Consider the following 144179-nt stretch of genomic DNA (forward strand, 5'->3'; position numbering starts at 1 on the left):
GTTTCCCCAGGATTAACCGTCACAGGAATGGTTTGTCCCACCATCCGTCAGAGTTCTACCCTGCAAGCAGTAGAAACTAGCTGTGGCTGACTTACACAGAAAAGAATCTTAGGAATATTTTTTTGTGTTGTCTTCATATTCGTTTGCCTTGTAGGCTAGTACAAGACATGGAATATAGTTCTCTGTGAATGATAGACATCCCTGTGAACAAGAAGAAACGTGCTGCTTATCAGGTTTTGTGAGGATTTTCTTGTATTTCCAAAGTGAAAGATATTCTGCCACAGTACAGTAGATATCTGTGCGGATAGTTCCATATTTAGCTGTAATTTTTGGGGTGTTCGTGGGAGAGGGTGAGCTATGCGCCCTTCTACTCCACCACCTTGGAACATCGAGGAACTCACAGAACCGTGAGGAAGACCAGCAAAGTCCTGGGAAAATCATAAATTATGTGGAATTTCACTAACTTCCTCTATAAAAAGTGACCCCAAAAAGAGACTCTATGAGTTACATTGCATGTATTATATAAGTATGTGGATGAGGGTGGTGGTGGGGCTTTTTACAAGGAGGCAACATTATTTAATAGTTTTTGATATGAGGAGCTAGAAAAGGTGTCTTTGCTCTGTGTTGGTAGGTGCATTACAGGGTCTAAAGTTTTTCCTGCTTGTCTTTCACAGTTCGAAGCCCTCCTTCCACCCCCGTCAAAAGCCTTGGTCTGTTTCCCAACACTAACAAATTTTTTTCCTTTTTATCCGTCACATTTGAACATCAGGAATCTGTAAAGCTTCGCCCTGAGAGCTGAGAATGAGGTTTCAGAAAGAGCCAGCAGGGAAGCCAGAGGCTGGGAAAAAGGATGGGGACCAACAGATGAAACCGCTCATCTTGCGGGTAGAGAAAACTCCAGAGGAAGTGAGTCACGTTGCACGATGCGCCTGTGAGCACAAATCACAGTGGTGACTTCTCATGGTTTTGCGCTGAAGACACTGATCACATAAATGGAGAGTAAATGCAGGAACAGCCCTACCGGCCAACTGGCTGGCACTTCTCCATCCCAGTCCGACGATTTCACCTTCTGGTCTGCGGCCCAGAGGCTGCTCCTTGGCTGGGACTCTTAGTGACTGTCACTTACTCCTGGGCTCGGAAGTACTCCGATCACGTTTGGTCTGGCACGCTGGGTCTGTCTGTCCTTCTGCTCCAGGCTCCGTGTGCTGGACCACGCCCATCACCCCCCACCCCGACCCTGCTGAGCCTGGGAGAGCCAGGGATGTGCTGGAAGGAATCCAGGGAAGTTTGGTGTTTCTCTGCCTCCCTAAACGCGTCCGCCGGCTGTGGTCTGGGAATCTGGGGGACTGCGGGCTGCAACGCTGACTCAGCAATCCGCGGGTTAGAGAGGTGTTCCCGGCTGGCGGACTCTGCCGTCCAGCGGATGAACACTCAGACAGTGACCCAGCCCTTGGAGAGGGACTGTATATAGTAGGCATCTGGAATTGAGAATTCTGATTTTAAAAAAGACAAAATCTGTTGAAGCATTTGTTTACCCTGCAGACTCCTGGGTTGCGACCCTGCCATTGTACCTGACAAGCCTGTGGCTGTTTCCAGGGACCGGCAGCTTTAACAAGCTCCCCTTTCTCCCGCGGTTCTGAAGCAGGCGGCCCACTCTTAGAGGCCCCCGTGGTCAGGATGACCACGGACAGTGCCCTCTGGACCGTGTCCATTGTCTGCTGAGCCTCCTGGACCAGGGCTCCCGGTTACACCTCACACATGGTACCCCTGCCTCCTCTACCTTGATGCCAAGTTTGCAGGATGAGTGGCAGGAACTCCCTGTGAAGACAAGACTCCTAATCAGGCTGCACCAGCTCCAAGGAAGCTCTGTGCACACTGCAGCCCCTGGCAGGAAGGAGCTCCCGGGCTCAGTGCAAAATCATCCTGGAGGGAAGCTGCCCCCGGGTGCAACTGGCCAGGTGGGAGGAACCGCCCTGCAGGACCTGCCTGCCAGCCCCTGGTGGAGCCATGAGCCCATCCAGGGCCCTTTTCAGCCTGCACAGCCAGCCAGAGAGGGGACATCCCCACCCACAGCAAGCAGCTGTCAGTAACACACACTTCCATGCCTTTGCCAGGTGATGGCAGCCTCTCTGTTGGATGTGTCCTTGTGGGGGGGGAGTGGCGATCTCCCCGTCCCTCCCTCTACCCAGAACCTCCAGGTTTATAACAGGGAAGATGCATTTGCTCTTAATTCAGGAGTGTTTCATTCCCCCTGGAGAGAAGGGCTCTGGGCCCTGGTCCAGTAGGCTCGGTGGACCATGGACACAGTCAGAGAGCGCCGTCCATGGTCGTCCTGACCTGGAGACAGTAGGGGTGTCAGACATCAGAGGATGCGACAGGAGCCATGTTGGGATGCCCCCTTCGCTGCAGTCACCCCCAGGCCTCACCACCCACCCATGCCGAGCCCTCAAACCCTTGAATATCTCCTATTTCCTCCCTCCTCCTCCTGCTTCTACAGGACAGGTCTCTGTGTTTTCAGAGGAAAGGAAAATCCGGGCTGGGCTGGCACACAAGTGCAGTCCCAGATTGCACACGGTGCCCCTGGAAAGTGCTGTGGCCTCCCACGTGGAAGTCCCTGCAGGCAGGGCGCACAGGCTGATGGTGCCCCCTCCACTGCCTCCCATCCAGCTAGTAGACGTGAGGGGTCCCACCTGTATGCATAAACCAGTCTAGTCTTTGCTCATGAAGGTGTCAGGCCCCCGAGAGACCGAGTGGCTGCTGCTCCGGGGGGAGGGGAGGGGAAGGGAAGCCTGCAGTTTGTGCAGGAGATGCTGGTGCTGGACCTCTACCCGCTGTGTCTGAAAAAGTCAGTAAGTGTCAGCGGGGCGCAGAGGACCCTGTTCCTTGTAACCTGGCAAGAAATGACAGGGCCTTCAGTATTTAAGGCCAAAAAAAAAAAAAAAAAAGATTAAAACACAAAGCATGTACAACAATTTGCGGAGATGCAGAGGACATTTTCTTTTGTGACGAAGGTCTGGCTTGGGGAGGGGGCTTTGAATGATGACCATCACTGATTCTCTTCACTCCGCCCTCCCTCCGGGGGTCAGGGAGCCACCCCCACCACCCACCGAGGTGGGGGACTTCCGCTCCTCCTCCCCCACGAATCTGCGTCTTATTTCAGCAGCTATGACCTCAGCTTCTTTCCAATTCTCCGCTTATTTCACCTAAATCCCTCATCTGGAACAGTCAGGTGCATTTTAAATAAAACTTAGAGAAACGAATTACAGTAACTATAATAATAATTATTAATTATGTTCATCGATTCTATTCCCCACCTGTATGGAGACTCAGTAAGAGGAGACGCTCCACCAGTAGGTCTTCATCCTTACGAGCTGGAGCCGCGTCCTCCAGCAGGGAGGTGACAGGTCCACAGCTCAAGCAGGACTTCTGGGGAAGGCTGACTCCCTTCCCCATGGGCTCCCACCAGCAAAACGATCCGACCAGAGACTTGCAGCTCAAAGGCATCCTGAGGGCTGGGGGCCCCAGGGGAGCTAGCACTGGTCTGACTGCGAGAACCCCCTGAGGCATTCGTAGCTCAAGGCAGCAAGAGCACAGAGCTGGTCAGTTCCAAATACATGTCCAGATGTAGATGTAACGACACTACTTATGTAGTTAGCTTACAAAGCCCCTAACACAAGATACACTTCCTTCTTTCTTCCACTGTGGTTTTTACTTACATCCCACTAATTTAATTCACATGCCACATCCCTCCAAGGAACCAGGTGGGATGGTGACTTGTCAACAACAGAGTCATAAAATTTTTCTCTCTTTCCCTCCCCCTTCCCAAACACCCCCCGCCCCACAATATTCAGACAGGTGCTTGTGACCTGTGATTCCACGTGGGGGCAGGGAGACCTTGACCTCACCCATGTCTGCTTTAAGCAGCTGAGGTCAGAGTAGGACGGGTCAAGGAGTGAGGAGGGGATGGTGGCTTCAGGCCACTAAGCAAGGAGTGTCACTGTCACTTTTGAGGGTGTGGAGGTGGCTCCATCAAATGGGCTTCCAGTGTCTTCGATCTGCCCAGCACGCTCGAGCTGGTGGCAAGGTCCTCATCACTGTCCCCGTCTGTCAGACTTGGGGACACTGGACTCTGCAGAATCACAAGGCAGATTCCAACAGGGGCGTGGGTTTTGCTCAGGTCAGTTGACAAGGGGTTGACTTAGAAGTCTACAGAGCGGCAACTTCTTTTTAAGGAGCTTGCTTTAATCTGGGGCATTTGTTGCCCTCCTACCCAGAAAATATCCTTAAATTCTTGCCCAATTTACATGCAAGTTCTAGATAGTTTTCCAGGGCTGTGGGTCTGACTTCAGCACTTTGTCTATGTGAGTCTTACATTCTCCAGTGAGTCATTTTAATCAGCACTGTAAATCCAATTCAGGGCATTAAAGGTCCAAATATAGGTCAATGCCTACATTAGTTTACTTGAGTTGCCAAAACAAAGTATCCTGGTGATTAAACAGCAAGACATTTATTGTCTCCTGGTACAGGAGACTAAGAGTCCAAAACCAAGGTGTTGGCAGGTCTGGTTCCTTCTGAGGAATGTGAGGAAAAAAATCTGCCCATGCCTCCCACGGGAATTCTGGCTGATTCTGGCATTAATTCTTGTTCTTTGACTTGTAGAAGCATCACGGCTCTGCCTTCATCTTTACATAGTGTCCTCCCTGTGTGTGTCTTGTGTCCAAACGTCCCCTTTCTGTAGGTGTACCAGCCACACTGGATGAGGGGTGGAGTCTGTCTACTCCATAAGGCCTCATCTCATCTCAGCTTCATGAATTACATCTTCTAGGATCTTATTCCCAAATAAGGTCACATTCGGAGGTACCCGGACCAGCGCTTCAACAGATGAACCTAGGGGTAACACAGTTCAGCCCATGACAGTGCCCTCTCTACAGGTCCCATGGGAGTTGGTCTGCCTCATGGAAATCTCCCCCAAAGAACCCAGCTCCCTCGTGGCAGCCAGGGCCACTGAACAAACTCCCACACCTCTGACCGTCATCTCTGGACAGATTGAAGGCTGAATGAGGTCTTCAGAAGAGCTAAGCCTTTGATGCCCCCGCTGCTGCCATTCTTCCCGAACAAGTGCTCTGCCCTCAGCGGGCTCAGGGCACCCGTGAACCAGCTGGGGCCTTAGCAATTCACCTGTTCTGCTCAGAGGGTGTGCAGGTTGTCTTCCTCTGCAGTGAGGATGAACGCAGGCTTCTGGAACTGTCGCATGAAGAGGGCTGGGACTTTCCTCTGGTCCAGGGCTGTGCTTTGTACTAGTTATGACAATGAGATGGAATTGAGGCTGGCAGCCTGATTGGGAAGAAAGTCTTCTCACCCAGAGGGGTGTTAGCAACAGTTACCAAGCCACTATTCAGATGGCTGAACTTGAACCTCCTACCTGGTGCTTGACATACCCTTCACTCCCCAGTTCTTCCTCACCAGCATGTAACAGAGGAGAACAGATCTGACTCTATGTTGGATCTGTTCCTTTAGCTTTAACCACTGTGCCCTGTTCTCTAGGCTCAGTCTTGCCAGCTCTGCACCTTTTGGGAAACAATGTTGCCTTTAGTCTGAAATCTATAGGAGAGCCTATTGTCCTGGCCTGACCTTTAAGGATGGTAGCTCTTCTGCACTCATGTAGATGAAGGCAAGTTGCAAAATAGAGAATAACCTTTGCTTTGTTGGAAGTTTACGGGGACACCATGGCCTGACCCACATGGACAGCTGCAAGAACAAAGGATTCCTGCCACAAGAAGTTTGCAACAACCAACCACACCCCCTCTCCTGTTTTGTTTTGTTTTGTTTTGTTTGTATAAAAGGAGCCTGCATTCTGACTGGAGCAGGGTGGTTCTCCAAGACATTAGTCTGCCATCTTCTTGGTCTGCCGGCTTTCCAAATAAAGTCGCTATTCCTTGCCCTAGCACCTCGTCTCCAGTTTTATTGGCCTGTTGTGCAGTGAGCAGAACGAGTTTGGACTCGGTAACAAGCAGATAATAAAGTGGAAGTTCGTTATCACACTGCTGGCCATACAATTTGGTCACCATGTTTGCAACCACATCCCATGGACTTTTCCTCTAGATCATGATTAGCCCACAAGACCCTGGTCCATCCTCTTCCAGGAAGCCAAGTCTCCATCCGTCAGCATCCCACCCTCACTGTCAAACTGTCAACAACTATGAAGACATCTTTTGCTCCACCTGCAAGTTAACAAGTTAAACCGTCACAGTTTTGTGAAGTGCTGGCAGAAGACACAAGACCCTCGGGTCAGAGACAAGAGACTTCATGACTCACAGCTGAGCGAGCAGACACACAGAGTCAGCCTTATCTTGCACCAGCTTCCACAGGACAGTGTGATCTCCACACACACAGTGGGCTGCATTCTAGGTCAAGCCCTGAGCTTAGGGACACAGATCTTTTACAATGGGTGGTAAACATGCTGCCCTTCGCTCTGCTGGAAGGCATTACCTCTGTTTCTAAGGCTGCTGGCTATGCATACATTCTTGGAAAATTGTGTAAAACAAAGGCCACTGGTACTCCTGTTTCTCTACAAAATGCAAGAGAGTGGTGGAGACAATGTCTTCTGGTAGCATGCAGCCAACAGATTGACCCCAGAGCTACTCACCGTTACTCCTGGATAAGCTGAGGACAGTTTTACTCTTAAATTTAGGGTTTTAAATTTTTTTTGATGTTATTTGTGATTTGAAAAACTTGAATGTGAGTTGTATTGGAAAAAGGAGTTTTACAGACCTAAAGAAATGTATTTTGGTGATCTGAGTACTGTATTTAAGGGATTTTGGATATCTGTACACAGCAAAAGCCTGAATTAACTGGTGTTGGTCTTTTTTCTCCCACAGCTGTGCTAAGTTTCCTCCATGGAAAACAGCAAGACCTACAACAGAACAAATGTATTTGTACAACTTGGAAAAATACTGTTTTTACCTAACTCAATGGTTCACCTGTCTTTTTCAACAGAACAAATTTTAAATGTAAAGATTTTTAAAAATATATTTTATTGAAGTACAAGGAAGACTTTTATTTAACACTTTTATTGCAATATTTATGTGGCAGCAATATCTAACAAGATTCTGAGACACAGGATGTATTTCTGATAGACTTTGCAACTCTGCCAGAAGCTGAACTCAAAATCAACGTGTTACTTAAAGCAACTGGGAAAGTCATCATAAAAGAAGCATTGTTAATATCCAGAAGGTTTTCAATGCAAGGTCCAATAGCTATCCTATTTTACAAAGAGGAAAAATGAAAAGAAATACTTAAATTAGAAGAAAGAATTGAGATATCTGGAGCAATGCACATTTACCCAAAGCTTGAGAAAATACATTAAGACATATGTTCAATATTTGCTGAAAAGAACACGTCAGTTGTCTGTATATGGAGCTCCGTGAATTATTCCACAGAACAAGGCGAAAAGAACGAGCTGCCTTTGTTCCCAGAAATCAGCAGTGATCACAGCTGAACCAAAATGCACGGACCTCTTCTAGTTATTTGTTCTTTTCTCATTTTGAATGTGATTTGCTGGTTCTTCCAGTTAGTTCCGAGTCTGACGGTCCCTGCTACCTCCCTAGGGTGGCCCAGGAGTCGATTCCAGGAAACCCCCAGTCTCTGCAGGTCCACGTCAGCCTTGGGGTATTGCCCGTGTTTAGAAGGGTGCTGGTCTGTGTCTCTCCTGCCTTCATCCATTCTCAAAGTGATATGTGACTAATGAAATGAAGACCCACTGGCCTTGTTGTAATAGTTTTCAGAGTAAAGTATAAACATGACTCGCTGGGGAAGTAAAGAAAATACTACAATTTCTGTTCATTTTCATGCTCACTTAAAGATAAGCCTTATTCCTATATTGCAGTATATCAGATTGAAAGCAGCTTATTACATTAATAAATAATGTTTATGTGATAAAATTTATTTTATATATTTATAATATATTGTTGGTGTACTAAATATCTTACTAATGGTTTGCAGAATCCAAAAGGCTGGAGAACACTGCCCCAGATGAGTGATTATCAAGTTGTGTCATAAGACTTTGCAGGACGTCTTTAATTTATGTGTGGGAGGAAGTGAAGAAACAGTACATCCTCAAACACTAAGGTATTTGTATCCACTTCCATTTTCCAAGATACAAATTATCTGGGAAGAAGGCAGCTGACTGTGACTGGACAGGGTGCAGAAGCTGCGTCACTGAACATCGCTGTTTTCACAGCCGCAGAATTCTCTGACCATTGTCACCGTAACTTCCCAAAAGGCTCCGCTTTTCCCTTCCTATTCCAGGCGTGCAATACACAAGATTTTCCAACTTCGGTAACAACATTTTTGTTTCTCTTTGTTTTGTTTTATTTTTCTCTGAGACTACTTCACGGTTCTTTCTTCAATTCAGATGGGTTTGGCAAGACCAAACATCTTCGCTGATAGTTTAAGATTTGGGCATGCTGCAAAGTCATTTTCTGCCGAGTTCTCTTCTTCCTAATCTGCAAGGTTTACTTGCAATTTAATATTTTGACATTAAATACTTGAAAAAAAGTTGAAAGGCAGCACAACCTTATCTAAAAATCTTCTACCAAAATATCTGAGATTAAGTCCCAGGTCTGTGATTTAAATTTTGTCCTGATTTCTATCCCAATACTCAAATCTTAAATATTACCATTTTCCTGAAACCAAGTTTATTATGATGGAAAAGAATTTGCTGATAATAAAAGAAGCATGGCTTTAAGAATATCACCTTTTTTCCCCTTTTGCTTAGTTTTTTAAAACTTGTAATTTATGCATTTATGAAACCTCTTTTTTTGTTTTTGGTTTTCTGGTTTTTGGTTTTGGGGTTTTTTGGCAGATACTGAATACAGGAAAAATGAGCATAGTCATGAAGGAATCTTTTTCGAGGTAAAAGAGTGAGGATTGTGTGAGCTGGTCACAATAGTTGCAGGTGTGAAGACAGGTCAAAAACAAAGCTGCCTCAGGAGAAATCCAGGCAGCAATAAAGTGTAAAATGTTTGAAGTGGCTTGAAGTGGCTTGAATTGGGAGCACGGGTGGGTGCCCATCCCCAGCACCCTAAAAGGTGCCTTTGCGAGGAGCCACCCAGTCATCTGGGAGCAGACACGCCCAGAGCAGAAGGGAATGACGAAGGACGGGTCACTCCCAGGCGCTCCTGGCTCTCACAGCAGGAGTGACTCCCCCACCTCAGGAGAGAATCCGGAGATTTCCCAGGACTGGAGAAGAATTCCCGCGGAAGGTGCGCATCAGCGCTGTTAACGTCAGTGCCCGCCTCTAGCCAGTGCTCAGACAAGGAGACTGGGCTTTTCCACCGCCTCCGCAGCAAAGAGGTTGGTTTTCTGGAGACGGTGAGTCCTTCCTTCCAGGAACTGCACCACCGCTGGGCTCCCCCTCTCCTGATTGCCCCCCACCTCTCCCGTGCCCTGTCCCCCACCCTTCCATCTTTCAGTCTGCTTCACTGAACTGCCCAAGCACAGCCATTCACAGGCTGAAAGAGGGCCAAAGTCCAGCCAGGCCAGACCAGCTTTGTCGTTCAGGGAAGGGCGGTGGTCTCCCCGCGCCACCCACCCCAGCAGACACACTTCAGAGTCCTTTCCGCTGATGGGTAGCGAGTTGTCCAGGTAAGGCCCACGTACTTACAACGATCACAGTACTCCAATAGCCATCTCTCTGGGATGCTAACGGTTGCGTTAGCAGGGACTGGGGTGTGGCTTGCAAGCTCGACGCAGCCCAGACTGCACCGGGGCTTTGCAGGCAGAGCCCAGTGCGGGCAGGCACTTCCCCAGCTGGGTGACCCCTGGGGGGCCCGAGTCTGTCCCCTGCCCCCCAGCCGCTCTCCCCTTCCCTCCTGTCTCACTTGCTCACCCACCGGAGACCCTCCTGTTCTGTCTCTACAGCGGCTCCTAACCTCCCTGAACAAGGGTCTGGCTTGGAGTGACCGTCAGGGAGGAGTAACTTGGAGGAAAAGTTAGTAAAACGCTGAAGCAATCCTTCCTCCCTTCCCACCAAAGGCTCTGAGACCAACGGCTTGGAGAGCAACGCGAAATTCCCAGGCCAGGCGTCTCAGCTTTATAGTCCTCCTCGTGGGAAGGTCCCCAGGAGAGAGCAGGAACCATTATGCTTTGAGACACAGCCGTCTGTGCAAGTAAACGTCCCCCTCACCCAGGCTGCGCTGGACGGGACAGGGCTTCTCAGAGTCACACATGTGACTCCACCAGTCCCTCCTCGGCACTTGCCGGCTTCCTTCCCCGGCAGTTTGAAAACTTTGGGGAGGGAGGCTGAAGCCAGTGGTCTGCTTTTTCCCCTTTGCTTCCTGTTTTTCCTTCTGTAGACTTATTTTGAGCGAGGGCTCCGTGGAGATTAATCATAACGGTGCTTAATGGCGAGTCACACCCTGACAAGTGGCCTTTCTGTCCTGACTCTCCTCACCCGACTCGTCCCAGGCACCTGGTTGTCTGGAAATCTCTGTCCATCTCCAAGACGCCGTCTCTGCCGGTGCCTGGTTCGCCTGCCTGGACCGCGTCCCCCCTCCTGCCCGATGGGCTCGTCACAGCCTAGATACTTCTCCAGACCCTGAGCCTCCGCAGTGTCTTCCCACAGCATCTTGTCACTCTTTCTCTTATGTTCACCATTCAGTTTTCTTTCTGATGGAATGGGCCAGACTCTATCTTCAGAGTTCCCAAAACAGCATTATTCCTGGCACACCAGAGACATTCAATAAGTGATGAATAAATACATGAAAAGTAAATGAATCTGTTTGATATTGGTTCAAACTTTGTGTTTTTTCTCCAAAGTCTAGATGGAAATAGATAAGGCAAAACGGGAAGAGACACTTGAAATCGATACATTTCTCTTTCGAAGACTCTGCTGTAACTCAGTGCTTGCTTACTGGACACAAAACAATGGGACGAAAAGTCATGGAAACAGTAGAACTGTTAGGTAGTTAGGTAAGCGGGGCACCGGGCAGCTAAGGGGGAGGGGAGGAGGGGCTGGAAGATGGTGGTGTGCCCGCCTCCAGCATAAAAAGGCTTCACTTTTTCTAAATGAGCACCAGTAAGAAACCAGTTAGAACCTGACAGCCACTACTACACAGTAGTGACAAGGACCTAACAGGACACGACCCAGTGCTCACTGTAATATAATTAACATTGTGGTTTAGCCTCCCACCCACGGGTCTCTCTGTGTGCACCACGTTATGTAAGGACATGTGCAAAGGGGCCAAACATGACTGAGCACTCCAGGGACGAGCTGTCAATCAAGAGACCACCACCAAGCGAGGGTGTAAGAGAAGAGGAGACAGAAACAGCCAGTTTCCCTCCCTTGGATCAGCCCGCCTCCCGTTCCTGGGGTTGTACTTTCCCTTTTCTAAGAAAATCTTCTAAAATCTTCAGCTACACAACGCACCATCTCCTGACTATAATCTTGCCTTCCAGGTGTGACAAGAACTGGGATCTTTACCTTTTGGGGTAACAGAACCAGTACAGAGCAGCTCTTGGATTCTTAGGAGGAACGGGCGTCTTGGGACCCCACGTGGTGATTTAGGACAATGAACCAGCACTAGGATTCAGAACCCTCGGCCCACAGCCGGCCATAGACCCTCTCGTCCATTCTTTTCTCCATCCTTGATTGCAGGGCCAACCTCGGGCCCTGTCTTGGTCCCTTCCTCTCCCTGTGAACCTGCCTTCTGGGAGTCCTGTCCCTGGCTGGGTACCATCAGCACTCTCGATCTGAGATGTCTCCAAAGTGGATGAGACACAGATGGAGAAGGGAGTCCTTGGTGCTTTTAGCACCCAAGCTGCAGATCTCGAATGCAGTCCGTCATGGCGACGTGGCTATGCCTGCCTGGCTTAAGGTCTGTGGTCTATTCCGTGATTCTTGAGCCTCTGTAGGCTGGCCCATGAGAGCCTCTGTAGGCTGGCCTCTGGGAGAATACATTTTTTTGGTTAACTTTTCATTCAGATAAAATATCAAATTTATAGAAAAGGTGCAAGAATAGTGCAAAAAATTCCGTGTAGCTTTTACTCAAAAAAATTTTTTAATGGAGATATTGGGGATTGAACCCAGGACCTCATGCATGCTAAGCATGTGCTCTACCACTGATCTCTACCCTCCCTACCCCAAGATTGTTTACATTTTCCTCCATTGGTTTTGTGTGTGTGTTTACATAGACATCCACTAGAAAATACTTTTTGAATTCTAATTAATTTACAACTTTTAGAGCATAAGTTATTACCAAATTTGGGTCTGCTTAAATATTTGATAAATATTTTATACTTTTAAATTTCATTTAATTCCTAATATTTTCCCTGCAATAAAGGTGCAGTTCCAGAAAGAAACATGTACTTAAGTCTTTATTTCCCTTTTAAATACTTTTATTAACATCATATAATTGTGAGATTATAACTATATTTTCCCAAGGCCTATAGCACTCTCCAGTAATAAGACTGGTATTTAAGGAGACACATTCAGCACTTTAAGACATGGGAGCATCATTCTGTAAAGAGTAATCATGGTAGAATTCATAGAAGCACTCTAGGGGATCCTGGAGGCCAACCAGTGAGGACTTTTTACTCCTGAGGTCACCAGGGACCAGCCTGGACACCGATGGAGATAATTAAAGAAATTTTAAACTGAGTTACTTCTCAGAACTCCAAACAAGAGTTCTACGAATACTGATTTAAAACTGTAATGTTCACCTTTTTCTCGCTCTGAAGTTGAGTCTGTTTTTTTTTCAAATCTCCTTGTCTCAAACCAGGCTCCTGGCTGTCACTGAGTTCACCAGGGGTCTTAGACTAACATTGTGAAGAATGAAAGTTCAGGCTCCAGAAGCATGTTTAGAAATCTCCATAATTGAAATCACAGCATCGTCCGCTTCATCAATACTACCATTCTCTTTGAAAAGTATCATTGAGTTATCTCAACCAGAATAAAAACTTCACAGATGCATACTTAAGACTAAAAACTCGATGATTCTCAGGGCACGTACACACACCAAAATGTTCAGCACAACTACTTGGAAAAAAGCTATCAGCAGAAAGAACAAGTCTTCTTTCCCTCTTCTGTACTTAAGATGTTCTTACTGGAACTGTACTGGGCTCAGCACGGCAATGGACGATGTCTGCTGAAACAGGTCCAAATTGCTCTTTTGTGTGTGTGTGTGTGTGTGTGTGTGTGTACGTGTGTGTGTGTGTACGTGTACGTGTGTGTCAGCGTTTCACTTCTGCGTTTACGGTGTGTTCCCTGAAAACTTCCTTTGCTCCCATGTTGCTTCTGGTTCAGCTAAATTAGAACGATATTATTGCATTTTAATATGGGCTATAATCCTCTTTTATCCTGAACATTATGACGCAAATATGAATTAACAAAAATGAAATTGCTGTAGCCTTTACCATGTGTAGAATTTTTAAAATATCAAAAAAGGAAACATTTATTATGACACATGATATTACGGCGAATATTCTTATAAAATAATCTTCGATATTTACAGAAGAACTACTTTATAGTCTTATTGCAGCTAACCCATAATTGCTTACTTTCTTTAAAAAAAGAGAAAATGGAACAGAAAAGTGCAGCAGAAAAAACCCTCAATCTATTTTGTTATATATGCCAACAGTGAAATGAGGAAAAGTAACAAAATGCAGAGTTGACAGGTTCAAAGAGCTTAAGGTATCGAAGACTATCATTTCTATTCAAAATGCTGTTTTGAGACAATACTATCACAAGCACACCTTAACAACCATGGTGTCCCACCCGGGGCGCGACTGCGGGTCACTCAGCAGGCTGCCCGGTCCCTGCAATCACCTGACATACAGGTGCTGAACTTTGAGTACAGGTAATAACTGTTATGTAACAGAAACACCTCCCCTCCCAAAGTCACTGTTTGAGGTTTCTTTCTTTCTTTTTTTCACTGAAGACTTGAAGTACTGAAGTGAATGTATTTCTGTCCCATTAAGAGGAAGGAAAAGTAGATGGTCTCTTAGTCCCTCCGCCCCCCCCGCAAGCGCAAAGTGCTTTCAGAGGTTCCACGCACGCTCCAAGGAGTCAAACCCCAAAGCCTGACCGTTGCGGATGCATTTTGCTAATCTATCCCCGAGGCTTTGCCTAAAAAGTTGGCACTGCCTTCTTCAACATCCCTCTTTTGAAACCACAGTTTTGAATTGGTTCCTTGTTGATAAGCTTCCAGAAAATGACAGATTCCGGGAATTTCACTGGGGAAGTTTGGTGGAAGTTCCTCCCTGGATCGAGGTGTAAACACAAAACCAGGACAGTCTTTGAGTAGTCTGAAAAGATGAAAATAAAAATGTTAATCCTGAAATTGGATACTGACACAACTGCCTGTTCAAGAAAAGACGATCTAACTCAATGAAAGTTCCTGAGAACGTTAATAAGCCAGCCATTTTCAGTCTGATTGACCCCAAGCCCCTAATAATGTTTACAAACACCTTCACCCAAGGACAATTCACAACAGCAGAAAATTCTACCAAATAATGTATTTCACTCATCTTAGGAAAAATAACTATAAAATTTTTTTTGTAAAGATATAGTCTACAGCCTACATAAGAGCACAAGTCACAACAGTGGGGAAAGAAACTCAAAACAATCCGAAAGTTCAATAACAGCAAAAAAAAAAAAAGTATATGAAAATAATGTTACAGAATTGAAGAAGTTGAAGGAGATAAAGACATTGTCTATCAGTGCATTCATTTTGTAACTAGTACTAGGAAGTAAGCATGGACAAGAAGTTGTGACAGGAAAGGTCTATATATAAGACATTTGTATATAAAATAATATGAGAACGAGTTCTGGGTCTGTCACTAGAACTTTTCTGAATTCTAGGTTACAGGACTAAGGTGAGATTTAGCTGGATATGCAACACTCTACTATCTGACATTTGCAATAATTTTCTTCTCAAATTCTTCTTAAGAATTAAATGTCTTCAGTTCAGACCTTTGACCAGCTTTAATTACCGGCTGCATTTGTCCACTTTGATAAACTCATTTTAAAGTCTAACCACACTGATTACATTTCTGGTTCCTCTCCCTGCTCTCTCGCTCTCTGTCAGATGCAAACTTAATAAGCATCTCTCTGACCTATTACTCAGGCCATGGAAGAAATGGGCTTGAGACCTCCCTCGGCAGAAAATCGCCCATCATATCTTCCCAGTCAGGGCGTGAGCATCCCCTCCCCAGTCTGCAGGGTCACGTCTCAGTGACAAGAGTGATGCTGCTACGTTTGAGGTCGGAACCATGACACCCTCCCTGGTCCAGACAAAACTGCTGGGTGGGAACGCAGGTCTCAGGAATTACAGACCTCGAGTAGCGTACAACACGTGAGTATTCGATGGACTAATTTTTATCTGTGCGCCAGCAAAATGTGTACCCTGCAAAATAATAAAACTAACAAAAGGACGTTTTAGTCCTGGATTCATAGGCATCTTAGAGTACCTATTATTTACAAGGCACAGTACTTGGTAACATATAATGAAAAATTACAGAATTCCACAATATTGGAAGTATAAGCTTCAACATCTGGTGGATCTAAGTTTGAATAGAGATGTCAGCTTTCTAGCCTTTAAAATGGGGATGACAATAATACGTACCGTCTCTTAGGGAAGTAATGAAGATTAAATACATTGATTAAACAAGCCTTATTAAGCATCAATTGGATACCACATAACACCCATCACAGGGGAACAATTAGTAAGTCTGACAACAGCAGGCACTGGGAAACAGAACTCAGACGCTGGAGTGCAGGCTGGTAAAACCTGTTCGGACAGCTAACTGATGGCTGGTAAAGCTGAAACTGGGGAACAGCCCAGGACCTGGGACACCATTTATAGGTGTATTATCTAGAGACGTATGTATATTTACCCAATCACGTTTTGTAACAACTAATAGCCGGATATCCTCCAGTAAGCATGGACTGAAGACAGTCTTATTTATACCCTGGAATACACCTTACCTGGCATGCACATGTGACTTGCTGGATTTGTCTCATATGGCCCGTGACAACTGTCAAACACTGGTAATCTGTCAAGCCACAAAAACCATCGGGAGCCTGTAACCTGCCATGGTGAGTGTATCTACACTTTAAAAATCGGTAAATGCGAGAAATTGGAGATTATCCACTTCACTCCCCAAAGCTGCCTTCCCAGCATACCACTGCACTCAGAATAGTTTAAATAAATAAATAAGATTTACATTTCATTAAGAAAAAAAAATCTCAAAACCATAATATCGGGTGGATTCAAGGCAAGTTGCAAAAGGATACAGAAAGGCTGAGTGGGCATCTATTTTTCTCTGGTTTTATTTTTCTACCTGGAGATCTTACCAGTGGCTTTAAAACTACCCTCTGAATTTATTAAATGCCTTGCTTGGAACTGCACATGTGGTAAGCCCTGTATTTCACATTGCAGGACACACTTCTGACTATAAATCCCATGCTTTTATTTTTTAATTTTTAAAAATATTTATTTATTTGCCATAGCATTATTTAACTCTTGTATTTTGGTGAGAGTAGGTGGGGATAATTAGGTTCATTTATTTTTAGTGGAGGCACTGGGGGTTGAACACAGCACCTCACGCATGCTAAGCAGGCACTCTACCACTCAGCTACACCCTTCACCACAAAGCCTGTGCTTTTAAACATAACTGGAGTGTCACGGAGTTAGAAATGTTCAATAAATCAGCTTCTAAAGAAGATGCGGATTTGGAAGAGAAACAGGTCAGAAAAATGAAACCATTTCGACGAAAGCCTGACGGCAGTCCCGGTGCAAATGCTCACGTGTGGTGGGGCGGTTTCTCCTTACCCGCTCATGACCGGGCACCATTTTCCCCAAACGCCTGCACCTGCTCTCCTATGGGCCCTTCATTCTCCTTGTTCCCCTAAGGAATCCACGCCATGCCTCTGGGGGCTATGTCCTCAGAGAGAGGAGTTCTAGGTCAGCGCCCCCCCCCCGCCCACCAGGCAGCCTCCATTTACACCTCCACCTGCCAATGTTGTCTCTCCTGATCGCTCACCACCCAAACCTCTCGTTAACCCACTGACTCGAAACTCACGCAACATAGAACCTAGTCTCTTGTGAGTTTTCCGTCCCTCAGTAACAAAAATGCAGAAAACTGTCCCCTAAACTAAAACCCCTCATGACACTGAAAAGAAAGGAATGTGTAGCTGTCATTACACCTGCTACGTTCTAAATTACCGATGAGAATTTGGACGTGGACTTTGAAGGTCTGGGTATTTTTTGGTGTGGGTACCCGTCCTAAATTTACACGTGTCTCACTGTAACAGAGCAGAACAGATCTGACTCTATTGGACCTGTTCCTTTGATTTTAACCACTGAGCCCTTTTTTCTGGGTTTAGTCTTGCTAGCTCTGCACCTTTTGTAAAAGAATGTTGCCTTTAGCCTGTCTGGTAAACAGGAGAGCATGTTCTCAAGGCTCTGACCTTTCAGGGTATTAACACTTTCTACACTTATATAAGGATAACAAGTTGCAGAATAGAGGGTGGCCTTTGTTTTGCTGGAGGTTTTGCAGGAGCACCATGGCCTGACCCCCCCCAGGATGGCTGCAGGAACAAAGAATTCCCACACCAAGAGGTTTCCAACAACCAACCACACCCCTTCCCGTTTTTTTGTTTTTGTTTTTGTTTTTTTAATAAAAGGAGCCCATATTCTGGCTGTAGCAGGATGGTTCTGCAAGACACTAGTCTGCCATCCTCTCGGTCTGCCGGCTTTCTGAATGAAGTCGCTATTCCTTGCCCCAACACCTTGTCTCCTAATTTACTGGCCTGCCGTGCAGTGAGCAGAACGAGTTTGGACTCGGCAACATCAAAAAAGTATGAGGGGAGTGACGCTTCCTAATGTCATGTTACTGAGAAATGCCATCCCAGGATTCAGCGTATTACCCATAAAGCTGTCCAGAGAAAGAATTCCCTTTAGTATTTGTACAACGTCTCACGGGATTCTGAACTTGCTCTGACTTGACGAACCATTTCGACTCAGGTACGAGTGGAGAGGGTGACAAAGGGAAACAGGTAAAGAGACAGCAAGTATCTCTGATTCAGGAACCGGTTTACCAAGTCTGATGGGAAAACTAAGGCCAGGGTTGCAGGACATCAGAGGGTCGCGGGATCCTGATCAAAGCAGACTCTTCGGTCTGTGGTTACAGGTTTAATTTCATTCTGGTGGCAATGGGACGCCATTGGAGGGCTATTACTGCGGGGTTGACGAGATCTGACATCCTTTAGGAAGCTCCCCTGGCTCTTGGGTGGAGGGTGAACGGCGGGGACGAGGCTTCTGAGGAAGCAAGCGGGGCTCAGACTGAGGTGAGGCTGAGAGGCTTAGGCTGGAGAGCGAAGGGTGGCTTGGGTGTGGCACCGAGGGAGGTGGGAAAAGCTGCATGCAGGGTATCAGTTGTAAGTGGAGGGGGTTGGACGTGACATGGAGGAAGGGATGATGGCGCCGAGGTTTACCGTCTGAGACTGATGCTGGAGACGGATGAAGTTTGGCTGGTGGGAAGTAGATTCTGTCAGGGTGAGTGTGGGAATCACTTGTTCTAACATGGTCACATTGATTGTAACTCATCAATTAGTCACCAGAGCACAAGGACAGAACAGAAAATATGAGTCTGAAACTCAGTGGAGAATTACAGAATGGGCTAGAGATAAAAACTGAACCATCGAAAAGTTAGGACCCAGGTAGAACAGGGACTGAGCTCTCGACAGCACAACCTTCAAAGGTCTAGTGTGGACAGAGAACCAACAGGAGACACCGAGAAGGTGCAGCCACGGGGTAACTAGGAAACCAGGTGAAGTGGTCACGAAAGCCCAGAGAAGAAAATGTTTGCAGGAGGGAACTTCACATCAAGTCAACAGATTCCGAGATGCTGAGGAAGATGGGAACAGAGAACTGCCCAGATTTCAGCAAGGAACATGGATGATCCTGGTAGGAACCATGTCAGTGAAGTGTAGGGACCTCCGAGTGGGGTGCACAGAAGAGGGAATGAGGGTGAGCAAGGAGAAGCACTGAGCGTAGACAAACCTTAGAAGGAGTTTTGCTGGGAAAGGAGTGGGCACATAGGGAGATGCCTGAGACAGAGTTGGAGACAAGGAAGACACCGTCTTTAAGGAGGTGTAATAGTCAGATGCGTCCGTAGTTTGATGGGAATAATCATTTCATTGGAGAAACTGGTCATGGAGAAGGCTGATACTTTCAAGAGAACAGGTTTTCAAGGAGGTGAGAGGAAATGGTACTTGGAGCAAAACCAGGGGGCCGCAGCCCCCGTAACAGGTACCAGGACCTAAGACAGTGCAGGCAGCTCTGTCTATGGGATCTGAGGGTGAAGGTGGCGTGGTTCTTAGCAGATGGTAATCTCTTTTTGCTGAGGAATAGAAAGTGAGATCTTCAACTTACAGTCGGGGCCGGACAGGAAAGGACAGGAAAGGTGGTTGGGGCTTTAATGAGAAAGAAGATGCTCTAGGACTGTCACCTCTGAGAACAGAAAGGTGAACTTGCCTGAGGTAAGTCAGTGACCATATCGATCTGGAACAGTTTTTTTGCCCTTCAAGGATTTCCATGACAGTTGGATTTTTAAAACCAAAGTTTCCACAGCAGGCACCTGAATTAAGGGCATTCTTGTGGGGGACCACGCCCTCTAACGGGTGGGTGCTAACTCTGGGAAGTGAGTGCCAGAGTTGTACTGCAGGACACCTGTCCGGGCAGTGTGAGAAGTAACACTCCTTGAAACGGGGAAGGCAGGATGCGCATCAGGGGTCACAGCCTGGCGACAGACACCTCAGGAGAGGCGTTCTCCCGAGGCAAATGAATAGTTGACAGAAGGTTAAAGCCAGGATGATAAGAGTTACTGCTTCTCTTTTCCTTTAAGGTTACCTAAGCGAGAGGAAGGTACGAAGAGTGAAACAAACCGATGGGACAGGGACAAGCGGAGGTAAATGAGATGAGCAGACCTCGGGCGCTGGGGGCTGCAGTACCTGTACGTGGTGGGGCTCACGTTGATTTTCCGCGGCACACTGCACGACTCGAATTTGTTCGCCAAGGTGACATTGTTCCCGAAGAGACAGTAACGGGGCATTTTAACCCCAACAACTCCAGCAAAAACTGACCCGGAATGCAGTCCAATTCGCATCTGAAAGCAAAAAAGGAGCACAGTGTTCCTGGTCACTGGTAACACAACGCCCCCTCGTCGCAGCTGTGTGAGTGCCCTGTCTGACTGACTGACTCCTCGCTCGCACCTCCGCTCCTCCTCACTTCCGATCAGCAGCGACTAGTGAGGGTCAGTCACACCTGTAACCCTTCTCCATGTATGTCCTTAGGGCTGTTACCCAGGGCAGCTTTCTCTCCACTGTCTTCAGCATCTGAACCAAAATCCCACACACCCATCACAGTCACCATAGCAACCAGACACCGCGTCCATGGACCGTTTCTGTAAACTCTTCTGTTCCTCAGGTGAGGGAGACAAGACTTCTGGAGCCCAGAAGTTATTCCTGAAACACTGTCAGAGGCGGGTAACGAGCTAGCTCTGGGGATACAGAGAATGGGGCTCTTAGGTATCTTGCTTTCAAAGAACTTTATGCCAAACTTCCTCCCTATTTAAATGACCAACAAGCGGAGAAAGCGTATTGTAATATTTCAGGAAGCAGCAGAAAGCTGGGGTTGCCGAGGCCTGGCCTTCAGTGACTGTGTACATGTGAGCTAAGAAAGTCCAGACCCACGGAAAGCACAGTCGGGCCGGGTCTGGGTGCGAGAGGCAGCCAGGATACACTGCGGTGTAGGGATCCTGGAAGTTATCAACGATCTGCAGAGCAATCAAGGCGGACTGTTTTCAACCGGGATCTCCTAGAAGATCTGAGCGCTTGAGGATCCCAGAGGATGCACTAGCTGCTAAATTCCTGCTACAACAAAGCAAGTGAAAGCGGGACGTTTTAAACAACAATCGGACACCATGTGCATTATTTCCGAGTTCCATGTTCAGTTGACCATTTTTTTAAAGTCTTATTAGAGATGCGTATTTTGAACAAAGGCTAAGTACTCAGGAGCTTAGATATAATTTAGAAATCCGAAAACTGCAGTCTCCTTAGTTTTTCAGTTGATTTCAGAGCTCTTCTAGAAACTTTTGAGAATCATTTGCTTGTAACATGTCAAATCATGAATTCTGCGAAACTTTCCAACAGAAGCACTAGGCAGTGAATCAGGAGAGTTGTATTAGGAATAACCAGCAGTCTGCCTTTTTTTAAGTGGAAGTACACTTGACTTACAATGTTATATGAGTTTCAGGTGTACAGCATAGCTATTCAATAGTTTATATTCTGTACTCCACCTACAGTCCTTATAGAACATTAGCTATTTCCTGTGCTGTGCATCACATCCCTGTAACTTACTTATATTTCATACCTAGTGGTTTGGGCCTCTTACCCGCCTACCCCAACTTCTCCCCCGTCACCCCTTCCCTCTGGCGGGCACTGACTTGTTCTCTGCATCTGTGAGTCTGACTGTCTGTACGTTCCTTCATTTCCCTAGCGCTCTTTCCTCGTCTATAAAGCGCAGGATTGGATAATTTCCATCTCCCTCCTTCACCAAAGCTTTACGCCAAGCACAAAAACACAGCTGTTTTATGACATCTGGCTTCTTCCTTAGGAGAATATGGTTTTACATGTAAACAATACAACAAACAATAGAAACAAATGAACAAGAATGATGACCCGAGGCTGTCTTCTGCTTATAAACATCTGGCACAATTTTAGATTTTACTCTCTTTGGCACCAGCTTCTCTCTTCACACTTAGCTATTCCACCTTTGAATTTGACAAATTTGTCATAAAATTTTAATGTTTCTACTGCATGATTAATATAGAAATACATCCTCCTTGTAAACATATGAACAACAATGCAGATAAAGCCAGTGCCCCTCTGGTTCCTCTCATCCCCACCCCGCCATCCTTTCCCAGTCTTGAGGTTCACTCTCAACTCAAAGTGTTCTTGTCAGGGAACCATTCAGATTTACAAGCATGAAAATGGTACAACGTTTAAGATACACATCATGCCTCGAATGGACACTTGCTGGGAGTACCTCCCACTTGGGGGCCACTTTCGACGTAACCCCCTCCTCATGGCAGGCTTTAGGGAACGGGAGGAGGGCCCCGAGTGCCTTTCCAAGCTCCCTGACTCGCTCTGCTGTCCTCGCCCCCTGGTCTCCAGCACGAGTCCCCCCGGGGGTTTCTAAGCCTCAGGGGGGATGTGAGTGAGGGATCAGCCGGAGTAAGTGGGCAGATGGTCTGTACAGATGACAGGCTGGGAAACCAGAGTTTGAAAAGAAAAAACGGAAATATTTCCTAGTCTTTCACCTTGACTCCATTCCATGGGGCAGGAGGGTAAAAAGTAGTGAAAGGCTGGGCTTTGAACCTGGAAACACACGGCCCCAAGTCTGGATTCAGGAGGGACGTGGCTACTCTCGTCTGAACTGTGGGTTCCTCTTTTAATGTTGTTATAAAGATTTTAAAGAAGACAACATTTAAGTCACAATCTGCTCCCCACAATACACATTAGTGTTTCTCTCTCTCCTAAAAGTACTCTGCACTTCTGTCTCTGTGACATGTCAGGGACAGCCCCCTAAGGATCTCAGAGATGCCCTAGGACTGCAGGGCAGAACAAATAAAAAGGTGTATTTAGTGGGGAAAGGGTATAGCTCAAGTGGTAGAGCGCATGCTTAGCATGCACAAGGTCCTGGGTTCAATCCCCAGTACTCCCTCTAAAAATACACTTAATTTTACCTGCCCCCCCCCGACAAAATAAAATAATTAAATAATATGACAATAAATAAAAATTTTAAAAAGGTATGTTTAACGTCTCCCTTTACAGGTCAGTAAAGCTGAACTATTATCACCCAGGTAATTATCTCGGAAACTCGCTATGAATAATTCTTGCAATTGCCAAACTCTAAAAGTACATTTCTGCAAACATCAAAAATCATGTCACTAATCCCCCTGCCCCAAACGTACACATCTTAGTAACGAAACCCATTTATGTGGAAATCCCTGGCTTGATTCTTAATCTGGATACTTTAAGCATTTACTTTGATGTTATGAGTCTCCTCACCAAAAAACAAACAAACGAACACAATTCTCCTCTAAAAAAATTACAGAAATTAAGCATCTGGACAAGTCAGATGCTGTGATGCTTTTAAAACAGTTGAGAATTATTTCACACTCTTCCTGTTGGGCAAGTGTGTGACTGCTCTGACCAACAGAATATAATGGACGTGTCACTGGGTATCTCCTAGGCGAGGTCATAAAAGATCGTGTGGCTGACACCAACCTGGTTCCCTGGGACGTGAGTCACCAGGTAAGGAGTGTGACTGCTCTGAGGTTGCAGGGCCTGAGCACACGTGTAAGGACCTAGGCCGACAGTCCAGCTGAGCCCGTCCTCAGCCACCCCTAGCTCTGGCCCCAGGCAGGTGAGTGAAGCAGGCACCTTGGAAGGGGTCCCTGGTCCAAGGGGTACCATCCAGCCATGCCACATGGCCTCACCCATCTGACTGCTGTCAGCCCGGGTACCAGGTCTCGTGAGGAATGAAAAGGCATCCCCGCTGGGCTTCATCCAAATTCCAAAGCACAGAATCAGTGCACAGTGATAGGCCTGCGGTCGCAGACCTCGAAATGCAGGGGAGTGTGTCACACATCAGCACACAGTGGGACGACAGCTGACTTAGAAACCAGTCCTGAAGGCTCAAACACGTGGCTTCTACTAACACTGGAGAGCACCAGGACTAAACGTCTCATTTTCCCTTCTTCTCTATGTTTTACAGCACCCCAGATAGGATTCCACATCACTCCCAAGGCCCATTTCTGAAGGTTTATCAATAGAGGCTACGCTATAAAAATTAAGTGGCAGATTCACTACATGTGGGACGGATCGAAATACTCTGCACATGTAATACCTAGCAGACCAACGGCCGGCATGTGAGTTTGACTTTCTCGTCTGCAGGAGACACCATTATTCTGGGATCCGGCTCATCTAGAAATTGCGGAATTTTATGTGCCCTAGAAAACACTGGGTTAGCAGTCACCTCTGTCCTACTGTGATTCCTCCCCTGCTGGGATTGGAAAACTAAAAACTACATTTTCCCAACTCCCTCGAGGCTGCTGCATGTACTCAGGGTTGGAGACTCAGATACCCTGTGTGATATCTGGGAGCTAGATTTCTGCCGTGCCTGCCCTTCCGCTGGTTACACATGTGAGCCCAGCTGCGGAAGCCTCTGGGTTTTCTCTCGCAAGCTTAGAGGCAGCCCATACTCCAGTCACTCATCTTGTGAGAGTCATGATGCAGGATCTCTGTGTTGCTGGTTGAAATCATAGGAGAGGCCCTTCTGTCCTGGAAACCAGCAGCACAGACAGCAACCTTCTGAGCACAAGGGTTTCCCTACTGTGGCTGTGGAGCTGTGGAGCCAGCTACCAGATCACAGAGAAAGCAGTGGTTCTGAAGTGTCACTCTGGGACCCATTTTTTGAGCGAGCGAGGTGTAGACAGACTCTTGGTCCTCTCCGCGATTCTGTAAGCCACTAAATACCACGTGGTAAACACCTTCCTGCTTGACCTAGCCGGAGACGCTGCTCTCTGCCACCAAGCCCGCGCTGGGCACCGCCCATCTGATCACTGACCAACCACGTGGACTCTCACGACAGGACGAGGCTGCCTCACCTTGATGGGCTCCCCGTGGGGCGACATGACTTCGTCAGAGAGCTCCATCATCTTCAGGGCCATCAGCGCGATCTGGACGGCGTGAGTGTCGCTTTCTTTGTGTAACCCCCCAGCCACACAGTACGCGTCGCCAATGGTCTCCACCTGCACATGAGAGATTTTCCACGTTAAAACAGGCACTTGGGAAGCACCACCGTGCACATCAGAGAGCGGGCACTCAGAAGCACACAGCAGAAATCTCAGGGTTCGGGCCAATGGAACATCAGAGTAAATCATATCCTCCAAGAACAGGCTTTCCTCTTCAGGAAAGTCACAGGTCTCTGAGCCTTGCATCATGGGCTGCGCTGAGAGGGACCACAGCCCCATGAACTCAGGATCAGGAGGGGTTCCAGCTCCCAGACCTGCCACTCACTCACCATGCCATTTCACCTTTCTTTCCCCGCCATGTAAAATGGCTTTGTAGAAACAAATGATGTACTTTGGATTAATAATAAATTGCTTAAAGTTATTGGATGATTTTACAGCATCTCAGCATAAAATACAGTGTTTTGAACAAAGCCACTACTCAGTCAATGTCAGATAAATTTAGTAAAGATGTGCAAGGTTAACAAGGTTAGAGGTTTTCAAAAGGATTTTGGGGGGTCCTCACAGCCATGATAAATTGTTTACATGAGTATTAATCACAAAGTATGGAAACCAAAATGTCAAACCAGGAGGCAGAAACCATGGTGTTTGGAAAGCTACTGGAAGTCAAGCTGTTACACAAATTCATGTACATTAGTATTATGTCATGTTACCAGCGATTTTTATCTGGGACTCTAAGTACAAAGCTAATGGTTAATTTAAACCCACAAATAGGCCACCGAATAGTGACAGGTGAGATTTTCTTCCCCTCTAAATATTTACTGTAACTTATCAGATCATATCGCCACTCTTATCCTAAGCCCCCAGTATGGAAAGATGGAGGTGAGAAAGGGAGGCTAAGTTGGCGATTCCCTATTTCACTTGGAATAAATGCTGCAGCCGTTAAAATGCCCTGAAGTTCTTGCCCGCCTTTCTGCTGCTCCCTGACTCGGCCTCCTGATCCTCCCTCTTGTTCCCTCTGTCCCAGCATCTCTGATTGTCCCTCAAACGTACCACACGTGCCCCCACCTGCTCTCCCCTCCCTCTGCCGGGAGCACCCCTCCTGGTCCCTCACTTCCCCAGGCCAACGGCGTCTGTGAACAGTGCTCGCCCCTGACCTTCCGCTGTCTCCCCCGACACCTGCCCCATTTCCCCGCCAGAGCAGCCCAGCGACGGGAACACTGTAACCTTACACACTTGTTCTCTGTCCTTCTTTGCCCCGTGAAGCGCAAGCTCTCTGCTTATCACCTCCTGTCTCCCCCGTGCCCAGAACAGCCACCCATGGAGGAACCAGGCAGCAGTGCCTCCAGAAGCTTTTCCTCCAGTGCAGACGGAAGGAGCGCTCAGCACAACAGCTGACACATCACAGGTGCTCAGTGGGTGGAACTAGTCAGGAGAGGGGCGCCCTCACCCCTCCGTGGTGCTGGGAGTCTGTTCCCTGTGCTGCTGTACCCCCCCACACACACCGGAGAGGAATCGCATGTCCACCATGTCACAGGAAACTGTCCTGTGCCCCTATCCAGGTGCCGCCCCTCCCCTGACATGTGGACATGTGAACCCCCCTCACAGGGACTGTACCCACCATGTGGGCAAATGCTGGACGACCGGTAGGTATTTGCTAAAACAACAGATATGTAAATACGGAAATAAGCAGAAAAAATGACCAAAAGATTGAAAGACAGAAAAAAAAATGAAACGGAACAAAGTCCCGGTACCACCAGGTACTGGAAGAAACAAGAAACTGACTGCTCCTGGAAGCCATCACCCCCACAGGTCAGCCTATGGTGAACATTCCTTGTATCTTGAGTTTGCTTATTCCAAGGTCAAGACCCATCCTTGTTTACCTACAACCGCTCCAGGTGTTCTGCAAAGTCAGAGAGCAGAGGAGGTGAGATGCGGACAGACAGACGCACCCGCTCCGGATGCCGAGCCAACCAGCGGATTCTGGGGCTTCCAGCCTTGCAGCAAGGACAGATTCCAAACACTTGAGAGGAATGACCGCGTTTTTTAAAGTGTCAGCAAGGTGAAACTTCTAGAAGTGGCTGCTTGTGCTGGCAATCATAGCAGTCTGCCAAAGACAGTAAGACTTCCTAACCACAGTTCCCAGAGAGGAGACATCCTCAAGGCGTAAACTGTCTACAGATAAATACAGCAAATTCCACAAGAGGCCACCAAGCTGAACCTAACTGAAGCCAATTATTTTATCTGTAATTATACAAGGCCCTCTTTTTTTTCCCCCCAAGGGAATCATAGCTCTGCCTGGAATTTCCTGTTAGAAATTTTTAAAAAGGAAAGTTTTACTTTGAGCATCTAGATTGGGGCTTATATATTCCCATAAATAATTTTTGTTTGTTCTTCAATAATCTATTTATTTCATGTTGGCTTAAGCTCTGAAATGCCAGATTTTTATGTGGCCAATTAAAAGATGATTCAAACCACATATATGAGAAGCATGCTTTATTCTCAACACCAATATTGAGAATAATGCAAAATACTTTTAAATCAGTAAAAAAAAAAAAAAAAAGTTTCACTTCTAAAGAAACAGGAAGAACATGAGATCTCTTCATTAGCTCTCTGTACATCCCAAGTGCCTAGAATGATGGCTGGTACCTCGAAGGCACTCAACAAACCCTGCTGACTGATGGACCACAGATACAAATTCTGTGGGTGTATATTATTTTCTCTGCTCTAGAAATGAGAAAGGTTACTTAACGTTCTCCACTGACAAGGCAAGTAAGGTAGAAGAAATGATTTGAAGACAGACCTCCCTGTCCCGATGTCTCTGCCCTTGGCCTCTGTACAAGAACACCTTAAGCAGGTGGCCTGGTGTCTGTTACTGGCCATGAAAAGTATCACACTGACTCTGTACTGAATTCACTTGGCACAAGGCAATTTGTATACTCCTCACACTCCTTTGCTTTTACAGATGAGGGAGGGTAGAGCTCAGTGGCAGAGCACCTGCCTATCAGGCACAAGGTCCTGGGTTCAATCCCCGGTACCTCCATTAAATAAATAAACAAACCTAATTACCTCCCCCCTCCAATAAACAAAACCAAACATTCAGATGGAAGGATACATCCTCCCCAGACGAGTTACACTTTGGTCCGTCTCATGCTGAATCTACTCAGTGTTCATGGTCAAGTGTCAGTTCACTGACTTCGAAACGCCCCTTTTCCCCGGGGCCCCACCCCCACCCACTTACTCTCTGGGGAGGGCGCGGTGGCGGTCCTTGCACGGAATCATCGGTTTCTGCACAGATTCCGAGCGATTCCAGGCTGGACAGCGGGCAGCCACGCGCTGAGGTCGCGACGGCCCGCCCCCCACCCAGACCTGACAGGGCGCGCGGGCGGGGAAAGCGGCTCCCCCGCCCAGGGAAGACTCCCTCCCCCGCTACCTTGTAGACGTCCAGCTCCCCGCACTGCCGGTCGAAGCGCGTGTAGAGCGCGTTGAGCATGGTGATGACCTGCAGCGGCGAGCACTGGGAGCAGATGGCCGTGAAGCCCACGATGTCCGAGAAGAGCATGGTGACGTCGCTGAACTTCTTGGCCTGCACCACCTGGCCCTGCCACAGCTGCTGCGCCACCTCGCCGGGGAAGATGGAGCAGAGCAGGTCCACCGTCTTCCTCTTCTCCTCCTCCAGCGCCTGGTGTGCCTGCTCCAGCGTGGCCTTCAGCTTGCCCAGCCGCTTCTTCAGGCCGTCCTGCGCGCGCGCCTGCTCCCCGATCAGGACCACGTCCCTCAACGCGTTGTGGATCGGGATGTCCGACAGGTAGAGCCCGCGCCCCGTGAAGTCCTCCAGCCGGTCCACGCAGGGCGACCCCAGGAACAGGACGGCGCTGGACTCCACCACGTAGATCATCTGGCCCTTGAGGTCCATGACCTGTGGAGCCAAGGAGAACCGCGTGGCGGTTTATTCAGGTCTCCAGCACCTTCTGGAGACAAAGTGAGGACGTGGATACAGAGATAATCCCTTAGTTTTTCAGCTTAATGTTTTTCTACTTGCTGCCAGCAAATGATACACTTTCTCACAATGTAATTTACTATGCGTTCTAAGATGCACGCAGACACTTGGAGAATATTTAGGGATAAACTCTACATGGAAATCATAATTTTCCATCAGCAATGCAAAAAATACTTGCTTCGGGCCTTCTCACTACGAGGCAGGCTGATGCTTCCGTTTCTACAGCTGCAGAAGGGGCTGCCCCAAGGGAGCCCCAAGCCAGGGGAGGGTTCATGCGATCACCCAGCATCACAAGGTCTACTCGTGTGAGTGGGACAGACCTGCGCGTGTGTGTTTACCACAGCAAAGGGTTGACAGCCGCCCAGACGTCCTTCCACAGTGGGCAGTTAAATAAAGTGAAGGACAGGGAACTATACTCAGTTTCTTGTAATAACATGTAATGGAAAAGAATCTGAAAAGAAAATATACGTATGTATGTATATGTGTAACTGAATCACTTTGCTGTACACCTGAAACTAACACTGTAAATCAACTACACTTCAATAAAAAATAAAATAAAATAAAATGGAAGACAACGGTACAATGAGATATTACCCAGCCCTGGAAAAAAGTGAAACAGATGGGGATATAATGGCATGGAAAGATGCTCAAAATATACTGTTTAGTGATTTAAAAAAATAAGTTGCAAATAGTACTTTTTGTTTCAAACAGAAATGTATATAATTAATGCTTTTTGATTTTGCAATAAACACCTTTAAATATTACCTATTTTTTAAACACTTGGCTATATTATTTTTATGATAAAAAAAGCAGCAAAGCTGTCTTCCTGTGGGAACAGACAGTGTGTCTGCCAGGTTACGCGTGTCTAAAAGCCAGATGTGTCCTGAGCCTCTCTGTGAGCTCTGCCTGTACCGTCAGCTACCACTTCACAAACGTCCTTTCTAAATAATCACCGTGGTTCTCTATCATGAGATGTAAGCAAAGCAGTTTTTCCCACATTTTCTAACAATTAATGCAATACATTATTATTGATTTTTTTCCATGTCTATTAAATACTGATTTAAAATCCATTTGGCTGCCTTCTGTAAGAAAGAAGCCGTTTTTGTTGGCTGTCGAAAAATACCTCTTATTATTCTAAATTAAGTCAGCTACTTGTGATGATTGAAAATGTATTTTATATAAACACGTTTCTACTTCAGTTATAAAATACTCCATAAGGATTTTAAAAGCTAGACTGCATGCGACGTGCATCTGTGAAGTGAGGGGTTAGGTAAGCAAGAAATGAATGCAGCAAGATCTTATTTTCAACTGATTCCATCCAGCCTGAAAAGTATTTGAGAATCATTCTAAACAGAAATGTTTAATTGACATCTGAAGCGAAGCATCTCTTTTTTACCTTTTTCGCTTCCTATACTTTAAAGGTGAAATCGCTGATTTCGTATTAGCAGCAGTATTAGGTTCTCCTTACCCTGGAAGCCTTCTTCACGGAGCTGTCCCACCGCCTCACTCGCACCACGAACTGCATGTTCAGCATGGTCAGGATTCCGCTGAACGTCTGGCTGATTTTGGGAGTCAGGATCTCGAAGTACTCCTCGAAGCGGGGCTTCGCCTGGAAGTCCCTCCTGCTCATCAGCCTCCGGATGCCGTTGCCGAACTGCAGAATCGCCATGTCTCTGTCAAACATGAAGTGGAACGGGAAGGTCTTGCAGAAGAGCGACACGGGGATCACCAGCGAGGACGGCGGCTTGCCCGGGGCCGGCGACGGGGCGGGCCTGGCTCTGGTGATGCGGACGGAGTAGAGCAGGCAGGGCTGCTGCAGGACGTCGCCGCCCTCCGCGTGGAAGCAGGGGGGCATGGAGGACACCTCCACCTCGGTCTCGTACAGCGTGTGGGCCGCCGCCTTAATGATGCCGGGCAGAATCAGGGACGTGGTTCTCTTGGGGAAGAAGTAGTAGACACTGAGGAAGTCCTCGTCCTTATCCAGGCAGAGGATGGACCCGTCCTCAATCCCGCCCCGCTTTTCTGCTTCTTGGCAGTGGCTGCTCTGTTTCAGGAGCGTGCTGAAGCTATTCAGGAAATCTTTGAGGGTTCCTCCGACCACACCTAGGATGTATTCATCCTCCTCGTAACATATTTTAAAAAGCTCTTCACCCAGGGACTCTCTGATGATCTCCACCGGAACTCCTGAAAGCACATAGCACACTGTCTGCCGCAGCAAACGCGTCATCTTGGCAGATGGCGCTGGTTCTACTGTTTCTAATATTGTTTTATCTGATGATTGAGTTTGCCTTGTATCTGCTAGTCATAAGAGTTCCCACCAAAGTTAACCACCTATATTCAAAGTGTCTACATAGATTAGCCTCCAAAATTCTGAGAACTCTCAATACAAATCCCAAATCAACTGATTACAACAGAATGATCAACTGAGTATAATGTATGACTTTTTATCTTCCTGAAACTTAACTATAAAAGAACACTTATGGTTACCAGAGGGGAAAGGGGGTGGGAAGGGATAAATCAGGAGTTTGAAATTTGCAGACGTTAACTACTATATATACAAGTTTCTTCTGTAGAGCACAGGGAACTATATTCAATATCTTGCAGTAACCCATAATGAAAAAATATGAAAACGCATCTATGTATGTGTTTGTATGGCTGAAATATTATGCTGTCCACCAGATACTGACACGACATTGCAAACTGGCTAGACTTCAAAAATAAATAAATAAATACAAGCTTAAAAAAAAAACAATTGGAAATATAGGATCAAGTCCATTTTAGAAGAAGCTCTCCCACCTTGTTAACAACAAAAACTGTAGTACATGTTGGTGAAGGGGTACTGTACCCCCTCAGAGGACCTCCCAGAAAATAAGCATCAGATACAGGAATTATTTTGAAATCACCTGTGGTGAAACACAATTTTGTCATTCTTTCTTAGAGATAATATAAAGTAATTTTTTTTTCTGAGTAAAATAGTATTCTTGTTGTTCAAATGCTACTGAATGAATGTGTGTTGGGAACATACTATTTAATTTCTATAGCTTCTCCTTCTCTAGTCTCCTTTAGTCTTTAAATTCTGAGTACCACATTTTTCTCATGTGAAACTCAGGGAAAACAAGAGTGCCCTGTTGCCAGACTGCTGTGGTGCTGGGGACTATACTAAAATAGTCCCAGACTCGGAGGCAGGACTCAGTGTGAGCCAGCCTTCATCATCATCATCATCATCATCATTAAATTCTTAATATCTTGTACTTTTAGAAAAATTTAACCTGTTAGTCCATGGACTCATGGTCCTTGAAAGGGACAGTGTGACAGTTACCCATCTCCTTGTTTCCCTCAAACCAAGTATTACTGAGATCACTGCTCTCCTTTTTCCCCATGATTGCTTCCAATGTTTAAAAAAATTATTCATTTTACATTGCTGAGTAGAATTTTTTATGTGTAAATGAGGAACACTTAGTTGAGTTGAAGATGGAAGCATGTGAATGTCTATAAGTCAGCCTCACAGGCAGCTTTAGCTGCTTCTCAGCAAGTAACCTTGAAAGAAGACGAAATGTTACAGGTCAAACAAAGATATTTATGTAGTTTGAAAAAGACATTCTTTATGTTAACACAAAACATGATGTTGAACATTTCACACTGGAAGTTACCAACAAATAAACAGGAATATTTTAGACAAAAATACTAGTTCTACAGGTAAATATTTTCTAGGAATGGACAATCTTAGTCTACAGGCAAAATATTAGTTCCACAAGTATAATTATTTCCTAATTGCTCATATTTTATTACCTGCTGCAATTGCTTGGTCCCCAATTATTTTTTCAAAGTCTTCTCTTTCCAAAGATTTCCTGAAATGATTTCAATATTTTAAATTATAAACTGACGAATGAATGATAAAATTTCAGGCTATAACATACAGAAATGATGACAGAAAGTAATTTAAATTACCTTTTCTTTGAGGCAAAACTTCATTGTTAAGTTTGCAGGAAAGGAGCAGAGACATGTACAGACCTCAAATAATGTTGGGAAAAAAAATCCCAAAATGTACCTGATCTAGAGTGTTTCACCATATTTTATGAAGTATATTTACCTTTTAATCTAACTTTACATAGGCTAAGAGTGTGGGTGTTTGCACTGGTGGAAAACCAGTGGTATGAAATTTCCAGAAAGGATGGTAATGAATCAGACTGGGGTTTTCTGAACACACAATCAAGAAGAAACATCCACGTACTGATGGATTCCACTTTAAAGTATCCTTATTTATTTGCTAAAGCAAGTAACATGGTATACCCTGCTTTCAAGTTTTAGGCTCTATGTATTTAACTCTCAGATTTCACTACATTAAACTTTCATCCTTGGTCTTACATAAGAATTCGTGACTACAGAAGTCTATTCCTTATTCAATTACTGCACATAGCACAGAAGCCAATAACGTAATAGCATATATTTTGATGGCTAGAAGGTGTTAGTAATTTCAGCTGGACAACTTGCTAAAATACAAACATGCTATTGTGTTTGCTTATTTGTTTTTTTAATGATTTCCAAGAGTGATGACTAATTATGACCAAATGTGCCACACTGCTAAAGTGTTTTAAAAGACACCCAAGTTCTATTTGTGGTTCAGCTTGCCAAGATGGCAAACACACAAATTTCAACTACTAGACAGACTTCAGTAAAGCACCCTACATGGAGAGAAGTTTCAAAGGGAAACATTTTTGAGCCGGAAAACTGCTCAGCTGGCTACTTTATCACATACAGGTGCACTGCTTACACTTATTTTAAAACGCTAGGTAGAAAATTATTCTTATCTAAATAGATTAAGGGCCACTATATGATATCTAATTTGAATCAAGAGATCCCCACCTCCTTGTCACATATGTTATATTAATCCGTCTTTAGATCCACATCTTTTTTCTCATTTAAGCAATGTCTATTTTTTTTCTGAAGAATGAGAGCAAATCTGCCTGGAGAACTCGACTCCTGCCAATTCCCAGCAAAGCTCAGCCAATCCAAACAACACACGGTGCAATTCAAAATACGTTCCCTATCTTCACCTTCAAAAAAAAAAAATTCAGAAAGAAGAAAGTGTAAGCCTGCATTACACCAGCAAGCGTGTGTGTTGTACACACATGGCCACACACCCCAGCCATGAGTTCATACGTGAGATGCCGTGATGTGAACAAAGGTCCTGGAAAAAGAAATGAAGCAGAAGCTCTCTGTGCAAACAGCTGAGAGGAGCATCGTAAGGACTGGGCTGGGACTCACTCACTTAGAAAGGGGGTCCAGCGCTTTGTTTAGAAGCAGTGTACTGTTTTATATATAGAGAGAGAGATTTTGCTTTTCAAGTCACATAAGGTAATAAGCAGTGCACAAAACAGAGTTATTAAGGTATGTTCAGCAGTTGGCAAACTGACAGCAGTAGAAACGGAGGCTGACCCACCAAACACACGGGGGATGAACCCAGTACCCCAAGGGCCTAAAAAGCACAAAGAAGCCACTTAGGATAATCAGCAGGCCGTCTTCTAAGAAAAAAAGTTCCCTGATCTTATTTCAACAACAGAATAATCATTGGGACAATTTAAAACTATGATCCACTCTTTCAGACATCAGGGAAGTGGTAAAAGATGTTTCAAGCTTTCCAAATAAAATAATTTTTGTAAGTTTTGAGATTTTTAAAAAAGATACTTCTCTGGGAACTCATCCTGCCAGCATAGCTGCAGGCAGCTTAGGAATACTTGCGTGCACAAGCCCTGAGCACGCACTCGGAGTAGGGGAGCTGCCTGCCAAGGGCTCAGGCAGACAGACAGACAGACGGACGGACGGTAGCAGCTCCAGGACTTGTCAGATATCTTATCAGCTTGACTGAGGAGGAAGGGCCGAGGTCTCTGGCATGCTCTCCATATCACTCTGTAAACACAGCTCCGTCAGACTCAGAGCTTCACACTCTCTCCCTCTGGACTCGCCTGTGACCCCTTCTTGGCGCGCCTGCCGCCTGCAGTGGGGGACCAGTTCGCCAGCAAGGGAGACCAGCACAGATAATCCCCAGAGCAGATTACCCACTCTCCAGCAGTGGACAGATGGATGGATTTATGGACCATTCCCGATAACGGCGCTGGTTTGCAAAACATCAAAGTCTGATTCTGAAAATTGGAACTCAAGTGTTTGTGTTATGATTCACCAGTGAAATAGCCCTTTGATTGCAGGGAAACAAACATGAGGCCAAATCAAGCTCCCCATCAGCAGTCAGGTGCCAAGATATCTTTAAAAATTAACTGTAGAAGTCAGGTTGTTTTTTTTTAAATCACCTTACATATTAATTAAACCTCTACAGAAAACTCTCTTCAAGAAAATTTCAAACACAGAGTAGAAGGAAAAGTGTGAATAGAACTGCTACTCAGCCAGTGCACACCAGTATAACCAAACTAGCCGTGGAAATACCAAAACACCTCCCTACAGAGTGGCAACTGCTGCTGCCCCACCCCCCGAGCTGCCCTCCTCTCGCTCCCCCAGCCCTCCTCCTCCTCCTGATGCAGCAGCTAAGTGTTTTTCTCTTAATAATTTTTATTTATTCTTTGGGGGGGAGGGGAGGTCATTAGGTTTATTTCATTATGTATTCATTTAATGGCGGTACCAGGGACTGAACCCAGGACCTCCCGCATGCTAAGCACATGCTCCACCACTGAGCCACCCCCACTAAAAAGTTTAACCTGTGGTTGAAGTTGGGAGAAGGTTGACAATAGGAGGAGGCAGGCGGCCCTGGGACCCTGCCCTAATCTTCGAGCAAGGAGTCTGCTCCGATCCACGCTGCACCTTTGTTAAATATTTCAGGAATTGCCCCTTCGTAGGAAAGAACAGGCCTTCTGGGAGCTTATCAAAAGCAGCAGCACAGGCAAGGTGGTTCACATCAGGGGCTCTGAAGAACCCCAGCTTGAAACCCAGTTCTGCCTTTTCCTCAACAGCTGCAGAATCCTAAACATTTTATATACACCCGAGCTTGCCTGGCGATAGAGACAGCGTGGAACATGAGTGTGCCGCGTGCAGACTCGCGACAGCTGAGACCCGCAGCCCGGTGCCAGGTGTGCCAAAGTGATGCCCACACGCTGACGCATCACTGAGCGCCAGTTCCCGGCAATGGTGACTGGACCAGGACACTCACACAACGGAACTGGGTCAACTTACCTGCTTTCCTGTATTTGGAGTTTTGCCAGTGTTCTCTGGAGGGCAAGGTTCAGCCGCTCAAACTGAAGATGGAAAAGAAAAGTTTCAAACATCCCCTTAAGTAATCATTTTCTTGAAGATACATATGTAAAAATTCTCTTAGGAAAAAGCGGAAACGTTCCTTTAATGGTTTAAGTGTGGGGAACTCACAGTTTCCTGTGCACTTTGTAAACTTGGGAAGCAGCAAGGAGCTCAGGCTAATTGGAGTCTGGCCTGGGCTGTGGCCCTCAGGCCCTGCCCTGGGTGGGTGTCCCCTGCAGCCACAGAACAAGCGCCAGTCCCCACCAGAGACTCCAGTTTGGTAAAGTTGGGTCTTCCTGGAGAAATCTCAGGAATCTGCAAACTCACATTCCCGGCACAGACACTACCCCAGCCCCAGCAGGGACCTCCCCGCTTCGCTCCGAATACACATTCATGTCTCATGCATCACTTACTTCTGCTCCAGAAAACTCCAGACCTCCTGTCTTTCCTCTCTGAGCCCTTAAACCCACCCTTGTCATCAAGGTCAGTTGATCATTGATTTGGAACAAATCTTGGATTTCCTGTAACTTGTACTCATTTCCTCTCTTTGAACTAATAATCTTCACCAAATACTTACAGGTTTCTTCCTTTATTGATTTCTGAGTGTGTCACAGTTTTTCCTCTATGGCAAAGTATTTGTACATAAGCCTCCGGAGTTTTAGATACTGGTCGACTATGTCTTCATCTCTTGTAACAGCTCCTTCTCCCTAACTAGTTGCTAAGTGCAAAGTAAAACCCTGGTAACCAGTGCTGCCAATTTTTCTGCATCCCTCCCTCCTCCCCCTCAAAAAATCATATGTGTGTATATAGCCGTGGACTCTCTCTGTGGTTTACCCAGAGGACAGTGAACGATTCTCTGGCTATGTCCCAAGTTGTGAAATTCCTTTTTCCTTAGGAACTATTTATATCTCTCCCGGAGTTTCCACTGGTCAAGTGGGACAGCAGAGTTAAGCAAAACACACCAAGCTTCTGTTTCAAGGAAATGAGTTATGAAAAGAACTTTTGGTTTTTAAAGTGCATAGAGCTGAGAAAAGAAATGTGAAGTTCATTGAAAGAAAATGCAAGAGATGAGAAGAAATAAAAGAAAACTTCAGTTCACCCTGTAGAGCAGTTTTTCTGACTGTTCAGGTGAGAAGAGGGGGCACACCTGCCTTGGGAGGAGAGCAGGGGCTGGAAGGAGATGGAGCCCTGGGCAGATTCGGAGCAAGGGCCCGGCGATCTCTGTGATGCCTGGCAGGCGACGACCGTGTTTGGGAAGGGAAACGTGGGCCTGTTTCTTGGCCGTCTTTGATATTAGGGAAAGAGGAAGGGAACATTAAATTGGAGACTGTAAATAGGCAGATCAGCCCGGGGTCCTTAAGAAGCTTCCATTTCTCAAGTTACTCTGGTATTCCTAACGCCAGCATGTTAGTGTGGATTAAAACCCATAAAACCACGCTCCATCTTTCTGGGTGTTCTTGGGGAAGAGAGTCATGAGTGAAACGAGGGCACTGCCTCTGCGCATGCTCTCAATCGTCTTTCAGGCATTTGCTACCCGACTTTTTTTCTTACTACCTGTCCTCTCCTCTAGAACAGAGGCTCCGACAGGGCAGGGACGACCTGCTTCGCTCACCAAGCCACGTCCGGCACCGAGACAGTGCCTGGCCAGAGGGATGCTCGCTACGTAATGATGGAGTGAACAAACGAATGAACGAACACCATGTGCCCCCATCAGTTAATTCAAGTCTTGAGGGCTTCGTCTGTAATTATCGCATCTGTGAAGCAACACAGCCCAGGACAGAGCTGCTGCCCTTTCAGCTTGTTCATGAGTCCCTTCAGATTGTTTCCAATTTAAAACGATTTGAATTATATTTGTTTATATACGAATCACTGCTGTGACTAGGAACTTCTGACGGGCGATGAGGAAAGACAACCCATCCAACCCTGCCTCTGAAGCCGTTTTTCCTTCCTCGCCCCGGTCAGGTGGGGATATCACCATTCTCTCTCCTCTCAACCTTCTGGTTAAACCGTCACATGCACGTTCATACCCTTTTCAATCAGTATCCTCCTTGGTCCTTCACTTCCTTCCCGCTGCCACCAGGAGCTTCTCTTTCTAGTCTTTCCCCCCTAACACATGCGCTGCCACGGTAACGGAGGAGAAACGTTCCCTCCCGGTGCTGGGGCCCGCGGAGCAGAGGTCTTCCTGACTTTCCACATTGCATCGAAACTTTTTTTTTTCTAAAGAACTTTTTTTCCTGGCCACGTTTTAACAGCATACTTTAGTGATAATACAGGTTAACAGGCTTTTGCACCTGCTTTCATTATATACCACTGCTCCCCTGGAAAATTGTTACAAATTCAAAACAAGACAAGGCAAAAGCCACAAGCTTCCCAAGCAAAACATTTACTGCTAAAGGCTGCTGGGGTGCAGGATTTCCTACCACGGCGCCCACAGTCCTCCTGAGCCTGGATCGCGAGATGACACCGTTCACAGGGAAGCCATTAAGCAGGACTGAGCTTGAAGTGAGACCTGAGATTCAGAGCCAACTGCTGTGGAAGGTCAGGTACTCCACATCCTGACAGCTATATACAGTGACTTTCAGTTTACTACGGTATTTGAGGACCAAGTCCAGTATTTCCTTCTAAATTAAGTCCCTGCAATTCAATGCACATCAATACTGCACCACAGTCTTCTGAAGATTCTCAGTTCCTGGCCCTCAATCTCCCTTTTACCCAGGAAGCATCTGTTTTGAGTTTGGAGGAACAGGCTCACTCATACCCCCAAGCCTTGGACCCTGAAGTGCTGTGGATCATGGGATTTCTGATGGACAGAGAGGATTGCCCATCCCCAAAAGTAAATAGAGTGCTGCTCTCAAGTTGTTTCTCTTTACTTAACAGCTCTCTTTTGACTTGATAAAGATAGATATGTATTCTGTTGTTAAAACGAGCATTTTCTCACAAACACAGCACACAGCAGTACTTAGGTACAACTGCTGTTCAATGCACTTTTGCTGTCAACACTCTGGATGGAATTTCATTGGTAGGGTTTCTGGATAAGCTGTGCTATTTCAGTTGATTTTCAACTTTTCTACAGTTTTTAATGTTTTTCTAGACCAAGGATATTTCAATTCATAAGGATAAATTGTGACACTGCTTCTTTTCTTCCTTCTTGCAACGCAGTATTTTGGAGCACATTTAGAGACTTCAGGAGTTCCCTCGGACCCTCCTTAGTCTCATGAGGTCTTTGGTTTGGGAGAGTATTGTTTACACAAGCAGATCTGACTCAGCTGATTCAATTCAATAAGTGGGTTCTGATTTGCTACAAGGGTGGTTGATACTGTATTGCAAGTTTCTTAAAGACACTATGTCTGAGGGGCTTCCAAGATTACTGGGGTGCACAGCCATGAAAAATGACCTAACGATGTTACATCAGAAAGAGCAATGTGTTATGAGTGAGAGGCAGAGACCTTTTCACCTCCCCCCGTTATCTCTTACTTAAAGCAAGCGTCCTGACTTTATGTGCTTCAATCTTTCCAGACAAATGAAAAGTTTGCATTAGATAAGCCATAAGCCTTTTCTAAGTCCTACTATTCCATGGCTCTGGAATGCCAGCTCCCACTCTAAATTTGCTCAGCATAATGAACTATAATTCTTGCCCCCCCCCAATAAAACATAATTGGGGAATTAAATCTGATTCTCTAAAACAAGAACTATGATGTTGTCAAATGCTGTCTGGAGTCTCCTCCTTTGAGTTACTGATAGAACCAAAAGTGAACAGTAGGAGAAGTGCTACCTCTGACCACTCAAAAAGAAGCAGTTTAAAAGAAAAAAAACCTTCTTTAATCAAAGACATTCAGATGTTTGGACAGTTGATGATGTAACCTAGGCTGGTTACTATACAGTCCAGTTATACCAACACTGGATAGTCACTGTTCTAAGGCCAATGGCCTCAGTTGTGGGAAAGGAGACCTAGTCATTGACTCCCACTGTACCCTCCCTCACCCCTGCCTCCCAGACCCAACAGTCTTGCCTTCTCTGCTGCATAACCCTGTAGTCAAATCCTGATCCTTATTCCTGGGAGTTTGCAAGCAAATGACAGGTTATTCTAAATACAGAAAAAGAAAAAAGGCAAACGTCATTTTTAGTTGGAATTCAGAATGTTTTTTAAAGAGATTCCAACATGTACATGACTTCTATCAGAGGGACTCAAAATTTATCAGACAAAATAATGACGCCAATGGGACAGTGACAGGCTGGACTCGAGGAAGCAGGGATGCTCTCCAGCTTCCCCTCCCCCACCCTCTGTTCCTCTGTGTGTCTCCCTCTGTCTTTGAACCTGAGAGCGCCACCTGCTTCCCAGGCTGTGACGCCAACCAGCTGCCTGAGAAGGGCCACACTAGGGGAGAGTAAGTCAGTATTTCCATCTCAAAGGCCACTACCCAAAGGGCTACTGTTCTAGCATTACATCTGAAATAAGTTCCCTCGACTTCCAGCTAATTCTAACCCATCCATCCTCCGAGCTTCAGGTCTCTTCTTTCTCACTGGAGACCATATTGTCGAGAGCAGTAACTGCTCTCCCCCTCGAAAGCTGTGTGACTTTGGTCAAGTCACTTAACCTCTCTAGTCCTTCTTGGGAGTGAATCAAGATGGCCTCTGAAGCTCCCTCAGTCCTAGAAGTCAGCAGTCTGGTTCCGCAGTGCTTCGCACAACGCACAGGGTCGGTGCTGAGTCACTGACAAGCCATCAGTGGATCATGACGGCTGAAGTCTGATGACATCAGTGCCCGATCTCCCAGCTTAGTGAATTTATATAAGCCTGCGAACTCTGACAGACAGAGGAAGACACACCGTGAAGACACTCAGCCTCTCTTTTCTTCCACCCCACGACAGAGAGGAGCTCCTCGCATGTCTTCTATTCCAAAGATACTTGACTTAATTAGGTACATACCTTGTCCCCAGAGCTCTCCCTTCCCTGCAGTTTTGTTGAGAAATAATTGACATCCATCACTGCAGCATGATGGCTTGATTTACACAGAATGTGAAATGATGACCACAATAGCTTGGGTTCGGCTAACACCCATCTTCTTATGTAGGTACAATAAAAAGTAAAGAGAAGACATTTCTCGCTGCGATGAGAACTCATAGGCTTTCCTCACGGAGGCTTTCCCATACATCATCCAGCGGTGCTGGCTACAGCCATCTCGCTGTCCTTGCGTCCCTGGTACCCAAGCATCTCCGAACTGAAGGTGGGTCTCTTCTGACCACCTTGGCCACCTTCCTCTAATTCCCCTCCCCCACCCTCTGCCTCTGGGAACCACCAGTCTGATCTCTTTCTCTTTGGGACTTGGTGGTGTTGTTTAAGATGCCATATGTAAATGAGATGACACAGTAGCTGTCTTTCCAGAGGTCTCTTAAGGGAGGGGCTCCAGATCTCAGCGCGGCTCTAGGCTGCTCACTATAACAAGGCATGTCCCAGCTGCCGGCAGGTAGGTACTGGCAGGTGCGGGTCCCTGACCCCAACTTAGGGATGAGGTCGAGCCTGGCGTGAGCGGAGACTTCAAACTCAGAGCCAGCAGGACACCTCAGCAAATTGGCAGGGAATGTGTGATACTCTTTGGACACAGACCAGGACAGCCCAGCAGAAAATAAGTTATTCTTTGAGGAATTTAGCTCTAAAAACCAGCTAACAATGGATGGGTCCTTATGGATGGCTGGAGCTATGGATTGTTTTACTTCATGCACATTGAGGCTCTATGGAGTGGGTGGTGTCACCATTCCCATTTTACAGGTAAGGATGCTGAGGCCAACAGACTAAGCAAGTCATCAAGCTCACCAGAGTGCAGGACAGAGTGCAAGATCTTAAACATTTTAAGATGAAACACAATTCAAGAACACGATGCCTGTAGAGGAATGTTTTTATATGTTTCTGGAAAATACTCTACATCCACCACAGCCCTGAAAGTGAGAAAGCAAGTGTTCGCATTTTCCTTAGAAAAACATTCTTTTAGCATCTTCAAAATATCAGTGCCATCTCGAAAGGGCAAGCGCTCACCTCCGGGAAAATCAGTTTGCAAATGCTCTCGGCCAAAGTCTGAAGATAGACGCGACTGCGGCTGGTCTTCCTGGGGGGAAGCCCCCCGTGCGCGCGCCCCTCGGGGACGCCCCTGCTCGCGCGCGGGGCTGCGGTCCCGGCCTCCGAGCATCCGGCCGCCGCCGCCGCCTCCGCCGGCTCCTTGGCCGCGGGTCCCGGCGCCAGCAGAGAGAAGGGGCAGTCCCCCGTGATCTGCAGGTCCTTCAGCTTCGTGCAGAACATGGTGTTGGCGGCCCCACCTGGGTGGCCCCCCAGGGAGCTGCTCTCAGGTGGGACAGACACACAGAAGCCACGACAGACCAGGGACCCTCGTGACCCGCGCGTCTACAGGCAGGAGCAGCTCAGAACAGAGGAGGCACCTCCTGTTCCTGCGAATACAGAAAAAGCCAGGCATGAGAAAGCAAAGACCCTACTGTCGTCGGTCATTTCCAAGCAAAACAAAAATTCTGGTGGAGATGTCAATCCTAAAATGGATGGAACACTGGTGAGCATTCTGGTAAAATACCTGCGTACCCAGGAACCACAAAGGACCCCTGGCTGGGACCCTGCACGTTCACTGTTAAACTGCACAGGATGAGGCTGTACATGAATTAATTACAAAAGAGTCATATTTACCAACATCTGCACACACATTTGAGAAACTCCCAAAATTATCTATGTCTCACAAGTTGCTAGACCAACTATTAGTATTTTAGTATTTTCCAGTGGAATATAATTTTCTCCAAAATGCCTTTAGAACAAACTACTGATTTCCCCTTTTTTCCCCAGTCCATTTGGCCTAGTTTGATTCCCCAAGAGTGGAAGACGATGGTTTTAGGACAGAAGTCAAGTCTCAGTCTAGGTCATACTAGTGTGGGAACTACTACACCCTCACTATGATCTCTTCTGAAAAGTCAGAACAGCATAACTAACGTCTCCTCAACACACCTGAAGAAAAAAAATACATTATGATGCCCAAGTGTATGTTGTTAGATCTGAAACACTGACTTTCACGTGAAAAAATTAATTGAAATGATTACTGCAAAAGATTTTTTTTCTATCAATAGTGCAGTAATTTTAAAATAGCATCAAAATGAAAAGCAAATAGTATTTTTTTCAAAGAACTCCTGATTCCTTGAGAACATGCCATTGGATTTGCAGGGGTGTGTGGATCTGACTCTGGAAGACACTGGAGTAAACCCAGAAGGCCTCTCTCCCTGGGGGTCCACGAACATCACGCGCTGGGCTGTCCTGGCCTGCGCTCCCTCCTGCTTTTGTTTGTGTTGATGCTGTGACCATGCTTCTCCACACAATCCACCACCCGTTTCTCACCAGCTACTTTTCAGCCGAACTGTCTGCTTGTAAATTCTGCTGATCAGCAGTACCAACGATCTTGACTACCTGGGTCCACCAACTTTCCAAGCTTGTAAAGTCAAAAGGCACGAAAGTGTGAAAAAGAGGCCGTGTCGTGCCTGGAACAGTGCCGGGAACTCTGTGTTTACAGTTGGGCCTTGCGGCGAGCTTCTTTGAAACAGGCATTATTATCCCCAGTGGGCCAGAGGCTCCAAGTTGAGGACATTTTCTTCCATCTGAAATGCTAGAAAGTGACAGAGCTCGGGCTGAAACGCAGGTCCAGCTGACCCCACAGCGAGTGCATTTTCTGTGAACCCAAACTCATTACCTAATGAGTTTCTAAATAATCAGGTTTATACAGTTGGATTAGTTTATCTTAAAGATACGGTTTATAAGTTTACCTTAGAAAGCGAACAAGAACATAAAAACCTCCTTAGCTGATGGAACTTCAATCGTCCAGGCTAAAGTCTAACATTTCACATATCACTTATATGTGGAATCTAAAAAAAGAAAGAAAGAAAAAAGAGGACACTATGAACTCATCTACAAATAAGGAACAGACACACTGACATAGTAAACAATCTTACGGTTTCTGGCGGCAGGGGGTGGGAAGGGATGAATTTGAGAGTTTGAGATTTGCAAATGTTAGCCACTGTATATAAAAATGGATAAGTAACAGATTTCTTCTGTATAGCACAGGGAACCATATTCAATATCCTATAGTTACCTTTAATGAAAAAGAATATGAAAATGTATATGCATGTATATGCATGTACATGCATGCCTGGGACATTGGGCTGTACACCAGAAATTGACACATTGTAACTGACTATGCTTCAGTTAAAGAAAAAAAGGCAAGAAAAAGAAAATAATTAACTTACAAAAAAAATTAGTGTATTTAATAATAAAAAATCATTTATTATTTTCTTTTCTATGCACCTCAGTGCTCTCCATGTATTCCTAATATGTATAAGCAACAGCTTGTAATTTGTCACAACTTATCTAGTACGTCGAGAACAATGGCCTACTCATTTCCCAAACTGGGACAAACAAGGCAGGTGAAGTCGCATTTGCCAGCCCTCTGGGTGTTCAGGGTGCCCAGGGTTGGGGAAGGGATGAGGACGGGCCAGAAGCAGCAGACGGGCCAGAAGCAGCAGCCCGGCCCTGGGCCCTGAGCTACTCAAAGCCACACCCACACCTGTGGTCAGGTGGAATTTAGGAATCTTCGGGAAGGTACAGGGAGATCGCAGACCCAGCAGGGAGATGATCAGTGGTGAGAAACCTGTGTCTACAGGGCCGGAGTGGGTCACTCCCACTCTGCAGTCGGAGACTCAGCTCCGCCACTCCCCAGCCCACACACGCAGAGGGATGAGAGATGGGTCTGGAGAAAACTTGCAAAACCAGACTGGATTTGGCCTGTGGGTCAGGGGTTAGAGTTCCTTCCTCATCTCTTCCACCTCAAAGTGAGCCTGTGTGGGTTCAGTTCTGCAGAATTTCAAAGTAATAAAGGGGGAGTGTATCAGATAACCTTACATAAATATTTATTTATAAAAATTAAATCACCATTATTTTATATGAATTTTTAGGAAGAAGAACTGTCTTAATTGAATGTCATGATTTCAGTTATATCAAAATATAAGCCAATAACTAGAAAAGAGTTCACTCAAAAAAAAGGAAGGCTATACAATAGATTACATATAAAATTGATATAGGACAGGGAACTATATTCAATATCTTGTAATATCCTATAATGAAAAAATATGAGAAGAAATATACATATGTATAACTGAATCACTATGCTGTACATGAGAAATTAACACAACATTGGAAACTGACTATACTTCAATAAAAAAAAAGATTTTATGGTGGAGCCCATTCAGGTCTAGAACTTCCTAAAATAAGTTATTCTGGGACATACTCTAATCTTAGCATTGGACCAAAGAGTCTGCCATGACATACTTCATGAAAAATTCCTTCACTACACCTAATCTTGTCAGTTAAGCCAGATTTTAGCCCTTGTCCCCAAACCCAACACTGTATTCTCATCTTCCTCTTCAGTCCCACAACTGAACAGCCAACCCTTCCTGGAAATCTCCTCTGTCACAGTGCTGTAATTCCCAGAAAATGTGCCCAACATTGTTTTTAATTAAAGCAAAAACAGCAGCAGGAAACAAGGCTGACTTCACGATCAGTTAAGTGTTTAGTCTCATTAAATCACACATGTGTAAACAAACTCATTAGCAGTCGCCGTCTGTTCCGCGGAAGAATTTGCACCGAGAACAGATGCGTGCAGATTGGGCACCTTGGAAGTCCGTGTTTGCCTGGCGTGGTCCTGCCGGGAAGACAGAACGCGCCCTTGGGCTGCACGAGGGATGATCTGTAGGTGCAGCCTTAGCAGTGACTTCAGGAATGGTTTGATCGCTCCCGAATTCAGTCCAGAGTGGGGTGTAGAGATGGCAGTAAAAAACATGGCAAGGAAAAAACAAATTAATTAAAGTGATGCATTTCGTGACCAGGCCTTGGCAGGCAGTGGGATATATATTCTCAGAAACTCGGAGAGGTGCTTGTCATCCACAGTTGATGATTAAACAGCCTCCAAATGTTCTGACTGCTCTCTCCTTTCACTGGTAAGTGATTAACTCTGCTGCGCTGAGAATAAGGGCCCATCTACCGGCCTCAAATTAACAACCAGGATACCCTACTGCTCAGGAAATGTGGCTCCATCATTAAACTCCAGGAGGGAATTAAGCACAAAAGCCTTGTTTTTCATATGTTTAAAAAAAACCAAACCTGAGAGAAGCACCCACTAGGTCCTCTGTCTGTTTCACAACAGAGGTCCTTACACCAGACCCAGCACCCAGCCAGGCCGAAATCTGTGACTAAAGAAGTATGAGTGTTTTAAGATTCAATTCCAAAGTGCAGATTTTTTAAGAGGGAACTTCAAAACAGACAGCCTCAGGAAAGGCAGAGTGTCCACACTCCAGCACACACCTACCGACCATTTTCAGAAACAGATGTCAAGAGGACAGCTTGACGTCCCTGGTAGACTGCAAGCTGAACGCTTTCATTCCTCAAAGGCTGCACAAATGTTCAGTACAAGTCCCTAAGTCACGCTTGTAAACTGTGTTCTTTTCACTTGGCAGTAAAGGGCACTTACAGAACTTGCCCCTTCGATATATCAGGAAAGCGGGATGAAGCAGTGGAGGAGCTTGTGCGAAGGTCCAAGTCTCTCCAGCACTAAGTGGAGGGAAAGGACGCGGTTCCAGCGCCTCCAGGCATCACTCCTCCCTGCTTTCCCTTCTGTGCTGTGTTCAAGTCCTCGGACAAGATTTATTCCTGCGTCTCCAAGGCTCTGGTTTTTGCTTCCCCGGTGTCACCCCCAACCTCCTTGGTAAATTCCAGGATGAGCTCCTGGAAGTTAAAGCTCAAGAATCCTTCGGCACTGAACACACTCGATGTCATTCATTCCTTTGCTTGTTCACGTTTCACTCTGTTCAGTAGGTATCTAGGATGGTCTGCAACGTGTGGGCCATCCTTCCAGACGCCAAGGGCAGAGCAGCACGCAACGGGCATCACATCCCTCGTGGAGAGGACAGTCCAACAGGAAAGCTATTTCCGACGCACAGTTCACGGTGTGACATGTGCGATAGCAGTGGCGCGTAGCTCTGGGAGGGCAAGTAGGGGCTGAAATCAGTCCCAGGAGGAAGAGACATCCAGCTGCATGGTGGCTGGGAGCCTCAGAAGACAGTCCCAGAGAGGCCGACGTGCTCGGAGGTGGGGACAGACCAGTCGTGGTCCAGGGGGTGGAATTCCCCGGGCCTGGCTGGGGCGTGTGGACAGTGGTGAGGGGCGGCACGGGCAGAGGCCAGGGCGTCCCTGGCAGGAGGGCCCTGCAGACCAGGCTCAACAAGCCTAAGCTCTAGGCCACGGGCCACCAACTGAGTGATGAAGAAGTGGGTCTGAGTAGAGCAGACTGGGACGCAGAATGAGAGGTGGTTGGCGCTGGACAGGGGGCTGGCCTTGGATGGGTGAGAACAGTGACCCAGGGGATGACAGAGTGGGTCATTTCTGGCTCTCTTCCCAGGGAGAAGCCACAGGCTTTGGCTCCTGAGGGGACCCGAGGGGACTTGAGGACTCTCCGTCTCAACACCAAAGCCAAGGCACAAGTCTGGGGCCATGGAGGGCAATTGAAATGGTCCAGGGTGCACCCCCCAGGCCTGGGGCTATTCGTGGTCACTCAGCCCAGATGCAGGCTCTCAGTGTGACCTGACACCTTGCAGGAGGGGACGCTTCACCTCTCCTACTGAAATCTCCTTCGGGAAGGCGTTTCTCATCCTCCCAAAGCCCAGACACGGGAACACTGATTGCAATTTACATCAATATATAAAAAACAAATTTCTTCTGTACAGCACAGGAAACTATATTCAGTATCTTGTAATGGCCTTTAATGAAAAAGAATAGGAAAACAAATATATGTATGCATATGCGTGACTGGGACACTGCTGTACACCAGAAAGTGACACACTGTAACTGACTGTACTGCAATTTAAAAAAAAAATGTACATCACCAATTCGCAACAGACTGCGCTTGTACATGAGTGTCAGTGTCTCCAGCTCTCTTCAAGAACAGTGGGGGGGGTGCTTACTTTTTGTTACTAAGAGCCTAGACTGATAATCCTCCCAAAACAAGGAGGTCACCTCTAAAGCAGTGGAAACCTCAGATCTACGGACCAGAATGCCAGGAACCCCCATTCCCCTGAAAACAACTGCCTCACTGAAGCCACGGGATCAGACACGAATTACGTCTAACACATGACACTAAGTCATTGAAAATGAGGTGGTGTGATCCACGCCTTTCTTGTGGGATTTAGGGGGCAATTCAGGGACAACTTTGTCATAGTAGCAAAGTTTAGTACACTCCATGGTAGGGAGATTTTAACTCTTATGGATTATCATTTGTTTGATTGTCAAATTGTACAGCAAAATGTTTGCAGAATGTCTTGTAACTCATTAAGGAGCAAAACCTTTGAGACTATAAATCCTAACCATCTATGTTTTTAAAACTCTCCAATAGGATTATCAGTGAAATTTGAATACATGCAGTTACTATCTCTTCAAATTACGTATCATGACCACTTAGAGCAGGTCATGGAGATCATGAGGAAACCGGACCAATGTCTCAATATTTTGCTCCTGAAATGTATGAAATAACTTCCTGGGCTTTTCCTACCATCCCCATCACAGTATACAGCTGAAATAGTTCCTTCCAGAGACCAAGCCATTTACAAATATATGTACTGAAAATGTAATAATTACTATGAAAAGGGTGAAGGGAGAAATTACCTCTGTTACCCTATAAAAAGCCATTCCGTTTTTCCTGTTTTCCGGTGAATACTGGGTATTTCTGTAATGGGATGTGGCTCGTACTCAATTACAAATAGGGGGATATTTCGGGATAAAGTAGCAGTCACGCTAGGTCCCCGCCCCACACTCTCCCTCAGTCTGCACGTACACCGTGTCCTGGGAGGATTTATCACACACTTTTATCTATTGCGTCTCCACAACTCAGCAGGTCCAGCACTGTCCTCAAGTCTCTTCCAATCAAGCCACCTTTTCCCCCTACATCAGTCCCATAATTACTGTAGTGCCGTATTCCCTACAATACAGCCTATCTTTTTATAACTAAGCGTGTATATTTTTTAGGATTGTTACAACTTTTGTTACTGCTCGTGTTGACTGGTTTCACCCCAACACACTTTCTTCCCATAAGTCCTTTTATTTCTAGTAGAGTTGAGCAGCAGAGCACACGTGGCTTTTAAGGGACACGTATATCGTGCTGTATCAGAAATGCCTGTATCACAATGATGTTTGATTTAAATTTACAAGTAAGGTTAAAAACCTACTTAACTATCTGGAAAAACACCCAAGAAGGTCACATTATCTTAGACTTCACAGCTTTTATTACGACTTAGTTAGTATACTCCGATGAGACTTGCAAAATGCAAGCAAATCCATGATGGGGAAACAACTGGGCTGGTAGATTTCAGGTAAGTGGCATAATGACACCGTAACCTTTTCGTTTTCTCTTCTTTTTCATTTTAGCCAGCCACAAAGTCCCGGAAGCACATCCCTGACTTGATGTGCCCACAGCCACGCGTCCCCACTTCCTTCCCTCTTCTGCAAGGATGCATCTGGCAGACACGTGACGGTTGGCGCAGTACGATGGAGCCCTCGTGGTCTGCGGGGACCAGCTCACGCAAACGCAGCTGCGCTCTGAGGTCGTGGAGTCGGACCAGCAGGGAAGAGCTCCGTCAGGCCCCAGGACCGCAGGTCCGTGTCTGCCTCTCGCCCCTACCGTGTCCCAGCTCTGTGACGTCTCAGCCTGACTTCACCTGAACTTTCCGCACCTGGGAACAGGGATGCCAACAGCAACTATTTCATGTACGTGTTGTGATGGGAAACGTCGATAAACGTAAAACACTTAGGAAAGCAGCTGTTGCCCGTCTGCAGTGAGTAAATGTCAGCCATTACAGTCCCTCCTCAGCAGTTCAGGGATGTCGACCAGGCTCCTACACTTCATTAAGCTTCTGTTTCCTCACCCACGAAAGGGGAAAATGGTGGTGAAATGGGGATACATGAAGGATCAGAGAAAATAATATGCAAAGGCCATCACGCTCACAGAAGTCACTAAATAAATGACTGACAAGATTATTCTGCCTTCCCAGGAAGATCTGGGAACATCTGAAACCTGTGACACTCTCTTTCCATCACTTTTCAAAGCCAAGGGAGCTCATACATGGCAGGTGCTTGGTGCCCTGCAAATACAGAAAATGTTCTCCACCTGAAGAGCATGACAACACATCCAGAAAGGAATGCTTGTCAATAGTTAGGGTTCCTTTTATTGAATTATGAAATAATAGTGTTTACAGCCCAGCCCAGAGCACTGACGTTCTATTTTGGTTTCATCTTGTGTAATTCGATTAGCTAATAAGCTGCATGCCAAATTTCTTTAATAAAATATTAGAATAAAAAATTGAAGAACTATTCTAGATTCTAAATCTCTTTTTCCACTCATTAAACCAAACGTGTTATATCAAGCAAGTCTTTTGTCACCTGAATGCATACTGTTTTCTATAAATCCACATTATCCCCAATGTGGAAAATTTTTTGAACCAAATAAACTCTTAACAACCAAGCTGAAAGAGAAATTCTTTGCTATCTGATTTTCTTTTCCTAAAATGAGAGATTGACAAATAATTAGTATGTGTTATACAAAGACTCTTACCTCTAGTCACTGCTTTTGTAATTACCTGTTCTCCTCAAGGTCAAGTCAGTGTTAACCCTTCCATGGACTCACTTTCTCAAAGTTTATTGATCTTTGTAGAAGGGTTTAAGTGATGAGGAGGGAGAGGTGAGACACTTACTGGAATGTTAATTTCAGGATATTTGTGCAATCCAGGTGAAGCACCCAGAGTCTGAGTAGAATCGGGTTTCTAACAAGAGTAATTAAGGTAGGTTCTGGGACTGACTGTCACATCCGTGCAGTACCTGAAGTCACATGCTGAACACTGAGGAGACTGGTGGAGGAAAGCCAAATGATCTGGGCTCTAATCTGTCATATTTGGAAAGAAGATTCTAGAAGAAGATGCAAGAGTGACCCTGGAGTCTCCTAATCCAGCCCTTGGAGCTTTTCCCAAGATCCTTGAGGGAAAAAAAATGACCCCCAACTAAGAATCATGAAGGTTTGTCACCACTGCTGGAGACGGAACCTCATCCAACCTGCTCAAGAACAAATGAATCAAGACACGTTGGCCTGGCCACACAGAAAGACAGAGGAAGCCCAGGAGAGCGGTGAGAAATGTGCCAATGGTGGAGGCCCGGGCGGGGAGGAGCTGGGCACCGGGCCAACGGGGAGGCTCAGACGAAGCCACACCACCCCTAGAAGGACACTGGACACGCATGGGTGGGCAAACCATGGCCTGTGGGCCAAAGCCCGCCTCATGCCTGCTTCCTTCCAGCCCTTGTGCTAAGAATGGTCTTTCCAGGATGAAAGGCTGGAGAAAAATGTGAAGAATGTTTCCCAATGCAGGAGCACCGCATGAAACTCGAGTTTCAGTGCCCACAAATAAGGCCTCACTGGGACACAGCCAAGTTGCACCACAATAAGAAATGTGTGTATATATATATATATATATATATATATATATATATATATATATATATATATATATATATATATATATATATATATATATTTGGTCTCTGCCCGCCCGCTCCCTTTCCTAGTTGCCTAGCACCCTGGGAGTCTCCAGTGACGTGTCTTTTTGTGTGCCATTGAGGGGGCTGGGGGCTGGGGTCTCCCTGATGGCCCGAGCTGGGGTTAGAGGGTCGGAATCCTGTGTCCCAGCAAGTCTCCGGGGAGGGAAGGGGCTGGAGTTGCCCTGAACACTAATGGTCAAAATTTAATCAGTAGTGCTGACCTAATGAGGCCTCTATAGAAAACCCTGACCGGAGGGATTTCAGGGACCTCCTAGGGTGCTGAACACACGAAGGTGCCAGGAGGGTGGTGCACCCAGAGCGGGCTTGGGGGCTGGCGTGGGGGCTGCATCCTTCCCCCTAGTCCTTGCCCCCTGCGTCTCTTCCATCTGGCTGTTCTCGAATTGCATCCTTTTGTAATAAACAGGTAGGATGGTAAGTAAACTGTTTTCCTGAGTTCTGTGAGCTCCTCTGGCACATCCCTGAGCCCAGGGAGGGGCCATGGGCACCTTCAGCTCACAGCTTGTTGTGGGAAGGACCAGGCATGGACCTGGGATTAGGATCCGAGGTGGGGGGCTGTCCTGTGGGACTGACCCATTCATCTGTGACTCTAGGAATATGGTCTCAGAACTGAACTCAGTGGTAGATGCCCGGCTAGAGGCGGGGAGCTGCTTGGTGAGGGAAACCACACGTCTGGTGTCAGGTGTTAAATGCTGACATAGAGGGAAACCGGGTTTTTACGTTTCCAGGCTCGTTCACTTACAGAAGGCTGCTGAGTTGGAAGGCCAACGAGACAGACCAGGCCAGCAAAGCCGAAATCACTTACTGTCTTGTCCTTCACAGACTCAGCTTGCTGACCTTCTAAGACGGCACATACATTACCTCACTTAATCTTTGCAGCAATCCTACAGGGAGTCTGCGTGTGTGTGTTTTACACAAGAAGAATCTAAAACACAGATTCAGAAACTTGTCTGCAGTCACTGCTTACGAGTGGCAGAAACAGGCAATGAACCCAGGCTTATCTGGCTATAAAGCCAGTGTTCTGGGGCGACTCTGAGAAATGGGGGGCCTTGTACATACCATCGTGATTACTCCTGAAATTCCTCTACCAATAAATACAACCTGGGAAAACAAAGATTAAATTTATCAGCTAAAATAGAAGGTCAGACTGTCGGGCCTGGGGGCTGAGGGAAAGTCCAGACGTTCCCGAAACACAGGTGTGGGAGACCCTCTCGGGAACCCCTTCTGCAAAATTTTACTTTGAGCCAAGGCCAGCCAAAAAAAAAAGCAAATTCCAAGACAATGCGTTCTGATTTTTCACATTACAAGTAGTTCAGGAGACGCCACGACCAGAAACGAGATTTGGCCTCTAAACGTGGACTTCACGGGTGTGTATTTGGATCTGCACAAAGCATGGGCTGAGAAGGCTGAGTTCGTCCCCGTTAGACCTGAGACCACAACCATATCCTTCCAGTGCCGCCTCATCTCTGACTGGCTGAAAACAGACAAGGTTAAAGAAATGTGCCTGCTCACAGTAAACGCAAACACGTTTTCTTCTTCGCTTCTGCATCTCTCATGTAAACGTCAACGCTAAGGCTCAGGCGTTTACAAGCAGGAGAGATGTCAGAGCTTATTTACAGCTGGTGGAACAAAAATCCAGATTTTTGTGACTTGGCCCAAGCCCCAGAGCTCCTGTGGCGTGGCGGTCAACGTGGGCAACTTGACCTTGGCCCAGAGCTCACCCCTACACTCTCATCACCCCCTCACCCGAAACGCAGGGAAACCTCTCTCCTTCTGTGGGCCCACCCCCCAAACTGCTGACTCTGCTTTGACCAGCAGGTCACAACTAGTTCCCCGAATTCCAGGTCCGCACGTGATCAGTTGGGAGTTATCACACACACTGGGTTTCAGTCCGATCAGAGGCTTACGTTCCATGGACGTATCACACCAACACTAACACACACGGCAAAACTGCTTTAGCCATCTTCAGTTTCCAGACTATTTCCCCAGGCTCTTTTGCATGATTTGCTCATCGCCTTTTGTACTTTCTCAAGGAGTTATCTTTAGTCCTTTCTTAATTCTCTAAACATCTTTTCTGAATAGCCTTATTCATCAGCCTGTCTTTGCCACTTAATCGAAAAGTTATGGACGTTTCCAGCCTTAACCTAACCAACCACACAGATTACAAGCTATCCGACTTTAGACTTCCGGTGTGCAGTTTTACACTGAAATGGAAAGACAGGACTACCGGCTTGCAGCCATCTGGTGCAAACGCAGGCGATGTAGAGGTATTAAGTCCTCACCACACAGTTCACTCTTACGCCTTTATCTCCTCTGAAGCTTCTGCACGTGCAGCCCAGACACAGATGCAAACAGCACAGAGCTGGAGAACGAAGTCATTTCCAAAACGTTTTCCCATATAGTTTCCTCTTTTCTGTTTTATTATTTCGTATTGGCTGTCCCACTTTTATTATTTTTGTCAATTATTTTTTTCCCTTCCTGTTTTATCATTCTTCGGCCTTTTTTGGAAGGGAAAACTCTCACTTGACCCAGAAATGGACGAGGTTCCCCAAGGTCATCTGAAAATGGCTAAGACTGGACGTGAAGTCTTCGGCACAAGGTCCTGCCCGAGGGGAAGAGCCGTGCGAGCGGATGGAGGGATGGAAAGTTGTGGGGCAGGCAGGAAAGGGTGGTGCCTGAGATATTCCAGAATTACAGCCGGCATCACGGACAACTGACCGGGCATCGGGAGCAAGAGAGATTTTGCTGAGCTCTGCCTGGAAGGATAACATGGCCTCGCTGGGAAGATGTGAGTCTGGGGAAGGACGCTGACTTCTGTGCTGTGTACACATCTCTGGGACTGCTGGCCGGACAGCCAGGCAGGGACACATCTGACCACTGGAGTCCGCAATGCAGGAGCATAAAGCAGACAAGAGACGTGAACTCCTGGGCCCCCACACCGCGAGCCATTAAATCCAGGAGCTTAATTCAAGCTGCCTGGTGTTGAAGGGCTGGAGCCGAGAGGGAAGATGGCCCGACCAAGCGCCCCGGGAGGACGTCCTTCACTGAGACTGAAGAAGGGCCGCATGACTCAGATGGAGAGGCAGACATCAGGAAAACACAAGGGGAATGCAAACAGAAGTGGGCGTGTGCTCAAAAGCAGGTTTTTTTTCTGGGGGCCTGAAGAGGGTACGGGGGTGTGCCTGTCGGCTGGGGCTGCCGCCACGCTGCACCAGAAACCGGGGGCCTAATGGCAGGGGCTCGTTTTCTCCCGGCCCTGGAGCTGCAGGTGGGCAGCACGAGCGAGTTTTGGTGAAAGCTCGCTCTCTCTCTCTTTTTATTTGTAACACCTTCATTGTGGCATGGCTCCTGTACAGTAAACTACACGTATTTCAGATGTACCATTTGATGGATTCTGATAGATGTCTGCACCCATGAAATCACCACCACAATGAAGATAGCCAACATTTCCATCACTTCCCAAGAGGTGCAAATTTAGAATTCCCAATTTATCCCTTTCCACCCCCTTTACCCCCTGGTAACCATAACTTTGTTTTCTATGTCTGTAAGTCTGTTTCTGTTTTGTAAAAAAGTTCACTTGTGTCATTTTTTAGATTCACATTTAAATAGTATCATAGGTTTGCAGATGGCTACCTTCTCCTGGTGCCCTCACATTGCAGAGAGAGAGAGAGAGACAGCCTTTAGCTTTCTGCTGTCTCCTTCCATAAGGGCCCTAATCCCATCCTGAGGGCCCCACCCTTGTGACCTCACCTAAACAGAATATTTCCTAAAAAAGTCCCTTTGTGTTCTATAGCATTAGTCATGAGACATTAGAATGCCTAAAATTTAAGTCCAACAATGCTGAGACTTGATGAGGATGGGGAACAACCAGAATTTTCCATAAACTGTTGGTGAGAAAGTAAAAAGGAACAACCCCTTCTGGAAAGCAGTCTGGTGGTTTCTTAAAATGTGAACGCATCCTGCTATGCTGCCCAGCGTTCCACTTCTAGGTAAATACCCAAGAGAAAGGTCAGACAAAGACCTGAATGCAAACACGCATAGCAGCTTTACTTGTAATTACTGAAACCTGGAAACTATTCAGATGTCTTTGATCATGTGAATGAATGAAAAAGAAGTTGTTTTAGCCTTACATGGAAGGACCGTTATCCAGCAGGTGTGGGCAACCAAGAGGATAACCCCTCAAAGTCATCATCGGAGTGAACGGGACCACATACAAGCATCCACACCGTGACATTACTTTTATCTAAAGCCTAGACACAAGTCTGCGAGTCCAGATGGCAGAATGGCAACCGCCCGGGGACAGAAGAGGGACACTGACTGGAAATGGACATAGGAAAACTTCTAGGGGAGATAGGGATGGTCTTTCTCTCGACCATGGTGGTGGTTTCACAGGTGAACACACCTGTCACATCTTCTCCAACTGCATATTTTATGTATTTGAGGTTTATTGTACACAACATTATACCTTAGCCAAGTCATTAAAAAAAACCCTCAGTGGAAGGCTAAAGAACCCTAAATTCCAAAAGAGACAAATAACGAGCCCTAGGAGGGAAGAGATGTGGGCATTTGCATCCCAGATGAAGCGGAGGCAGGAGACAGTCGCCCACAGTCAGGTCACGAGAGGCCGGATGAGCGTGCGTCGAACTTCTAGCTGCTGCGTGACAGAGGAGAACCCCCCGGGGAGCCCCTCGGCTGAGACTGACTCACCTTCCAGGCTTGCAGCCCAATGTAGGGGTGTGCTCCACAACACACACCTGACAGGTGACACGTGAAAGGGAACAAGAAAGGGACCCAGGGGCAAGAGAGAACCGTCAACAGAAACAGACCAAGGAATGGCCCAGATGTTGCTATCAGACAGGAATGTGAAAACAGCTGTGGTTAAACACAGTAAAGAAACCAGTGCATAGTTGAATAGCAGGCCTAAGTAGTAAGCTTCCATGATGAAATAGCATGTAAAAAAAAAAAAAAAAAAGGAACCACTGGAGACACAGAAAATGCAATATCAGAAATAAGAAAGGAACTCCATTTAACATCAGAGGAAAGGATCAGTGAACATTAAGTCAGGTTAACCGAAATAACCCCAGCAAAAACACAAAGAGAATAAAAAGTGATAAATAGAAAAGCATCTGAAAACTGCAGAACATCAAAAGGTCTCACATACACGTATTTAGAGTTCAGAAAAAAAGGAGGAAATGGAAGCAGAAAAACATTTGAACTGATAATGGCTCTGAAGATTCCATATTTGATGAGAGCATTGCACACATATCCAAGAAGTTCCTTAAACCCCACCCATGATAAATGCAAAGAAAACATTCCTAAACATTACAATCATGACAACTTTAGACTGGCGGAAAATTTAAAGATACTTTGTTTATTTTAATTTAACTGAGTATCTATCATCTGTATTAAAAGTATTAATTTTTTCTTGCTTTATGTATTTTATTTGGAAGCTTATAGACCACTGAAACCTAACTCTAAAAACTCATTATGCTCTAGAGTCTAATTTGACTGTTGTAAAAACAAACGCTATGAGTCACATGCAAAGTCTTTTACAAACCATCAGAAAAATGTGTATATAAGCCAAAAAAGCAGTAAAGCACAGTTTTTAAGAAGATGGACCCTGCGGGCTCAGAACACTGGTTCCTCCAATAACTCAGTGGATGACAATAAGGCAGATTACTTTTCCACCCTTGACTTTGTTTCTCATCTTCAGATTAAATGACAAGGGCGTGACACTTCTCAAGTTGTTCAGTAGAGGCAGCTCAGTTTTAACAAGGCTTGGAACACAGTATGTCCTGAATGGATGCTATCATTACCTGAAACTGGGTGTAAATTATTCCAGCATCTTAATGTTGTTTTGCTCAAAGCTTGGTCAGCAAAACAGTAGGTGTCTAAGTGCGCAAAGGCCCACACACTCCTGGGGATGTGCCCTGAGACCCTTCCACAGGACGAGCAGGTAAGAACCATTTTCCTAACGGTACTCAGATGTGATGTGTGCTGTGTGCACTCATGCTCTGGGAACCACGCAGTGCGGCTGTCCACCTGCAGCAACGCAGACGGACCTGGAGGTGATCACGCTAAGCGAGGGGGGTCAGGCACAGAAAGCCAAGTATCATATGACATCACTCATGTGTAGAATCTAAAATATGACACAAATGAACTTATTTACAAAACAGAAATAGACTCACAGACACAGAAAACAACCTTATGGTTACCAAGGGGAAGGGGAGGGGGAGGGATAAATTAGAAGTTTGGAATTAGCAGATACAAACTACTGTATATAAAATAAATAAACTAGGTCCTACTGTAGAGCAGAGGGAACTAAATTCAATCTCTTATAATAGCCTGTAATGAAAAAGAATTTATCTGTATAACTGGATCATTATGCTGTACACCAGAAGCTAATACAACATTGTCAGTCAACTAGACTTCAATTTTTAAAAGTAATTATCGATAAAAATAAGTAAGTAACTAAACAGATTTTGCTCGGGTTTGACAGCCTAAGATAATGAAGGCCACAACACGCTGGTGAGGGAAAATGGTCTGACCACCCGAGTTTCTCCTTTAGCGATGAAGAAAACTAACCAGGCACAGAAAGTGCGAACAAACAGCTCTGTCTGGGACCTTCTCTCTCTTCTTTTGACCCTCGTCTTCCTCTCTGAGCATGACGTTGCTGCCCAGGGCACCCTGCTTGTAGCACTGAAAACAGAGGCAACCTAATAAAAGTGACTTTCGCCATTGGACACACAGGCCGTGCTGTGATTCTGGGTGAAACAGTTATTCCGTGGCCTCCCAGAGATACCGTCCAGAGGGCTGCCCCCAAAATGGGGGCAGGACCCCCTGGGGGGCAGGACCAGGGGAGAGGAACTTTAATGGATGGCGTCCTTGCGATGGCCGTGATGTATGACCTCCCTGCTCCTGGGCAAGCCAGCAGGTGAGCTGCAGGTGACACCCCGGCCTAAGCCAGGGGAAGGTCTGACAGCCTCAAAGGGCAAGGGGAAAAGGTGGGGGGAGACAGCACTTCCGGTCGGGTGACATGCTACCCAACAGACTATCAAGAAACAGCACGGCTCTCACATACCGCCACTGAAAACCTCTTAGCATGAGACGACACATCAGGGGCTTAAGAATATTACTCTGAGCAGTCACCACCGAAAAGAACCAGAAATAGATCCTGCAGCACATTAAATTGTTCCTTGGAGTAGAGATGAACAAAGAGGAAAGTTAATTAATCATCATTAGGGGCTGCAAATATTTTAAGACATAGGAAAAAATGAAATTTTACCCAGAGTGTTCACTGGGAAGACAGCTTTTGCTAACCACATTTGGAAATGTGCACTGAGAATCCAGGGCAAGAGGATCCTGCTTCAACTGTGGACACATCAAGTCTTGACAGTGTTAGTGTTTATCCAAGTATTTCCCACGTGACATTTGTAATTCTCTGAATGCTGTACTGATTAAGTTTTAAATTCACAAATACACAACCTAAAAGTTCATATTATACTAATGAAACATTGGAATGTTTTGTCCTATGTTTAATTGACTTAATACAAACTTTAAAAAATAATTTAACTACTTAGAGCACACATTAAGCTGCAAAATGACTAAACATTGAGCATAAGCAGCTAACAATTTCAGTGTAGACATATAAAATTAGACCAGCAACATAACAAAACTCCTCTAATGAAAATGCACGGTATTAACGTTCCAGGGTTTGTCAACAGCATGGATGGAAACACCAGCCCTAAAGTAAGGAGTCAAACGATGTCCTTGTTGAGTCTGGAAATGCACGTGTAACTCTGAGTGGTCTGAACTGACCCACGAAGGTCTTATTAAAAGTGATGCAGACCCCACACAGCCTTTCCCCCAAACTCAAAAAATCAAAAGGGCTGCTCATCACCTGATAAAGAAAGGCTCAGCTGACGCCCTGGCCTTGTGATCTAACCCCTTTTACCTTAAATCTTTTTATAAACGCTCCCTCCCCACCACCGCCGGCTGCTCCGAGCGGCTGGATCACGTGACACGGGTCCTGCGCGCTCACGACCGGAGGAGCAGTTCTGGTGAACAGACTGGGGGCTGAACAGGAACAGAATGTCGTCCCCAGGGGACAGCAGACAATTCAGAGAGCAGGGACAGCGGAGGAGTACGGGGAGGGTTCTGAGAAGTGGAGCCCAGTGTGCTGCTGTGAGGAGGCGCAGGTTCGCGCCTCGCAAGGATGGAGATGGGGGGGGGGGGTCGTCAGGACAAGGGGGGGGCCTGGTGATCCCAGAAAGAACAGAGCAAACCGCGGCTGGCGGGGAACTGGTGCTGCACTTTGAGCTCCATGTGCTAGTCGTGCGCACACACTCAGACACACTTACATACTCATACACACACACCCACAAATACACACTCACACACTGACACATGCACAATCACGTACATGCATACACACTCACGCACTCACAATACATTCACACTCATAGACTCACTAACACACATACACACTCACACACTCACTGACACATGCACACACATACACCCATATGCACTACACACATGCACACACACACACTCAAACTCATACACACTCAAACTCATACACACTCACATACACTTATACACACATACACACTCACAATATACACTCACACTCATACACACTCACACACTCACCTGCTTCCTACCCTGCCCCTTACCTTCTCTCTGCCTAGAACATTCTTTCCAGTATTCTCTGTATTTAAATGCTACAGCTTCTGCAAAGTCCAGCATTCTGGTGCTGTCTCAGACCTGAGCTCAGTGCTAAGAAAGCCTTCTCCAACGCGGCCCTCCTGTGGCCCTGGCCTCAGGCTCTTGAGAACTTAGTAAACCTGCACCACGGGTATTAAGCTCATTGTTAAGGGCTGGCGTGTGTAACTCTGAGACTATTTCTGGGTCCTGCTATCTCCACACACAGGCTTTAAACTCCCCCGAGGGAGGGAATGCCATGAACTTGTTGTCTCTTCCTCCGTGACTAGCATGATTCATGATAAACCTCGCTGTGAGAACTAGAAAAACTGAGCACCCTCTGAAAAGAGTCTCATAGAATATAAAGTCACCCGAAGCTTTCAAAAATCACAAATTCCAAAACATGTTCCTGTAATTCTTGGTATTATTGCCAGACACAGCGGCGATAACAGCATTTTTATTCGGTGTGGGAACAGCACACTGACTGCTGGGGGAGGAAGAAGTTCAATGGCAAGTACGTGGCTGGACCCGCAGAACCACCCTGCTCCTGCCCTGTTTCTTCTCAGCTCCTCAGGAAAATAGGACTAAACTGGCAAAAGCAAGACGAACATCAAAACAGCAAATTTAAGGCCCACGGTAAAGTATGAGGTTAAATCTTTTAAATGAGTTTAAATCCATCAATTTGGCTAAATTTCACCACCAAGGACTGAAAGCATTTCTGGATGAGATAAAGGCAGAGGTAAAATCATTAAAATACTGCAATGAAGAGAGGTGTTGATAGAGAACAAGGAATCCCACCATGGTCTCAATTTTTCAAAAAAGAGAAGGTGGATTCCACCAGCTTCAGCCTAGACAGCTTGACACTGATTCCAGGCACGGTCCCCAAGAGACTGCCACAGTGATGGTACCCAAGCTCTAACATGCGACATGCTGCTGCCTCCAAGCTATGCAAGGTCACCAGGAACCGACCCCTCCAATCTAACCTACTGTTACTTCCTTCTGTTTTTGCAGGGTTCCTGATAGCCATTCTGCAGAAAGCGGAAATGCATTTCAGCAAGGAATGTGACCAAGCCTGTCACAGTATCCTCCCGGGCCACACGGAGGAATGTAAACTCTGAGGAAAGAGAGCTACCTGGCTAGGAACAGCCCTGGAAAGAGGACTAACTCATGGGCTCGGGCAGAGCAAGGGCAAGGCGTCTAGGGTGACGCTAGACGTCCCTCTGGTTCACAATTCTGCACCGCGATCTGGATGAAGATAGTGACTGTATCCTGATCCAATCCGCTAATGCCCCTCGATGGGGAAAAATGCCTAATCCGTATCAGGAAATCAGAATCCCAAAATACCCTGACCTTCTGGAACAGCAGGCGAGCTAAAGGTAAAAATTAAACTTAATGGCAGTAAGTATTTTTTAAAAGTCCCGAATCTAGTGATCCAGTGCACAAATAGAGGAGTGTATTTGCAGAAGAGTATGCAAAAAGGTGCGTGTTCAATGGATGCGAAAAGCAGTGGGGGGACAGGTTAGATTTCAGGATGACTCACCACCTCACACCCAGAGGAGCTCACGCGGCCTGTCCAGTGACCTGCGCCCACCCATCTTTGCTCAGCCCTGAGGACCACACTTTCAGAAACCCGGGAGGGCATCCACGGGAGAAATGCCCTGCTGAGAGAGTTTCAAACTATGTCAACAAAGGATGGGTTAAAAGGACTGGAATATGACCACAAAGACCATAGGCATACTGCTGTCCTATAATAAAAAGCCTTCTGTATACATCCCTTAAGAGGTAAAAATTGGGATATGAATATTCTAGAAACAAATAGCATAGTTCAATATGAGAAAAGATTCTTATGCTCAGATCAGGTCAAATCAACAAATGTCTCCTACATTCAAGCTGAATCTTGATAAATAACTTGCCTAAACTGACCTCAATATTCTCCTTGAATCGGACATAAGGTCATCTGCTAGGAATGAAAAGGAGAAAGATAATGTGGACTGGAAAATCCGGAAAAATCTGGAACGTGGACTGCGGAGAATTTGAGAGAGATTATCCAAGAGGAAATAAGTAGCCTCGGAGCCCTGTTCACGTCCCTGGAGCTGAAGCAGAGTGCATCAGGTTCTGGGAAGAGATGGAGGGCTTGGAGCAGAGCCGGCGCCGCCCTGCAGAGTAAGCGTGGCGAGCAAGAGAGGGAGACAGAGAAAGTCCGGGCCCAGGAGCAACAGCAGGAGAGGCGGGGTGCGGTGGCACCCAGGGAGGGGCTTACCGGCAGGACAGGAGGTTGGGGTCAGAAAGGGAACATGCAAGTCTCAGCTTTTCAGAAGGCCAGCTGAGTGAATGGCAGTGGATTCCCCGAGGGGAGAAGGCAGGCTGAGGTCCTGGGGGAGCCCACGGGCTGATGCTGAATGAGGTCCCGAACAGTGACAGCTGATCAAAGTGCAGACAGAAAGTCCTCCACCCGGTCACACTCCCAGGGAAAGTGGACTATTCAGGAGGTGGACGGGGACGGGGAATGTGAGTGCAGGGTGTAGACCTAGAAAGACAAAGGGTCACAGGGTGATGCTGAAGGAAGCAACAGTTGGAAGCAGCTCTGAACAGGCTGCAAGCCTTATGGGAAAAGGCACAGAAGTGTCTGTGTGCGACAAAGGCTGCAGCTGTCCCCGGAGGCTCACGGCAGGCCCATCACTGGAGATGGTGTTCTTGAACAGAATAACCTGCAGCACCAAGACATCCAAACTTAAGTCAAGGAGGGAGGGCGGGGCTTGCTGGAAGAGCATGTGCTTAGCATGCATGAAGTCCTGGGTTCAATCCCCGGTACCTCCAGTAAGTAAATAAACAAACAAACTTAACTACTTCACCCATCAAAAAAAGGAAAAAAATTAATTTTTTTAATTTTAAAAATATAAGCCATTTTTTTAAAAAAAGGAAAACATTTTTTTTTAAAAAAACATGTCAATAATTCCAGAGACAGCACAGTGAGGCTCCCCAGAAGCCCACGAGGCCCCAGGCCCCAGCAGCCGAGGCTGCCCTCCCCACCAGGGACAGCTGAGTGTGGTGGCAGCACAGACACCGGAGCATGTGTTTCTAACTGCAGTGAAAGGGGACACGCAGTTACGTCACACCTGCAAAAAGTTCAGGACTAGGAAGCTCTCCTTGGTTCCAAAGGCCTGAGTCCCTTCCCAGGGTGCTCCCTCCCAAAGGCCGGGTGTTCTGTGTCTTCTTGCCGATTCCTCCTGGGGTGAGGAGGGGGCGGGATGTGCCACTTAACCTGAGTTGCGCTGATTTTTCTGAGGGAGGGTTCATTTTAATGCAGAGATTGCGGATGGCCAGCAAGCATTCCAGGTAGGCAAGTCCGAGCAGCAGAGAATCACACTGTCATGGTGGGGAGTCAGGCCCCAGGGCCCCCTCGGGGTGTGTAAGGTGGTCCCTCTCTCCCGCTGCTGTCCCGGCCTGAAGCTCCTCACTCCCGGTGAATGATTCCAATCAGACCCTGTAAGCCTCAAGGCTTATGTAAGGAGGATGAGCCTGCAGGCCTGCACTCAGGGGAGAGAAACATGAAATAGGTCAGACACGTCCAAACTGCTTGAGAAAAACAAAAGCAAATGGAATTCGGGATAGCCCCAAAATGACTCCAGTGCCAAAGAAGTCAACTAATCTATGGGCAACAAATATATCATCTAAAGACCTAACAACTGCCAGAAGCTCCTCCTGTATCAAGATGGAGGTACCCAACCAAAACAGACACCTAACGAATGCTTAGCATATAGTTCTAGATGGCCTAGAAACTAAAAAACCATTGGAATTACTGATATTTTAGAAGGAAGCGTATCTGCTTCTACAAATATGCAGAGAAGGAATCAAGAGCAATGTTCAAGGTTAAATCACCTGGGTAAATATTTCTAATTAAGTGGGATAAAAAAATCAATGACATAAAAGTTATACATCCTAGCAAATAAGAGAAAACTGAGCAACTTCCTGGCAAATCTGACATTTATAATGAAAATAACAATTCGAGTTATCACTTCCTTAGTTTTTATTAGTACGATGATAATTTTAAAAGTTTTTTTTCCAAATAATGCCTTACAGCGTTATCACTTAATAAGCCATAGTTATAAGAAATATGAGGACCAAATCTTGTGAAGCTACAGTACCCCCTGCATTCTCATAAATGTCAGAAACCTATCTTGGACATGTTATTTTATACCTGGATATCTAGAAAGAGGGCCTTTGAGGGGCCATTTATATTCATACACTGTGAAATATCACACAAAGCATAAGTACTTTCTGTTTGTGTTGGGTTTCAAAGAGAGAAAGGTAAAATCCTTATTTTGTATGCCATAGATCTTACGGCGCAAGAAGAGAAAGAAGGTACCCATCTATTCATTACAGATTTCTATTAAATAAACTTCAGCATCTTGAGTTTCCTGACATACATTTAAAAACATACAAGTGGGTCTGTTTTATGTGAGATGTTTAATTACTGTAACAGTATTTAATCATTTTAGAATTTTTTCTAGTATTTATGTAAAAAGCTTACTTGTTTTGACTTGGAAAAGGATATATTTTAACTCTGCAGTTCTTATTTTTCTGTTGGGTCAAAAATATTGGATATCTGAGGACCCTGGGCTATCTCCTTAAAAATGCAGTGACTCAAATGTTTAGACACAATTTCAGGGACCCCCTGAAGCAATCCACAGACAGCTGTTCAATCTGAACAGAGAGTACAGACTACTGCCATTGAAAAGCATAAAATTTACTTGCCTTTTTGACAAATTAATGTTTGCTTTGAAATTTTAGACATTCATATTTTGTTACATTGCTGCTATTGATTTTTACCACTCTTCATAATATACCTTCATAAAGTACCTGAAATGACTTCTGCAGAAAAAAAAATAGCATAGCCATTTTAAGAAAAGCAACAGATTATTTCTACACTAGGAACCAAGATGTGAAAATCTATACCATTACTGAACGCTCCAGCGTCTACCTACGCCTAACCAGAGGGTTAAAGATATTCTTGTCAAGACCAGCTCCAGTAAGTAGGCAAACCTTCAGTGAAATCACCTTAGGACTGACCTTGAAAAATCACTACCAATATGTTTTAAGTGAAGGTCTAATTTAAAACTATATATATGACCTGTGCTATTTAAAATTCAGAGGGATTTGCAGTCTGTTGGAAACCAAGATGCCTCAGCCACAATTGACGCCTTCCACCTTCTGGTTTACTTCAGAAGATATAAACTGTTTATCAAGTGCAAAATGAAGGAACCACCGTGTGAAACAAGCGAGCAAAAGAAAGACTCCTGAAATCGCACGACCGCATGGCAACGCAGCCCCCACACAGAGGCCACCGCGAGGCTGCCGAGCCCTCGCAGGGCGGCTCCGGGCACCGACCTGGCCCGCAGAGACCGCGGCGACCCCCGGCTCACCGATCCTCAAAGTGCTGCAGTCCTCGGGGGACGGAAGTCAGACCGCCAATCGGTAATTAACGCGCGCGCACACCCGCCTGCACACCCGCACACGCGTGCACACTCACTCTCACGCCTCGGGCAAACCCCGGGCGGCGCCCCCGGAAGGCTGCCCGCGCTGAGCGACCCTGTGATCGCAGCCCTCTGCTCCCGAGGAGGGAGAATCGCTCACCCAAGCAGCCGCCGGCGGCACGAAGTTGCGGAGGAGCCGGAGCGGCCTCAGTCCCCGCGGGCTCTGAGGTCCAGGCGACCCCGGCGCCCCGACTTCCCGAGGAGGCGATGCTGCCCGGCGCCCCGGCCGTGGGAGAGCAGCGCGCGGCGCCCCCCGCGTCCTCACGCTCGCGCCCCGCGAGCGCAGACGCCAGCGCGGCCAGCCCTCCGCCCTCGGCCGCCGCGGGGCCCCCGGGCCGTGAGCTGCCCCGGGCGCCGTCTGCTTTGCTCCCTCGCTCCTCCCCGGCGTGGGAATCGGGCCCGGCCCCCAGGGCTGGGCAGCTGGGAGCGCAAGAAGGCTTCCGGTGCGGGGAGGGAGGAGGACCGGCCCAGGACTGGGGGCGCTCACCCGGGAGACACGACCCGGGGCGGGGACACGGCGACCACTTACTCGGTGGCTTCCCGGACCTCGGGGCTTCGTTCCCGGATCGCCGGCAGCTCCGGGGGCGCGCCTCGCACAGCCGCACCGAGAGCGCACAAAGAGTGGGCTTCGGGGGCGGGAGAGGAGACCCTGCCGTGGCACCTGCGGGTCCCTGCGCAGGTGCACCCACCGCCCGCGAGGCCGCGGCGCTTAAGTCCGGTCTCCTGGCTCAACAGGCGGGGCGGGGCGCACAGCAAACCGGATTCCCCGCTCTGCGCCCCAGCGCTCAATCAGCTCTGCCCGGGCTCTGCCTGTGCCTCCGGATCTCTCTCTCTCTCATGGCCCGGAGGATCCCTTGCAGCGCCTCTCCCAGATGCCTTCGACTTCTCCTCGGAACCCCTCCCCTCCCGTGCAACAAAGACTGAAAAAGAAAGTAGCTGCTGAAGCGCACCGTGGGGAGGTCACTGGGGGCAGCTCGCAGCGCGCCTTCCCCAGCAGGTGTCGGTCTCCCGGGGCGGCTCCCCGCTTTCTGGCGCAGCCAGAGTGGAAACCTGCGCGTGGAAAAGCAGCTCGGCGCCGAGTCCCCGCCACTACGACCGGACCAGGGCAGGGTACCCAGTCCTCCAAACGCCCGCCCGACCGCCGTGACTGGGTGCAGTCAGAGGGGAGACGGGGACAAAGGAAGAGAAAGCGGAAAAAAAAAAAAAAAGGGAGGGAACTCAACGAAAATTTGACCCACTTAAAAAAAAAAAAGTTTTCCAGTATACACTGGTCCGGAAAAGCTAGTTTTCCGTGGTTAAAAACTTCACCTGGGAGAAACGGGAAACTGATGTCTGCATGGATGGTTTTCTTCTCCTGGTTTCCAATCTACTCCTTTGCAAATGCAGTTGTGTGGTTGCAGGGCAGTTACATCTTTCCAGTAAGATCCTGATTCTGTCACTTGGTTCAGTGCATTTAGTTCTGTGGTTGGGTGTGCGGGGGTGTGTGTGTGTGTGTGTGTGTAGAAACAGAGAAGTAAGTTCTGATATGTTTGGAAGCACCTTCCTGACTTAAAAGAAAAAAACACATGCGTTACTCTCTTTCATTGTGAATTCATAACTAATCATGAGTGTTATGTGCTCTCTCTTCAAGCCCAGGGACTTTGAGACAAAATGTTCATGGTTATCTCCAATTCTTGTATTTCTCCCTAAACCTTCCACATAATCCCATCCTATTTTAGAATCATCACATCTGCACATTTTTCTCCCAGCCTTGACAACTAATGCTCTGCACATGTCAGAAGAAGCAGAAAAAAAAGACATTTAAGTTTAAAAAAAAAAAGGTGTTTAACTAAACATTGCCTTAGTATTAGGCAAAAGCGCAGAGCTACGAATTTGCATTTTTGGTTCTGCCCTCTCAGGAACCTTCTCTTTCTCTACTCCCAGCACTTGATAATCTGTTAGATCAAAAGGTCGTTTGTCCTCAGAGTACTTAGAATTTAAGGCCTCAAAAAAAAAAAAAAAAAAAAGGAAGAAAGAAAAGAAAAAGAAACTGCCAGTAATGCATAATTGGAAGAGAATCTTACACTATAAAAAAAAATATAGTGGTATGAAATTGCAGAGAAAGAAGAGGTATCCTCAGACACAGGAGAAATACTTCATAAGGGAACAGCATGAGAGTTAGGCCTTAAAAGGTAGTTCAGATTTTAGAAAAGATAAAATAAGGAAGTTTTTATCTTTTCTTTTGTGTTGTGCTTTTCAGGCAGAGGCAAACTTGTGAGCAAAGGCCTGGAGGTGGTGTCCTTTGCAAAGGGCACCAATAAAAGTCCAGGAAGCTGAGCTAGGAAGGTAATTTGGGTGGCCTCACTTGGCCTGTCCTCCAGCTGCCACACATCGTAGGTTTGTATCAAACCCGGTTTTTTGGCTTTGGCATTACTCTGGTCAATATCGCTCTTGGCTTCGATGGCGACCTGTTTAACTGGTTCATCTCTGCCTTCACCATCCTCAAATTCTGAGGCACGCCAAACTCCTCGATAAGGACCACTTTTTTTTAATTGAAGTATAGTCAGTTTACAATGTCATGTCAATTTCTGGTGTACGGCACAAGGCTTCAGTCATACATGAACATACATATATTCATTTTCATATTCAATAAGGACGGCTTTTAACCTCAGTAATTTCTTCCAGGGCTTGCTCAGCTTTACCAAGGGTAAGCCCTCAGCTGCAGTCTTGTACAGGCAGTCCTCAGAGATACTGCGGGTTCGGTTCCAGACCACCAAGATAAAGCAAGTATCACAATAAATCGAGTCACATGAATTTTTTGTTCCCAGCTCGTGTAAAACTTATGTTTACACCATGCTGCAGCCTAAGTGTGCAGTAGCATTTGTCTTAAAAAAAAAAAAATGTATCTACTTTGGCTGAAAACTACGTTGTTGCTAAAAAGTCCTAAGCATCATGTGAGCCTTTGGCGAGTCTCAGTAGTAACATCAAAGATCACTGATCCCAGATCACCGTAACTAATTTAATAATAATGAAAATGTTTGAAATATTTCACGAATTAGCAAAATGTGACACAGACATGAAGTGAGAAAATGCCGTTGGAAAAACGGTGCCGATAGACTTGCTTGACGCAGGGGTTGTCACAAACGTTCAATTTGTAAAAAATACAGGAAGAGGAAGTACAGTGAAAAGAGGTCTGCCTGTATGCTTCTCCCATTCTTTGTGGGGTGTGTGGGAAAAGCAGCCAGTCTAGGATGCTGGGGCCACCAGAAGGTGATTGTGAAAAACTTCTCTTACCTGGATGATTGATATGCCCTGGAAAGGTAGTGAGAGTTCCTTGTGGGGAGGGTGGAGCTCAGTGGTAGATTGCATGCTTAGCAAGCACAAGGTCCTGGGTTCAATCCCCAGTACCTCCATTAAATAAATAAGTAAATAAACCTAATCCCCACCACCACCTCCCAAAAAAAAAAAAAAAAAAACAAACGTTAAAAAAAATGGCCACAGGAAAAGAATTAAAAAAAAAAAGTTCCTTGATGTTAGGGAAATCATTTTTCCAGCCTTAGTGTCTAGCCATGGGTATGTCCCACAGAAGGGATTCAGTAAAATGATCATTAAGTGGATACATGAGCACCTGAATATCTCATTATCTTTGAGGTCTGTTCTGTCTTATAGATGGTGTGGTTAAACCTACCTGCCTCCACTTTATTGAGAATAGGGAAGTTGTCAGGGCAACTTAATGAAAATGTCAACAAGGGCAAGTATTCAGTTTAAAGCAGTCTCTGTGTCTCTGTCTCTGAGGTAGAAAGGTTCGAGTTTTTCTCAGGATTCTTTGTTTTTCCTTTTGCATGATGGACAACAGCACAAAAGCATTCAAATGTGCATTCTTTTCACACTTGCAAATGACAGTGGTAATCATAGATGCCATCCACCACCTTGCTGCTCAGAGTGCGGTCTCTGTATCGGCAGCAAGGCCAAGACCTGTGATCCTGTCAGAAATGCCTCCTCCAAACCTCCTGAACCAGAATTTTCGTTTAGCAAAATCCTCAGTTAACTCACATGCATATGGAAGTTTTCCAAGCACAGATCTGCAGTCAGCTCATTAAGGATGCTGGACCTGGAAATGGGCTTCAGGAATCTGTTCATTCCTGGGGAGCTGGAGAACCAGCTGGGATATTAGCACCATATCAGTTCAAATAAAGTAATGGGACTAATGGATTCATCTTTATTGGCCTCTTGGTCAAGTTCATAGACTAAAACCACAAGTTCCCAAACCAAGGGGAATTCAGAGGGAAGAGGGGAGGGGAGCAGTTAGGCAGGAAGGGAGAAACGTGAGGAACGTTGCACAATACTGCATCCATACTTTTTTTCTGTGTCCAAAGCAGAACTTTAGTATTTTAGCAAGCAAACCGCTGCCTGTCCTGTCTATCAAATCAAAGTAACTTGTCAAACACAAGAAACATAAGAGTAAACTTCTGTATCTTTTTTTTCTTTTTATTATTGTTTCCCCTCCTTAAGATCATTGGTTTTCCATTTGTCTTAAACACACGCAGTTAAGATACATTTTACACTGGCAACTTGCGATTGCTGAGACCATGTTAGCATCCAGATGTCCCATTTCAGTTGAGGAAAAGAGAACGTTGAGGTCGGAGTCCCTAAATTCCTGGTCCCAGCATTCATGAAGCACCTTGGACTTTAAGAGAGGCTAACAGTGACAGAAATGTTTGTCATTATGTCTTCTCAGAACAGATGGTGTTTGTCAGCATTAAATAGAGTGGTTGACAGAATGATGCACCAGACCCCTGACTTCAACCCCAGGAGAAGATGTCCTTATCCAGAGACCTGTGACCAGGTTATGTTACCTGGCACGTGGCAAGGGGTCGTTCAGTCTGCACACAGAAGCAAGGTTGTAACCAACTGACCTTGAGATAACCATGATCCCTGGTTACCTGTGTGGCCCAGTGTAATCACAAGGGTCCTGATAAGTGGAAGATGCAGGTAAGAGAGTCAAGGTCAGAGTCAGAGACAGTCAGACTGATGCAGTGTGAGAAAGACTGACGAACTGTGGTTACCCAAGAGGAAAGGATGGGGAGGGATAAACTAGGAGTTTGGGATTAGCAGATACACATGACTCTATAAAAGTGATAAACAACAAGGACCTACTGTCTATTACAGAGAACTATATTCAATATCTTGTAGTAAACTATAATGGAAAAGAATCTGAGGAAATATATGTACGTGTATAACTGAATCACTTTGCTGTACTCCAGAAACTAACATTGTAAGTCAACTACACTTCAATGAAAAATGCAATTTAAAAAGCACATAAAAAAAAAAGAAAGACTGGGCGAGCAGTCACTGGTTTTGCAGACGGGAAGGCGTCAGTAGCCAAGGGATGTGTGCAGCCGCTGGACCTGGACAAGGCTGGAAAACCCATCCCCCGGATCCTCTGGGAGAGAAGCAGCCTCATGGACACTTGGGTTCCAGGCCAGTGAGGCTCATTCAAACCTCCAACGCTTAGAATGGAAGGTGGTTCACCTGCATTGCTTTAAGGAGCAGCTTTGTGGTTATTTATTGTGGCAGCAATGGAAAGGATTCCGACTTCAGTCCTGGGAAGCAGGGTGCTGTTGGAACAGAGACCCCAAACTGGAGTGGGGCACTGGCAAAGGCAGGAAGAATTTCGCGGGGCCTGATTTTTCAAAAAGCCTTGGTTGCATGTACTATTAGTGAAAACATAGCTGTTAGATCTGCTAGTGAGGACCCGGACCCGCAGCAGGAAAAACCTTGTCAATCAAAAACAAATGCACTACTTGAAAGTTGATAATTATGTTTCATTTGCTGGACTTCCTGAGAACATCAAGCCTGGGAGGTGGCCTCCCAGATCGCTCAGCTCCGAAGAGGGAAGGGAGGAGCCAGCATTTATAGGAGTTTTTGCAGCAAAGACCAGGTAGTGGGAATATCTGTAATTAAAGATTACTGTTAATGAAAGAAAGCCAGATGTCTCAAGTTAATGAATTTAGCGCTTTTCTATGTGTGGGAAGATGCTAGGGTCTGGGTTCATTGAAATCATTCCTTGGATGTGCACCATAGCTGTCTAGGGTCAGTGTCCTGTGCTTTCCCATCCTGAGTCCCCTCAGGGGGCACTGTTGGGGGTGGCAGCAGAGGCCGGGCTGCCTGCTTGTCTGCATCCTGAGCCCCCTCAGCTCACCATCAGGGGTGGCGGCAGCGGCTGATGACTTGATGGCCACAGCATCCTTTGTTTACTGATACGGCTGCAATGTTTCATTCACAGCCTCCATCATCTTAGAGACTCCTGACATGTGGCCTGTGCTCTGCCAGCGAAGTGTGGATGGGAAACTCCTGCCGGTGGAGGCACAGATGGAAATGAGGCGGCTGTTAAGGGAAAACCGGGGAAGGGCAGGAACTGAACAGAACCGTAGTCTGCGGGTATCTGGAAATGGTGAATTGGGACATTTAGCCAAGGCAATTTCTAAGCAAAGTGTCGCAGGCACGGGCTGGTTTCTTTTTGATGCTTATTGTAAAATGTGAGGGGAAAGGGGTGGGTTGAAGGAGGAACTGCGAAGCACGGAGGAACCAGGACTGGTGACATGGGGGATCTTCAGCTTCTCCGGATGCTTGAGTGAGTGTGCCCTGCCGAACTTTTCTGGGTAAAAGTGATGTTCTTGGACTTTGGCCATCCTGAGAGGTTTTGTTAATGCTCATATTTGAAAAATCTGCTGAGTGTATTTATACAGTAGACCCCTGTGAATGAAAACATTGCAGCCGTATCAGTAAACAAAGGATGCTGTGACCATCAAGTCATCAGACGCTACCGCCACCCCTGACGGTGAACGGAGGGGGCTCAGGATGCAGACAAGCAGGCAGCGTGGCCTCTGCTGCACCCCCAACAGTGCCCCCTGAGGGGACTCAGGATGGGAAAGCACAGGACACTGGCCCAAGACAGCCAGCACATCAAAGGAATGATTTCAATGGACCCAGACCTTTGCACCTTCCCACATATAGAAAAGCGCTAAATTCCTTAACTTGAGATGTCTGGTTTTCTTTCATTAACAGTAATCTTTTGATGTTCTGACTACCTGGTCTTTGCTGCAAAATCTCCTGTAAATCCTGGCCCCTATCCAGCCTCAGTGGAACAGTCTCTTAGAGCATCTGAGAGGCTGCCTTCCAGGCTTAAGTCCTCAGAAAGTCCGCCAAGTAAAACATAACTCTCAACTTTTAGGCTGTGCATTTTATTTCAGGTGACACCCCCATATTTTAATCTTATGTCCTAAAGTAATAATTATATTCACTCTTTCTGCCCTGATAACAACACTGGTACTTATAAATTGTGTTTCAGAAAAAAAGGTCAAAATAATATCTATATATCTCAATGTATTTAATACTGCTTTTAAAATGCTCCCCCACAGAAATAGCTTACAATTGCATTGAGTTCAGGAAACTGAAAGAAAAACATAAGGTAGAAACAGTGATGTGAAAAGTTCCTAAGATGAAGGGGTTAATGGATACTGCAAAATAAACGTCTGACACACTTGTTCTAAGGTATTTATTGAATGTAACTATGTTTACTCCATCTAGTAAAAGATTATTTCACATGAATAAAAGTTGACAAGTCTAAAAAGAACAGTTCAGCCATACAAAGCTATGTTGCCTGTAAGGAAAAGGATCCACAGCTGAGATTAAGCTCTCTTTCTAACTTAGTTAAAACACACAGTTCTTGATGCTGCTTTTTCTCCAGCTTAGCCTCCCCGCTCCCCACTCTTACTCCTTGGCTTTTCAAAATAATTGATCATAGAAAGAGAGAGTCTATTTTCTGAGTCCTTGACTTCACTCTTTTTTTAAATAGGAAAACTAATGCTAGCTGCCAACAAAGACATTATTTGAGTTATTTATAACAGCCCCAAGTTGGAAACAACCCAAATGTCCACCAACAGATGAGCAAATTACGGTAGAACCATAGGACGGAATACTGCTCCGCATTGGAAAAGGGGAAATTACTGACACACAGCCACATAGGTGGAGCTAAGAACCACTACGCTGAGGAAAAAGAAAAACAAGACACACAAAAGATTACACAGTGCACGTCTTCATTTATATGAACCTCTAGAGAGGGCAAGACTGATCTGTAATGACAGAGGACAGATCAGTGGTTGCCTGGACCAGGGTGGGGAACTGCTGGGAAAGGGTACCAGGGACTTTCTGGCTGATGGAAATACTCTATCTCATGCTCGTGGTGGTGGTGACGAGGGTATATGCGTTTATCAAAACTCATAGAATTGTACACTTAAAATGGGTATATTTTACTGTATGTACATTTATCTCAATAAAGTTGTCTTTAAAACGAGAGCTGGAAACAACAAAGTTATTAAAAGAAGGACAAATGAAATCTCTTCTGGGGTTCCAAAATGTTAATTGTCAAAAAAGGATCATAGTATAGTTTGCACTGTGCGATGTAAACTGTGCGTCAGACGCTCTTCTCAGCGCCACATGCATTAGGTCATTTCTTTCTTCCAGTGACCCTTTCAGGTGAGCACTGAGATTATGTCTGTTTTACAAACAAGAAAAATGAGGTATAAGGAAATTAAGCAACTTTCCCCAAGTCACACAGCGAGCAAGCAGCAGAAGCAGGACTCAGACTCAGGTGGTCTGGCTCCGGACCCTGCGGTGTGAATCCCTCTGGTCTCCCTGCCAATAGCTTGTTAATTATGCAAAACAAAGAGCTCCACTCAGCCTGATTATATCCACATCTTTGGGCACTGCCAGGTCCCAGGAATTTACATTTTAACAAGCATCCGTAGCTCATTCTGGTGGTTGAAGATGGACTCAGAGACACTAAATATTTCACAGTAGTAAAGTTGTCTTATTGCAGAAGTCTCTGGGCTGGTACACATTCCGGATGCCATTAAGTCATAGGGTTTTCAACACTTGTACTTCAAACTGTTTGGACGTTCTTTAAATTTCTTTGTTTGGCATTAGTTTCAGTTCCACGTGAACAGCAGAGAACACGAGTTTCAACAGCTTTATTTCCTAACAGGAATGGTTAACTACATCGCAGCAAGTGCGTTTCCATTTATTTATGCATTTATAGAAGGAAAGAGAGGGAGAGAGACTGAGGCAGAGACAGAGACAGAGGAGGAAGAAAGGAAGGAAAGAAGAAGGTCACTGAACAGGCAGGCAAAGCACTGGAAGTATAGTCAATAAAGCTGCTTATGAAAGAAACTACTGAGAAAATCACACTCAGGTAACTTCAGCCAATTCTTGTCATAAAGATTGACTTGTTCCTGCTTCTTCTCATGGTAAGGCACACTTAAAAATAAGCATTGGCACTACTTCAATTAAAAAAATAAAAATAAATTAAAAAGCCCTTCATAAAGAATAAATGCCGGAAAGAGTGTGGAGAAAAGGGAACCCCCTACACTGTTGGTGGGAATGCAGTTTGGTGCAGCCACTGTGGAAAACAGCATGGAGAGTCCTCAAAAAACTAAAACTAGACTTACCCTATGATCCAGCAATCCCACTCCTAGGTATATAGCTGGAAGGAACTCTAATTGGAAATGACACATGCACCCCAATGTTCACAGCAGCACTATTTACGATAGCCAAGACATGGAAACAACCTAAATGTCAATCGACAGATGACTGAATAAAGAAGTTGTGGTATATTTGTACAATGTAATACTACTCAGCCAAAAAAAAAAAAAAAAAAAAGAAAAAAAAAAAGAAAGAAAGAAAATAATGCCATTTTCAGCAACATGGCTTAGAGATGGTAATTCTAAGTGAAGTGAGCCAGACAGAGAAAGAAAAATACCATATGATATCACTCATATGTGGAATCTTAAAAAAAATAAAGGAAAGGAAAAAGGACACTATGAACTCATCTACAAAACAGAACAGAAACAGACTCACAGACATAGTAAACAATTTATTTTGTTATTTTATTTTGTTTATTTTATTTCCCTGTAACCACTGGGGAAAGCGGGTGGGAAGGGATAAATTTGGGAGTTTAAGATTTACAAATGTTAGCAATTATGTATAAAAATAGATTTTAAAAAAAGGTTTCTTCTGTATAACACAGGGAACTATGTTCAGTATCTTGTAATAACCTTTAATGAAAAAGAATATGAAATTGAATATATGTAAATGCATGACTGGGACATTGTGCAGTACACCAGAAATTGACACATTGTAACTGACTGTACTTCAGTTAAAAAAACAGAAAAGAAAAAGAAGCATTGATTAAATGTGTGTCTTTTATAAAGAGTTGAAACTTCTTTATCACCTTCCATTTCTAGTCGCTGGACTTTAAACAATCCCAGAGTCCCCACAGGTGAAGCCCCAGGCACCTTCCTCAGCAGGGGGCCAGTCCACTATTTCAGGGCCGCTTCACGGGAAGAGGCAAAAAATCACAGCCTTAAAAGAGTATCTATTCTAGGAGAATGCATTTAATCCAAATGAGAAGAGTTTTTTACATGTGAACATAAATATGGGAAGATTTATGAGCCCTTAAGTTTTAAGAGAAACATTCCAAAGCAACACGACCTACTGACCTGACCCATAGCAAAGGGAGCCATCTGTGTGGAGAGACATGTTTGTAACTTCTCCAGTCCCGGTGACAGGCTTGAAAAGTCAGTGAACTGCCTTCTCCCCTTTTAGCTATTGTAGCAGATAAAACTTGTTCTGCTTCTTATAATTATACTTTTATAATTTAATGCTGCAAAATATGGTATGAGAAAAATAATATGTCTCTCAGTGGACAGTCCAATGGGAGAAAGGTCTATGTCATGTTCATTATTTTAACACAGGATACTCACCAAATGGGGACGGGGTGCACAGAGCCAGGGCGTCTTCATCAGAAACGTCTAACAAGCGGTGGTCAGTGTTGCCTTTGGTTTTCACTTTACTTCCAAAGACAAGATGTTTTCTTTGAGTCTTGCTGGTAAGTGTTTCAAGTATGCATCTCCTTCTGAGAAACAGGAGGCACTTAGCTCCCAAAACTACAAAACGCCACCAAGGACACTGGGATGCTCTTAAGTGGTGGTCTCGCCAGTCGGGGCCAAAAAGCATATTCTGAGCCTTCATTTAAAAAAAAGAAAGAAAGAAAGAAACTGATTCAAGTCTCCAAGTAAAGAGAACTCTGTTTTGACATAAAGAAAAGGCAAATTATGCTGGAGCAGACTTGCAGAAATCTCATTTTCTGAAAATGACAGTTACGGCTGCTGCTCTTAATATTTATAAAATACTTGGTTTTAAATGGTTGAGACTATTACCTAGGGGAAGTAGCATCTTACCAAACTCTTCTTATTCTTGAGAGTACTCTATTTTGGCTTGATTATAAAATAATGCAAGCAATAAAAGGGGCCGTCCCGTCCCAACACCGTGGTGGATACGCAGAGGAACCCTTCCCAGCACCGGACACCTGACAACACTGGATAAACTGTAAACACAATTCTAGTGCTTAATCAGGCTGGCTGCCCAGAAAGGGGAACAAGCTAAAACCAGGAAGAATGAGGAGGAAGGGCTTCATTGGCACTGGCAGGGACTGGGAGGCCATCCACCTGTAACTGGTGGGCGGGAGCCAGGGACACTGGGAACACGGCAAGGAGGCAGAAGACAGAGCAAACAGATAGGAAGTGATAACACGACAGAAATCCTGGAGGAAGGGCTGTCACACCAGGGACCTTCTCTCTTTAGGACCGGGCTCAGCATGGGGAGAATGGTCTCTCCTGATTATCCCTGCCCTCAAGCCCTCACTGCCACAGGTTTGGCTCAGAAGTTATTGCAAATTCAGTGGCTTGAAAATCCGCAGGCAGATACTTGATTTGAACATGCTCTTGGAGGGAGGGTGGAGCTCAGTGGTAAAGTGCGTGCTTAGCATGCGCGAGGTACCGGGTTCGATCCCCAGCACCTCCATTAAATAAAATAATAATAGTAAAACAAATAAATCTAATGACTCCTCCTTCCCACCAAAATACATAAAATTAAATTTAAAAAGTAAATAAAGTGGTCTTGTGTTGGGGACGCTGCAGGAGACTGGCAGAAACAAACATAAATTCTCAGCAGAAAAACACAATTTCCTGAGATTCACTCATTCATGAAAATACTTGTATTGAATGATATGCACTCACTTGTTACTGTTTGGAGACTCAAAAGTGTGATAAAACAAAAGACCTTTGTTGCTATGCTACTTCCATTCTGATGGACAATCAAAAATAGGAACAAATAAAAGTACAGGATGTCAGAGGGTGTGGTGTGGAGAAAACTGAAGCAGGACGTGATGGACATGGGTGGAAAGGAAGACAGGAGGGCGTTCCCTGTGTCTCCCTTTAATCAACATGGTGTTGTTTTTAGTTCCTAAGGTGGACAATATTTGTTCTATTAGGACCACTCATCAGCTTGTATTTCCCCCTAGTGAAACAGAAATCACTTCTGCATTTTTAAGAAAAAGAGGGGTTCACAAAACCGTTGGAGGACCTTGGGGAGGGAGGCGGGAGGAGCAGAGAAATGTTACTGATGATGCCAGCTGCCTGCAGGGTGCACCTGGGTGACACAAACCCCCATCCAGGCAGGTGTCAGCCCCTGCGAGGGGTTAGTGCTTCTCCTTGTCTGCCATCCACACCTCAAGTGATTCAGAATCCAGTCTAAACCCCATTGGTGAAGGGTGCCAGGAGCTGCAGTTTCCATGCTCCCTTGCTCGGGATGCAACAGAGACCACAGAACGGGGCAGGGATGATGCTCAGGTGATAACAGACAACCCGGGATGGCAACAAGGCTTGAAAATTATTGCAGATACTGCAAAAGCATGTTTTTGGCCAATCAGCACATACAATGTAATTATTACAGGATATTGAACTTGCTCCTCTAAATTGTAAATAAACTCACCAGTTTTGAGTTAATGGGACAGAAATTTGGTGCACAGAGAGACAGGATTAGAAAGAGCAGGTCAGAGAAGGATGTTGTGGGGGGGGCGTAGAGGCTGAGAGGAGAGGCAGCTCCGTGGCTGCCCCTTTGTGAGCTGTTTGGTAGACAAAGTGTAAGGGGTCAAGAGGGATAGGAACGTTAATCAATTATTTTCCTATTTATTAACTAATTCCACACATTTAAACAATCACTCTAGCATTTCATGAGACCACCGTAGGCCATTTATAATGCTAATACTTCAGTTAATTAATTCCCTTGATTTGATAACATTTTATTAGTTGCCTCCCCCATCTTTGCAATGTCAGAGTCGTGTAAACCGTTAGTCATAGTTCTGTTCCTGGGTTCTGCTGCCCAATGTGCTACCTGAGTCTGGGCACAGCGGTTTGGGGCTTGGGGGTCCCGGGGTCTGAGCAAAGGGAATGAGGAGGGACAGGGAACAATCACCTTCAGAGAACAGGGTTTTCTGTTTGAAGCCACAGCTGTGAGTCAGTGAGAGAGACTGACAGCATATTGGATTTTCCCTGGTTATTAAGGAAGGCAAGGTGTCGATATTAGTTATCTCTGTAGATACAAGAGGAACAATATAAGACAAAGTGAAGGGCTAAATGTCCTCATGGTTGTGTGAGTGGAACAGGAGACTCTGACGTAAGGACTTCTTTCCAGTCCAGGAGAATCACAATGCAGGAGGCCAACTGTCAACACATCATCGATATTTCTAGTTTACATCTTTTATTTGATTGCAAGTTTTACCTTCCGCTGCTTCATAGTGAGACTGCTCTAATCTAGAATGCTGCTGGATGTGATCTTCCTCAGATACTCATTTATTTCCAAGAAATAATGTGTGCTTTTTGTTGAGCTGATCAGTTACTTTTCAAACGCTTTTACATTTTCCTCATCAGCCTTTATTGAAACTATTTTGTCTTTAGCAGCTTGACAGAGGGCAGTCAAATCAATTTGCCAAGGAGACTAACTACTGGCAAATTAGAAGCTTTCCAGCACTCAGTGGTTTAACTCTCCTTTCAAAGGAGGAGAGGGTAGGACTGCATCACCACTGCAGTTCTCGCAGTTACAGCCTTTACTCATGTGAGTTTTGAGGGGATGTCAAGGGGGTGGCATTGTTACCAAGTCCAGTCTCGTCCTGCTCACCACACGACAGGCCAATAAATCGGGATATGAGGTGTTGGGGCAAGGAATAGCGACTTTATTCAGAAAGCTGGCAGACCGAGAGGATGGCAGACTAGTGTCTTGGAAAACCATCCTACTCAAGTCAGAATTCAGGTTCCTTTGATTCTAAAAAGGGGAGGGGGTGTGGTTGGTTGTTGCAAACTTCTTGCTGCAGGCATTCTTTGTTCTTGCAGCTGTCCATGGGGGCCAGCTCATGGTGCCCCTGTAAAACCTCCAACAAAACAAATGTTATTCTCTAATTTGCAACTTGCCATCTCTACAGATGTGCAGAAGAGCTAACATCCTTAAAGGTCAGAGCCTGAGAATAGGCTCTCCTGTAGATTTCAGGCTAAAGGCAACATTGTTTTACAAAAGGTGCAGAGCTAGCAAGACTAAGCCTAGAAAGCAGGGCACAGTGGTTAAAACTAAAGGAACAGATCCAATATAGAGTCAGATTTGTTCTCTATTACAGCATAAGATTCGGATAAAGAACACCGTCTTTCATTTCTCCATTGTGTACGGGAAATATGCTTGCATAAGCCTAAAGAAGGAATCATCTATTAAGTAGAAATTTAAAATTCTAGGTTCAAATACCTGTAGTTTAACCCTGATTAAAGTTAGGTTGAAATAAGAAGATAAAGCTTCAAAAACAGGCACTTTTAACAGAAGATCAGAGTTATTGGTGCTAGTTCTTTGAGAACACGTAAAGAAAGCACTGCATAAACATTGCCTTTAGTTTAGAAAAGACTATGTAATATACCTGTGTGCATAGAACAAGTTTAATTTATATTTATTCTGTATTTAATATCAAAAAGCTGTTTTATTTTCACTGTTTCCTAAAAGAGGCAAAGGACATTCCTACCGTATGAGTTATTTTTTTTCAATATTCTCAAGGGTTTTGAGTTCCGCTGCCCTGTTTTTTAGCTCACCGACCCTTCCTTCTGTTTCACGCAGTCTGCTGCTGGACCCTCTACTGTACTTCTAAGTTCAGCTCTGGGACTTCAGTTTGGTACTGTCTTCTATTATTTACCTCTGCTGAAATGCTCACTTTGTTCATCCATTGTCCTCCTGAACTTGGTGAGAATCTGTATAACTACTACATTGAACTTTTTAATTATTCAATTGAGATGTAACTGACATACAGCAGTATATCTGTTTCAGGTGCACAACATGATGTTTTGATACTTTGCATGTTATGAAATGAACATCATAATAAGTCTAGTTAACATCCATCAAAACACATAATTACATTTTTTTCTTGTGATGAGAACTTTTAAATTCTACTCCCTTAGCACCTTACAAATATAAAATACAGCATTATTAACTATAATCACCATGCTGTACATTGTGACTTGAGTTGTTTATTTCATAACTACTACATGCTGGTACCTTTTGAGCTCTTTATCAGATAAATCATTTATCTCCACTTTACTAATGTCTTTTTCTGAGGTTTTATCTTGATCTTTCATTTGAAACATATTTCTCTGTTTTTCCATTTTCCTGGACTCTCTGTGGTGAATATAATTTTTTTCAGAAAAGTTTGCTTATTCACTTACAGTTATAAACCATGTTTGGCATAAGAAGTAAATTTTACTCACCAACTTTGTGACAATTAACGTACTGATTGTTAACTCACTGATCCCATTTTAATTAACTCAACCAGCATAAAAAGACTGTGCAGAGTTCTTTAGAAGGAAGACAATATTGAGCACTAATTTTCTTAGTTAAAAAGGAGTTTTATTAGAAAATAAATGTGACTCTGTCCCATGAACCTTAGAAGAGACTATGGGATCTCAAACTTCTGTGACAGGTTGGTAGCGGGGTACCAGGATGGTTAAGGTGGTTGGTGTGAAACTTGCTCTGTGGTCCAGTCACTTCAGGTATAGGTAATCCTTCCATCAGCTACTCTCTCAACAGTCCAGGAGAGCATTTTTACACCTTCTCGAATGCTCCTCTTTCAGAGGGGAAAGCAATTCAAATAACAGCAATTATTATGAACATTAGGTAATTCAAAAGGGACATGTTTTAAATTCCCTTCTTGAATTTTATGTAACAATGCAATACTCCAGTAAAAGAACAAGGGTCAACTATTACTTGAATTAGTAAGACATTAACTCAAAGAAGACTAGATTTAGTTCTAAATTTCTTTTCCAGCTTTCAGTATAAACTTTATTTTTAGAACTTGCTTTATTTAAGTTTTGGTTTATTTTGGTTTATTTTGGCTTACTTTATTTTGGTTTTTGTTCATAAACAAGTGAAATGAACTTTTAAAGTCATCACATTTTCTTATAGCTGGACTCTCTTAGGGATAATTTAAATTTGAGTAAATTGAATAGTCATACAAAGCATTGAAATTTATCTTCCAGTGATGTCTAACTGCTATAAGGAAAGAAAGAAGGTTTTCTGTTATTTTCAGGAAGACACTGCTCAGGTTTTCTAGTGTTTTCTTCCAAATTTCCAGTCCCCTCAAGTTTCCCTTCCTACAGTCAGAAATTTACTAGTAAAAATATACAAGTATATGAATGCCCATGATTATTGTGGAAGATTTGGGTGAGTGCTTGGCACTGAGTATACTTTTATGGTGATAAAACAATGATCAGGATGCTCTAACTCTTCTTTTAATTTAATGAGACCCAAATTTTATCATAATGAGAGGCAAAGTTTACTCAAAATTAATGAAGGGGGAGATGTCACAATTACACAAAGGCTGCCCAGGTGCAAAACAGAGCCACACTGATCTCCTCCATCCATCCTTGTCAACCAAATTTAATCAGACGAGCATTAGCCTTAAGATAATTGGAAATCTTCTTTAAAACATCCTCTTGCTTTAGATATTTGAAAGGAGAACAAGAAGCTAAATGCCTCTTTTTATATAATGATCCTTCAACCTCGCAGTCCATGGACCAGTCACCGCTGAGCCTCTGTTTCTCCATATAGAAAGTGAAGACCATCATGGCATCTATTTCAAAGGATAAAAATCAAATGTGTTCCACTGTAGTTAGTGCAAAAAAAATGAGTTGCACATTTACATTGTAAGTAAAGTGTAAGTGCTTTATTGGGATTTGAGACACTACATTCTGAGTAGGTGAGATTATATTCCAATGATATTTTTCATTCTATTACTGAAACTCTATATAATGCACTTTAACAGCACTAGCACTCAGGTTCAGCCTATGAATATTCAGATGTATTGATATGTTAATTTATGTAGATGGGAAATGCCATTAAAAAGCATTGTTGTAAACCACCTAAGCCACCTTGATCATGAACACCCTGCAGGTTCTTTTTTGAAGTAGGTGGAGGTTGGCCATTTTCCACAACCTTACCACAGATTATAATGAAGTCAGATCTCATCCAAATTCTGTTACATAAATGTATACTTATTAAACAAATAGTTATTAGCTAACAAGCTAAAAAGTAGTGGGTTTTTTTTAAATGGACCAGTATATAAGCTTGATGAAGTTTAGCCTCTCTTCCTTCTTAGGGGCTATTACCACATGGTGCAAGAATATTTCCCTAGAGGCATTTGTAAAATATTCTACAGGCAGAATTCCCTTCCCCGTACAGCCGGCATCAGGCAACCAGAACACCCCCCTGTGCTGGAAACAAGACCATTTAGAGATCAAGCCCTCAGCACCACCCCCACAGAATCTAGGGTTTGCTCAGGCAGGAGTGAAAAATGTCCCTGTAACTGTTTGGGCATCTCCCTCATCCGGTGCCAGTGAGAGTCCACTTCCAGCACTACTTATGCTAATTAAGAAGTAGGGAGACCACAAGTACATGTTTACCCCATGACTTATGACCTTTGTTGTTTATGCCTATAATCCCTCTGTCACAACTGGATTGGCATTAGTCTGGCTTTCTCATGTTTTAAAGTGCAATATTCTTGTTAATAACTGCATTGTAACGATCAGGAGTGGGTTTGCTAGGCATGACTTTGTGTTGACAGTTTCTTCTGCACTGTCCTATAATACCGTGTGTCCTATTCAGTAAACTTTAACATGTGGGGAATCTGAATGACCATCAGTGATCGTTCATCTCCCTTTTCAGGTGCATACCACTGGAGTCTTCCCACTAAGGAGAGCACCAAGGGACCACTAGCTGCTAGAGACCTGTGCCCAGACTATAAATTGCTACTTTAGAAAAGGTTGGTGACAATTTTATAAAGAATCAAATGTAATAACAGCATATTGGAAAGACAAATTATTCAAGAACCATTCAATAACATGACAATAGAAACAGAGATGAACAAAAGATTAACTAAAGCTTGTGAATTTATGTTATATTTATATTGCATATTGCTTATGTTATTCTTCTAAATAAACTTTTTATTTTAATACAATTCTAGATTTCCAGAAAGTAGCAAAAGTAACAGAGTTCTGATATACCCCACATCACATTTCCCCATTACTAACATCCTATATTAATATAGTATCTTTGACACAATTGATTAATATTGATACATGCTTATTATTAAGTAAAATTTGCACATTATTAGGAGTTTATTGGCTTTTTACTGTCCTTTTGTTTCTGTTTAAGTCTTCTAAGTGGCTGTATCATTTTGAATTCCAATCAGCAATAAATAAGAATTTATATTGCTCTCCGTTCTTGCCAGAAACTGGTATTGGCAGATTTTTGGATTTTACCCTTTATAATACGTGTCATAGTATCCTGTTGTTGTTTTAACTTTCAATTCCTTAATGACAAACCATGTTTAGCATCTTTTCATATGATCATTTGTCTTCTGCATATCTTCTTTGATAAAGTGCTTACTCAAATATTTTACCTTTTTAAAATTAGGTTATGTGTTTTCTTATTGTTGGGTTTTAAGGGTTCTTATGTATTTTGGGTACAGTTGTTTATCCTATATATGATTTGCAAGTAATTTCTTCGAGTTTGATTCATCTGCTTCTTCAGTTAATAGTGTTTTTGTAGAGCTAAACTTCATTTTTAAATAAACTTTATTTTTAAAAAGTTCTATAATTATTAAAAAAAATGAGTACAGAGAGTTCCCATATACCCCACATTCAGTTTTTCCTATTACTAACATCTTACATTAATATTGTACATTTGTTACAATGAATAAGCCAGTGTTGATCAATTATTAACTAAATTCCATAATGTATTCATATTCCCTTAGTTTTTACGAGATATCCTATTTTTTTCCCCCTAGAATTCCATTGTCCGGCATGTCCCTGTCCATTTTATACACTTTGGTCTGTAGTTTTTCTTGTAATGTCTACCCAGTTTCAATATTAGGGTGATGTTGGCTTCATAGGATGAGTTAGGAGGTGTTCCTTCTGCTTCTATTTACTGAGAGATACTGCGGAGAATTGCTGTCATGTATTCCTAAGTGTTTGGTGGGATTCACCACTGAAACCATCTGGGCCTGGTGACTTCTTTTCCAGAAGGTTGTTGATTTTTTTATTTAACTTCTTTGATAGGTATAAGTCTTTTCAAATTGTCTATTTTTTTTCTTGTGTGAGTTTCAGTAATTTGTATCTTTCAAAGAGTTGGTCCATTTCATCTGTTACCAAATTTGTGGGCATAGAGTTGTTCGTAATAATATTTTGTCATTCTTTAGTGTCCATGAGATCAGTAATGAGCCCTGCTCTCATTTCTGATAACAGTGCTTTGTACATTCTCTATTTTTCTTCTTCATTAGGTTGGCTGAGAGATTTATCATTTTTATTTATCTTTTTAAATGACCAGCTTCTGGCTTGGTTTTCTCTACTTTTCCTGCTTTCAAGTTCATTGCAGTCTGCACTGATTTTTGAAATTTCTTTTCTTCTGCTTGCCAAAGGCGCCTCTATATACCTGATAATTTTCCTCATGCTGAAGCCCCTTGGTCTGAGATTCACTCAGCTGCTACAGCTTTCTTCTCATTAGCATTACCAGGGTATCTCTATCCCCACTGCTTTGCATTTGACAACTGCCTCTTTATATTTAAAATGGCTTTCTTGTAGACAACATATAATTGAGTTTTTTTTTTATCCACTCATGCAATCTCTTTCTTTCAATTAGTATACTTAAGGTGTTTATAGATATAGTTGGATTAATTAATATCCACCATATCTGTTAACTGGCTTCTAGTCATTGCATTTATTCGTTATTTCTTTCGCCCTCCTGTTTTCCATCTTCTCTGGTTTTAATGGGCATTTATGTGATTGCCTTTTATCTCCTATCTTGGCGTATCTGTTGCACTTGTCTTAAAAAAATTAGTGCTTGTCCTAGAGTTATTTTAAACTAATTTTTAACTAATCTGTTATCCTTCAAGTAACACTGCACTGTTTCCCATGCAGTGTAGGTGACTTATAACAAATATTTCCAACCACCCCCATCTGTCACTTATTCATGTGCTATGATTACTCAGTATACTATTTCACTATTATTACTTTAAAAACTTATAGTTTAAATAAATTAAAATAAGAAAAAGAAAAAGATACTTTTATTCTTTCTCCAGCACTTCCTTTATTTATGTAGTCAAGTTTATTTATGGAATCTAGATTATTTTCTTTCTTTCTGAAAAACTTCTTTTCCTGTTTCTTACTGGATGAGTCAATTGGCAGTGAATCTCTTAAGTTTCAGTTTGTCTGAGAATGTCTTTATTTCTCCTTCAGTGATGAAGATCATTTTTGCTGGATATATAACTGTAGGTTGGTGGATTTTTCCTGTGAACACATTTGCTATTTTACTCCATGCTCTTCTTGCACAGTTTCTGATGAGAAGTCCAGTGTGATTCTTCTACAGACGGCATCTCTTCCTCCCTCCCTCCAGTTTCTTTAAAGATTTTCTCTTTGTCTTTGTATTTTTGGAGCTTGATTATTATATGCCTAGGTGTCAGATTTTTGGAATTTATTCTGCTTGATGTTCCCCAAACTTCCTGTATCAGTGGTTTGGTATCTGTCATTAGTTTTCAAAAGTTCTCAACCATTATTACAGCAAATATTTCTTCTGCTCTGTTCTCTCTTTCTTCTCTTTCTGGTGTTCCCAATTACACATATGTTGTACATTTTGAAATTTCCCCATAGTTCTTAAATGATCTACTCTTTTTGTTTATTCTTTTTTGTCTTTAAATTTCTGCTTGTAAAGATTCCATTGACCTGTCTTCAAGTTCCCAGATTCTTTCTTTGGTTGAGTCATATTCTACCAATAAGTCAGTCCAAAGCATTCTTCATTCTGTTACACTGTTTTTTATTTGTATCACTTTCTTTTGATTCTTTCTTAGACTTCCCATCTCTTAGCTTTCCAGTAAAGGCCTTAACATACTAATTTTGGTCATTTTAAATTCCTAGTCTGATGATTCCAAGATCTGTGTCATATCTGAGTCTGGTTCTGATCTTCTTTTGTTTCTTCAGACTATGTTTTTCCTTGCCTTTGGCATGCCCTATAAATTTTTGGAGAAAGCTGGACATGTTGTATTGAGAAACAGAACCTGAAGAAAGTAGGTCTTTACTGTGAGGATTTGTGTTATGCTAAGTATTGGACTGTTCTGACATTTGCTTTAGCTGAAGGTGCCAGAGGTCTCACAGTCCTCTAGCTTTCTTGTCCTTGTTAGTGTTAACTCCCCACTGGATTCTGGGCTTCCCTAGGTGTAACTCTTTAGGAAGAGTCTGCATTTTGCAGAAAATTTCAGCTGTGATCCACTCTTGCTGCACAAGAGCCCTGCTGGTGTGGTGGCAGGTGTATGGGAGGAGATGTGTTCTGTATCTTATGATCACATCTCAGCCGTTCATTGGGTGTTTCACAAGTGTTTCTCCCATAGCCTAGCTTTTGTTCCTCCCTCGGTTATGCAGGAAGATTGGAGTCCAAGGAATGCCCTTCCTCCAGGTAAGATAAGGTGCTGGAAAAAACTGTTTCCCTGGAGAATAAGCTTTTGTTGTGGGGAAGACACTGCAGTTGTATCACGTGGTTTCTCTGTCCCTGCCCCACCACAGCTTAGAGGGCATTTTTCTTGGATCTTCACCATAAGAAACTGACAGGATTCTCTAGGTAAAATCTACAAAAGTGTGGGGATCCTTTGAAAATTGTGGACTCACCCCAGATCAGCTGATTTTCAGTTTGTTCAGCATTTTCTTCTTGAAAAGGGGGGGGTGACAACTTTCAAGTTCTTTACATGTCAGAGCTGAACCTGAAAGTTCTGCTTATTGAAAAGTCAATATAAAAAAAGAGCAAAATAATATTTTTCTTTAATTTGTCCAGATAGGTTACTTTTTATGTAAGAAGAAATGCTTTTGAAAATGGACACAGTTTAAAATATATTATATATATATAATCTCCATTATGTAGTAAAGCTGCCTTATTAGAAAAAATACATATTTCAAATGTTATATAACTTCAATTACTTTAGTATCCTCTTGCAGTCTCTAAAGTGCTTGATTTGGATCACAAGTAATATGGGAAGGCTCAGCCTACTAGAGTTATAAAGCCCCAGACAAGTGTTTAACTTTAATGCCTTTATTTCATCAACAGAGACTCGCTCTCCAGTTACTGTTCCATGATTCACATATTTGATGAACATAAAATCATGGCCTTGCATTATCAGCAAATGGTGATAACTAACTTGTCAGTAACTAACGTACATGCATCTGTTTCATGTACAAACTGTAGATGCTCCAGTGAAGTTGATGGGAATGTGGTTTAACATCTGTTTCTCAAGATGCAGCAAGTTAGTTTCTGTGATGAGGAATTTTCTTGGATGTGTATTAAATTGCTTTTGTTCCTAGAAGGAAATAGATGTTAGCAACAATAATTTTCTTAGAAGTTATGGAAAAGGAACTGCCTGACTTCCTCTGTTTATAACAGAAATTTCCTACGCCCCACATTTGAAGGGCCTGTGGCTCAGAGGTCTTCTCTTTCTCAGGAGAAAATTGTCACACCTGTCAAGTTAGATATGTCAAAAGAACAGCAAAGATGAAAAAGTGGACACTAAGGATTTTTCCCTTAAGTCTTACTCCCAAAAAAGCAAAAATCATTTTCCCCTGGGTATTTGAGATTTTAGAATACAGGATATAATGGAAAAGGACCAGAACATCTGGTTTGAGTATTCCGTGTTGAGATTCAGAAATGGATGGCGTCACTGAGATAGACACAAAGGAGTGTGTCAAAGGTAACCTTTTCAGAGTGATTTAATGATAACTTTTATTGATTAAGTAAATGAAGACTGAATACACACTAATAAAATACAGTGGCGAGCGAAGAGCTACTGTCTTGCCCACCGCTCCATAGTCAGTGAGATGGGTAACAGGAGCCGGACAATTGAAAGCAGCCTAAGTGCCCTGGAAGGACAGCACAGAGACGTCAGAGCACTGACAAGGAGAGTCTGATCTTTGCAGGTGGAGGGGAGATGTGGTCAGGGAACATCCCAGAGCGAGTGACGCTGAAGCTGAGATGTGCGATGTGCGGTATGCATGACTGGAATGGTGTGTTGGGAAGGAAGAATGTTTCTGGCAGAAGGAGCAGTCTGTGCGGGAGCCCTGAGGACAGGAAATACAGCGTGTTGGAAGAAAAATGTACAAGAACAACTTCCTCTGACTTTGATCTGTGTTTAAAAGCTCCATTGCCCAGAGAGAAATCTGAGACCATATTCTGTTACCACCTCATCCATCTGGAGCCCGGTAGAACTCTGCCCTCTTATCCATCCTTACTTCTTCCCAGAAGTCATTGCCACCTCTGGATGCAGGTCACAGTGCCGCTGCTGTGAGCAAGCCCCAGCCTCAGCGCCGCGCAGAGCCTTCTAGGGGGGTTTCTCCTTCCCCTCCAAGGACTAGAGAGGCCAAGAGTGGTGTTGATGTCATTCTGGACCCTACTCCCCTTGCCTGCTCTAACTTCCTCTCGTGTGTGAGGTCTTCCGTTTTGATGCCCAAACCCTGAACAAAAGTTGAGCGTGTCTCTTGCCTGTTTTGTTCACGTGTGCATCTAGGACTTACGTAGTATATTGCAGCATTTTCTTTACATCTGTCTGCACTACTTGACTATAGGTTTCTTGAGGTCTGAACTCCAGTGACTAGTCTGTATTTGAGAGTCCAGTTCATTCTTCAGAGTGGAGGTGCTTTTCCTTTGTCTGCCTAGCACAGAAGACAATGTGCTAACCCCAAGCCACACACCCCCACGGGTCTGTTAAGGAAGGCAGCACTGACAAGAGAGGTCACAGGCTCAGGGAGCCTTCAGGGTGCTTCCTGTGGGGTCGTTCTTTATCTCCTACTCAAGAAAACACTTTGTGATGCAAATGAAAGGAACACTGTTGTAGGGAGAACCTTGACTCTTGAACTCTGGAACTTGCTTTTCAAGCAAATCTTGCACATACTTGAGTGTTTTGCTGAAAAGTAAAATTCTGAACACATTTCCAAACTGATCTTGACAAAGCACAATTTAGAGGTCCTGTCTCATTTAATGCAGTCACTTTGCATAGGACAGACATGGGACAGAGACCGTCTTCTCTTAGCAAACTTAGGGACATCTTACTCTAGGGCCAGTCTTGACATAAAGTTCAGAGTCATAGCATGGTCATACTGCCCCATTCTCTATCATCAAAACTATTGATCAAAACAATATCAAGCCACTTCCAGGCTATCAGGGCTGCCAAGTAAAGTGCATGTCACGTTGCACAGTCCAGGGCCACAGGTCATGTGCACCACTCAAGGTACAGTTTACCGCATAGTTGTAAACAGAGGCTCTGTGGGCCCTTCTGGGGTGTTATGTGGAATGTCAACACCATGTTATCATTGACTTACCAACATTGGATTCCAGATGGTTCTAAGTTCATTCATTACATTAGTGTTCTATGACTTTTTTGGTGACAGTATTATTTGAGAAGAATCAAGTTATTGACTGCAGTCTACTCGTGTGTTTCTGTGAACATATTAAAACATTTCACTTACATCCTAAATAGTTCTTTGTTTAAATGATTGCTATGGACTGACTTTTCACCAGTTCTATTGTTGTCAAATCTTAACAGCATGTCCTGGGATTAATTTAGAAAATCTCAAATCATTGATTTGTGGTTCTAGGAGACAGAATAGAGATTTCTCCCACTAAAATGCTTGAATCACAGAAATTAGACCTCTTTAGTTCTCTGGTGATTATCAAGGCCACACAAATGTAGCATAAGGCATTTTAATTCTCATTTGAGATTGCGATTATTCAAGAGAGATTTAAAGTTCTACGATGTAGCCCCTGGATTAATGAGCCTTTCTGGGGTAGCAGACTCTTTCCTATAGTAAAATCTGTCAGATTATCTCTGCTCAACTGCTTTACAGTGGGTTGATTTATTCAATTGTTTTGTCAACAAACAACTCCTTGAAAATAGGAACTGTGCATCTTACTGTCTTTGCATCTCTGAGTCTGGCGGGAGATGAGGTAGGTCCAGTGGTTCCAGTGTTGGGTATATGTGAGAGCAGGCACGTGTGTTTTCGAGAAATGTTGTTAACAGAAATCACTTAATATTGAGTAAATTAGTGAATGTATCAGTCTTTCCAAGATGTGTAAGTAGTGATTTGTGTAAACAGTCTAATAGATATTGATGATTATACTATCACAGTTATGCCACATGCACAATAAAAAATCAACAAAAAACAATTTATGGTAGCTTTTTTTTTTTTTTTTTTACATAAAGAGCCTTTTATAAGTAACCATAAAAGACTTATTAAGTTGACTGAAAGCGAGTTTTAAATGTGGACTCTCTGCAGAGACAAGTCGTGGACGGGCACCAAACACAATTCTGAAGCCAATGTTTTCAGACATGTTTTTACAGGAACGGTGTTTTTAAGACCTCACATTGTAGTGCTATACACAATGAGCTGTTACTGCATTTTCCCACAGCAGTTAGGAATTGATTTCATGCTGTCAATTAAGAACACCCAGCCACGTGTCCAGTATAATAGCCATCAACCAGCTTATGACAAATATCAGAACTGTCTCCTACCAGACATTTACTGTTAAGTGAGTGACTTGGACAAATCTGTTGCAGATTTGACTTGAAAAGGGAACAGATAATGCGGTCCAACAGATGGAAGGTTTACAATAGAAACAACTGCTTACCATCAGCTTGTCTTCTTGAACAAATCTCCTTTCCTAGGCATTAAAACACTTTTTTCAAGACCATGCACAAAGTTTGGAAGAGTTCTTTTGTCAACACACACCTGCATGATCTCAGCAGCTACGTGGTGAAATTTTTACAATGCAGTTAGTAGAATTTCATTCAGAAGAGTCCAAAAGAATGCGAAAAAGAGGCAAAGGACATGTTCTGGGAGAATAATGGTAACTTTCCACATTAGTGCACAATAAATGTCCATTTTGTTATTGCTGTACAGACTATAATAAAAGGATTAGCTGAGATGTGGAAAAACAGACTATAGTCATGGAAGTGGTAAAACCAAGCCTGCATGAGAATTAAAGTCAACTTACTCTTTCCTTTCTAAATTAACAGTTTATTTGAAATGAGTCTAGGAATACTTGTTAAATAGCATTTAGTGATTAACAGTTAGCAAGCATTTCATTATTTTGGGATGGGAGGGAAGGGGGCCAGAGTGCTGGTGGGGACAATAGTAACGTATTACTCTGTAAGTGGTGTTAATATCTGTAAAAAATGGGTCTTTGTCTGTGACTTTAGTGCTTGTAGCATAAATTAAGTTCCAAGGAAGATTTGTTGACATTCAAAGATAAAATTTGCTGACAAGATCTAGCTACTGTGGATAAAGTAGGAAGAAGGACATTTGAGTGTCAGTATTTATCACCCACGTAAACTGTTGGCCTCGGGGAGGCAGACAGGTAAGTGATTGGAAGTGGCTCCCGGGGGCATTGTGTTGAGAAAGATTCTGAGGACTAACTGAGAAAGCATGCGGTGATAAACGTGTCATTGTGGGTGATGCTGGGGGTGAAGAGGGTGAGCGATGGCCCATATACCTAATATTTCTTATCGCTAGAGCATATATAGCTTAGAAATTAACTCAAAGACAAAGAAAATTCTATTATTTATGGAGCCCTGAATATATATTTAACATTTTATTCTACAAAACTCAAAGAAATTTAATGACGTGGGTAGTGAAGGTTTGGTTTCTTTCCCCTCTGAGTCACAGTTAGCGCTTTCTCTGACGGATGATGAATTTCACCATGTTTTGATGTTTACGGCATCAATAAAGTAAAATGAAAATTAAGTGAAAAGATTATAGTAAGAAAGCCCCAGTCCTCCTCCTGCCAGAGCACTTAAACTAACACTTGAAACCAACCAAGAGTCTGAAGTCTCCCATAAACTGCTTGGATAGTGGGCACTGGTGTGTTTTTGAACTGGAGTTTGTAAGACCAAAACACATAAGCAATGATCGTGAAGGCTGGCTCTAATCTAAATAAGTAAAAATTGTTGGAAAGGAGATCATAATTGTTGCTTGAGAATGTTAAGTTATAGAAAACACATTCAGGGGGGTGGGTGTGGCTCTGTGGTAGAGCTGGGTTCAAGCCCCAGCACCTCCATTAAATAAATAGATAAAACCTAATTACCTCCCTCCACCCCTCAAAAAAAGTATACGGTGCCGTATGTCAATTGCATCTTAATAAAACTGGAAGAAAAAATTGTAAAAAAACAAAACAAAACAAAAAACACCACACTCACTGGATCGTTGGTGGTGTTAAGTCTAATTTTTCGCTTCTCGTGTCTAGACAAGTCTTCCAGAATTAATGTTTTTGTAAGTATAAGGATGCTCAAAGCTTTTGGTTAACACCGAGAGCGCCATTAGAAAGATCACTGACAATCTGGTGACATAATTGGGCAATTTAACGATTTTGCCACTAGTGAAATGTACCTGCGTGAAGGAAAAACATGAATATTAGGGTCAGGGTTAGGACCGCAGGCTAACTCACGTATAAATAATAGATGCCTCCACAATTAGCCACGTGAAAAACAATGGTCTCACTCCACCAAGACTTCTTAAAGGTTTTATTTTCCTTAAGTTGCTATTTAAAAGGAGCTGACCCTTATCTAACAGATGGTGTTCAAAGGAAGAATGAGTCATGTCAAAAAATGTTGTCGATTTTGCTTTTATGAGATTTGGCAGAGGCCTTTCTCTTTTCCTTATATTTTATGAGACCTCAAAATAGCTTTTGGAATCGCCCCTCACAGAGTGAAGGCTACACTACCAGCTTGTGCTGGAAAGACACTTGCAGGCCTCAGAGGGCTCCCACCTCCGCCTGCAGGCCTGCAGCCCCTCCGGGCTCACTGGGGATGAAGCCGCGGTGTCAGGCCCACCCTGTTTCACAACAAGAATGTTAAGACGTGGCTGACTGACAGCTTTGCCACGGACGCAGGGCTGCTCTGAGCCAAGCTGGCAACTGAAACCCAAACTTGCCTGATCCGTGGGTTTAATGTTCTGACCTTGTTAGGTTGAGGGCTGTGGGCCATCCGAGGAGGGCCAGGAGTGACCTCTCCCGGGACAGAAGCCCTTCCTCCACCGCAGAGTGACACACGTGTGGGGGGATGTGCTCCAGGGACGGCAGGGATGGCCCTCAGGAAGGACGGCCGGGTGATGCTGCCGTGTCTTCTGAGCTGTCCCCTCGGCCCCTCTGGTCCTTTCCCTCCATCACCCGGATGACGTCGGCCTTTCAGCTTAGTTTCCACCTTAGTCCTGAGGAACCCATGCATCTCTCTTCAGCTCACATTCCCCTGTTCCATAAATTTAGACCTAGACGTACACTTACTGAATGGAAGCCTTGGCTGGAATGGACCCCCTGAGAGCCAGACTCCAAATCCCCAAATGGAACTTACTGCCTTGTTCCTGAGCCTGATCCTGTCGGCATGTCCATGCTGGGGCCGATGCGGTACCTCCTCACTCCTTCCCCTGTCAGCCCTCCTCTGCAGGGCTCCTCCCCCCACCACTGACTGGATTTTCCAAACACCCCTTACATCCTACTGTCCTTTCCAGTCCTACTGTCCTTATTTGGGTCTCAGAAATTGTCACCTGCATTAAGGTCGACACTTTCCTATCGCTCCTCTTTCAATCTGGCTTCTCTCCAATCCAGTTTCCACACTGCATTTGGCCTTCAAGTCTTCCCAAAACATTTCTGATAAAAATCTCAGTCCTTAACGGGGCCTGGAGAGCCTGCCTGGTCCAGCTGGTGCTAACTGACACAGCTTCAGGCCTTATCACCTTCCGTTTCTTCATCTAAGGTCCTTCAGCATTGATTGGTGTAAGTCTGATTTCACAACCTACACCACCACCACCCCAAGTCTACACCAGCTTCTATGATAGCTCCGTCCTCTTGTTCACAACATCAGCAGATCATTGATGGATGGGTTCTTTCTTCTGCCATTCGGTGCAGTTCACAGCCTGATGCCCCTCCTGCCCGCTGGGAGGTTATACACCCTTGCCCTGTGGACTTGGCCACGTGATTTGCTTTGCCCAGTGACGTGTGAGCAGAAGTGGCATGTGTCACTCTTGGGCAATAGCTCTGAGAGCCAGGATGTGCTCGCACGTGACATCTGCCTTCTGCCGCAAGACCAGCAACGTCCCCAGTGAAGAGTGAGGATCACCTTGTGTCCCAGAGAAAAGAAAAGAAGACACAGGGCACAGCAGAGCTGTAGCCAACCCATGATGGACACCCAGGTGCAAGGGAAGGGGGACTTTGTTGTTACACTCCCACTGAGACTGGAGGACCTTTCTTGTGATCCTGGCGTGACTTGGCTCCAGAAGACTCTTGGAAGATCTTGCTCTTGGCTCAGCGAACCCCTATTCATTGTCTCATCTGCAGTTCCATTCTCTTCATAATCTCCTTCCAGTTCCTTGGCTGGATGCAGCTCCTGCCTTCCTGCATCACCCCGTGCTTCCCGTAACACTCCCCACACTGCCCCGCAGTGACTGGCTGCTGTTTGTGCCCCACCAGATGGTCACCTCTGTGGGCACCACCTCCTTCCTCTGCTTCACCTGTCACTTCTGTCTCTGAGGACCAAATGCACACATGTTACACAACAGCTATGCCGTGTGAATGAATGACAAAGGCACAAATGAAGAAAAGTAGTCGAGAGTAAACCGGCTCTCACATCCAAATATTGTGGGAGGTTTTCAGCTTCAGAGCTTCCCAAGTGACAGTGACACTGGGAGGTTTCTTGTGGTGGCGACAGATGGAACTCTAAATGGAAAGTGGGTCATGGTTGACCCCTGCCATGTACTGGTCTCACTTTGTGTTCTCACTCATGTGCAAACTACAACCTCTGAGAAAAGTCAGAGTCATAAATTACTGGCTCGGTTCCACTCTCGTCCTATGAGTCTCTTGAATGTATCCAGTGTCCTCGGTGCAGTCATGACTGCCCTCAGCACAGCAGCCCTGACGGGCAGCTTACCCTCCCATCGCAAGTGAGGGGGTCGTCCAACCCCAGGCCAGCGACTCGCACAAGTTTCACAAGGGGGCTTGGCAAATCCATCCTCCTTGATTTCGGCGATGTACACACTTCCCTCTTTATCACGTGTGTTTCATCAAAGATGTGTGGCAGTGTAATTTTAGTCTAGAAATGTGCTATTTTAGTTTTACATTTAAAATCACTGCATGGTTTTATTTTTTAATTGAGTTATAGTCAGTTTACAATGTTGTGTCAAATTCCAGTGTACAGCACAATTTTTCAGTTATGCATGAACATACATATATTCTTTGTCACTTTTTTTTTAGACTGGGAGTTCAAGATTTGTAGATACTGACAGGTTTATGCAGAATAGATAAACAAGATTATACTGTATAGCACAGGGAAATGTATTACAAGATCTTGTGGTATAGCTCACTGCATGGTTTTAGGTCCAAGTTTGTATTCTATGTTGCTGACTAGGTTAGTGACATCCATGCAGTAGGTTCTCAATAAATATGAATTTCCAACCTATACCCTTTTCATCCTGTTACTTATATTTTTCCTTCTCTAACAAAGAATAATTTATATATGTTCACATTCATTTTCTAACATCTCACTCACATTTTAGCCCATTACTCTTTTTCTTTACCTTCAACCCTCCCTTCAAAGTGACATACCCACCCAGACACACTGAGACAGACAGACAGACACACATGCACACACACAAGGAGCCAGGTCAAAAATGTTAGCCTGAGGCCATGATGATCCTACGACAAATTTCTACTAAGAAGAATTTTCTAGAACCTCTCTGCTGAAGCCCTTCAGATGGTCGATTTGCTTGATTTGATTCAGATTCTTGCAAATGATGTCTCGGGCTACCTCTCTGTCCCACCCCTCGTGGCCCATGGGCGAGAGGTACCCTAGCCTGTGACTGACCCCGGCTCCCGGATAATGCACCCGATCCTGGCCCAGCACTTCAGACCCCGATTTCTTAGTTAGGAAGGGACATTGGAGAATCGTGCTCCGTGGTTCTCCTCCAGCAAACTTGAGGGCCTCTCAAGACCTGCTGGGAACTCTCCTTGACTCTGGGGAGTCTCTGACAACTTAGCTTGAATGTTACAATCTGGAAAACAGGCATTTCTGAAGGAAAGTCTTAAAGTCTTAGAACTAGAGCAGATCCCATGCCACACAGACTAATACCTCACCTTACAGATGAAGACCCTGGAAGCCAAGGCATGTTGAGGGGTTTAATAGCGCTAATTAGTGAAAGGGATAGACGTAGAACCTAGGTCTCCTAGATTTTGTATTGCATTCTCTCTTATTGACACCATCTCATCTTTCCTTCCCTCCCTCCCTCCCTTCCATCTTTCCTTCCCTCCTCCTTTCTTTTCTATTAACAGTGACTATTTCTCAAATAGTCTCTGGACCTCACTGGACTGACTCACTGTTGTTGACATTTTAAGTGGAGCCTGGCAGTGGACCTGTCGCAGGGCCCAGCATTCTGGACACAGGGTCACTAATGGACAGTAAATTAAATAAACTGGTATCTCGGATGGACAAGTTGGAAGGTTACATAGGGACCAGAGCAGCAGTTAAAAATAACTCAAGGTTTTCAGCCTGCTAAAAGGCTGCCAGTATGTGTGTGGCTGGGATAATGCAGCAAGAAGGTTTTTTTAGGAAAGAGGAGAGAGAAGAGGGTACACTGGGGTTGAAACTTTGAATTTGGGAAGGCAGTAATTCATCCAAGTGGAAATATGCAGCAGGCCGTGGAGAGGGGAAAAAAAAAAGATGAAGAAGAGGAAGATATGTCAAGGTCGGTAAAAGTTGTGGAGTGGGAGAGGGTCACTCTTATTTGAAGAAGTCGGACTTTGACCTTTTCAGGAAGATGCTCAGAGTCTGAACTGGGCAAAGTGCCCTGAGTGTGAGGACACCCACTGCTCCAGCCGTGAGAATGTGCAGCGTGGGGACCCTTTGTCCCCATCAGCTTCCTGGCCAGTCCTCAGATTCTCATTGCCCCTGAGACACCCCCCCCACCCATCTCATCAGCTAAAAGTTCTCTTTATTTTTGTTTTTTAGAGTAAATTTTTTTCCTTAGGGTAAGACTAATAATAATCTGAGTTTGGTATTAACTAGTTCTCCATTTCCTTCTGTGCTACTTAATACTCTGGTTTTTCTCTGTAAGTTCTGAGGTGGATTACAAATAGTGAATATGAATGATTTATCTGTTCAACTCATTATTATTTTAATAATATGAGTTTTGACCCCCTTCACCTCCTTCTCCCACCCCCAACTAGGTGTGCCCATCTAGTATTTGAAAATTATTACTTCATCTACTCATTAGATTTCTTGACATATTTTAGCTGACCTCATTCATTTGTCCATCAGAAACCATATTTTGTCACATGTAGTGTTAGAGGCAATATGATTAAATCTAGAACAGCTTTACTTTTCTCCCTTTGCCATGACTGCAGAGAAACCAGCCATATTGTGTGGGGGATGGTGGGCAAACTTCATGGTTGTCAACAAATTTATAAACCGTTGCCTTTAGCAATTCCATAAAAAGGCTGGTTGATTGTTTTTATGTTTCAAATGTATTTTGATTTAATTTGAAGTAAGGAAATGCTAAAGTCCAAAGAATATAAAAATGAAAGTCATCAAATTGTAGAATCGAAAATAAAGCAAACAGTAAAAGGGAGCATTAATTCTTTTAGTTAGTTTCTTGATGGGAATGGTCAACCTATGTGGACATATACACAGAGTAGATTTCATGTCTTCATGGCACCCCTAGTCTGTCTGATGGTCTCACTGTTCCATCCTCAGCACATGTCAAGTACTCAGTAAGTATTGGGGAGTAAGCCAATAAATGAAGGGATGGATGGTAGCTTTAGAAAGTATCTTGATTATATGACTTGTATGTATGTAAATAGTTTCTGTTAAAAATTTCTTTAATTTATTTTTTATTGAAGTATAGTCAGTTTACCATGTTGTGTCAATTTCTGGTGTACAGCATCGTGTTTGAGTCATCCATATACATACATAGATTCATTTTCGTATTTTTGTTCATTATAGGTTGCCACAAGGTATTGAATATAGTTTCCTGAGCTATACAGTGTAAACTTATTATTTATCTATTTTATTAGTTTCTGTAATTTCAACTTACTACACAAAAATTCCAGGGTTGGAGTAAGTAGTCATCTTTTTATCTCTACAAAATTATGAAATTTGTTTACCAAACAGACTAACATTAAGAATCTCTGCATCTAGCGTGGAATGCTAACCTTTTAGCTGGACACTTTTTGGCAATAGGTTAGTGTGTGTGTGTGAGATATACACACACATACACATTAACTAGTTAATTACTAATCTATTATATATATTATGTGAATATATTTGTATATACACACACCAATTATAAATATATTTGCAGCCAAAGAAACTTGCTTAAGAATCTTGTAAGCTCATACTAAGACTAGCCATGCTTTTTTTTTTTCTGATAGCCTAGAATAAGTCTAATTTTTATAATAGCAAATTATTTTTGTACATGACAATTACCATCTAATGACTCAGGACACTATATGTATAGGAACATGTGACTTTGAAGACTTTTGAGACTGAACACATTTCTTTAGCTCCTTTAAAAGGGTTTTTTTCCCCTGAGAACTGAATATTTTTAAAATTGTGCTATTATTTGACCAAACTAAGTCAAGGGGATACAATGAGGGGAAAAAGGAAAACGTGCCATTTCATGTGGTTGTAAACTGGTGAACGAGCTATGGTTTTACACTATCTTAAGAAATGCAGAAACTTGCATTTTTCAAGGTATGTTCCATCATGACAAAATTTCCACAAAACCACATGTCATAAGAGGGGAAGTGTTCTCTCTAGCCTCCAGAGGAACTATCAGAATGTCAAAAGGATGAACGCCCTGACATCGCAGGTGCAGAGCTAATGAAACAACAGGGGCTAGTTCTCAGGACTCCTCCGAAGGGAATGCTCATTATACGCACCGTATGTTCTTCTTTTATACTGTGTGGGCTCTTAGCATCTTCCAGCCATGCGGGTGAGGATTCTCCTGTTTGACGTGAATGTAATTTTAACAGCATCGTTAAATGCTGCACTCAGGTCATGATGTTAAGTGTAGAAAGGCATTATTTAAATATGTTTCTCCTGGTTTCCCCAACAGCAACAGAAAGTGGATATTTTTGTTACTAACAGGATTGTCTCTCTCCCAGACACACTGGGTCTTCAGAGTATAGGGATAACGTAAAAAATAAAATGACCCCAAAATAAAATAGCTTTGGAGAATGCTCTTTTATAACTGTTGGAAGTTACAGAATTGGGCAATAAAATACTTCAATTTCAAGTTCAGAGGAGTCTTTCAAAAGATTTTTGAGGGTTACACTTTTCCCTACATGTTGTCTCCAATACCCTTCCAAGTCTTCCCCCTTCGGACATTTATTCTATCGTACAGCGCACTGGGAGAGGCGAGGCTGACCAAAGAACCTTTCTAGGGTCTGGTTTTCATTTTTATGTACTATATTAAACAAAAATGCCACTTACATCAGTTGCATTCAAGAATATTCATGACTGAAATAAAGGTCACGTGTTTTGCTCTTATGATCCTATCTGAATTGGAAAAAAATAATTTTCTATGGGAAAGAAGGGGAAACTACAGTTTTAGAAAAATACCGAATACCCTGGAGGATCTCTTAAAGTCAATTAACTATAAAAACAGAAAGGAAGGAAAGCCTTTAAATACTGGTCCCTATGTCTACTCAACCTCAAGTAAGAATGTTAGGTCCCGCACTGGATACACTGAACGATGGAAAGGATTCCACTGTTCTGCCAGTCAGCACAGAGCACTCAAAATGGTTGGATGTTAAGCCCTTACACAGTTCATTTTTAGGTCCTTTGAGCTTTCCTTAGCCTTCATCAATAATACTAGACCATTGAATACAGTCCCTCGGTAAGCATGGGGGATTGATTCCAGGACCTCCTGAGATACCAAATCCTTGGATGCTCAAGTCCCTCATATGAAGTGATGTCATATCTGCATATAACCCACACACGCCCTCCTGTGTATTTCAACCATCTCTAGATCACCTATAACACCAAACACAATGCAATGCTATGTAAGTAGCTGCCGAGTGCAAGGTCAATTCAAGTTTTGCTTGTTGGAACTTTCTGGAATTTGTTTTCAAATCTTTTCCATCCACAGCTGGTTGGATCTGTGGATGAGGAACCTGTGGTCAGGAGGTCTGACTGTAGACCCTGGGAGTTCCAAAGTCCTGGGTGTTTTCCCCCTTTTTCACCAATGCACCCAGTCCCTGGTCCAGACACCTGGCCAGCATGGAGATCGTCATTTACCAAAATACATTTTTGCAGGACACCTCTGTCCTATAAGCTGTTAAAGATTTGATGGGTGTGTGCGTGTGTATATGTGGGGAAGGGCAGAGAGGAAAGCTCCTTGTTGAAATAAACATGGGAAGCATTGGACTAAACAAAAGTTAAGGCATTGGTTTTACACTAGATTTTCAAACCACTGAAAAATTAATAGCATTTTGCAATCATATGGAATCACTACCAGTTACCCCGAACTCCCACTCACATCACTATGGACATTGTGTAAATGCTTGTGGGACTCGAGGGTTCTGCTGACCCCCCAACCTAAAAAATGCTGATGCAGAGAGCAGCCAGCTGCTTGCCTAGTGGGGGGTTCACAGCCCTGCAGCCCTGAGCCCCCTGCGCCTCGTGAAGGGAGACTTTTGACATATTTCCTGGTTTCTGCTATTCTGTCATATGAACTAAGCAAGCCCAGAACAAAGCTGAAATAGTCTACTCCTGATCGTGTCACATCGGCACGTGCAGCCACTCACACAGGATTCAACTGTCTTCTTCTTCAACCTCTAGTTACATAATTTCTGTCAAAAGCATCACAGACATGATTTTCACTGTGTTCTCTCCTGATTGAGGAAGCATTATTTCTCAAACCCAGATACTTCTCTCTGAGGCCTACAAAAAAGCAACAAGACATTTGACCCTCTCAGGTTTACCCTGGAAAAATGACAGTTTCAAAGCTTTGTCTGTGGCCCATTTTCTAGCATTCTGTTACTTACTTGTTACCCACGTAGGGAAAAGGTACTTTTTTCTAGATTATTTGATATTATCTCTTTTTTTTTTTTTTTTCTTTTTGTTAAGATCTCTCCGTGACTGGAAATTTTTGTTCAAGAGCACTGAAAGGGGAAAAAAAAAACATAAAAGGAAATTCACTAATAAGAATGCAAGTCAATCTTAGGTTGAAATTCCTAATTATTTTCTCACCTAAAAAGGAAACCATCTAATGTTGGCCTTTTATCAGGTTAACTGGCAAAATGACCAAATTAGCCACGGTGAGGGTATTGTTAGCATTACAATTTGCTTGGAATTAGGCTGTGGGAAAGAGGAGTTTCTACAGAAAGTGAAGCCAAGTTAAATAGAGAAGGGAAAAAAATACTGTTATTCCCTTTACTCCAAGTCTGGGTTAAAGGGTTGATGATGTGGGAAGATGCCAAAGGGTCAGATAGTCAAAACCCATGGAATCTGGCTTCTTGACAAATCTCTAAATATAACTTATGGCTTCAAGTCTTTTTTTTTTTTTTCTTCCATTTTGTTCCATTAATTTGGATATTCTGATATAGATTATTATCCAAACACAAAGAAGTGGTCTATTCCATCTTACAAATGGTTTAGATACTTAGAGAGTAAATAAAAAGTAAATGTTATCGTATATTTTCACCTACATTTGTATGGTTTCATAGACAGCATATTGTTCAGGTGAAATATAATATGCAAGTAGCCCCTAATGCATTTTTACACACACACAGTGTCAGGGTTCCATTGACTCTATAGACAAGATTCTTAGTGAAGTACACCGTATAAAAGATGTGGTGTGTTCTTCAGCTGAAATGTAAAATTACATTGATTTGATACTCTTGTGTATTAGGAAATTGACTTAAAATGGAGTCACTTAATCATGTAAATTACTGAAACCAAACTGTGGGAATGACTGCTCCATCTTAAATCGAGTGTCAGTCTGATGGCGCGAGTGCACGCTGTCATTAATGGAAGCTTACGCTGTAAAGTAGCCCCTCTGTGGCCAACCACGGGCTGTGCTGCCTTGTTTTAGCACAACTCTGGTCCCACAGATACTATATTGCAACATCAATATAAATATTATAGGATTGCTGGTACAGTAGATGTCTCAGATGTACTGACTGTTTTATTGAAAGAAGTCTTGATTCTTTTCCAAGAATCATATTATTTTTGGTTAAGCTTTAAGTTCTTTGGGTTATGATTTTTAGACTTGAAAGTAATCTCCTAAACTCTCTTGAAACACAAAACTTTTTTTTTTCTTTTCCTTTTCCTCTTTTCAACCCAGCGCCTTATGTCTGCCTGGATTTAAATCTGTTTTGAATTAATTTTTCCTTTGACCGAGAGCAAATAACTTTTCCCCACGGCCCACTCACCCTGTTTGAGGAAGTTCAGGATGTTTCTGGAAAGGGCTGGACATGTTTTCTTTCCTTGCTTAGAAGGGACTGATGTTTGTCCTCTGAAAGTGAGTGAACAGAAATGCCAGTGGACGTGGAGTTAAAATCAGACCCCCAAGTCAACAGTTTCATGACAATGAACAGGCCATACACATTTTATTACTGAAAAATCTTCCTCTAATGTATTTTATTTTGGCTTCACATGTCCCTTCTCTGGACAAGGTGCAGAAGGCTGTGGTCTTTATAATATGCATTAGCCTCATTGAAACCATGCAATTTCAGGTTTGACTCATTGACTCTGGTATAAAGATGGTTTTTAGACAAAATTAATGACCTCAGTTAAGAGAAATGGAAGAAACAAAATTTCTGTTAGGTGGAGAGAAGAAAATTAATCAGTGATGGATCCTATAGTTAACTGTCTAGAATCAGCTTTTCTCTCATGAAATAAAAAACTGGATAAGTTGGGACGGTTTTCATTCTAAAAGCAGACGGCTGGGCTTCCAGCAGGTATGAAGCTCACTGGAGAGTCTGATGGGCAATTCTCTTTTTGTGTTGAATTTGTACAATTCACTTCTGTACACTTCATATATAGGGTTTAACAGATAATGGACTTCTAATTTTGTCAATTTGAAAAGATAGAAAACAGTAATAATCTCCAGTCAGTGTAGAAATTCAAGCCTCAGAAGACAAAGTGTGCTTTGAATGACAGTAAAAGAAAATCAAGTGAGTTTATATGGCTTGCATTCTTACTTCCTTCTGGTGAAGATAGAGTTTCTCTAGAAGGAAGTGTCAGCTACTCTTGTCACCTGAGTAACTGTTACTGAGTCCAAGCTCGCACTGCTTGCCACACGACGGGCCAATAAATCGAGACACGAGGCGTTGGGACAAGGAATAGCGATGTTGTCTGGAAAGCCAGCAGACTGAGAAGATGGGGGGCTACTGTCTGAAAGAACCATCTTCCCTGAGTTTGAATTCGGGCTTCTTTTATACTAAAAGGGGAGGGGTGAAGTCCTGGTTCGAGTCTGACTCTGGAAGGGAGGTGCTAACTTCTTCCTTCCTGCAGCCATTCCCAGGTGGGCCTGGGCAGGGTGTTTCCTGTGAGCTCAACAAAGGTATTTTCACACTCATGATCTGGGAGGCAGGGTTTCCAGAGACGGGCCACTGTGTACCATTTAAGCTTGCAAGAAACAGCCCTTCAGTGATTAGTCTATAGATAGAATAGAAAGTTTCTTCCCTATTACACAGTGTCTGTTCCTCATTAAAATCCTTGCCATGAAACAGTTAGTAAACATTAACTTTAATCACAAAACATTATAACAACGCAAAGTGGGTGCTTATATAGAGGCAGGTAATGATACTAAAATAGAATATTCCTTCAATGGAAAATTTTAGGCTAGCATGAAGCTGTTATCTTGCCCTTCTTAAATACACAGAAGCAGATAAAGAAACTATTTAACTAGTAGCTTTGAACTGGCAGGCTCCGAGTCTCATTTCTGACTGACACACACATCCTCTTCCCAATGTCAGTGCAAGATAGAATTAACCTACAGCGGGTCCTTGAACAAAACGGGGGCTGGGGGCTCCGACCCCCTCACAGGGGAAAGTGTGCATATTGATGGCTGTGCCTCAAAAACCAAAAAGTGAATAAATGATTCACCCCAGGGCAGGAAGCTGAGACAGTCTGGAGAGAATCAGGGCTCAAAACTTAGTTCTTTTGACTCTACAGACTGTGATCTCTAATCGAACACAAACTTTTCCCAACACTTTGTTAACCTAGAGATCTGTAAGATGAAAACACAGGTAACTATATTTATTGAAAAAAATCTACATGTAAGTGGACCCCACAATTAAAGCCCATGTTATTCAAGGGTCAAATGTAGTTTAATTTTCCAATGCGCTGCTGTTGGAAATACATCAACCTGTTAAGCCAAGATATCCTTGACAATGTGGAATTTAAACCTAACCATATTGTCACCTCTTCCTCCGACTGTACAGGTCTCCGGGATTGCTCTGTTGGTGGAGGGTCTCAAGTCGGTCAGATACAATCATGGCCAGTGCCCTTCAAGTTTGCTCCCACTGTGAAGTTTCCACAGCATTAGGTGGAGAGAACTTAAATTCCCTTACTGGAGAATGAAGGACTAAGCGAACTCCTAGTAGAACATAGCAGTTACCACTCAGCCCCTTCCATCCTCTGATACATCTTTAATTCTTAGTAACCACCACAGAAATGTTAGAATTCTCCAAGTACCATCTTTGGGGCACTGCGCTGCACACGAGGCAGACCCACAGGGCTCTTGACAGCGTGTGCTTCTCTGCAGAGGTTGAAGTAAGAGGAGAAGCAGAGGAAAAGGGAAGTTGGAGGTGAAGGAGAAAGACAAGCTGGAATAGACGCAGAAAACAGAAGTAGACCTAGGGAGATGTGAGAAAAGAGAAGAAAGGAGAAAGAGAACCATTAGTGAGAAAAGAGGAAGGAAAATCAAAGAAGAAAATAGACTGAAGAAATGGGAAAAGAGAAAAGGAAGGAGAGGAAGACAAAGGATAAGAAAAGAGGTAGAGATCGGAAGAGAGCTGGGGCCCGTCCAGACACCGAAACTGCTCTCCTCTCCCCCCGGGCAGGTGCCCTTCGTGTGAGCGGCGTGGACACCCCGAGGGGAGGCTGGGGGCTGTGCCTCCTGTCCCGGCTGCTTGGCTCTGGGCACCTGCCTAACAGGTGTGCTTCACACAAAATGCTACTATGAGGTTGTGGCTCTGATGCCAGGAACATTGCTCCTCTGAGAAGGAAAGCTCCCCTACAGCTAAGGAGACCACGAGCTGAGACCTTAGTCCCTGATCTGCCTTCTGCCATCAGGCGTCCTGTTCCCAGTAACGGAGAGGATAGGGATGGGGCTGGGGTGGGGGTGAGGGTGGGGGTAGAGTGCAGTGGTGGAGCATGTGCTCAGCATGTGCAAAGCCTGGGGTTCGATCCCCGGTACCTCCATTAAAAGTAAAGTTGAAAATAAGTAAAGTTGAAAAAAGGAGAGGGAGGCAATAGCAGATGAGCAGTGAGAAGATCTCATTTTTACTGTGGTTTGGGGTCATATTCATAACCTTCTTAGAAGGACGGAACAGTGAAAAACTAAAAGCAGAGTGTTGAAGAGCCACAGTTGTGGTAGCCTACAGGCATTGCATTGTCCATAAAAGATCTTTCTGAATTTAGGAAAACACTCAAAACAAGTCCAAAATCATCACTGACAAGTTGCCTTTATTCCTCTGTAAAGAACTTGGTCTTGATCAGTCCGAGCCAACAAATAAACAGAATATTTTCAAACTCTGGCATAAGAACATAACAGTTGTCATGTGGCCAACAAAGGGGACATTTTCTTCTAATCTGATATACTGATAAGCATTAACAAAAGCTTTCTCACATGAATTAGGTCTTATCAGGGAAAAAAATTTTTAAATGACATTAAATGATAGCCATCACACATGGGGCCTTTTTAAAATTAATCAATCTTAAGCAAATAATATGGGGAAAAATTAAAGAATGTGTATATTTAAAAAGAAAAAGGAAAGGCTTATACACGGCAGTTGAACTTGGTCTGTGCCCGCGTCCAGACTTCACGGACAACCCGTATTAGGAAGACTTTTGTCTGTGTCTCCTGCATTATGTATTTCTCCAGACATATAAGTCTCCCTGAAAGCATTTCCCTTCAAATCATTTTACTGCCCACTTTCGACTTGCTGCTCTGTCCGTCCTGCAAACATGTGCCTCCAGCATCAACACTCTTACCTGCACACACTTACGGGCACAGAAAAGTGAGGTCAGCTAATAACACGCGCTCCTTCGGTGTTTCCTATTAATGCTGAGAACAGACCACACAGGTGGGTACCCCCATTTCCTTCACAACCGCACCTGAGCCCCAATACCAGATGCAGGGTCTGGTCAGCTTTTCCTAAGACCAGACGGATCACAGAGGCATAACCACAGAGGCAAGACGTTGAGCCCGTGAAATGAGGCTGCCATGACCCCAAGCACTGAGTGTTTAATTTTATTAAATGTTAATTAATTTAGATGTAAATCTCTACGAGTGGCTAAGGGCTAACATACTGCACAAGATAGCTTTGGAGATGGAGAAGTCTTCTTTGCCGTGACAGGGGCTGATGGCTTGGCACCTGCCCCAGAAAGGGCCCTGAGACAAGGGGAACGGAAGCCTTGGGCTGGCCCTCCACGTGGCTCTGCCTTAGGCTTGATGCTCTGGTGCTCCCCCACTGGCTCCTGAACCTCTTCCCCGCATAGCCTTGTGCCCGCCCCGTCCTCCCTCCCTCCTCGGCTAACTGCTTATTGAGGCCACACTGGAACTGGCATTGAGGATGTTAAAATCCCACCTCCATTCTTTGTTTTGTTCTTGACCAACAGTGTTGAACAGAGAGACAAGCAGGAGACCCCGGGGCACGACCGGTCCTCTCACGTTTAAGCTGTGGGAGTTCAAACACGTGACCGAAGTCCTCTGAGCTTGCGTCTGACGCTTCTCCCAGTTGCAGGGATAAATGACAGAGAACTGCAAAGCGTCTGGCATAACCCCCAGCACGCAGTGAGCACTGGAGAATGGTAAGTTTGTTACCGAGTCCAAACTCCTTCTGCTCGCCACAGGACAGGCCAATAAATCAGGGGATGAAATGTTGGGGCAAGGAATATAGTGACTTTATTTGGAAAGCTGGCAGACCGAGGGGATGGCAGACTAATGTCTTGGAGAACCATCCTCCCCCATTCAGAATACAGGCTCCTTTTATAAAAAAAAATAACAGGGGAGGGGGTGTGGTTGGTTGTGCCAACTTCTTGCTGCAGGAATCCTTTGTTCTTGCACCGTCCATGTGGGCCAGGTCACGGTGTCCCTGTAAACCTCCAACAAAACAAAGGTTATTCCCTATTTTGCAACTTGCCATCTCTGCATAAGTGCAGAAGAGCTGACATCCTTAAAGGTCAGAGCCCTGAGAATAGGCTCTCCTGTAAATTTCAGGCTAAAGGCAACGTTGTTTCACAAAAGGTGCAGCACCGGCAAGACTGAGCCTGGAAAACAGGGCACAGAAATAGGTCTAATACGGAGTCAGATTTATTCTTTCTTGTTACAGTTTCACTACCTTTCCTGCCCCCTCTGTACCTGCACCCGTGAGTCTCCCACTCCGGTTTGCATCCTTCTGCTCCCCTGGGACTTGGGGCCTGGCCCTCCCTGTCAAACCTCTGCCTGAGCTGCCCCTTTTTAATCACCCATAGCCCCTGAAGTCACCCATCAGCCAACCGAAGAAAACGCAAGAGCTAAGTAAAAGGAAAAATGGAACTTCATCCAGCTGCTCCAGTTTAGCCTCGTTAGGCAGAAAACTACCAAATGGCAGGAGGAGGATGCCTGTTTGTACCCTGGGCACTCTTTCTGAGTTTCAGTTTCCTGAAAGGTTGAAACTATAGATGTGATTAAGATACTCAATATACGTCCATAAACATAATATACTTCCAAAAATATATTTTCTTCTGTGACTTGATAACTCAATTGATTAAAGGTAGAATTTGGTTGGTTACTGGCGAGGAGGAAGGAACATTCTCACCTCTCTTGGTCCCAACCCTTTCATTCTTCCTCCTGCCTGACACTGACAGAGATCTGCAGCTCCTGAAATCTTGAACGTGTGCGAACCGTCAGATCTGGACCAGCTGGTTGTTTAAGGTTTCTCATCTTCCCTTTACTCTTGATACCGTTGGCATGATCCGTAGTTCTGAACATTTCTGAGGGTTTTGATTTCTTTCCCCGGCTGCCAGTGGGCTAGGTGGTCCCTAGGTTCTGATGAGCTTGGGGTGGGTGCTCTATGTGTCAACCCACCAGAGGAAAAGCAGAGTTTACATCTCTCCCCACTGTCCCAGGGCAGTCTTGCACACAATGACTCACGAAGGTTTCCCTGTAGGTGGCAAACTTCAGTGTCTCTGGCCCTTTTTATACCCAAAGATGAGGCATCAGGTTGGTGCAGGTGTCTGAGTGACTCTGACACCAACCAACAGAGTGACGTTGGACAGTCCATTTATACTTCTAGGACTTTCAGTTTCTAGACCAGATGTGCAACTCAGGTCTTTGATCTAGGCAAGGTCTTCCAACTCTCATGTTTTGTGACATTATCATGACTGTCTGGTCCTCCTGGAAAATACTGTGAAACAACTGAACAATGTAACACCAATAAGGGGGAGATCCTCTAGGCTGCGAGTCAGGGATGGCTTTGCTGAGAAGGTGATATCGAGTTGAAAAATATTAGAGTTTGTCTTCCACCTGACAAAGTAAGGATTCCTTGAAAACTTCAGCCCAGTTTAATACTAAAATTGGTTCTGCACCCAAATGCCAATGTGTGGTGGAGAGGTGAGGGGGTTCCCCACAGTTCCAACAAATAATGTTCTGGACACCAGCTACAATTCAGCTCAATTCTGACACTATCTACCCAGAGATGACATCAAATTCCACAGGTTAAGGGCTCAGTCCTACCAGACCACCCCCCTACTCCTGCTCCCAACACACACCCAGTTCAGACGCCGATCACAAGCCCAGGTTACCACCTGTTTTCCGCACAGCCATCTACAACAACCCCCTCAGCTCGGGTTGTCAACTGCAAGCCCACGTTGTTACCTGTTCTTCTGACTGGCTGTAAACGAGAGCTTCCTACGTCCTCTTCATTGGGTTCAGCCAGTTTCCTGGCGCAGAGCTCAGTGAAAGACTCTGCTCACTAGATAACCGGTTCGTTGTAAAAGGATACAACTCGGGGACAACCAGTGGAAAAGACGCACCAAGGCAAGGCATGGGGAAAGGGGTTGGGGCTCTCATGCCTGCTCTGGGCGCCACTTGCCTGGAATCTCCATGCATTCACCAAACTGGGAGCTCTCTGAACTCCAGCCTTTTGAGTTTTGGAGGCTTTATTAAATAGGTACAATTGATTGAATCATTTGGCCTTTGGTGATCAACCTCCATCGACAAGCCCCCTCTCCTCCCTGGAGGTCTGGGGTGGGACTGAAAGTTTCCAATCCTCTAATCACAAGATTGGTTCCCTTGGCAACCAGCCCTGACCCTTAGCTTACCTAAGGACTTTCCAAAAACCACCTCATTAACATACAAAAGGCACCTTTGTGGGGCTCATCACCTAGGAAATTCCACATGTTTTGTACCAGAAAACCAAATATCTATTTCTTATTACAAGTCACAATATCACAAATACATACCCACAAAGTAATGGGAGAGAATGCACCATGTATCCATATACATAGTAAGTACCAATATAACATGGAGTGTGGCACATTTACAAAAGCAGCTGCCGAGGTCATTGAGGTCATTATGCTTAAAGAATTCATACAAGAAAGTAAACAGATAGTGAAAATAGCTATTTTCATAAGCAGTTAGGATAAGGATGAATTTGGGCTCATGGAGATAGAGTGTTGAGGGTTCAAGACTCCCCACACCAAGAGCAGGACTGGTGCTTTAAAATTCATGAAGACAGGAATCTTACCATCTGTTGGCCAGACTGAAAGAAATGACATCCAGTGAACGTGTGTTCCTTGTTCTTGTGCAGTGTTGCAAAGCACGTGCCTTATCTTGAGGACAATGTATACACCTTGCTTTTAGTCAGTTTACTGATTAGAGGAAGGAAAGCCAAAGAGACAAATGCTCAAAGCTTGTGTCCCCAAAGGTGGTGACACATTGTGTATCACACAGATCACACTCTGCCCTGCCTCCCCCCAGTTCTGTAATCCTTACTGCTACTTCCTTCCTGGAAGAGGATTCAGTCCATGGGCCATGCTCATTTATTTCACTATTATGAAATAAAATGCACTTAAAAAGATAATCGGGAGCAAATGTCAACAAAAACATATTACTAACCACTTATTCATTACAATAGCACATATTGACTTACATAGTTATCAAAGGCATTGGAATGGAAAACAATTTTACGTAAGGACTCAAATGTAGACATGGGTAAGGTTGTCAAAGGGGAAAAAAACCCCCAAAACCAAAACAAAACCTCAAACAGGAAAAGTAGTGAATTGCAACCAGTAATTACTGGGCTTGCCTGCATTGTTAGTAACCAGACAAAATAGCAACAAGCTCGTCAAGATTTACAGCCACCAGTGCATGATGTTCCCAGGACACCACGTGGGAACCTGGAAGGCAGATTTCTCATGAGAGAGTGTCTTCCCGTCTTACTTCACACACTCGCTATTGCGAGGCATGTGCCTCACGGCGCGCATCTCTGCCCCTTCCCCACCCTGACGGGTAAAGCCTTTTTACATTTAGCTTCCACTGCCCTCAGCCCCTGGTAAGCCTGCTATGTGCTCTCTTAAGGGACTCACTTATTTGACAGATGTTATGGGATAAGATGGGCTGGTACCGCAGGCAGTAAAAGAATTCACCAGAAACAAAGAAAAGTGAAAGAAACATTTATTAGGTGTGCTGCTACAGGCAACAGGCTAGAGGTGTCTGTGCGTCCGCAGGGCAGGTGCTTAGGGTCTGTCATAAAGAAGGGCCTGACTGTCTACATGCTTTAGGGAAGGGGGTCGTGTTGAAGGTTTCCAGACGTTAGTTAATCTTTATCGAAGGGCTTAGGTTGATGATCCTGGGGCAGGTGCAGTCCATCTTTAGGAGGAGGTAGGCGGCCTGGAGTGCTTGAGGAATACTGGGGAGAGGGTTTGTTAGGCCATAACTCAGGGCTGTTAGTCGGGCTAAAACAATGACATGTTCTCTGTGTTTTCTGGTCAGTGTCTTCGTGACGTGAGTGACAAGGGCACAGGCAGGCATCCTGTGACCGGAGCCCCCTTGGCTCTCTGTGGGGCCTCTTCCTTGTCCTGGAACCCCACAATAGAGAACTTGACTTTTCCCTGAAGGAGTTTTGGCTCAATTTAGCAGGAAAGTAATGAGTCATTTCATAAGAAATGGCACAAATGATTGAGATGGTAAAACAAGATAGGTGATTCACATCATTGCAGCAAATAAACTTATACCCAATAACTTAGGGCTGGTGACAGCCATTCTCAAATCAGCACCAGCCAAGCACAACTACTGCAGAAAACCCTGGAATGACCCCAACAGCGACCAAACATGGAATTTCTATGAAAATTATCTGTCAAGCAGGATACTGTATTTCTTGTAACCTACAGAATTCCATCATAATGTACATCTTTTTGTTAATTATGGCAAAAAGGCACAAAACATAAAAGTCATCCTTCTGACAATTTTGTAATGTGTGTTCCTAGTGTTGCTCTGAGGGTCCAGCATGGATGTGAAACGCCTTTTCTGAGTCAGCAGCGATGAAGGCATTCAGACAGCTCTAGGATGACATTATTTGCTGAAATTTACAACTTTCCACCCCAAACTTGGCCCATCTTTAGAATTGCATGGGGAAGAAGAATCTGGTACAAGTAGAGTCTTCCCTGGAGACTTGGATTCAGTGGTTCTGGGGTAGAGAGGGGTCAGAATTGTTAACAAGCACGCCAGCTGATCCTTTAGGTGCCGACTGGGAAACACAGAAGCAAACAAATGTATATTTCTATTTATTAGAATATCTCATTTTCCATCTATGTTGGAAAATATGTCATTAATGCTGCCTTCTTTTCCTGCATTATTGAGCAATGGGAGTTTTCTTCATTCTTATAAATTTGGAAAACTCACGGGTTCTGCCCGGCTGCTGCTGCCACCTTGACTCCGCCCCATCGTTGTAACATCTACCATCTGGCACCTGCTGGGAGAGAAAAGGACGTCCGGCCATTATTACGTGAGTAACACTGCTCAGGGGCTCGGCATCCCAAGCACATTACCAGTCCCTCGTGAGAAATCCAAAAGGCAACTTCCTGAAACAAAGCTTTAGAAAAATTATTCACCCCCAAGAAGGAATTGATTAACCCAAGGTAAATGTTCCTCCTGAATGCTTTATTTGGAATACAGGCTAAAACTGTGGATATTTTTTTTCCCTTTATAAATAAAAATTACTTTTCTACTTATTAAACTTCTGAATTGCTCCTTTTAGTGTTATGTTTATTAATATCTGCAAGTGAGGCACAACTGGCTTTTAAACAGAAGAGATGTTTACACAAGTATAATGCTAATATTAAATTACAAACAGGGAGAGCTGAAGGTGTTAGAAGCCTATGAGCCAAGTTAAAGAAAACAAACAAAAAAAGGTGTGCAAAATATGTGCAATTTAATTACATTATTTTGTAATAAAAGTAAACACGTAATGACCTACCTATATGATAGAGAAAAATAAAGACTGGAAGGAAATAGACCAAAATGTTAGTAGTAATTTTCTGATTCTGAAATTATGGGTAATTTTAGTTTCTTCTCTTTTTTATTTTGTATTTGTCTTCTTAACAAGGTGCATTATATTTATAATAATTTTTTAAATTTTGTTGAAAAAAATCACTTGCATTTCCTGAAACGCAACTGAAGATAGTATTTTTGCCAACTTACTTTTCAATTCCTCTTTTAAAATTGACCTTGGCAGTTTTGCCTGATATTTGTACATCAAACTTCACAGTAAATTTATACACCACAAATCCGCTGCAAAAAGTTCAGAGTGAGAGATGTGTTTGATAAGGTGACATTAATAATATCCTGTCAATTCTATATTCATATATCTTCCAACTCATTTGGAAATTTTTAGCTCCAGATGAAAGCAATTCAATCTTTGATATGAAAAGAAAATGGGAACTGTGTTTAGAAGAAATAATTTAACAAGAGCATTAAGGAAAAGGTTATGCAATTAATCACCTCATAAGTGATTTTTTAAAATCCCCAACAATTCACTTTCAAAGTAAAAGTGCTATTTTTGGACACAGTTGTCCAGAGAAACAACCCGTGGTTGGATGCAGGGCACTGGGCTCCGGGGCAGGAGCTTCCACCGAAGAGTCGGGCGAGCTAGGCAGGTACGGATTTCCTCAAAGGTTACATGTGAATATAAGCATGCTCCCTTAAACACCTTACAGAGGCCTATAAGGTAAAATGTAGGGAGGTTACTTTGAAATGTTACAGACACACGCCGAGAGCCATACACAGTCTGGTCAAGCTGAAGGAAGACAGTCCTGATTCACTCTCCCATCAGAAGCAACTAATCCACAGAACACGCCGTATGAGATACTGAGCTCAGAGACTGACGTCCGGCAGCACAAGGGACTGGTCTCTGGAGGAAGGGACACAAACGCAGTAGCCCTGTGATTGCTCCTGGAAGGGAAGTGAGTCTTGGGGTCTCCCTGAGGTGAGGAGACATGCTGTGTGTCTGGGAATGGCTAGGAAACTCTGTTCTCTTGGAGGACCTGGAAGGAGAAAATTGCACGTAGAGAGAGAATTACAGAGACTGGAGGGGGCTCCTTCTCATTGTCAGCTGAGTACTGACCAGGTTACACGTGTGAGGGCGTTACTGGATACGGGGGCATAAGCACTTCTAAGTCTTAGGGCTCTCAAAGAGCTGCGGGTCGTTTGTGTTCTCAGCAACCAGACTGGAGAGGCTTTTGAATTCACAGAATATATTACTTGGGAGAGGACAGCCTGTCTTAGACTACAGGCTACTCTGGGCCCACCTAACAACACTGAAAGCATAAAATAATTTTCGAGTACCTTAACTGCAATACAGAATGTATCTCCAGAGTATCACTAGGAACACAACAATATCTAGCACAGAAAATGGTCTACTTAACAACTTATGGCATCAAAAAAGTAGGAGACATACAAAGTAACAGGAAAATAAGAGCCATAGCTAAGACAAAAATCATTCAATAAAAATAAACTGAGAACTGCCCAGATGATGGAATTCACAGATATGGACTCGTAATTCTATTTCATACATTCAGGAAGGTAGAGGGAACATGTTCAATCTTAAAAACCCACACACACACACAAAAACAAACACCCAAATAAAACTTCTAGAGAGGGAAAAAACAACATGAGAGATGAAAATACACTTGGTCTCAAATATATGTAATCACAGTCCCCAAAGGAAAGGGGAGGGGGGGTGGGGAGAGAAATAGGGACAGAACACTTTCAAAATTTAATGAAAACTATAAAAACACAGGTCTGAGAAGTTCAGAATACCAAGTACAAGAAACATGAAGAAAACTATCTCAAGGAACATCATAATCAAATGGCTTAAAACAGTCATTAAAAGAAGAACAACAGCTTTCAGTGAAAAGAGGAAATTAAATCCAGAAGGCCAGAGCACAGCAGCGCGTTCCATCGGAGACCATGTTCAGAGCAGCAGCACGGTGTCTTCAGAGTCCAAAGGGACAAAAGCCCCAAACTGTCAAACTAGCTTTCTACATCCAGCAAAAACACCTTTGGAAGACGAGTGCCCCAGAGCTGACTTTTCTGGGTGTATAAAAGTCTAACAGATATGTCACATTAGACATGCGCTATCACAAAGAGAAATGTTAAAGGAAGCCCTTCGGGCCAAAGGAAACGATAGCAGACGGAATCTTGAGCCACACTGAGGAATGAAGAGCAGAGGAGATGGTTAATATGTGGATACAAATAAAACATTTTTCTTATGTCTAAGTCTCTTTAAGATACAGTTGACTGTTCAAAGCAAAAATAATAGTTATGCATTGGGAGCTTTATAACACATGTAGAAATAAAATGTATAACACTATCAGCCCAGAGTTGGGAGGAGAAATAGAAGTTTTTTTCTTGTTTTTTTTTTTTTTTACAAGAGTTTACTTTAAGTGAAGGCAGACTGTGGTAAGTTAAGGGTGCACAGTATACACTAGGGTTGGACAGGCTTCTGTAAAGGGCCACTCTGCACGTCTTCTAGGCTTTCTGGCTCATGTCAGTTTCAAGCACTCAACTCTGCCAGTACATAAATGTGTCTGGCCCCACAGGAACTTTACTTACAAAAACAGAGTGAGTTAAATTAGGCCTGTGGGCTGTAGTTTGCTGACCTCTGATATAGACTCTAAAGCCCCTACTTAAAAAAAAAAAAGAAAAAAGAGTTATAGTTAAGAAGCCAACAAAGGAGATAAAGTTTAATAATAATAATAATAATAATAATAATAATAATAATAATAATAATAATAATAATAATAATAATAATAATAAAATCTATCAGTCCACAGGAATGCAGAAAGAAAGGAAAGGGGAACAAAGAACAATGTGTCAAAGAGAAGCCAAATAACAAAATGGTAGATTTAGACCCAAACTCGTCAATAATAGCATTACATAGAATTGCCAGAGTGATTAAAATCTGAATTAAAAGGTAGAGATTTTCAAATGGCATAAAAAAGAAAAATGCAAGTAAACACTGCCAACAAGAACTCAATTCTAATACAAAGACACAGATAAGTTCAGAATAAAAGGATGAAAAATATATGTCCTGCTAATGTAAATCCAGGGAAAGCTATATATATAGCCACTCCAGCTTTCCACACACACACACACACACACACACACACACACACACACACACATCAAACAAAGAAGATTTCAGTAAAAGAATTTTATCAGGAATACACTGGCTCATTCGATAATCATAAAATTGTCAGTTCATCAAGAGGACATAATCTTAAATGTTTATGTGCCTAATATTAGAGCTTCAAAATACTTGAAGCAAAACTAGATAGACTAGAATGGACAAATAAAGACACCCAAAATTTTAATCAGAGATAAAAACACCCCTCGTCTCAGTTAGTGATGAAGCAGGCAGACAGAACATCAGTAAAGACTTAAACAATACTGTTGTCCAACTTGGTCTACTTAGCACTTACAGAATTCTCCAACCAATAGTAGCAAAGGCACATTCTTCTCAAGTATACGTGGATTATTATCAATATAGATTTTATATTCTGGAACATAAAACTAGTATCAGTAAATTCTGAAAGATTCTAATCTTAAGTAAATACATGTGATCATCTTAATAAATGTGGGGAAAAAACAAATATATCACCCATCTGTGTCTCAAAGCTTTCAGAAAACTAGTAGTAGAAGGAAAGTCCTACATTTGGTAAAAGGAAGCTATGACGATCTTACAGGTCACATGATGCACGGTCGTTAAAGACAATACTTCCCACCCTGTGATCAAGAAGAAGGTAATAATGTGCTCTCTTACAGACTGTACTCAACACTGTACTGAAGTTCTAGCCGATGCCTTACGGCTAGAAAATAATTACTAACCATCTAGATTGGAAAGAAGAAAGTAAATTGTCTTTATTCATAGAAGACGTCATCATCTACATAGAATATCCTACAGAATCTACAAAAAAGCTACTAGAACTAATGAATCAGTTTATAGTAAGGTTTGCAGAATGCAAGTTTGCTGGACACAAGTCAGTATGTAATAATCAATTGCATTACTACAGAGTAGCAATGATATTCATTAAAGTTAAATAAAAAACAGCAATGCTATTTACAGTAGCACCCAAAATATAAATAATTTAGGGATAACTTTAAGAAAAGATGTAGAAGAACTAAACACTAAAACTAAAAAAATATTGCTGAAGAAAATTAAAGGTGTAAACTAATGGAGAGATACTCTGTGGACATGAGACTGAAAAATCAGTATCATTAACATGTCAATTCTCCCCAGTTATATCTGTAGGTTCATTATGATCCCAATCAAAATTATAGCAGGTTTTTTTAAAAAATAGAAATGGATAATCTGATTCTAAAGTTTATACAAATATGCAATGTGATTCCAAGGCTTATAAGCGTACAAGGATTAGGACCCTGTGGTGTCAGTGCAAGGAGAGATAAGGAGACCAATGGAACAAAATAGAGGGACAACAGATCCATCTAAATGTAAGAGATTAAAACTGTAAAACTTCTAGATACTACATGAGGAAAAAAACTTTGGGTTCTGAGTTTGGCAATGATTTCTTTAAAAACACACAAAACCCACAAAGTATAAAAAAGGAAACAAAAATAGTAAGGTTCTCAAAGTCATCAGTAAATGCAAAATAAAATCATACTGATTCTACCACTGCATGTAAGATACAACGTCTAAAATGGGAAAGACTTGCTATACCGAGTGTTGGCGAGGATGTGGAGTCACTGGAGCTGCCATAGTTGCTGGTGGTAACACAGAATGGTATGATTACTTACGTAATTTAGACATTTCTTACAAAGTAAAATATCATTCAACACCTAGAAATGAAGCAATTCTCACAAAGACTTCTATGTCTTTGTTTGCAATAGCCCTCAAATAGAATCAACTCAAATGGCCATCAAGTAGTGACTAGTAAAAGAAATTGTAGCTTACCCACAGAATGGAATATCATTCTGTAATACAAAGCTATAAGCTGTCATTACATATTTTGTGATCTATATAACCAAAAAGCCAAGTACCAATGTGTACTCTGGTTTATATTTACACAGGCTAGGTGAGTTAGTCTTATAAGTGAAGAACTGATAATAATTTTTTTAAAATGACTTGCTTTTAATAATATAGTTACTACGATAATATAGTTATTACTTGCTTTAAATCAAGATATTGAGATTTGAACCCAATGTCCCCAAGACTGTATCCACATTATCCTATTCACTATAATGTCTCCTGATTATGTCCGAATTTCTGTTGCTTTTGTTACAGCAAATAAATTTTCTGTCATGCAACCAGACAGGCCAAGCCTCTTTATTATATGAGTTTCTTAATGACTGTAAAAGTTCGTTAGTGTGACTAGTATTTAATTTTGGTGAGCTTGAGCAAGTTGTACACTTTGAGAATTGTTTTCACTCTCTATTTGTAGACTGACAGGTAGAGACAGACATGCAAGGACCTAAAGTAACTGAAACAAGCTGGAAAAAAAGGTTTTTGGGGAAAAAATGATGATGGGTACGTGTCATTCAACATTTGTCCAAATCCACAGAATGTACACCACCAAAAGGGACCCTAGTACAAACTGTGGGCTTTAGAGAGAATGACGTGTCCATATACATTCTTCAGCTGTAACAAAGGTACCACTGCTGGAAGATGTTGATAATAAAAATTTATGCATGTGTGAGGGGGAGAGGTAGATGGGAAATCTCTGCACTTTACTCATTTTTACTGTGACTCTAAAATGGTTCTAAAACAGAAAGTCTCAAAAAATACTGCACACACACCAACACATATATGCCTTTTGCAGCATAGTTTAATGGTCTAAAGCAGATAAGCTGAATATTCATAGTTACCTTTATAGCTCTTATAATAATCAATTTGAAATCTTCAGAGAAATTACAGATTCTGAGCTTATTAACGTTCAATTTTAGAAAATAAACTCCTACCATAATCATTATTGTAGTCTGTAAAACCCATGTTTTTTAATAAGGGATTTGAGAGCTTATAAAAAAGGACATATCCATAGTGAGATGACTAAAATAAAGATAATGATGACTCGAAAAAATACGACATTGAAATCCATGCCAACAGAGCGACAGGCATCCATCTGGGGACCTCACAGCCCAGAGTCAGGGGTGGGAGGCAGAACCCAGCGGGGAGACACATCAGGCTGGTTCCCTGAGGCACGTCTCAGAGGAGCCATTCCCAGAGACACAATCTTGAAATAAATCCCATGCCAAGGACTGAAAGGAAAGTTTACAGTGATGAACAAAGCGGAAGATGATGATCTTGAAAAATCATGCCTTCATGATGCCAAAAAAGGCAGGAGGCCAACAATTAGAAGCAAGAGGTGAGTTCAGAACAATGAGAAACACTGACCTAAAAACATGGTTCTGCACCAAGAGCCACTTTGGGATAAACCTCACAAACACCGAGTTCTTGCGGTGGCAGACCTCTGTAGGATGAACTATTCATTCTCGCCCTTTTAGGTGAGATTCTTAAGATGGTAACCAAGACCACTCTGGATATAGTAAATCACTTAATACAGTTCTAAATCAAGGGGAAAGTGGTAACTCAATGTGTTATTTAATCTGTGTTGCTTATCTCCTTTGCAAGCTACAAAAACAGATTTTCCAGCCTCTAAATAGCATTAACCAGATGGAATCTTATGTAAAGGACATGAATATTGGACAAGGCTTTTTTGAAAGGAGATATAGACCTGTATTTCTGTGGCAAACAGTTCTTTTTCATACTTTTTAATCCTACATATTTATCCAGACTAAAAATTTGGAACAGTGTTGGTGTTCAAAATCTTTAAAATATTAAGGTTCAGAAATCACCGACTCTGTTTCAGGCTCATATACAAATGCGTCTATTCTGGGTGTCAATGATGTAACACACATCCATTGGTAACAGCTATTCAATCTGATGGAATAAATGACCTGTAAATATTGTGAAGAGGCCATAAATCTTAGTCCCGGATACAGGTTTTCAAGAGATTTAATTTTTCTAGCATTTCTATAAGTTAACTTAATTTCTTCTTTTGAGTACTCATCCTACTATAACGAAAGACACTGAGTCCCAGAGAACTGAGACTCTCTGTGCTTTACTTTCTCCGGGACCTAACCCTGGAGGAAGTGTCAATCACGGCCCTACACATGCCGATAACATATTCCATCCCTGCTCGGCCAGATCCAGCCACCAGACCATCATCAGAGTCCAATAAACCTAAATATTTCTTCTAAGATTTAAAAAGCAGCAATAATATCTACAGCCCAGATGTTTCCAAATTCCTCCTGTCTTTTAGATAACACACACACACACACACACATACACACACACACACACAGGTAGGCAGGAAGGAGTTGGAGCCTTCCTTCCACATGTAGTAGGAAGCCCTGCACCTTTCCCTTTTCACAGTATCTTCAAGAATTAACTCATCAATTAGTTTATTATTTTTTTGCCTGAGTATTATATTTCTGCAGCTCACTTATCACTCCAATTTCCTGCCTTCATCAATTTTTCAACTACTAGTGACAAAATGCTCACCACAGAGCACAAACTAAATGCTTACTTGTTCTTATCTGTTAAGCAACAGATTTACTTTTAGCTGTTCGACTATTAGTAGATCACGGTAGAACAAGTGTCTCTGTGATTCCATTTATGCACAAATGGAGAAGGCTACTAGCAGCCCCCCCCCTTCGTGGCTGCACACGACTCTGCACGTGCAAAGAGTCAGCAGCGCGTCTGCCGACAGCCATTTGCCACGAGGCGTTTCCTGCTGCAGCGCACCCTCGGAGGAGGAATCCCGGGTCCGCTTTTTTTTGAACTATATAAATTCACACACAGAAAAATCCATTTAAATGAAACAAATCTTGACAATAGGGATTCAGAAAAGTATGCATCTTAAACCTGAATTTGGTTTCTACACTTAAGATGGTTGGAAATTATATTGTAAGGATGGGAAATGATAATATTCTTTCACATGGACCTTCTTGATTGGGAAAAAGTGATTGTTCCCTGGTTCATAAACAATTATTTGCTTGTATATTGTGAGGGGGAAAAAAACTACCATAGAGTTGGTACAAGAATCTCTATGGGTGTGGCTGTCATTGGATCTTTTCCTTCCTTTTATCCACTAGATGTTAGGCTGGTTTTAAAAGCTTCCTATCTTATTCCATGAAACCTGAATTTTCTTCTGTGGACTCTTAAGTTCAATACATGTGAGTAAATCTTGCACGTGGCCGGGCTGCCCATTACCCGGATTGCAAGGCCAACCAACACATCCTGGATACTCACCAGTCCAAGCCTGAATTTTTAGAAAAATATGTTGGGTTTTTTTGCTTTGTTTTGTTACAGATTAATTAAAAGCTCTTCAGTGGAGAAAGCCATCCCATCCCGAGTTGGGTTCTGACTCATGGTGCAGCACACCCACCCCTGCCCCCCAAACCCTTGCTCCAGAGACATAGACCAGCCAGCTTATGTCCAAAAGGGGCCTCCCTGCTCCTCTGCGAAAGCAGCAAAATGGACAATGCTCAGTGGAGAGAAATATTTCTACCCCAAACCGACTTAACTCTGGAAGAAAGAAAAATGATCTCTATCTAGGGCTTTCTGGAAACACATATTTCATTCTAGCTGCAAATATCCAATCCATTTTCCTTTACTCAGTTTGCTAGAAGATTACATTGGACGAGAATGTTTATTCATTTTATTCTAGTAAGGACACTGTAGTTATTCAAAATGGACCTAGTATTACATGGAAATGGAAATTCTAGACATCTTTTCCCTGCAAAAATGCAGAACAGCCAGGAGAGGAGAAGAGATTCATAGAAGAGATTTAAGAAATTGAAAAAGGCCAGCAAACATTAAATAAATAAATGAATATATACACGTACATTCTGAGAATACAGTCAGGATATATCACATACAACCTTGGTATGAAAAAGCCAAGAAAATTCTGACAGTTTAACCTTATTAGAAAGGAAACCAACTCTAAGGAGAGTTGTTTTTTGCCCTGAGGTCCTTGTGCTGTTTTTGAGTCAAACTAAAGAATCATTATCTCCTCTGAAGCCTCCGGGGGCTTGGTGACACGAGATGTGCCCAGTCTGCCCCGGACGATTAAGGAGTGGCACCCGGTGTGTCTTCTGGAAGAACTCACCCAGTGGTCATGCGTCATACAGCCTGCTAAGCCATATAACATAACATAATGGAAAAATACCCCTCAAATTTAGTATATGGCAAAATCAGTCAGTAAACTGGACCGGTCCTCTTGGCTGAGACGGTTTTCATGAGCGGAGCCGAGATCAGATCGCTCTGCATCCAGCGTTAAAGTTTAGAGCAGTGCTGGTGCTGTTTGGGTGAAGACGCTTTCCTTCTCATCTTCATTTGTTCACAAGGCCAGAGCTTTGTTTCTGCGCATGGACCAAGGGTCATGAACTCGAATCCTAGCAGATGTTAGCAGGTAGCAGACTACGTTGAATTTGAGAGGCCGCAACACACTTGAACATTCTCTAATTAAAAATGGACAAACAGAAACAAGCCCCCAAATACAAACAATCCAACCAAGCCCCCATCCGCGCTTCAAACAGTGGGCACCTGCCCACAGCTACACGTGGCTCAGAAAGGCACCAGGTGGCCCCTGGGCGTGGACGGCCAGCCCCCCCCCCCCCCAGGACTGCAGAGTCATGGCGCCTGTCAGAGCTTCGTGCCCAGAGAGCAAACAGTGCACTTTGTTCCAAGGAGAATTAATAAAATCCCCCAAGGTGAGGTTAAATTTAATGACGTTCCAAAATCTCTCCTACTGAGTACGGTGAAGTTTGAACAGGGCCACGTCGTCCGCTTAGTCTTTCTTATTTGCATCGAGTCCCTTCGGGCTTCTGCTGTGAGCCCCTGTCAATGCCGAAGTAGCTCTGAATTGAGAGGAAGTGCCAACTAGCCACTTAAACCTGAAAAAATGCAAATAATACTAACAGCAGCATGCCAACCACCGTGGGCGCGCTGACTGCAGGTGTTGATTGGCCGTGAATCTCCGCCTTCTGAAGGAACACACGTAAATTCGGCCACTGTGGGATTTCAGTAAGAACCCTTTCTAGTTCCCCCCGGTGGACCACCCAGCTTGCCTGCATGCCTTGGCCTGCCGTCCAGGCGGACAGTGAACTTGGTTTGGAAGTTGTGCTGGAAATGCTCCGTTTGCCCCTTGAGACCCATGCTCTATGGTCCCCGGTCTTCTCTGATGCATCAGTTTCCCTTGTCTGGTTTCTGGTGGGTTCATCAATGGGGGGCAGTGAGACTAGATCAGAGGATGGGGAAGCGTGACGTCCTGGTATTGGTCTCCTTGGGTCCTTGGTAAGGGTGGCCATGAGTGGGTTCCATCCCTCAACCAAAGACACACTCCTGTCCAGGGACCTTCCTTCTCCGCACAGCTCTCTCGCTCTCTGGGCCCCAGGGACCGCCCCCTCTCCTTGCCCTTCCAGAGTGAGAGTAACAGGGCTCCCGCTGTCATTACCATGCTGGAGTGGTCATCATGCCCGTTGCCTTCCTAAGAACTGCCCACATCTTTTGAAATAGCCCTATTAAACACTTGCTCCTTAATTAGCCAGCTTGAGGTCGCCGTCTGTTTCCAGCTGGGAGTCTGACTGACACACATGCAGAGGGAGGGATGAGGCATTTGGGTTCATGAGCAGGGAGACAGGAGGCCTGAGGCCATTTACAAGCTATTTTGTGTGTGGATCTGGGTGACCTGAGATGTGGCACACAGTTGTGTGCGTGGATGAGGTCACATATCACCAAAAAGAAAAAACTGCTTTAAAAGAGCCCTAATAATTCTCTGAAAATTTTAGTTAAATTTGAATGATTAGCAATCTAAAATCACACAGTGAAGTACAGCCTAATTTGATTACTAAGACAGTGAAACTTAACAATATTCCTTTTTTTAATTAAAAAAATTTTTTTTACTTATTTCTTTGAGGGAAGTAATTAGATTTGTTAATTTCTTTTAATTTCTTTTTTAATGGAGGCACTGAGGATTGAACCCAGGACCTCATGCATGCATGCTAAGCACGTGCTTTACCACTGAGCTACACCCTGCCCCTCCTTAAAGATATTCTTAAAGTTAAATCTTTAGTCAAAGACTTAAACTAAATCTGAGTTTAGAATGCCTTCTCATGTATATTATCTAATATAACACTGAGTAAAGAATTACCAGAGAAAGACAGTGAGACTACAGGTAAAATATGGAAAAGAAGAGGGTCCTGGAACAAAAAAAAAGCTGACATAGAATTAGTCACGAAGTTATAAATTGCTACAGCTTGCCTGCTGAACATGATTTTGCTAAACCTTCTAACAGAAAAAAAGCCTTAACAAAATGCCTTTTTGAAGAGTTTATATAGGAATCAGTGTAGCTCTGAGGGGGTGAACAGAAATAATGAAAGTGTAGATTTTCTGTAAAACGAAGTCCATGCGTATTAGGGGAATTGCGAAGTGAAGATTCCGAGATGACAGCATTAAGCCACCTCTGCCCAGGACAGGTCTAAATTGTGCATAGGCTGTGAAGGCTGCTGACTGGTCATGTCTGCAGGATGGGCTTGGAGTCCATGGTGCTGTCTGTGCATTTCCAGGGTGACATCTCTGATTGGGTCCTCGCATCGGTTGGCTTTGCATATCTTCCAGATGAGCAGCCTCACCTCATCAGAGATACAATGGTACTGAGCAGAGCCTCTGACCACTGCTCTAAGGAGCAGAAGCGTTTTCCTGACAACATATTCTCAAGTATCAGAGGACTGACCAGATGTCCGCATGTCACTGACTTCATGTTTCATTCATGTGTCATTAATTCAGAAAACAGTGTCGTGTCCAAACACGCAACATTTAGAAAACCAAAATGCACTCAGGAAGATGAAAAGGCCTTACCAGGGTGACCAGCTGGGCTCCTTCCCTGCTCCAGATGTGGTTCTCTTACGATTGCATTGGCCTTCGGGGGAGAATTTTCACAGGGGTGTGAACTCTGATTACTTAACATTACCAGTAAGGGCCGTTTGGACAAAGCGATCTGCTCCTTCGTGCTTCCCACAGAGGCGGCTTTGTGTGTGGTTTACCAGCATCTCCCGGGATTTCTCCATCTGGATGCGGTAAATCAGCAGGAAACCTTTCCTCACATTTGCATCTGCCATGAAGAGATAAGGAGAACACACTTTACTTCTCTGTGGCAAAAGTATATTCCCAGGAAATGGTGGAGAGTTCTTTCCCAGCGCTTTCTGGGAAATGGACCATTATGTTTCTGGGGGAAAACACGTCTGGGCTTCTTAAATCCAAACAGAAGAACATAGATATGTTATGATGCCTGGAGTTGCTTGCCTGCCACTCCCAACTCAGCCTTCTTCACATTTTAGGGTCTGAAGCCATAAAAGTGAAGCAATTCCTCTGGTGGTATCAACAGCCACTCTTGTTCATTTACTTCTGTCTAAGGCTGCTTTTCCTCTGCAACAGGGTTGCTTGGGACAGAAACTCCTGGCAAGAAAATCCTTAATTATTATCTGGTTTTAGTTTGCTGACCTCTGACTTACTTATTTTTATTTTTATTTTTTTAATTGAAGTGTAGTTGGTTTACAATGTTGTGTTAATTTCTGGTGTACAGCTTAGTGATTCAGTTATACATATCTGTATATATGCCTATTCTTTTCCATTATAAGTTATTGCAAGCTATTGAGTATAGTTCCCTGTGCTACACAGTAGGACCTTGTTGTTTATCTGCTTTATATACAGTAGTGTGTATCTGCAAATCCCGAACTCCTAATTTATCCCCCCACCCACTTCCTCCCCAGTAACCATGTTTGTTTTATGTGTCTGCAAGTCTGTTTCTGTTTTGTCAGTTCTTTTGTGTCCTTTTTTATGAGGACCCCCAATTTAGATCAAAGTAATGGGCATAAATTCCAGCAGTTATCCAAATATGTGGATTCCCTGCTATGTGAAGAGGGTGGAAGGGATCTGGAGGAGAGAGAGGGGCTTGAAGCATCCTTGCCACCTCACCATGGCTGCCTGGGCCCCACTGTCTCTCTGACAAACCTGAGTTATTTCAACTCTCCAGTGATCTGTGGACTTCGACTGAAATTGAGATACAACAGAATTCTAAAGTCAATGACCCCCTGAAAGTCCCATCTTGACTTATTCTATTACTCAGAATCATCAATTTCCATAGTATTACTGGGTGCATTTTACATATTATGATATGCTGGGTTATTCACATACGTCCTCAGTGACCTCTTTCTATTTAAAAAACAGTTCCCTTGACGTTCTCTGAAAGGTATTCAGGCACTATTATACTCTATTTATACTTCAATAATTTTCTTGAAGGAAGATATAATTTTCCTTATCATTTAGACTAATGTAAAATGAGTCTACCTTATTTAGCAACAGCATTGTTACCCTAATTGCTGCATTATAGCTAATGGTAGAGAAGGCAGATGAAGATGACAGATTCATCTCTACGCTTAGCAAAACGTGTGATACCAGCACTTTGAGGGGACTGCGTTTAGGTGCTATTTTAAATAACACTTAATTGAATATATTCAAAGATCTTCTCTTAACAGACATTAGAGTCAACCTAAATAGAGGCAAGTCTTTGGATAATTCATGTGAAAAATTACCTTTCCTTAATTCTCTAGCTATTTATTAGGTGAGATTTTACATGTGTGATGTGTGGTAGGCTAGATCAGATGGACAGATGGATGGATAGACAGGTAGATAGATAGACAGGTAGACAGAATGCAGTCTTCTGCCTGGAGGCTGGCCTATTGAGAGGCCTTCAATAAGTGTTATTGTCCTTTTGCTGAACATTCTTTTCCTTCTCATTAACAATTATCAGAGGTTGAGAAGACCTTCAGAAAATTCACATCAATAGAATGCATGGAAATAGCTACACTGGGTAATGGTGACACTGCTGTTTTCATGATAGATCTGAATTGTACAGTTACATTTTTATTTGAAACATCAGCCAGACACCTGAGTGCTTCCTCTGGAACTCTGTAAATATGGGCTTAAGAGTGGTATTTTAGGAGCAAGTAAACCTGGGAGGATTGTTGTCCCACCACCTTACATGCTGTTCCTCCTGCCATTAGACTGTTGAAGGGTGTGTCTCACATCAGATGCACAGAGTCTTTTCAGGGGGCTCTGTGAGTTGCAGCGGTGCCCTGGTGGAGGTCTGGGGAGAGGCAGACACCGAAGTGGGATGAATTGCACAGGACTTCATGTGTGAAGGGGCCAGAGGAAGTGGGGAGAGCCCTCAGGCTGTGACGCCCACGGTCTGACTTCTGCAGGAGAGGGGAGGGAGGGCACTGGGCAGAGAGGATGCCAGACCATAGAATGGTTCCAAAGAATGTTTGACTGGGCCAGTGGGGAGTCCAGGAACAGAAGGGCCCCCTGGAAAATCTCAGGTCTCCCTGAAATGGGTCTGCCTGAGCACCCCACATGCAGCCACAGCTGGGAGCAGCCATGGTGACAGATGGCCCAGCTCTGCTTTGCAGGAGACCAGAGCAGCCCCTTGTGACAGCTGCCTTGCAGCAACACCAGGGAGAGGCTCCACCAAATGGCCTTTGGGGGTGCTCCTTTACAGAAGAGACTAAAAATACAGGGCCACAGTCAAGTTAAAGAATGATCCACTAAGTATGGTTACCAAAGGCAGGGATAAATTAGGAGTTTGGGATCAACAGATACACACTACTGTACATAAAATAGATAAACAACAGAGACCTACTGTAGAGCACAGGGAGCTATATTCAGTTTCTTATAATAACATATAATGGAAAAGAATCTGAAAGGAAAATATATATGTCTGTCTATGTATAACTGAATCACTTTCCTGTACACCTGAAACTAACACTGTAAATCTACTACGCGTCAATTAAAAAAAATGAGTTTCTCTTCTAAAGGAAAACATTGATCATTATCATATCTTTCTTGGCACGGGAATTTTAATCTAGTCATGATAAAGTTTTGCTTCTTGTTTGTACTTTTCCAAGATCAAAATAAAACAATAAAGCTGTGCAAGAAGATGTGAGAAACAGGTGAGAGTAGTGCTTATAACCGGCAGCCTATCTTAACCTGGACAGCGTGGGCCACTTACTTGAGCCACGTCAGCAGAAGCCCTTTCTTCTCATTTATCGTTGCTGATGTGTGTGGGTAGCCTGCCACGTAAGCGGCCAGGCAGAAAGTCCTGCCTGAGGCTTCTCGTGTCAGTGAGCAATCAGACCCCCAGCATCAAGATCTCCCTCAATCCCCGGGCTTGTTTGTGGGTTGCATTTTAACAATGTAGGCCACAGAAGACAGGGAGATGTATTGCCTGTGTTACTAGATTTATTTAGCAAGCAAGTTAAAGATGATTTGACTGACACAACCTTTCCCAGGGACAAAACACACACACACAAAAACCCCATAAATACAGTGTCCTTAAGAAATTGCAAAGACCTGTGGGCCATAGGCTGACAAATCTCATGCCAAGATCTTGATATCTCCGTGTAAAAGTCTGAAACCCTGGCAGTTAGGATGGGCTTGGGGGAAAGGACTAACTATGGATATTGGGTTTCTTTCCTCCTTTAGAAAGATGATATTTACAAAAAGACTTGTGGATGACATGTGGGGAGGACCCTCAAGACTAGAGTAGATAAAAATATCATTCCTGGAACCACTAAGGAATAATTTCAAGTTACTGCAAAGGGAAAAACTATAAACAAGAAAGATGCAAAGCGTGTTTTTATGAATGAGACCAATAGCTCTCTGTCACCCTATCCAGTCATCAGGTTTCCATGACTCTCTTAGCCATTTTTTTCCCATTTTTCCTTTAACTGGAGCTTGTCCTCTTCATATTGATTGAGTCCCAGCTACATGCCAAGTGCTGTGCATGGACCTGAGGATACAGGCAGGAAAACCAGTCCCTGACCTCTTGGAATCTAACTTATAGGGAGAGAGCACAGTCACTAATCAGACATACAGGTGAAGATGACGTGTGCCCCAAATTATTAACAGCTATGGGGAAAGTCACAGCTGTTAGAAAAGAAGAAACTTTCCCCCAGAGTTAAGACATCATGATGTTCACATTTTAAAAAAAGGAAAAGAAAGACTGTGGGGGAAAATAAAGCTGACAAGGGGTAGACCACACAGAGGGAGGGGAAGGGACCATGCAACGCTGTTCCCTGGAGTGGAGGAGACAGCTCGTGGCGAGCAGACATCCCGGCAGAGACCTGACTGACGTGAGGGAGCAGCGCCTGCAAACATCTGGGAAAAGGTCCACGGGAAGAGGAGACATCACAGGCTAAATGCCTGAGGGAGGGGCCTGGCTGACAAGTTCAAGGACCACTGAGGAGGCCAGCGTGGCTAACGGGGAGCGGACAAGGGGCCAGTGGTAGAACATGCTCTTGGATAAAGCAGTTCCATGCTCTTCTTTGAACATAAATTCCTAGGCATCTTAATCAGCTTGAGCTGCAACAACAAAATACCATGCACTGGGCGGCTTCAACAACAAACATTTCTTGCAGTTGGCTGGTAGTCCAAGGTCAGACACCAGGGCAGCTGGGCTCTGGTGAGAGCCCCTCTCCTGGTTTGCAGACAGCCAACTTCGCGTCATGTCCTCACATGGCAGGGGGCAGGGAGAGGCAGCAGGTCTCTGTGTCTCTTCCTACAAGGGCACCAGTCCCAGTCCTCAGGGCTCTACCCTTATGACCTAAGCATCCCTCAAAAGCCCCCCTTCTAATTCCATTTGGACATAGGATTTCAACATAGAAACTTGGAGGGAACACAGACATTCAGTCGATAATACCAGGCATTCCTTGGTTTTATTGATCTTGTGGGACCTGGTGAGAAATCTGTCCAGGATATTTTGGAAGAATGTGAAGCGTGACTGACATCACAGACTGAGAGGTGCATGTCTGGAAGCTGGAGAAGGAAGAGGACAAGCTCCAACTCCAGCCCCTGGGAAGGGCCAGCCACGGTGGCTGCAAGGTGCTTCCATTGACTGGGGTTCGGTTGAAGGATTTCTTGTTGATTCACTGCTGTGCACACTGTTCACCACTAGAACCCTTACTGCACAACCCTGTCTGATCTCCTAAAAATCTGAAGGGTGACTTCACAATTTATGGTCCTTCAAAGTGTGGATTCTTTCAACCTTATGCACAAAACCTCCTCCAGAGTTCGGGCTTTCAGAACCCAAAAGCCTGAAAGAAAACATCTTAGGCATTTCTTATGTTTTGCTCACATCACAGTTTAGCTCTGTTATGGGAAGGGGCAAACGGTTCCTTTCTTCCCCACATTGTTTCAGGACCAGTAGGGAGGTGGTCAGAGGTACCGGGAGAGAGCCGAAGGCCAGCTTCGTTCCCGGCAAAGCTGACTGGGGAGAGTGGTTTCAGATGTGTGGTCAAGTGGGCTTATAAACACTACCTCCTGGTAATCACTGACCCACTTAGTCACTGGGAGTTGGACAACCTTGGGTCTCGTCAGCAGGGGCAGAGCCCACACAGAAAGGGCACAGCAGGAGGGAGGGGAGGATGTGACGGGCTGTTTCCAGGAGACAGAGCCCGAGAGGGGCTCGGATTCTGCGCTGCTGATAAATTCCCTCTCCGCACCACCCCCTCCGTGAGCTCGCATCCACATAGGAGGGAGGGGCCCAGAAGCATTTCTGTAGCCCAAGTCCCTGCACAGGGGAACATGGGACAGAGGAAAAGCCCCCTCCCAGCATGAGCTCTGATTTGTCTGTGGCGGCAAAGCCAAAGATAACTTAATATTTCAGTGACTCGTTCTGCCCAAACTGTAGCCTTTACAAGTACAGCAACTTAAACAAACAAACAAACAATAAACAAAACCTGAGCAACTCATGGGAGGTCTTCAGTAAATCCTTATGCACGCCTGCATGAACAGCTGAACTGTGACTTTCATTTCATTTTATTTATTTCCCCACACAGATGCCTGCAAATGACTCACTTTGATTCATAAGTTAAAGTGGAATTTCCTTGTCCCAGAACCCGATGCCTCACTCCATTCCAAGCAAAGGGTCCGGGGAGACCTGGTGACCTTCACGTTCATTTCTGACTGTTTGGGTTGCTTGTCTTCCTGTCCCCATCCTGCCTGTCCTTCAAAATCCAGTTCAAATTTCACTTTTCCCCCATAACTTCCTAATTAAACTGCACATGGTTTTCATCTCACCCCAGAGTGCTACAACTTATACTGACTTGTGCAACTCAATTGTTATTTTTCAAATATTGCCTGGTATGGCAGTGGAATTTTCCCACTGTCTGCGTCTTTCCTCTTAAATGAGTAAGATTCTGGAGGGTAAGAAACACCTATGTGTTCTAGCTCACCTTTTCTGCTGGCTCCCACCCTGGAGGGGCACCGAGCAGTACCAGCTGCTGCATGGTCTCGCTGACTGTCGTCTGTCAGCCAGAGCGTCCTGTGCTGGGTCCTTTCCTGCCTGTCCTGTGTGCTTGATACCCAGCGGAACGCCCTTGACAGCCATCTGCGCTTCCCACTCAAGCCGCCTTGTGATCAGACATCCTCCAAAGAAGTCGGATTTAAACTCCTGCCAGGTGTGGCCTCTTGTCCAGGCAGAGATGCCTGTTTCCCCAAGGCGATTCTGAGACATTATTCTTCCTCAATCTCAGCATGTAATTCAATGATTATTATTGTTATTAGCACATCAATGGAAATTAACACGTAATTTTAACTCAGTTTAATTTTGCACATTACAGGACATCTTCTCCTTGGCTTAGTTTCAGAATATGGTTATGTGAGTGGGTGTGAGTGAGAGCATGCATTTTTACATTTTTGGAGGGCATCCTGCAGTGGTATCACGTGCAAAAAAATGTGTAAAATCTTGGTTAATATGTTCCATTTCTGTATGGTAGAGTAGTCAGAAATACGTGCAAAATTTACTTTAGTGTTGTTTACCTTGATTTTATTTATAAGGATTAAAAGTTGAAAGCTAGTTCTAAGTGAAGAAACAGAAACTGACAAAATTCTCACAGATGTTTTATACATTGTGTATGTGTGTTCTGTATAAATTATGTGGTTATGTATGTTTTTATGTACTTAAAATAACACAAAATAATTTTATCTACATGTGGATAAGTTATACTTAAAAATGGCTGATGAACACCATGGATGGCATACCACAATAAAAAAATGTGAAATACATAAACATGCAAACAAAATGAAGCAAAGTCTAAAACATGCCCTCAAAGGTAACACTGCGTTTATCCCTTGGTGAGTGGGCTGACAATGCATTTTTCTTTTCTTTTATTCAATTACTATCATCCTGTGTTTACTTTTGCTAGCTTGGGTTGCTTTGGAAATGATTTTAAATTTAAAACATAAGTATTAAAGTATGTTATTATCAAGAGAGTTTGAAAAAGATTTGTACATTCAATCAATTTACTTACGGCTGTGAATACTCAATTAACTGTGGGTGGTGGGGCTGTGACATGGGGCTGCCATACCTTTGTGTACGTGGGCTCTAGATTGTAAGAAAGAAAAAGATTACCAGGATTTGAGAAATATCCTCTTCCTGCATCCACTGGGGCAAGTCCACCCTTTCCTAGAAGCTAACACTCCATGCCCAGGGATCGGCTGCATGGTCTGTGCAATTTTATTTGCCTCCTCCAAGTGACAGGCATCCTAATTTGTCATGAGGATGCCCTCTGTGCTGTAGGGGGTCATAGAGTTATGAAGGCATGGTTTACAGGAAGTTTTCTCCCCTTTTACAAACAATGATAAACTGTCATATTTTGCTTATTATAAAGAAGTTTGAAATAACAATGGAAAAATAAATATTTTAACAAGAGAATTAAGGCCTTCAGAGCAAGAGACTGGATATGTGTTTACAGAAATCTGTAGACATTGTAACAAGGGTTACTATTTTCATGGAATCTTTCTTCCTGGCTTCATGAAGTCATTTTAAACAATAATCAGTTCAGAGTTGCGGTGGATTTGGTAAACAGCTTCCTGTTCTGCCATTCTTTAGTGCCTCAGCCATTCATTTATTCATGTCCTACAGATTTTTACGCATATTTAATGAGCACCTACTGTATGTTCCCAACACCGTGTTGAGGTTTAGCAGGAAACAGTTACTCGTAAGCCAGGCTCTTAAGGACTTGAGGATTCCGATTCATATTCACATGGTTTACACTGCAAGCGAGCATCCTTGGTGTTTAGCACATCCATGCACACACCTGTGGGGCTTTACACGGGTTGCTCTGGAAAGAAATAGAAAGTACAGGATCCCCCAGGGTGGTCCTGCCCATCACAGCCGTCTCCAGACAGGCCAGGGCTTCAGAGATCTGAGCTGCCCCAGCTCCACTCACAGCGAGGACTCCTGGGACTCGGTGTCTGGGGGTCCTCAGCCGGCTGAGTCTTCCACATCTCGCTGTTTTCCCTGCAATCTGCCCAATATGGAAATCCCTGGAGGCACAGCCTCATCCCACCTCTTGCTTTAATGCGCCCCACGACTCTGGCTTCTCTGCAGCGCAGAGCCTCTTCTTGGAAGGCAGCTTGGGCCCTCACCTTCAACGTCCCTTCTTCAGGAAACCGCCTCTGGTTTCACCACCCGAGTCTGGTCTCTAACCTCCTCCACCCTCCCTGTCGGCGCCACTCCTGACAGCGGTCCAGCCATGAACATCTTGTTACTCCTCGTGAGTTGTCCTCAGTCCCATCAGACCGGAAACTGCTTGTTCTTCACTATTTAATCCCACTGCCCAGCAAAACTGACAGACCACAACAATGCGCTCTGTAACTTTTTTGAATGAAAAAAATGAATCAACTAATTGGCTAACTATGGACACCCTCCCCCCTTTTCCAAAAGTTCGCTTTATGCCACCTTGCTTTTAGGAAAGATCTGCATTAGCACGTGCTTTTGCATGGAAAGATATCTGAAAAGGAATTTTGCTTTTATGAAAAAAAGAGCAGGATGTGAAAACAGTGTTCAGTGTTTGTTTGGCAGTGAACTGAGCTGTTACAGACTCACAGCCCACGCAGTCAGAGGGACCCGCCAACCTCCTTCCTGAGAATGACCTCAGCATCTCGGCGTCAAGCCCCACAGCTGTGACCTGTGTTGCGAGCAGTGTGATCTGTCTTGTGCCTCCGTTAGCAAGAGGTGTCCTGGGGTAACTGCTCCTTCACTGTATGCCATTTCAGCTTGCACAAGATTTCCTGGGGTATGACCAACTTCAGGACAGCAAGGGAAACCTGCATTCAGTTTAAAGCAAACTCAAAGAGGTTAATGATCTTTTCCAAGGTCAACGTTTGAATTTGGATTTGCCTGACATTAAAGCTCAGGCTGTGTCCACAGAAAACAAGCCCTGACTGATGTAATGAAATTGAATTTCTTATCTGCCGACTTCAATCCTGAGTGGCATTGTATTCTGCACCTCTGGAAGGGAGAAAATTGGGAGGAGAATGGTTGCCAGGCAACCGAGGCACCAGGATGTCCTGATTGCAGCATAATCAGCTGGAATCTGGCAAACCTCCCAGGATTAGAGTAACAGGAGTAATTATTCATCTGTCCTCTAATATCTGTCAGGGTTGCCCTGACTTAAGGTCCCACATGCTAAAATTGTAAACACTATTTCCAATTTCACATCATCCAAAACGTAATTATGTTCTTTAGGACAATTTAAAAACCTGTGTGCTAATGAGTTAATCTATTGATGAATTTACCCCCAATTATAATATCAGTCCTGGGAGAGTTTCTACATGAACCATGACTTTTTTAAAAGGAAGTTTTCCTGGTCTTAAGACAATTATATTTCACCTGTATAAAGTCACATATCTAGACAAATTATCTAAATATAACTAGTAATTCCGATTTGGTTTAGTAGTGGGTTTAAGATTATAACTGTTCCACCAGTCTGACATCCCGTGTAAGGTACGACGCCAGCCACGCAGAGCACACAGAGGGGTTCCAGAACCTCTGTGTAAGCTGAGGTGCTCTTTGGAAGTGCATGCGGCTTGAAACTGAAGTGGCTGGGGAAGGTGAGGCCGGTGAGAGTTGTGCCCTGTGCCCGCCTCCCAGCACACCCTGCAGCAGCGGGAAAGGATCAGAGCTCCGTGTTCATGTCAAGACTGGTGAGGAGTCTCTATTGACCCCTGAGAACTTACTCTGGGCCCTGCACTTGAGGGGCGATGTGAGCTGGTGGCTGATACCCAAGGATCTCAATTGTCCAAAGCTCCTGGAAGTGACCTTTCATAGCAGTGCTGGTGTTGTGTTTTGGAGAGAAGCTGCACTGAATCTGAGAACACTTCTAAGATGTGTGTGCTCCTGCGGGCCTGTGGGCCGCACTCGATGGGGGCGGGAGGGGTTCTGTGATGGACGTCTTGTGTTGGAGGGTCACAGGAAGGGGCAGAAAGCCCCCCTGAGAAGGATGGTCAGAATGTATGGCCGTGAGACAGGAGGGAAGGGGTGGGGCACAGCCATTCAAGGACTGACGTGGCCAGTGGCACCAAGATGGCTGAAGAGTCAACTCCCAGTAGGCCTTGAGCTTCAGTTACACCCCATGTGATATAGTAACGTGGTAAATGGTCCTCTCACAGTTTCAAGGTTGATCATAAAATGTCAAAAGTGGGGAGTGGCCCACGTCCTGGGAACCCCCCCACCCCTTCCCAAAAGTAGTTGGAAAAATCCTTCCACCTGTTGGCACATGAAGTTATCAAGCCCATAAAAACTAACAACCCTGCACCTCGTGGCCGATCCCATCTTCCTTGCTGACCCCATGCTTGGAGGCCGCATCTCTTCGTTCCAGGAAGACAGCCCATGTTCTGTCTCTGGGGTGCACATCTCTGAATAAATCTACCTTCACTCAACTGTGGCTCACTCTTGAAGTCTTTTCTTTGTGAAGCCAAGGACCCACACTTGTCAGGGGATGTCCCAGGGACTCGGCTGGGACCTGGGACACAGCCATCCTCCACCCCACATTGTCCCTGTGTCAGTAGGGGCTAGAAAAGGGGTCACAAATGCCAGCTGGAAACCACAGCTCATAGTCACAGGAGGTGGGGGGATGTCTGTAACGGCTCCAGGGAGAAGGCGCCTGGATTCACCGAATCAAAGGAGAAGGCAATGGCAGCCCCTCCCCACTGCAGGTGTCTGGAGCAGCGCCGGGATTGAGAGAGGAGACCTTCACCTGTCAGTCATCCCTCGAGCTGAGACCGTCACACCTGGCAGACACTGTCATTGCTAAACAGAGTCTGCTCATGACAGCAAAGCGGCTGAAGGCCTTTTCACTGTGAGAGGGCCCAGGAAAGGTCAGGAGCACCTTGGGTGCCTGGGAGAAGGACCCATGGGGGGCTTTGTGTCTTGTGATTCCTGCCCCTCAGACCACTGTTTCCTGTGTCTTCCTGATGGAAGCGCTCCAGGCTTAGCCTGACTTGATTTTTGACATAATTTCACACCCTCCGTAAGTGGATTTCCTGGCGACAGAAAAATAAAAGGTGGGTGGGAGGGAGGTAATGGGGTAAAGAGTCATGTCACAAGGAAACACAGGGACAAAAATCACCCACAGTGGACACCACCCGAGCTCTCTAACAGTCATGAGCTTTCATCAGATGCAATCAGTCTCATTAATCTGAGCTAACCAAGTGGAACTAACGCGGGGTCTTCTGTGCGCAGGGCTTCCTGGCGTCCAGGACACAGCCAGCGCCTCCCCCAGGGGCTGGGAGGGGGCTGGGCGGGGGCTCGCGGTTGAGGCAGCCTTGCCTCTTCCCCCGGTGAGCTGCTCAGACCTGATTGCTCACCACGCTAGTCCTGATTTGTAAAAGGTTGAGATGGAATCTTCTAGGCAATCCTTTGAGCTGAGTATTAATAGTCCCATTTTATTCAGTCCCGCTCAGACTGACTTCGGAACCAGTGCACTTAACAAGGACCGGACATTGCCTTTTTTCACTGAATAAATATTGAATTAATACTTAATAATTTAATGAATTAATAAATGGCAAAAGCCATGGGAGAAAAGGAAGATTGTTAAAGTTAAGAGCAATGAATTGTTTGAAAGATGTTTGGTCACAAATTAGAATGCATTTAAGCTAATATGGGTAAAAAAAAGCTCTTGAAGTGAAGACCGGGAAGGGCAAGCACTTAGCGACAGATGAGGCTGTATTTACACACAATAAACCCACAGCGTCGGAGCCACACTGCAAACTGCTGCCTGCCGGCACGTGATCTGGGCAAATTCTCCTTAACGTACATATCAGTGTTCATGGTGCCCTAGGAGTGTTGAATGAGATTATGCAGGGAAAATGCTTAGTGTTTTAATAAGCGTTCAATGGTAGTTATTATTACCGTCATGTCCACATTTTTTTAAATGCTATAATAATAGCAAATAGTTTGCATTTCAAAACATTATCAAGATAAATTTCTATAAAGATCAAGATTATAATCAATATATGAAAAATGTCTACATGTGAATCATTTTTCTGTCCTTCTATAGGATGACAATACAGGGGAAAAGAAGACTGATCAAAAGCCAACTGACTAAGCTCTGTGACTTTGGGCAGCTAACAACCTCTCTAATCTGTATTTTCTTCATATAGTAAATGGAATAATAACTACTGTACCTGGGAAGGTTGTGAAAAAAAAAATGGGAGTGAGACCATAAATGTTAATGTATTTTGTAAACTGTGAAGGAACACACAAACTACTTTAGTCTACAGAAGAAACGTACCTGCGTGGTAGAAAAGACCTTATGCTTCTCATCCTGTGAAAGGTTAGTGGTCCAGTCACTGCATGCAGCATCACCAAGGAGATGCCGTCTCTGTGTGAAGATGGAGTGGGTAGCGTACAGGGTGTCAGGGTGCGGGGTCAGGCCAATGGTGTGCCAGTAAATCATCAACAACAGACTGTGGTAGGGAGGGATGATTTAAGTGTTTGCCAGTTTCTGCAGCATAACTGCTCCTCCACCTTGGCAGATTTAAGGGACCCATGTGATGGAACTGAAAAGGCAGTCTGTGGTACATGCACTTAATGGGTGATCTTGAATCAGTGTAGTTGAGTCCCAGTAAAACATCGGTTTGGGGCACAACACTTAGAAGGAAAAATCACTATTATTTTCCTGTCCAAAAAAGAACACAAGGGAGATTCTCCTTGTAGGACGAAATGGTCAGAACCCAAACCACATTTGCTATCTTTCCACCTCAAAACTAGAGGATCTTGGAAAATGATAGTGAAGCTTTATCCCTCCATAGTGCCATGTGTTATTTAGGAAAATCTCAGTGGCAAAAAGTCTCCCTGCCCTCCTCCAGGGAATGTTCCTTCACATTCTGGCAGTAATGAGCTCTGTTTCCATTGTCCTGATGTTAGTCAGCAATTCCTTTTCCACTTCTTGTTTTTTGACAAGGATGCAATTGTTGCCATTGTCCCTACATTTCCTTCTTTTTCTGGGTGGATGTAATTGTTTTGCTGGCTCTAACAATGTTTCTTTGACTTTTTGAGTATGAAGGGACACAGGAAATTTAAAGCTTTGGCTGAAGTTATTTTTTTCCAAATATAAGATTGTTCTTCTTGTATAGCATGCTTCTCACACAGACAGTGAGGTTGGGAGCCGTGACATCGTGATGCACGTGTTCATAGAACATCCTGGTCACACCTGTGAGTCTTGGCAGTGAAAAGGAGACACAAATCTAGGAGGGAAGATTAAAACACATGGATGCTATACAATACTGAAGATTTGACCCAAGAACAAAATCATCCATAAGCTGGACTTCATTAAAGTTAAAAACCCTGCTCAGTGAAAGACAACATCAAGACAATTAGAAGAGTAGACTGGGAGAAAATATTTGCAAAAGACACATCTGATAAATAAGTGTTGTCCCAACTCTATACAAAAAACTCTTAAAAATCAACAAGAAAACAAACAATGCAAGTAAAACATGGGCCCCAAATTGTAGAAGACACCTCACCAGAAAAGATGTACAGATGGCAAAAAGTGCACGTGGAAAGATGCTCCAGATCGTGTGTCATCAGTGGGATGCAAATGAAAACAACGAGATGCCACGATATACTTATTAGGATGGCCAAAATCCAGAACACTGACAGCACAAAGTGCTGGCAAGGATGGGGAGCAACAGGAACCCTCAAGGCTGGTCCAGCCACTTGGAAGACATTGGGGCAGTTTCTTACAAAACTAGTAATTCTTCAACACATGACTCAGCAATTACATTCCTTGGTGTTTACTCAAAGGAGTTGAAAGCTGATGTCCACACAAAAACCTGCACACACATGTTCATCATGTGAATATTTTAAATGTTTATAGAACATTTATTCATAATTGCCAAAACTTGGAAGCAACTTAGATGTCCTTCAGTGGGACAATGGATGAATAAATTGGCACATCCAGGCAATGGAATATTATTCAGCACTAAAAAGAAATGAGCTAATGAGCTATCGAGCCACGAAAAGAAAGGGAGGAGCCCTAAACGTGTATTACACCGTGAAGAAGCCCAACAGAAGGGGCGAAGTGTTAATGATTCTAAATGTAGAACGTTGCGGAAAAGGCAAAGCTACAGAGGTAATGGAAAGGGCAGTGGTCCCCAGGGGTGGTGGAGGGGAGAGCTGAATGGGCAAAATTCAGGGGACTTTTAGGGCAGTGAAAATACCTTGTGTGATTATGATGTTGGACACATATCACGGTACATTGTCTAACCCCAAAGAAGATTCAGCACCACGAGCGGATCCTAAGATCAACTAGGGGTTTGGGGCGACTGTAATGTATCAGTGTAGGTTCATTCGTGGTTGCATTCTGGTGAGGGATGCTGGGCTGGGGCAGGCTATGTGTGAGAGGGAGCAGGGGCTGTAGGGAACATCTCTGTACGCCCCCCCTTCAGCTTTGCGGTGATCCTAAACCTGACTTAAACATAAAGTTTAAAAGAGAAAGAGAAAAAGATTAATATCATAGAAGACCCTGGAACACAATGCATTCCCTTTATAATAGTATCTTTATCTGGTAAGGTTGCTACCGAAAAATCAGCAGACTCACCTAAGAATGCCTTTGGGGCCCTCTCATTGAGGAGGTGCTGCTCCCTCCAGTGAGGAATTGCCTTCCCAGGTAACGGCAGAGCTGGGATCTCTGGACACGCAGTCCAGTGATGTTCTTTACATCCTCCCACAGCGGACACAAACGTGGGTTCTAGCAAAGTTGTGCCAACTAAGATCTAACCAGCCCTATTCAAGAAGCTGCCACATGGTTCTCAAGAGTGTGCTAAGCTGAGCTGCATTAACAGGCTAACATGACCTCGTGCTCTGAGCAAGGAGTGATCCAGAAGCACCTGAAACTTCACAGAGGTGCATGCGGCTTCCCTTACTCGGCTGTGCGTAAGGCCCGCCGAGTGCTGCGTGCAGACCGCCCCGTCGTGCCACAGCTGCAGAGCTCCGGGCACAGGTGGGCATCGGGGCTTCTAAGAGCAGCATTTCCCGTGCGGGAGAGTTCGTGCCGCCCCCACATGCAGAGATAAGAGATGGCTTTGCCTGTGGGGAAAGAAAATAGCTCTTATTTTCCAAACTGACACCTACAAAATGTTAAGGCATGTAAAGTGAGTCAAATAAGTAACGCAGGCCGACACAAGCAAGCGTGCCTTGAAGTGTCTGAGAATGATTTCCACGGCTCTCCAAGGAGGCACAGTGAATTGTCTTTATGAAGAACAAAGAAAACAGCGTTCAAAATAGAGACACTGTGAAAGGATAAGCGATAACCTTATATTCACTAAATTCTGGAAGATTCATATATTTCCCCCTTAACTAATTTTTCTTTCTTTCTTTTTTTTTTAACAGTCCCGGGAGTCTAAGAAAAAGAGACTCAGCTTCTCACTAATGAATCAATCATCAACCACTTAACATCCGTTTATTTATTTTTAATAAGCATTTCACATATTCCACCATTTATGAGGATGTCAGATAAAACCTTTAGGGACTGAAAAAGATTTGTTGCAGAATTATCTTTCTGACAAGTAGAACCTAAGAGGATAAAACGGATCCGGGTCTGCCTTCAAGCAATTAGGTAACAATACCCACTGTCACACGCGGGTGCAGAGAGGAGCAGAGGGAGGCACGCTCTTGGATGGTTAAAAGAAAAGAAAGTGACAGTAAAATAAAAGCCTCACCTCACATCCTGAGTCACAGTGAGCCACACCTGCAGTGATGACAAGCTTTTGACATGAAAAAGAAATGGAAGTAATTTTCTCTTGACAGTCATGTGAAATTCCTCTTAAGACAGCTTCGCGGAGATGGCAAGGAAGAATCAGAAGTCACAGGTTTGGAAATCCCAAGGTCAAGAGCCAGCAGAAGTTCAGTTAATGAAACCATGAAATGCCACTTGGACCCAGGTTGATGGAAATGAAATCAACTGACTGCATCCAGGTCCGGAGGGCAGAGCGCAGGGCGGGGCGGGCAAGCCCGCCGAGCGCCCAAGGCTTCCCAGCAGAGCCCGCTCTCCTCCCCAGCAGAGCCCGCTCTCCTCCCAGCAGAGCCCGCTCTCCTCCCAGCAGAGCCCGCTCTCCGCAAGACTCACAGTGTAACTTTGTGGAAAATGTGTTAACAAAGCTTTCACTTCTCTCACAGGTAATTTCAGTATGTACAATTCAACAGAAAGAATAAACTCAGAGCAAACAAAAGTGTATATGATTTTACCTTTAACAATGGAACGCTTCCCTTAATAATAATTTTCTGTGACACAAGCATGAGCTTCTGTCTCGTCATGTCCCACACACATCTGTCAGAATGCCTGTTGATTCCAGGATCATCACACATCCAGCCACCTCTGACCACCCCCGCTGTGACAACCTCCTTGGAGCCCCCAGAATCTCATCTGGAAAATCCCCTCCCAACTGGTCTCTGCTTTGCCCTCCATCTTCCTAACATGCCCCCTCAACACAGCAGATAGGCTGATCCTCTGATCCTTTTAAAATCTGAAATGCATTTTTAAAAAAGCAGGGCGTTACATCGTGTGACTCGGGGTCTTAAACAGGGCTCTTCACTGGGAGCGAGCCAGAGTCCTGGGTGAGCTGCCCTCTGTCCCGCCTCATACAGCCTCCTTCCATGCACTCTGGCCTTTGCCCTGGCTGTTCCCTCTGCTTGGAATGCTCTTCCAGGGCTAAATCTCTAACCTGCTTCAAGTGTCAAATGTTGCTTTCTCGATGAGACCTACTCCCCCCACTCCAACTCCCCCTTACCCAGCTCCGTTGTAGTCTCATAACACATCGCCAACCACTCCACTGAACTATTTATTACAGTTACTGTGCATTTTCGGTCTCCCTGCCATTATATAAACTTTATGAGGGATGAGGTCTTGCTCACTCTTATTCTGGGCACGTAGAACAATCTGGCACACAGTTATTACTCAAAAACATTTGTTGAGTGAATGGGTTATAGACCACAGCATAAAAGGTCAAATCACTTGCAGGGCTGGGAGAATATTTACTTTTAAAGGAACTGACGTAGGAAAATAGGGCTACATCGTAATGCTATATTGAATCATTTGAACATTTAGACTAGTGATGAGAAACAATGTCAACAGCATTTCACGGATCCCACAAATTAGGATGTGATAAAGACATTTCGTATTTCCCACACTACTATGTACAAAGTAGATAAACAGCAAGGACCTACTGTACAGCACAGGGAGGTATATTCAATATCCTGTAATAACATATAATGGAAAAGAACCTGAAAATATATGTATATATGTATGCACATGCATAAGTGAATTGCTTTTGCTGTACACCTGAAACTAACATTGTAAATCAACTACACTTCAATAAAAAATAAAATTTAAAAAATTAAAATTCATTTAATTAATGGGATAGTTTGATATACATAATTTTAAAGTTCACTATAAGATCTGCTGCCAGATCTTTCCAGACCTTTCTATTGTAAAAGAAAAGTTTGGAGGGGGCAGGGGCTATACAGGAAGTCTACTAATACTTTGCTGTGAAGCAAAACCTGCTCTAAATAATAAAGTCTATTTTTAAAAAGTTGGGAA

At 44.1% G+C, this 144179-nt stretch overlaps 1 protein-coding gene across 6 annotated transcripts; it reads right to left on the minus strand.

The window, feature by feature from the left end:
- Positions 1 to 12378: 12378 nt before the first annotated feature.
- On the minus strand, positions 12379 to 67305 carry GUCY1A1 (guanylate cyclase 1 soluble subunit alpha 1). 6 transcript variants are annotated; one of them, XM_032466265.1, is made up of 10 exons: positions 67285 to 67305; positions 43861 to 43959; positions 42089 to 42495; positions 35999 to 36060; positions 32609 to 32667; positions 30288 to 31003; positions 28253 to 28738; positions 24736 to 24879; positions 20015 to 20169; positions 12379 to 14304 (listed from the first exon to the last, which is right to left on the minus strand). In XM_032466265.1, exons 3-10 carry the CDS (start codon positions 42347 to 42349, stop codon positions 14103 to 14105), a joined length of 2085 nt encoding a protein of 694 aa, XP_032322156.1. In that variant the 5' UTR covers positions 42350 to 42495; positions 43861 to 43959; positions 67285 to 67305; the 3' UTR covers positions 12379 to 14102. The 6 variants fall into 6 exon arrangements, with proteins under 6 accessions (XP_032322156.1, XP_032322138.1, XP_032322145.1 ...); XM_032466247.1 differs by lacking the exon at positions 67285 to 67305 and adding an exon at positions 66506 to 67175; XM_032466254.1 differs by lacking the exon at positions 67285 to 67305 and adding an exon at positions 66077 to 66208.
- Between the last annotated feature and the right edge of the window lie 76874 nt (positions 67306 to 144179).

This window comes from Camelus ferus, chromosome 2 (assembly GCF_009834535.1).
Source record: "Camelus ferus isolate YT-003-E chromosome 2, BCGSAC_Cfer_1.0, whole genome shotgun sequence".
In the NCBI taxonomy this organism is placed as follows: Eukaryota; Metazoa; Chordata; class Mammalia; order Artiodactyla; family Camelidae; genus Camelus; species Camelus ferus.

Coding starts and splice junctions, on each gene's coding strand:
- GUCY1A1 (XM_032466265.1), bottom strand. CDS start 42,349: ATGTTCTGCACGAAGCTGAAGGACCTGCAGATCACGGGGGACTGCCCC. Junction 24,880..28,252: donor GGGAGCTGGACGTCTACAAG/GTAGCGGGGGAG, acceptor TCTCATGTGCAG/GTGGAGACCATTGGCGACGC. Junction 14,305..20,014: donor GTGAGCCCCACCACGTACAG/GTACTGCAGCCC, acceptor TCATCTTTTCAG/ACTACTCAAAGACTGTCCTG.